Source organism: Nylanderia fulva, unplaced genomic scaffold (assembly GCF_048542155.1).
Source record: "Nylanderia fulva isolate GAGA-0341 unplaced genomic scaffold, ASM4854215v1 Scaffold173, whole genome shotgun sequence".
Classification (NCBI taxonomy): domain Eukaryota; kingdom Metazoa; phylum Arthropoda; class Insecta; order Hymenoptera; family Formicidae; genus Nylanderia; species Nylanderia fulva.
Window position 1 is genome coordinate 116,643 of NW_028189979.1, and position 127,996 is coordinate 244,638.

Here is a 127,996-nt window from a genome sequence, read left to right on the forward strand (position 1 = left end):
ATGTAGGGCAGACGGGTAGATTGTTGAAAACTAGGATGAAAGAACATCGCAGCAACATAAAAAGAAACGCGTCACAATTATCAGTCATATCGGAACATAGATTATTGAACCATGAATTTAATTGGGAGAATGTAAAAATCTTGGACGAGGAGCCTTTTTTAGGTAAACGTTTGATATCCGAAATGATCCACATAAAGCGTCAGAAGAATAGTTTAAATTTACATAGCGACACCGACAAATTAAACGAGAATTTTGATCTGTTAATTGAAAAATTTACCAATATCTAGCTTTGTGATTATACATAACCGGATTTTTTCGTTAGACCTTTGACATGAGTGCCGATAAGTATTAGTTGTTTTTATATTTATTTTCATATTTTATTTTTATATTTGTTTTTTTTTGCGTATATATGTATCGACTGTGTCGAGGTAGAATACCGCACAGTCGTTAGAGTGATGTGTCACGTGTAGCATCGTCTTCTCTCTGTTTTTGCTGTCGGGGTGAGTGTTCTTCCCGGTTTTTAATTTATAATTCTTGTGGATCTTATACGTTTAATTTATACTATGTTGATTAGTGTTGGTAAGGGAGTCACTGCTCTGCTTCCTTCCTGACGATGGTCACCGTTAGGGAGACACTCCGACGGCCGGACGGTTTGAATAGGGAGGAGAATGATATTTAATTTATTTGCGGATTGTATGTATACGAGTTTTATAATTTTCTGATTGTACCGATTATCTTTTATTTTTGTTTCTTTGTATTTTGCAGCTACTGAAGAAGACCCGAAGTGGGTCGAAACGTTTAGAATTTAATAAATGAGTTTGATTTGAGATCTCATTTTAATTTATTAATTTTGTGCATGTCATCCGCACAGGCTCCGATTGCCGTCGAGAATTTATTAATATTATAAAAGTTTGAGTAATATGATATAAAAAAAAAATAATATTCTTTAGATAAGTTATCAATTAAATTCCGCGCACTTGTCGTTCGTGGCGGGCGGCGGATTCTATCGGACGCCGAAATACAAAGCAATCTAAATCGGAGGTTACATTCATAAAAATAAGGTACAGCAAAAGTACGGTTGGCACGCGGCGCGGTGTTATGATCCCGCGACCTTTTGACCCGACGCGGAGATATCCGGTTACACGCGGAATTCGGGAGTAAACTTGCTCCTATACGTGGCAAATTATTCACGCACGAGACTTAATACGGTCCGTGCGAAGTAATTGATTCTAATAACCGCGGCACTACACAATTTCCCGTAAACTATAATATGTTCCGCGCAATTTATTCCTGATATCTATTTCGCGGGACGTCCTTCGCGCAAGTACACAAAATAGCTAATATACCCGAATAATCGCAGGCGCAAGAAAGAATACGCTATCTCTCTCCTATGCGACGGTAGAGACGATCACATACCACGCTTTATAGCTCTAACGGACGAGAGACGGCACAATAATTACGAGTACAAGAAGTTATTTTAGATATCAGTACCAAGAAATCACGGCGACTGTCGGCGTATCCGCGGGAATGTGCGCGCGGGAGAGAACGCGCGGTCGGGCGCCGGGACAAAATTCTACGCGTAATAAATCTCTCAATTCTCTCTTAACATCTCGAAATGGCACAGGCGAATAACTGGTAACCGGCCGCGAACGTGACGCGCATATCTCCCGAACAATCAACTCGAAAATGGGCGTTTTTACAAGTCTAGGGCGGTTTGTTTCAGTGGTATCTGCGTAGTCGTCGATGCTTCGGCATCCAGGATCGGGAACCTCTATCCTCGGCCACGTTCCGCCAGACAGTCACGAGCGAGAGGCCTGCCGGAATCACGCCGATAATAAATTGGGCGTTTTCCACCTGTGGCGCTCTTTATCCTGGCAGGGCCGCCGGGCGTCCCGCGGGGCCCCGCGAATTCGCTCAATGATAATTCTTTTCGCCGTTCCTCTGTCCTTCCGCCTAGAATTCCAATGCTCCTTTCTATACTTTTCGTCGGGAAGAATCCTACAAGCGCACCGTCTCTGCTGTTTCTTCCAAAAATTCCGTCCGATCGATTGATTGATCGATCCCAAATTTTTTTATATAGCAGGATAGGCTGAGGTTCGAGGCAGTGTACCTCCCGCGTCTTTCGTGCCCGGGGCTCTCTCGTGCCTCGCGAGAGAGTGGCCATCCCCGTGTCTTGCCGGAATCTCTGCGGAAGAAGGAGTATTTTATGGCGGTATCCAGGTTCTTAAAGTGAGGAGCACTCAAGAAAATCGGTGCGTGAAAAATATTTACCGGGCGTGATCCGGACGTGGTGGCCTCGGCTCAGTCCGTAATCGTCTTCTTCGTCCTCTCACTCTCTCTCTCTTTTTCTGCTTCTCCGGTTGAGACATGTAACCCTATGCAAAATTGCTCGCCAAAACGCAAAAATCGCTACACAACAAGAAAATATAAATAAAAGTAATACGCGGGACGGATGCGCGGAGCGCATTCTCCTACGCGGAAGAAAACGCAAAAATTATTTTTCGGGTGCTCTCGCTCTCTCTCTCTTTCTCACAAGGGTTGGCGAGAGAGCAAAGGTTCTCGAATTTTTCGCCTTCCCGGTCGGGCCTTTGGCCCTTGTAACGGACATAGATGTTACGTCACAATATATTATAAATATAAAATATATATTATATAAAATATATTATAAATATAAAATGTATTTTTTATGATATAAAAAATAAATATATATAATAAAATAATTTTTAATTTTTTATTAATTTGTAATTACACACACACACACACAAATAGATTCTTATTATTATTAAAAATAGTCTGTATTTCTGTTCTTTATTTATATATGCATACATATACAAAAAATAAAAATAATATAATAGCCAGTTTTTGCTGACATTATCTCTCAATATTTGTATCCGTGTACTCACGTATTAGTGTTTGTATGGTATCTACATGGATGTTACTACATATGCGATGTAAGAGAGACAAAGATGAAATAATGTTCTTTCCTTGTCAAGCAGTCAGTATGTTACCACGGAAATTTTCCCTGCTTCTTATGAATCTAGTAAAAATCTTATCGTCCAGATATTGCATAAAATAAGTGACATAACCTTATGGATTTTTTTAAATATATTCTTTATATAATAAAGCAGTTCTCCAAAGAGCCGGATTTTACATTTTCGCTCTTAAGAATTTATAATAAATTAAATAAGGACTCGCGGTTAACCCAACCTTATCCGTTCCTTGCTGCCCATTTCCTCAAGTTTATTAAATATTTTTATTTTTATCTTTTTTTCATAAAATAGCTTTTTGGAGGGCTACATATGAGCTTACAAATTAAGAATATTTTAATTTTAATGAGATTCATGAAGTATTTTGGCTAATATCTGGAAATTAAGAATCTGTAATTCCCGGCCGGCCGACAGGAGTCTCCACCAAGTCTCCTGCCGACCCTTAAGGAATTTGGGAATTTGTATCCTATGGTTGGGATCTCAAAAATTTTCCTTGTTCCTCTTGTAACTTCCCCTGTAAAGAAATAGGCGAGAAAAATATTGGTCCCAAAGTTGGCTAAATCGGGAATCGTACCCTTTTGCATTCGCCCGGCAAGCGGAAGGTCTCGGGTTCGATTCCCGATTTAGCCAACTTTTGGACCAATATTTTTCTCGCCTATTTCTTTACAGGGGAAGTTAAAAGAAGAACAAGGAGAATTTTTGAGATCCCAACCATAGAATACAAATTCCTAGATTCCTTAATTTTCTTATTTAATTTTGCAATAACATCGCGTTTAGCTCTATGGCCAAGAAGGAGGAGGTGTATATCGTGTTTTATATTAAAAGAGCCGATCTAATATTCTTATCATTAATTTTTTATGTTTTATATTACCTTTTTTGAATATACGTTTAAATATATTTGAATTATAAATAATTATTTAGAGATAAATAATTTATTTTATTATTTATTATATATACGTATTTATCTAAATATTTTATTATAAAAATATATAATAACTTTACAACGTATATACGTTTAAGTTTAAATTAATTAATGATATAAAACTATGAAGTCACCAGATGATAATTAAACAATAGTAATAATTCAATCGACCAACTCTGGCAAATAAGTAATTTTATTGAATTTTCACAACGTTTCGGCCGTGGTTTTCGGCCCTTATCAAGTGCTATAATATAATATTATTAATTATTAGAAAAATAAATATAAAAATAATAAAATATATAGAAACTGTCACACGTTAATACGCAAACATACCTTTGTTCTTAAATCAAAGTAAATCACAGCTTTTTTAAAAAACAAACTAGTTAGTTTGATCAAAATAGTGAGTATATAAGGAGCTCAAAATCGACATGATAACATAGTTATTTCGGTTCATACTATCATGTTATTACGAGGTGTTCAAAAAGTATCGCGAATTTTGAATTTCCGCGGGTTACGTATATTCGATTTTCGATTTTTTTGTGGCGTTATGTTGGTACTCATGTTTCTCATTTATGCCGACAAGTACGGCCATTTTGAATGTTCAGTTAATTTTTGACAGCTGCTTTGCTTGCAGGTGTTTTGGCTCGTCTTCGATTTTTGCCTATTCCAAAAAATGGATCAAAGAATCTGTATCAAATTTTGTGTGAAAAACAAAATTAAGTGCGCGGACGCATTTCGAATGTTGACTGTGGCATGGTGAAGCTACCTTGGACCGAAGCAACGTTTATCGGTGGTACAAAATGTTTTCCGAGGGCCGAGAAGATGTGAACGACGAAGAGCGTGCCGGACGCCCGAGCACGTCAACAACAGACGAAAACATTGATGAAGTGAAGAAAATAGTATTGGTCAATCGTCGAATCACCGTTAGAGAAGTTGCTGAGAACCTAAACATATCGATTGGCTCGTGCCATTCGATTTTTACCAATGACTTGGGCATGACACGGGTCGCCGCGAAATTTGTACCAAAATTGCTCAATTTCGACCAAAAACAGCATCGCATTAACATTGCTCAGGAGATGTTGGACTCTGTCCGCGACTACCCAAATTTGCTCCAGAGGGTCATAACTGGTGACGAATCATGGGTTCACATCACACAAAATTTGATACAGATTCTTTGATCCATTTTTTGGAATAGGCAAAAATCAAAGACGAGCCAAAACACGTGCAAGCAAAGCAGCTGTCAAAAATTAACTGAACATTCAAAATGGCCGTTGTCGGCATAAATGAGAAACATGAGTACCAACATAACGCCACAAAAAAATCGAAAATCGAATATACGTAACCCGCGGAAATTCAAAATTCGCGATACTTTTTGAACACACCTCGTATATGATGTCATATTCTAAGATCGAATTTTTGTTTTTTAAAAAAGTTGTGATTTACTTTGATTTAAGAACATAGGTATGTTTGCGTATTAACTTGTAAAGATTTCTATATATTTTATTGTTTTTATATTTATTTTTCTAATAATTGTTAATATTATATTTTAGCACTTGATAAGGGCCGAAAACCACGGCCGAAACGTTGTAAAAATTCAATAAAATCAGTTATTTGCCAGAGTTGGTCGATTGAATTATTACCATTTTTTAAATTAATTACATAATTATTCTTTATATATATTTTATAAATTAAACTTCGGCTCGTATACAATTAAAATATGTGATATAATAAAAGGCCAACTTAACGAGCTTATATGCTATTAATTGAACAATTTATTTATTAATTTACTTCATACTATACAAAAGTTCAGATAAACGTTTCGACTGTACGACAGTCTTTCTCAATATCCTAATAATATGTTAAAAAATTAATTTAGTCATTTCGACATCATAAATAAATACAACAATTATAAGATTATATGACGAACGCAGTACAAATTCATGTTTGTTGGCATGAGTTAGAGCGTCAGATGCTGTTATATTATGTAACCACTGTGAACAAATTAATATATCCGCTCAAATATTACATTTAGATTTTTAATAAATAGTATTAACTTACTTTTTTGTCATCGAACATAACACTTTTTTAAAAAATTATTTCTTTTTACTTAACATAGTCACAATGTGTACTTTTTTAAAAAACAAATCGATATCTGTATCTTACAATGTCGGCGCGCTGTATATATACCCAATTTTTAAGATGACGTAGACAATTTTTTTAGAATATCATAATAAGAACCGTCAAGACGCTCGGTGTCCTTTTTTAGGTTGATACTGTTGTTTTCTTCTTTAATATATATCATTTCTGATATCAACCTTTTATAATAATTCTTTTCATAATCTAGGATTTTTGTGTCGTTCCAATTGAAATTGTGTGTAAATTTTACAATATGATCAGAAACCACCGAGTGCCTTGCTGAATCTAATCTAATATTATTTTTATGTTCATTTACTCTTGTACCTAATTGTCTTTTCGTCTGTCCTACATATGTAGCTACGTTTATCTGAACTTTTGTATAGTATGAAGTAAATTAATAAATAAATTGTTCAATTAATAGCATATAAGCTCGTTAAGTTGGCCTTTTATTATATCACATATTATAATTATTCTTGTTATTTAAATTTAAAGAGAAATAAATAAATATATATAGTAATAGTAGTAGTAGTAGTAGTAGTAGTAGTAGTAGTAGTAGTATATTTAATGTTCCCCTTGGGGTTTCAAATTACATACAATTTATACTGTACAAAAACCAAAAATTTACATACACAACACATACTCAATATAAACTTTACAATATAATCTTAACCTAAGTTATTTCTAACTTATTCTAACAGAGATTAACTAATTATAACAGAGAAAAGTATAGAATCGAAAGGATCTGAATAGCTCAGTTGGAAGAGCAGTCGCCCGGCAAGCGAAAGGTCTCGGGTTCGTTTCCCGATTCTGCGACTTTCGGATCTATATTTTTCTCTCGCATTTATTTCTTTAGGGGGAATAGGGGGATACATGGAATTAAAAATCTCTTGTAGAGATTATTCCAATTTTATATCTTGGCCGTGTCCAAGTAAAAATTTGGTGCCTTGTGCACAGGTATTTAATTCTAACGAAAAAATTTAGTTTCGTTTAGAATAACGCACTGTCATCCGCGATTTGGCACTTATTGCCTATCTTATATATGTTAAATTTATATTTATTCTAACTTAGCCTAATTATTCTAAGGGTTGGGCTTTCGCTTTGGGTCGTCCATTGCTTAGGCCATCTCCCCTTGGCTTCTGCCCAACCCCATACACACACATATGCTTTTGGGACTTCCGTTTTTTCTTGCCGTTTTTCTCTTGCCTTCACTTTTAACTTTCTCCCCTTTTATCCCCCTCGTGTCATTCACTTCTCCAATCATCTTTCTTCCCCTCTTAATCTCCCCATACGCTCCTCCTCTCTTCTCCCTTCTCTTATCTCTCTCTCCCTTTTTATCTCTCTCATCCACCCTTGTCCCTCTCCTTTTTCTCCCAATATCTTCCTCACAACTTCCTGCCAGCTTTCTTTTCTCTCTCCCCTCAATCCACACCTCTCCCACACATGCTCCCACGACTCTTCCTCTTCTCCACCTCTTTTCAGTACCTGCTTTCTAATATCTCGCTTCCTAATCTAAATCTCACTACTCTTCTCCATCTACTTTCCCCCCCAGTCCTTTCTTAAATATTCTGGTACTCCTTCCCCTCTAACCTTCTTGTACCATCTGTTAAATTCTGACCTTTCTATTCTTTCCCCTTTCTCCCTCCTCTGTTTCTCTAAATCTCTCCTTATTAACTCCCCAAACCATCCCTCTTCCTCTCCTCTTTTCTCTTCCATCTCTTCTATCCTCCTATCTCTTTTCCTAAAGTACTCTTCTCTTTCCTTTTCCCAATCTGATCCCACCCTTCCTTCCTTTGCCCTTTCTCTCATTTCCTTTCAACATTTCCTCGCCAATTTGCTTTTTCTTTTTTTCTCCATTTTTTTCTCAAAATTTCACGCTCTCTTCCCGGCTCTTATCCTCAACTTCTCTCTTCTTAGCTTCTCTCTCACCATATATCCTGGTGTCCTCCTTTCTACCCCTAATGTCCATCTCAAGTACCTTTCCTCTATCTTTTCCATTCCCTCTCTCTCCCTCCACCCCCATATTTCCGCCCCGTAGCTCATCACTGTCCACACCAATTTGTCAAACAACCATAAACTTCTCCCCCAATCTTTTCCAAACCTTCTTTTCCCTATTCCCTATACTTGCCCCATAATAGCTGCCGCTCTTCTTTCCTTCACCTGCCCCTCTTGTCCTCTATTCCTCTGTAGCCTGTATCCCAGATATGTAAATTCCTTTACTTCCTCCATTTTCTCTCCCTTCCATCTCCACTCCCTTTTCTTCCATTTTCCACCCTTTCTCCTAAACCTTATTATCTTCGTCTTCTTCGCGTTCAATTCCAATCTCTTATGTTTTAAATACTCCTCTAAAGGGGTTAAAGGATTATTGAAATTAAATCTCAAATATGAGATTATTTCATATTTTAAAATCTTGGCAGTGACCAAGTAAAATTTGGTGCCTTGTGCACAGATATTTAATTCTAACGAAAAATTTAGTTTCGTTGGGATAACGCACTGTCTTCCGCGATTGGCTCTTATTGCCTGTCTTATACTTTAAATTTATACTCCTCTAATCTTTTGATCATACTCCTCAATTCTTTTTCCTCCTCTACCAACAACACCATATCATCCGCGTACGCCAATGTATATATCCTTTTCTCATCCATCCTCACTTCTCCTCTTCTCACCTTCTCTATTTTTTCATCTAAATTTGCTAGTAGAATGTTAAATAGCATTGGGCTCAATGGGCAACCCTGCCTTACATCTTTCTCTATCCAAAATTTCTCCCCAACTTTCTCCCTTACCTTTATCCTGCAAATTGTCTCTCTCATCACCTCCTCTACCTTTCTTCTTAATCCTTTCTTTATTCCTCTCTCTTCCATTGCCTCCATTAATTTTTTCCTGTCCACTGAATCGAACGCTGCCTTCAAGTCTACGAACATTGCTGTCAGCCTTCCACCTTTTCTTTCCTATTGTCTATTAATCAGATAATTCATAACGTAAATGTTGTCCATTGTACCCATTCTTTTCCTAAATCCCGTCTGATTTTCCGGCACTATCCCTTTTTCCTCCACCTAATTCCTCAATCTTTCCGTTAGTATCATTGTGTATTCTTTATACAATGTTGGCATCAAAGTTATTCCTCTGTAATCTTCCACCTCTTTTTCTTCCCCTTTCTTCATTATCGGCACTATTACTCCCTCCTTCCATCTCTCCAGCCAGCCTTCTCCTCTCCAAATCCTGTTGCAAAATTCCAGTGTCCATTCCTCTAAGTTCCTTCCTCCATACTTCCATACTTCATTCGAGATCTCATCTATCCCTGTCGCTTTTTCTTCTTTCAACTTTTTTATCGCCTCTAACATTTTCTCTTTACTTATTTCCTCTTCCTCCTCCTCCTTTTTTTCCTTGTTTCCCTCCTCCTTTTTCTCCTTTCTTACTCTTCTCTCCCCCACTTTTCCTAGCAGGTTCATAAAATATTCTCTCCACTCTCTCATCTCAATTTCTTCATTTATTCCCTTCCATTTTCTATTCTCCCTGTTTACTATTTCCCATACCTCCGATTCTCTTTTCACTGTCTCCCTTTCCCATTTTTCGTTTTCTTCCTCTCACACAATCTCTTGTATTCTCCTCTTCTCTTTCTATATTTCTCTCCCTCTTGTCCTTCCCACCTTTACCTCCCTTTACCTTCCCTTTCCTCCATTCCTCCTCTGTTACTCTCAATGCTTCCTTCATCCTCTCCTTTATTCTCTCCTATTCTCCATCTATCTCTTCCTTTCTTTTTTTTATTTCTCCCACTTTTCTCTCAAATATCCTACGACCTTTCTCATTCCATACTCTTCTCCTTATCCTTTCGCGATTCTCTCTTCTCTCTCTTCTTTGCCTTCTTTCTATCTCCACCTTTATTAGATGATGATCCGAATCCACCTTATCTCTTATCTTTAACCTTCTCACCTTCTCTCCGCTATCCTCATTTCCTATTACATAATCTATTACCGTGTTCTCTCTTCCTTCTGTAAATGTCCATTCCCTCTCTTCATCTTCCTTTGTGTTACCGTTCAGTATGCTCTATCCTCTTTCTCCCAAAAATTCCAGCAATTTTATTTCTTCTGCATTAATTAAGTTGTCCTTCAACTTTCTTCTATTTTCCCATATCCCCTCCTCTCCTGCATTCTCTTCTTCTCTAACTCTTCCTCTTTCCTTTCCCGTCCTCGCATTAAAATCTCCTCCTATTATCCCCCGTGTAAACCTCCTCCTCTTTCTCCTCTGTCCACTGCTCCATTTCTTTACCATACCATTTTATACCTTCTCTATTCCTTCTCCTGCATATATTCCTATCACCTTCCATCTTTCTCCCCCCCTTTTTTTTTTGACGCAGTGGGAATCCTCATGGATACCACCGCTCTCCGGGAAGAAAGCGGATGGTTATGTGGGACTTCTTGCTCCCACGAATGGATCGGTCAGGGGGCTCGAGACATACCTCACTAAACCCACTGCGGATACCTTCACGGGAGTTAATGGGGGACGGCCAGGATGCTGGTATCCCATGCCGACTGGCCGCCCCCCCGCCTAATCCCTCCTTGGGAGAGTGCCGCTGAGGGCGACACTCTCCCCCCCCCCGCAAATTGCATCGTGCGGGGGTCCTCGTGGTTGCGACGCAGGGCGGTATCAACCCCACGTCGCGCCCTCCCAAAGAGTTTGGGGGGCGGGGTCGCGGCCCGAGTAACCCGTTCGAGCCGCCACCCCCCGTTTCCGGAGCGGTGCTCCCTCCCCCTCCCAAAGGGAATGGGGATTCGGCATTCGTCCCGGAGGCCCTCTCCAGAGGGTTCCTCTCAGAAGGAGAGAAACCCTCCCCGTGGACGGCGTTGCCCTCCCACCGGTGTCTTGTGGCTCCTGGTGAGAGGGCCCCGCACGTCACGTCTCCGTCATAGAGGGGGGCCCAGGCGCCCCAGGCGGACAGGCTATTGCCCGCCCGCCAAAGACGCGTGGCCCCCCCTTCGGTCCCCCCGATTACGGCTCCCTCCGCTCCCTTGGGAGTTGGGATTCGGCCGTAATCAGGGGGATTTCCCGTTCGGGGGCGCGGCCGCGCCCGCCCCGCCTAGGCAAGGCGGCGCACCCACGCTCCCGATTCTTGAGAGGTCTTTGGGGGGGAGCCCAGGGACCTAGTTGTCCCCCCCCACCCAGCAACCTCATCCCGCGTCGTACGACGACGCGGGTGTGAAAATGGCGGACCCTCCCCGCCCCCCGCCACCACGAGTGAGTACTCTCACCAATGGCGGGGAAAGAGAGGGCCCGCCCCCTCCTCCGCGGCTTATTGCGCCGCTGGGGGCGAGCCCCCCCCCCCCGATTCCCGCCACCACAGACGAGCAAACTCGCCGATGGCGGGAAAAGGGGAGGCCCGTCCCCGTTCCTACTACCTCCACTTCCACCGGGGGCGCGCCCCCCCCCCCGATTCCCGCCACCACAGACGAGCGAACTCGCCGATGGCGGGAAAAGAGGGGGCCCGTCCCCGTCCTCCTCACCTTCTTCATTCTCCTCACCCTCCGAGGACTGGGAGTTACCTCTCCCAGCCCTCTCCCTCTCTCTCTCTGCCTCCTCCTCGGTGACGATTGCCTTGACCACCGCTGGCAATGTGAGGTCCCTCCCGATTGCGGCTGCGAGCTCCTCCCTTTCTTCCGCCCAGGCAACACACTCTTGAAGTGTGTGCCCGGCGGTGTCACGCTCGCAGCCGCAATGGTGGCATCGCGTCGTGCGCTCCTTCTTGATTCGACACAGGTACTCCCCGAAACATCCGTGTCCGGTGAGCACCTGTGTCATGCGGTAGGAAACACCCCCCCTTGCCCTGTCCAGCCATTGCTCCAGGCAGGGCTGGATGGCCCCGACGGTCCACTGTCCCGGCAGTCGCGGGTCTTGCAAACTGCCGGACCAGCTCTCAATGAGTTGCCGCCGGGTCTGGGCCCTTAAGGTACGCCGGACACTGTCCGTGACGGCTACACCCTGTCTCTGAAGCCCGCGTGTACGCCTATACACCTCGGCGTACATGCGGGCTAACAGCTCGATTGGGGGCACTCCGGAGAGCACCCCCACAGCCGTCCAACTTACGGTACGGAACCCCCGGCATATGCGGTTGGCCACCCGCCTTTGCAACTGATGCAAAGCATCTTTTAGTCGGCGGGTGGTCTCCACTTTCGCCGCCCACACGGGGGCTCCGTACATCACCATCGAATGGACAGTTCCGGCGTAGAGTCGGCGAACCCTTTCATCCGGTCTCCCGAGATTTGGCAGCAGCCGGCATAGCGCCATTGCTGCTTTGTTCACTCTCGGGGTCAGTTGGCGGAAGTGCTCGCCGAAGGCCCATTTGCCATCCAGGTGGAGACCCAAGTATTTGATCCGGGTCCCCACCTCTACAGGGGTGTTTCCCACCATTATTCGGGTTTTGGGGGGCGCCCCATGGGAGCCGTCATGAAAAAGACGGCCTCCGTTTTTTGGGGCGCCACCTTCAACCCGATTCCACCTATCGTGCGCACGACGCGAGCCACAGCAATGTTGGCACGCGCTACTGCTTCCTTCCAGGAGTCTCCCCCGGCCATGACCAGCGTGTCATCTGCATAGCATAGCAGATGACATCACAGCCAAAGGGGAGGGCTGTCCTCAGGGTCACGTCGTATGCGAGGTTCCACATGAGGGGGCCCAATACTGACCCCTGCGGAACCCCGCACGACACTTTGACCCTGCGCCCCTCGGCGTTCTGGTCCACATAGACCAGACTTCTGTCCCGGAAATAGTCCGAAATTATGGACACCAGGTAGGGGGGAACCCTGTGATATTTCAGGGCATCCCCCACCCGGTGCCACGGCAGGGTGTTGAAGGCGTTCGAAATATCTAACGAAACCGCCAACAACACCCCGCCTTCCTTCACGACGGCCTCCGAGACCGAGCGGACACGCAAGATTGCGTCAATAGTTGACCGCCTGGCCCGGAAGCCGTACTGTTTATCGTCTAGATTCGGACCATCCCGGGACAGGTGCTGGACGAGACGGGCAGATGATTCTCTCGAGAATCTTTCCCGCCTTGTCCAGCAGGCATATCGGCCTGTACGCCGAGGGCGAATCCCTAGGTTTTCCTTCCTTAGGGATTAGGACAATTGATGCCCTCTTCTACTCCTGGGGGAAGGAGCCCTCCTTGAGGCACCCGTTGTACAGGTGCCTCATGGGCTCGACCAACTCTTTGAAGGCGAGGGCCCAGATCCTTCCATGGATGCCGTCCAGGGGCTTTCCCTTTCTTGATTCTCCTGACGGCATCCCGGATCTCTCCTCCCGTGACCCCCATCTCTGTTTCATCCCAGTCCTGCTCCCCCCCCTGTATCGGGTTTGGTATACCCGCTGTTCGGGGGAACAGGACTCCTATGATATTTTCAACCAAATAGGGGTCCAATGACTCCGTTAACGGTGCCGTCCCTCCCCTCAGTTTGTTCAAAACTATTTTGTAGGGACGGCCCCACGGGTCCTCATCGAGGGAGGAGATCAGATCCTCCCAGGCCCTCGCCTTAGCTTGACGGATGGAGGCGCGCAGGTCATTTCTCCTATTTTTGTAAGCGTCCCGGGAAGGGAGACCACCACATCCTTCTCCGAGAAGACCTCCCGCAGCCTATCCGCGAGCAGGTTCGCCTTCTCCGCCGTGCCTTTTCCAGGGACCTGCAAAAGCAGGTCCCCAGTCACACCGAACCGCAATGACATTGGGCCAATGCCCAACTCTCCAGGGTCAATACAGTTCTTGGCCTCTTTCAAAATATCCGCGTAGGATTTCCCCCCCGCTGATAGGAGCTGCACCGCCGAAGTACTCGGGACGCGTGCAGCCTGCGCCACACGGCCCCGCCGAGCACCCGACCCAGAACCAACAGGGCCCATCACACGGCCCCCCCCCCCAGGACCCGAGCCCCCACCCCCCCCGGGAAACCAAAGAGGACCTGAGGGACTCCACAGCCCTCCTCAGGTCCTCAAACACCCCGGTGACTCGTCTCTCAATGAGGAAATCCACCCGCGCTAAAAATGGCTGGTGTGGATCCTCCTCAAGATCTCCCCCACATGGGGTGCTCCACAGCTCCGCCGCTGTTTTCCCGAGAGAAAGCTGGTTTCTCTCAGGGACAGCAGCCCCTTCGGAGAGATCCGACCCGGATGCCGTCTCCCTCTTCCGACTCCTTTTCTTTTTAGGAGGCGCCTTTTTCTCTCCAGATAGAGAAAGCGCGTCCGTCCTCCTTCTCACCTCCAACAGCTCGTGAAGGGACCTATTGTCCCTCTCCAGCTGTTCGATGCGTCCCTGAAGACGCTTTACCTCTTCTTTGAGGAGAGCACACTCCCCTATCGACGCAGACTCCAAAACCTCATCCTTCTCGACAGGTCCCGGAGAAGAAAACAACATTGAGTCGTCAGACAGGGTGATCGCGCCAGGCGATTCCCCTTGGGAAGAAGCGGCAGCAACCAACCCTGTCCCCGACATTTCGCCACTAACCTGTGGGTCATCACCTCGGACCTCCTCCATCTCCCCGATAGGGTTTTGGGGATCGAATTTGTCCAGCCATTTTTCCTTTTCGGCCCGCAGAGCACACCAGTTCAGCTTAGCGGTCTTTGGACGAGGCAGCACACTATCATCCTCGAGGTTGATGACCATACATTTATGTGCAGTGCACCACCGAGTGACATCGTCGGCACAGAACTCCGAAAACAGTCGGCAAAATGCCAACATCCTCTCATATGGCTCTCTTCCACGAAAATATCGGGCCTCTTTCGAGCCGATGAGAGCCACCATGTCCAGCACTAAGTCCCGTGGGTCGACCCCGACGACGCGGTCCTCAAACCTAGACATCATCGTCTTCAGCCGGTGATACACATCACTTTTCAACGGCACTGTCACATGCTTGTCCGCGGACCCAGCTGGCAAATCCACGGACGACCTGTCGTCTGATGACGACATGGGGGGAGCCAGGCCTGCACCCCCCCCCCCCCCACGCCGGTTCCCGGTACCCGAACCCGGGACGTTCTCTTCTTTCTTCATGCTTCTCATAGTTTCTGAAAAAAGAAATTGGTTTTTTCTGTCGGGGTTTTCCTTCCCCTTAGGAGGTTGCCTTACTCAGCTAACGGGGTCTCCCCCCGAGTGTTATTTTTGGTGTTTTCCTTCAACTAGTGCAGTGGACAAGTCCTTTTTAGGGCCTGCACGCCCATCACTCCTCATTCATCCTTCGCACGCACTCCAGCTCGGGTACCTCGGGATTGCGACACCCGTACACTACGGGGATGAGTCCGTAGTGCCCCTGAGGGGTCTCCTCCTTGACTACTAGGCCTTTTATTACAATATTTTTTTTTCTTTTCTTTCTTTTCCATTATCTCGTACTTCATTTCCATTTCCCCTACTCTTTTTTGTAATTTATTCCCTATGGGCTCCCCTTTCCTCTCTCTCCTTTCCCCCTTTCCTCCATCTTCCTCTCCAGTCCCTCTATTCTTCTCTTCATACCTTCCATGTTCTTTTAATTCATTTTTCTCTTCTCTCTATCTTTCCATCTGCCCTTTGTAATCTCTCTTTATCTCTTCCATCTCTTCTCTTATCTTCTTCCCTTGCTCTTTTATCTCCTCCCTCAATTTCCCCATTATCTCCCTCACTTCCTGCCACATATCTTGTAACAGTCTCTTAATCTCTCCCTTCTGTCCTTCCTCTTTTTCTCCTTTCTCCGGTGATCTTGTTATTTTATTGCTTTTTTTAGAAATCTCTACGTCCTCCTCTCCGTTCTTTTCCTCTAACTCCCTTTTTTTCTCTTCAGCAAATCCTCTATATTTCCTAGGCTATCACTTTTTTTTTTCTTTTTTAACCTATAACTCCTATTACTTTTCCTCTTTCACCTCTCTTGTTTCTTTCTTTCTTTCCACTTAACATGTTTACTAAACTCTTTTAGATTCTAATTCCTATCTTTTTTCTTCTCTATATTCTTTTTTCCCGTGTTTTCCTTTCCACCCACTTAGCACCTCTCTACTACTTTGTTCTCCCTACTACTTGCTTTTTATTTCCTAAATTTACTAGCTATTCTTTAGTGCCTGCTTTCTATCTTTTTGCTCCCCGCTTTCTTTCTATGTATTCTATACTCCCTGCCCACTATCGGCTGTCAGCCAAATTCCTATTTCTCTCTTTCCTACGTTTTCCGTCTAACTATCCTCGCACACTACACTCTGACCATCTCACTTTTTTTTCCCTTTCTCCTCACACTATCCTCTCCTTTCTCTCTGCACTTTATACCCTCTAATCTCTCTCAAATCTCCGCACTCACACTCCACGTGTACACCACGTCTGCACCGGAAACGGAAGTTCTCCAAATAAATATATGTATTTTAATGAATTTATTTCATTATTATATTTATATATTATAAAATTTTTAAAATAAAGCAATAATTATACATTTGTATTATTATAGAAAATTAATCTAAATATTATATATTATAATAAGAATATTTTAAGTCAACTTTTTAATTTTTAAACCACAATCTACAATTCATTCCTCTCGACTAAAGAGCCAAACGCGATGTTATTGCGACAATTAAGAAAGAAAGAAAATTTGGAAACTAAGGAATTTGAATCCTATGGTTGGGATCTCAGAAATTCCCCTTGTTCCTTTTTTTAACATCCCCTGTAAAGAAATAGGCAAGAAAAATATTGGTCCGAAAGTCGGCTGAATCGGGAATCGAACCCGAGGCCTATTTCTTTACAGGGAATGTTAAGAGAAGAAACAAGGGGAATTTCTGAGATCCCAACCATAGGATTCAAATTCCTTAGTTTCCAAATTTTCTTTCTTTCTTAATTGTCGCAATAACATTGCGTTTGGCTCTTTAGTCGAGAGGAATGAAGTGTAGATTGTGGTTTAATTATATATTATGTTGTCATTAACTTAGTGCAACTTTTTGATTTCACTATTTTTTGATGCTAATATTTTAAGAACTAATTAAAAAAAATGTAAATATTAACAGACAACTAAACTTCTAAAAATTATAATCGCTCATATCAAAATAAAAATTCAAACATGTATAACCAGGCCAACTGACAAGCATTAAAATTATTGAGAATAACCTAATTTTTATTAATTTAAAAGATCACATATATATAAAAAGAAAGAAATAATTAACCGCATAATCAAAATTATTTAATTGATCTTAAGAACAAACTAATAATTAAAATACAATATATTTGACATGTTTATTATTAAAATTGACATATAAAAAAATAATAAAAATAGAGTAGAATAACAAACGTTTCGGCTGAACACAGCCTTCTTCAGTGTAATAAAACAATTAAATTAAAATTACAATTAATCCGTGAGTATCTAATACAATGCGAATAAAATCATTAAGAACCATAACGATGCGTAGTCGATTAACCTATATATAAAATTTTAATGTCAGTCAATAATAAATTGAATAATATATGTGTATACAGGGTGTGTGTCTAACATCCGACCCGGACTCTTTATCTTGGAAGCGACTTAAGATACGAAAAAATGTTTCAAACAAAAGTTGTAGAATTTCGAGAGGAACATAAGATCGTGCCATTGATTTGACCTTGAATAGTCATATGAAGGTCACGTAAAGGTCATCTCCAATTTCTTAAATGGAATTATCTATTTTTTATTACATATTTTTGTATGTTATTTCAAAAACTTTACAAAACCCTATATTTTCGTGAAGTTCTTGTTGAGTTATAAAGGTTTAAAGTTAACAGTTTTTTGACATAAAATGTAAAATATCTTGTAAAATATTCGATATTTGGTAATCGTACCTTAATAGTGTTTTGCATGGAATAATGAGACCAATCAGTTGGTGTAAAAAAAACATACTTATAAAGAAAGTATGCAGCTGCATGTTGAATATTACATTCTTTTTAAACAATTATCTGTTTTTTTTATACTAGTTGATTGATCTCATTATTCCGTGCAAACAAAATTAAGGTATGATTACCAAAAACTGAATATTTTATAAGATATTTTACATTTTATGTCAAAAAATTGTTAACTTCAAACCTTTATAACTCAACAAGAACTCTATAAAAACATATTTTAGTATAGGGTTTTGTAAAGCTTTTGAAATAACATATAAAAATATGTAATAAAAAATAGATAGTCCCATTAAAGAAATTGAATGTGACTTTCACATGACTATTCAAGGTTAAATCAATGGCACAATCTTATGTTTCCCTCGAAATCCTACAACTTATTTGAAACATTTTTTCGTATCTCAAGTTATTTCCAAAATATTTATTATTGACTGACATTAAAATCGGTCTAAATAATTTTAGAAACTTGGTATTACCAAATATTTACCAAAATATTCGGGTAAAATATCAAGAAATCTCGATTTATTGTGAGATATTAATTTACGTGATTTTTTTTAAATATATGATGATATTTAAATCCTAAAAAAATCATAAAAATGAAAAGGTCAGGCCATGTTCAAAAGAAGGTACTCAAAAATTTAAACCTTTCAAAATTTAAACGATCTAATAATAAATTATCACGAAAAGTAACTGATATGTTATTCAAGGTGCCAGTTCAAAGTGAACATACGTAAAGTGTATATTATCTAAATTTAGTAATAATATATTACCATGAAAAGTAACTGTGATATTTTATTCAAGGTGCAAGTTCACATTGAATACAGTTCAAAATAATATACATACATATAAGTAAAACTGATTACAATTTGATTCTAGAAAATAAGTGCGATATGTTATTCTTAGTGCACAAAATATAATAGTCGTTTATAGAGATTTGATTTGAAATTCATACTAGCCCGTACAATGAAAAATAATTGCTCGTAATTCCAGAGTACCAATTTGTTAATGACTCAGAAAAATAACATGGCGGCCTGCTCTCAAAAAACTATGATGTTTCTCGATGTCCATTTAGAAATAATGTCGAAGCTCTTACAGAATAATTACTCCAACATTTGAAATACGAAAAGTATTACATTAGAAGAAGATTAGATTAGAATAAGGATTCAACGTATTTTTAAAAACTCTACACACACAACGAAGTAAATATACAAAACTATATACAAATACCTTTTTCTTCTGTGTTTCTGAAGAAAATTGTAAGTCAAATGAAACCTTGCACTTTGAGAACCATGTCACTTACTTTTCAGAGTCAAATTGATAAATTTTTTTTGTATATTTTAATGATATTTATTTCTCACTTGTATCTTGAATAATTAATATGTAATTTTTTATTGTATATTACGACAAATAATCAATAAACTTTTTAAGCGTATAGCTTTATTGTAGTTGATCTGAGAACTGTACATTTATAAATTTTACTTAATATACACCCGTTTCGAGCAACAAGGCAAAGTTTTCTGATCAATAACTTACTCCCTGAAAATACGGTATAACACAAATCGGAAGTTGATACGAAAATTCGAAATTTTACTAAAGAAAGATTGGAGGTTTTTAATTTATACAATTTTCACAACTCTTATTTCAATTATTTATTCTACCCATCGAAAGTTTTTTGAGAGCAGGCCGCCGTGTTATTTTTCTGAGTCATTAACAAATTAATACTCTGGAATTACGAGCAATTATTTTTCATTGTACGGGCTAGTATGAATTTCAAATCAAATCTCTATAAACGACTATTATATTTTGTGCACTAAGAATAACATATTGCACTTATTTTCTAGAATCAAATTGTAATCAGTTTTACTTATATGTATGTATATTCAATGTGAATTTGCACCTTGAATAAAATATCACAGTTACTTTTCATGGTAATATATTATTACTAAATTTAGATAATATACACTTTACGTATGTTCACTTTGAACTGGCACCTTGAATAACATATCAGTTACTTTTTGTGATAATTTATTATTAGATCGTTTAAATTTTTAAAGGTTTAAATTTTTGAGTACCTTCTTTTGAACATGGCCTAACCTTTCCATTTTTATGATTTTTTTAGGATATCACTTACTTTTTAAAGTACAGATATATAGAGCAGCTTTCTAGTAATTCAAGTATCACAAATATATGTATTTTCGATTCTTATCACATAACTTTGTATAAGTAACAATTTATGCAATACAGTTCAAAATAATTGAAATATATGGTATATATGTACATATATAAAATATATAATTATATTATAGTATACATATATATTTTATTTAATCATATATGTAAATGTTTGTATAATTGTAATAACTTTTAACGATACATTGCACATTTATTTCAATTGCAACAGAATGAATTTATATTCTTGTATGAATATTGAAAATAAAGAATGGGCCCCTCCATCGCCCATTCTCGTGAGAACGCAACCATATAGTTTTCTTCGTCTCTCCGATTTTAACACGACATACATATTTCTGTCTGATAATTTTTTTCTTGATGATACTTTTTGAAATGTCATGAAGCCTAGGTCAAATTAGAAACTTATTGCACTCGTTTTAATGCGGCGCTTACAGCAGCTTTTATAAAGCGCCAGAGCAGCCGATATTTTATTTTGGCGCTTACGGCAACTTTTATACAGCGCTAGAACAGTTGATGTTTTAATGTAGCGTTTACGGCAGCCTTTATACAGCGCCATTATTTAATCTGTTCTAAGAACAATATGTATGCCTCTTGTGCTCCTTTGGGCCATTTTTTCTTGAACACTTCCATATCATTAGAGTAATACCATTCCGATTTTGTGTCAGCTCTCAACATACACGTGTAGTGACCACGATTCATTTCTTTCACCTTCGTGAAAAATAGCGCTTATTAGCTTGTACTTTTTTTATTAATCGTGATATTACTCGTCGGCACGGCGGTAATCCGATTGTTGATAATTTTTTTAGAAGCACCGTTTACAAAAGTATATAAATTGAGCTGTATTACTACGACGGATAAAGTTGATTCGATTACGGTTTTCTTTTTCAACACGGTGCCCTTACATTTGTTACAATTGCCGTTTATCGTTTCTCATTTAGAAAATTCTACATTAATCAAACTTTGTAGAGTGACACCTTTTTTCCTTTTTAATGTCGAATGTATAGGTAATATTAACAAACTACTGCTTTCCAGCTTAGTTACATTGTAATTACATTTGACATTCGAGCAACATGTTACGTGCTTTAATTCGAGTTTTAATACATCATTGATGTCGGAATACGTCGACATTAGAGCCGTAAAAAATTCCGAAACATCTTGTTGTGTTCGTTCTTCGAAGCGTTTTCCGACAGATCTTCTAACCGCTTGAATGTTGCAATATTTACGTTCACCATACGCGCAGATAGCATCAATCAATGCATTCGATGCTTTATTTTTCAGTATTTGTTGCCTAATACGTACGCAATGAAACGCACATTGTAATATTACATTAGCGTAACACGAAACAGCATCGTTATTGCAAAGGCCATATATTTTCCACGTAACTATACTTTCTGGTTCCTCACAATCATAATTCTGCATATCATCAATGATATTAGGGATATCCCATCGACGATCGTACATTTTCACAACCTTTTTCTCGGACGGATTGATTTGTGGCAGTTCAGATTTGAATATAGATCTCAGTCGATTATATTCTACAATGGCTCTCGAGTTTGCTTTAACTGATGCTGGATTAAAATTTATCAAATGTAGGCCTTCCAATTTACTTACTCGTGACAAACCTACATAGGCTTGACCATCACTGAATACAGTCGTTCCTAAATCCATCATTGCATTGTTACATGTAATTCCTTCGATTATAAATAATTCGACATTTTTTAATTTGTCTTTTAAAGTTTTCAAGACCATGTCTGACAATTGCGTATATTTTGGTGTAGATTCATGACTAACCGGTAGTTGAAACATTCTATGGATTGTCAAGCCATCGATATTGAATGCTGCGATACCCGTGGGAGCAGATATGGCAGTCGTTTTTTCCAAATTTATTCTGATCCAATGTTTAATCGTTTCAATTAGAAAACTTTTCCCTGTACCACCCTCGCCACTTACGTACAGTCGCAGAATCTGATTCTTATCTTGTAAAACTTGGCATACTCCATCAAAGACTCTTTTCTGGTCTTTGTTCAATTGCGACATCATTTGCGATAAATCAATCGGGTCGTCAATCTTACTAAAATCTTCCAGATCTTTCATCGCGTCGTCAGCTTCTATCGGATTACAATCCAGTTCATCGTCATCGGATTTGTCTCTGTCTGCTGTTTTCAGATTTCGCGCTTCTCGATTAATTCAGCAACGTTCTCAAAAGCTTTCTGTATTTCTTCGAGCCTTTCGTGATATTTCATTGCCTTCGTTAAAACAGACTCTGAATTCTTAAAGGCATCCGTGTAAGTCTCGAATGTACCTTTGAGTTCACTCAAATCTCTCCATGGTTTGAACAGAAGAAGCAGCGAGTAAAAGTATTTTTCGGGCTCAGTTTTTATATTAAATCGATAATGGTTAATTAAATAACCCTTTTTTCGTTTTTTTAAAAATAAACCCTATGCCAGTTTGTAACACTTGACTTCGTCATTATTTGACATCTGTTTCGTAATTTCCCAGAATCTGGCAAAATTGTACAAATTCAATGATTCTAATTCCTAAGGTCTATTTGGATAGTAATCATCGATGAGTGACGAACAGTAAATATTCGTAGAATTTTCATCAAGAGCTTAAATTTCATTAAATGTTTTAACTTTTCTATTTCTCACTTCATTAACATCGATCCATTTGACCATGGTATCATTATCCGTACCGTACAAGGGATTCCCTAATAGTGTATCCGCAGCTTCTAAAGCACCGCATTCTCTGTTATTTAATGAACGCATTGCAAAATTCCACAGTTTCGATGCCAAGGACTTATTCGAATCTATCACTTCAAAGTCTGTATTGCATTTTTCCGACTTTGTCGTGTATTTTGTTAAATATGAGTTTAAAAACTCTGATTTTTCTCTAATAAATTGTATGTCCATATTTCCCTCCCAGGCTAATTTGATAGACGGATTATAATCATTTATAAACCTTTCCGACTCCTTGCGAGGAAGATCGTACAATCTGCTCTTACTGCGTAAATTTTTTCTATCGACTATCGAAGTGATAACGTCTCTTAAAACGAAATTCTCAGTAACTGGCTGAGGAAAATCGAATCGACACTTTCTGTATATATTAGTTTCCGTTTTTTTCGTACGCATGCAATACGAGTTATGTTTATGATTCTGATCACTTATTACCGTATCGTACAACGTTGGCGAAACATTTTCATCTGGAATTTCACACGTATTTTTGAATAAACGTAGCAACTTCTTCATCCGGCGATTTTCCTAATACTGGAGCATCTTTTATCCAAATCATACAATGCATGTGCTGGATATTTCTACGTTGATATTCCAGTCGCCAGAAGTAATGAATAACCTTTCCTATTGGATTATCGGACGAACAAATAAAATCAATCATGGCTTTGAGTTTTATGCACATGAATCTAGAAGTACTTACAGGATCGTATGCGATTAGTTCGCTGATGCCTAACTTCTCTTTATCGGGATTCATATCTCGTAAATATTCACCCAAATCGGACCATTTCCATTCACTAGGACTCAAAGTCAAAAACCACGTCGCTGGACCGTAATGCAAAGTCATGCATTTTACATTATTGAACGGTTGTCGCCAAAATTGATCAGTATTTGCCAATTTTGCGAAAATACTCATTAAATTCGATTCTAATTGGTAACCTTTCAATTCGTTCAAGTATCTACCAGCAGTGTATCTTTCTCGTGGGTTAGTAACCATCATCGTATAATAAATACTATTTTTCAACTATCGGTAGTTAGCATCATTGAGAAGGAAGAACAGATACTGCAGATTCAACCTGAATCTACTATGTTTCGACATCAATCGTGTTCTAATAAATAAATATTCCGGCAATGCAAAGTTTCTATCTTCTCGTTGTCCATTGACACCATCAGGATATAAATCAGGGAAACACATGACATCCAGATATTTATAACGATTATCTATTGGAAAATCTTCAATTTTCACCATTTGATAAAGCTTCAATGCAGATTCGTTATCGATTTTTTTCGCGTGTATTGGGTATATTGTATACTGATCGTTAATATCCAAATGTTCAGTGATTTGTGTGAGAAAAGCCGTACGTTTTAAAACGGTTTGATCATTATTATTTTTGTTTTGCTGTACATTGTACAAATTTAATGCTGGTAATTCCTCAACCACCTCATTTATTTCGTCATTGTCGCTTTCCTCATCGACAATCCTATATTCTGTTTCCTGCAACTTATCCTTTAATAGATTATCAGATGACGCTGGAAGACGAATTTTTGAGTAATGAGGATTATTTTCTTTCAACCATTGTAAAGCCTTATACATTTTATTAATATCTACCAAATTTTCCCAAACCACTTTAGATTTCTTGGGTATATCTCGAACGAGAATGTGCAACTCGTGATTCAAATTTATAGGATCTTCCGGAGGACATACCTTATCCAATGTTTCTTGTAAAGGCAGAGGCAAATGAAATGTTCTACCTTTTCCTAAACAGAGTTTGATTATATAAGTTTCTTGATTTAAAATGTGCTATATTTAAATTATTTAATAATTTTTTTCGTTCAAGTACAATTAACAGCAAAAACTGCATATACGTAGGTATGTATTTGACTCTACTGCCATTACTTGAAACAAATACATTATTCGATATTAACAAATTGGAACTCTGGAATTACAAGTAATTATTTTTCATTGTACAGACTAAGTTTAAATTTTTGAGGACCTTCTTTTGAACATGGCTTGACCTTTTCATTTTTATGATTTTTTGGAGATAGGGTGAGAAAGGACGAATGAGGGTAAGAGAAGACGAGATAGGCGAAAGAGGGTGAAAGAGAACGAAAGAGGGTGAGAAAGGACGTACGAGGGTGAAAGAGGTGAGAGAGGGTGAGAGAGGACGAAAGAGGGTGAAAGAGGACGAAAGAGGTCGAAAGAGGGTGAGAGAGAACGAAAGAGGGTGAAAGAGGACGAAAGAGGGTGAGAGAGGACGAAAGAGTGTGAAAGAGGTCGAAAGAGGATGAGAGAGGGCGAAAGAGGGTGAGAAAGAGGACGAAAGAGGGTGAAAGAGGACGAAAGAGGGTGAGAGGGAATGAAAGAGGGTAAAAGAAGACGAAACAGGGTGAAAGAGGGTGAGAGAGAATGAAAGAGGGTGAGGAGAGGACGAAAGAGGGTGAGAGAGAATGAAAGAGGGTGAAAGAGGACGAAAGAGGGTGAAAGAGGACGAAAGAGGGTGAAAGAGGACGAAAGAGGGTGAAAGAGGGTGAGAGAGGACAAAAGAGGGTGAAAGAGGACGAAAGAGGGTGAAAGAGGCGAAAGAGGGGTGGGAGTGGGGGTGGAAGTGTGGGTGGGGGTGGGTGGGGTGGCGTTATGTGGGAGGGAAAGGGGTGGGTGGAAGTTGAGGGAGGTGTAAATAAAAGGTGAAAAGAGATTTATATATATATATAATCCTGATGACGTCAGCGGACAGAGAAGAAGAAGAAGAAGAAGAAGAAGAAGACGACGTTACTTCATTTTTCATGAAAAACGTCACTTTTTGACCGCTTGTATCTCCAGAACGGCTTGACCGCTTTTATTTTTTCTTGGCTTTTTTGTGGCGATGCCGCTTTTCAGGTTATATTACGCGCAATTCAAAATTTTTTATATTTTAGTAGTTCTACACCCCCAAAAAATGGACTTTGATGATGCAGGATAAGGAGATTTGTAGTGTCTTTTAAGGTCTTTTAGGGTTTGAACATGGCCGGAGACACTACCGCGTCTCCTAATGTTCCCTGCCAGATTTCCAGGAAAAACCACTATGGTTTTTACAATATTCTGTATGAGACCTAAAACAACTCGAATTTTACTTTCCGCTTGAGATCAAAAAATCGCATTTTTTGGACATTTTCCTTTGCCAATTTTTCCAGAATGTCAGAATAAGAATCATAAGTAACTCTGTGTCTTTGTTAAGATTTAATCTATTTTTTGTTCTTTAATGTGCAACATTTCTGAGATTAATCTTTTTTAATAATTAGTTTCGTAGTCTAATATCTTAACATTATCCCAGTCAAAATTATGTTGTTTTTTTAATATGTGCTCAAATATGACAGAATGCCTTTAGAATCTAATCTAACATTATTTCTATGTTCTTTTAATCTAGTCTGCAGTTGTCTCTTTGTTTGACCCACGTATGATGCATCACAATCATTACAATTGATCTTACATATTTCGTTAGAGTTTTGTGATTGTTGATTTCTGTATTTGTGAGCTTTAATAATTTTATTTAATTTATTCAGACAACGATATCCGAACATTGTTTTAGATTTGTTAATTATTTTATTTTTCTTAATAGAGAAAACAACCATTTCAGACATATTCTTGATGTACGGAATAATTATCATATTTTTTTCTCTCCTCGCTTATTGTATTCACCGTTTTTTCGGGTAATTATATCTGTTATAAATCTTATCATTTGAGATAAGATGTCTAATACGTCGATTCATACTGTTAAAAATCATATCGAGAGGATAACCATTGCTTAAAATATTTTAACATGTTTCTTGTTTTTATAATATATTATTATATTATTTATTTTATTTTATTTATTTATTATTATAAACGGGAAGGACCCTCTAGTACAAGAGTAAAATCAGGACAATTAAAAATTGCCTTTGACAATATAAAAATACAAAATACAAAAAGAGAAATACAAAAAAAATATAAATAGTCTTACAATATATTAGAACAGAAACGCGAGACTAAGAGACGGTGCAGTGCACTTTTTATCTGGCTTATACTCATAGCAAAGAAGTCAAGGTGTGCCGCAAAAGTTTGCCAATGAGCGCAGTCTATTCAGTGGCTTATGCATCCCATACGATGTGCGATGAGTCTCCAAAACAAATAGTTGGTTGTGTCTAAGCGATCTACCGGGTACATGTAGCGCAATGCATTCCAGTAGGTCCGGGCAATCAATCGATCCATTCACTACCTTACCAATAAACATCAAGTCTAATTTGACTCTTCGATCCGCTAAAGACAACAATTTTAGCTCTTTCATTACCCTATCATAATTGTGGTCGAGGATACACATCGGTTCGTTCAGTTTATAACTAACTCTACGTAGGAAGCGATGTTAACTTCTCTCAATCATAGCCTTCTGATTAGCTTGATAAGGGCCATGATAATCGAAGCGTATTTTAGCTGAGGCCTCACCAGCGAACAATATAGCAGTTTAAGCGTATTTACGCTGTTAAATAATTCACATGTTCGATTTATAAAGCCGAGCTTCCGATATGCAGCATTGGTAATATGAGTGATGTGACCATCGAAGGACAGATCGCTGCCAAATATCACGCCGAGATCACGTATAGAATCAACGGTTAAGAGAGAAGTTCCACTCAGAACATAGTCATGTATGCTACTATCTTTCTTACAACTGAAATGAACGACGTGACACTTAGCAACATTAAAATCCAACCCATTTGCCTCGCTCCAAGCATCCAGACTCCGCAAATCTTGTTGCAACCGACAAGCGTCTGTCGAGTTAGTTATTTTAAGAAAGATCTTAAGATCAGTGTAGACGGCATCCACCTGAAAGCGCTTCTGGAGAGCCGTAACAATGTAATCGTGGTACAAGATTAGATTAGTAGAAGTTGAACGAGAATTCATAAAGCCATGCTGCTCCTTAATAATAATGTTCTTCAGGAGCTGAGACAGCTTCATCGTTACAATGCTTTCAAAAATCTTTGGCATTATACATTGCTTACTAATAGGTCTATAATTTGAAGTCATTGTTTCATCACCACCCTTGAAAATTGGTGTAACAATACAAGACTTCCAGGTGGTAGAAAACGTACCGCAAGATAAAGAGCTACTGAAAATCAGCCAAAGTATTCTGGATAACAAAATTGCACGACTTAATAAATTTAGGGGGGTCGCCGTGGACACCCGGACTCGCATTAGCATCCAAAACATTCACACACGCGAATACCTCTTCAATGCTTATATCTATACTTGATACATCTATGGGGTCACCACTGTGTCCGCTCGCGCGGGTGCAGAGCTATCTCACGCGTACACAGATTTGAAATAATCTGCAAAGGCGTTTGCTATGACTAAGTCATCCTCAATGAGAGTGTTATTAATCCGAATGCACGACGGAGCCGAGTTTTTATTTTGAATGTTATTTATAAAACTCCATAAAATTTTTACATTTCTAGTGATGGCAGATTCTGTACTACGCAAATAATTTCTCCATGATATCCTAGAGAGAGTTCTACACCTTGATCTGATACTAGCAAACTCAAGGTAATCGGACATTAAGCATGAATTTTTGTACCTGAAATGAGTCTTTTACTTATCTTTTATAAGTGCGATAAGCTCCCCAGAAAACCAGCTAAGGAAAGATAATTTATACATTTTATACAAAGGCACGAAACAAGAGATCGCATAATCTAGATGGCCATATAGGAAATCCACAGCACAGTCGACCGATAGATTTTTTAATTCATTATCCCAGAAGATGCTGCCCAAATATTCGTTTATCGCAGCGTAGTTCGCAAGCTTAAAGTTTCTTCTTACGGTGACTGATTTCCTGTTAGGTCTGATAATAGACGACGGCAGAGCGAAATGCAGAGCCGGGTGATATTTGTCGCACTCAACCAAGCTGTCTAGAGCCATCTCTACAATAATTTCGGATGAATTCGAGAGAACCAGATCAAGTGTATTACCATTACCATTAGTAACATAGTTATGCTAATATAGATTGAGCTCGTTCAAATAATTCAAAAAAACGCCTGCCTGATTCGTCAACTTGCGAGTCTGAGTAGTAATAAAACGAAGCGCTTTGTCGCTTACGAAAGTCAACTGCGGAATATTGAAGTCACCGACATTCAAGAAATCATCATTCGAAAAGCTTGACATTAACTCACTCATAGCAAAACATTGTGATTCGTAATATACATCTGAGCACGGCGGTATATAAATCGCACCGACAAATAGATATTTTCGACCTATACAAATATCAACATACAATTGCTCAAGATTAGAGGCTTTTAAAGACAGTTTGCTACATGTAAAACGATCTCGAACTGCTATTAATGCGCCGCCTCCACGCGAGAGACCACAAACCTCGGCATTTCTATCCGCACGGAAAATCTTAAAATTATTCATGTCGAGTTCGGTGTTAACGATATCTGCATGCAACCATGTTTCGACAAGTATAATGATGTTGTAGTTTACGGAAGCTGAGGCCAGAGCACAACGGAGATCTGACAGTTTAGTTCTAAGACCACACACGTTCTGATAATATACTAGAGTGGAAGCTAAAAATTTTTATCGTTATTATTATTTAAACGCGCATTCACGATCCGTGGCACACCATTGATATAACGGATAGTTTTATTTTCTCCTGCATTACGAATATCTTTTAGTTGAGCCTGCAGAGACCTTTAGATGTTTATTTTGCTTGAGGGTTTTATCGAGATAAATTTTTACCGGTCCCGAATACTGCTTTCTCTCTCGCAAATAGTGCAGAGCCTCCTGCTTCGTTGAAAATACCACTCGTAATGGTCTAGAGATATCACGCCGTTTCGCACCCAATCTTGATATCTTGATATTTGGTACGCTCCTGGGATTTATAGTTTTCAAAATGTCTTTGACTAGATCCATATCTGAGATTATAGAATCCGTTGAGGCTTCAGCTTCTTCCAGATTGAAAAGCATGAGGTTTTTAGATCTTAATTTTCTATCCGCGATTTCCTCTAGGATTTCCTCTTTCGAGAGGACACACCTAAGATGCGCTCCTGAGTTTTCCAATCTATCAATTCTTTCTGATAGACGAAATACATCGTTATTTATCTTATTGATATTAGCTCTAAGGTCCTCGAATAATTCACGCTTAAAAGCAGCAAATTCCGAGCGAATTATTTTGTGAATACAATCCAAGAGAGGTTTGCTCGGGGTGTCCAGTGTTGATGCAGCGGCGGGGGTGCAGTCCGTGAGTTTACCATTTTTGTGGGGATGTCCAGTGCGACTCACACATCCAGGATGCGATGCAGTATCACATTTGGAGCAGATGGTAAGCCTGGCGACGACCGTGCCACGTTTTTTACAAGCTTTTTTACCATCCATAGTTCACGTATATTAGATATACTCAAAACAATAACACTAACCAAAAGACGCCTCACGCAAACGTCCTATCGCTCTGACTGACTGATATAAACTGTTATTTATAATAAGAATATTAAGTCGGCTCCTTAATTTTTAAAATCACGATCTACACTCCATTCTTCTCAGCCATAGAGCCACACGCGGTGTTATTGCGATATTTAAGAAAAAAAATTTGGAAACTAAGAAATTTGTATGGTTGGGATCTCAGAAATTCCCCTTGTTCCTCTCTTAACTTCCTCTGTAAAGAAATAGGCGAGAAAAATTCTTGAAATGTCAATAAATATTTACTTCCATTTGTAGTTACTGTTAACGGCCCTACGATGTCTAATGCGCATTTTTCAAATGGCTCGCTAGGCGTATCTGTAATTATTAACGGCGCCTTGTTTTTCCGCGACAATTTATTTTTTGACATGATTCACACTTGGCGATGTGCTTTTTGACGTCTTTCGTTAAACCCGGCCAATCATGATTTAAACGGATCCTCTTAATTGTTCTCTCTATTCCCTGATGTCCTCCAATGGGCGCATCATGATATTCATAAAGTATCTGTCGTTTTTCCTCTTCGGTGTACACCCTTTCATTATCGGAGTCGTTTACCTCTTCTTTTTCTGCCTTGCATATTTCTTCCATCCTTTCGCTCGAATCAGCGTTTCGGATTACGTTCCGACTCATTGTCAGTGCGTCAGCGTTTGCGTTTGCTTGTCCGGCCTTATGTATGATTTCGTAATCATATTCTTCTAATTTTAACCTCCAGCGAATTAACCTTGAGCCGAGGTCATTTACGTTGAATAGCCATATTAATGGTTTATGATCTGTGATGATTTTGAACTTTGTCCCGTATACGTATAACCTAAAATGTTTTACGGCCTATACAATTGCTAATAATTTCTTTTCAGTTGTGCTGTAATTTTGCTCCGCGCGAGATAGCACTCTGCTTGCGTAAGCAACAGGGCGGTCATTGCCTATGGATTCCTGTGAGAGCAGCGTGAGAGCCGTGAGGCGGCTTCGATTGCGTAATTGGACGCGTCTGTGGTTACATTAAATTCTTTATTGAAATCTGGATATTGCAATATTGGTGCCGTTATTAGCTTCTCTTTCAAAATATCAAACGCAATTTGTTGTTCGTTGTTCCATCCGAAGATTTCGCCCTTTTTTGTTAACTTAGTCAAGGGTTTCGCGATCTTTGAGAAATCCTGAATGAACTTTCTGTAGTAACCGGCGAGCTCTATAAATGCTTGTACATCTTTGACTTTTCGCGGCGTCGGAAAATTTTTTACCGCTTCTAATTTTGATAAGCCGTCAGATAAACCGTTTTCCGAGATTATGTGCCCTAAGTAGATAACTTCCTTTCGTAGGAATTCGCACTTATCTGGTTGTAGTTTCAGGTTGTGTGTCCGTAGTCTCTGCAATACTTCCGTAAGCCTCTTATGGTATTATGGTCTTCTAAACTTGATTCATATATGACAATGTCGTCGAGATATACAAAACGTTTGAGCCCTTGAATTCCAATACTGAATTCATTAGCCGCTGGAAGGTGCGTTCTTCAGTCCAAATGGCATTCTGTTGAATTCGTAGTGTCCGAAAGGAGTTGAGAAAACCGTTTTATTTTTGTCGTATTCAGCCATCGGTATCTGGTGGTAACCTGATGCTAAATCGAGCGTTATAAAATATTTAGCGTTTCCCAGCTGGTCCAAAATGTCCGTGATATTTGGTAGCGGGAACGAGTCGCCTATTGTAAGGTCATTTACCTTTTGGAAATCTACAACTACCCTGAGTCTTGGGTTTCCGGATGCGTCAGCTTTTTTCGGCACTACTAACAGCGGAGCGTTCCATTGGCTAACGCTTGACCTGATAATGCCGGCATCTAATCTCTCTTTAACCTGTTTGGTTACTTCCGCCTTATGCTTCTCTGGCAGGCGGTACAGTCGTACGTTGACCGGTGCTGAATCGGCACGCGTGGTTATCTCATGTTCCACAGTTGCGGTGCAGCTTAATGAGTCTCCATTCAGAAAAAATAAATCGCAGTATTCTTCGCATATCCTATGTATAGCCTGTCGTTATTCTAAGTTGAGGTGGTCCGTTTGTAATAATTGTCATATTTTTCGATTTCTTTTGCTCGAATATTTCGGGATTTCTGTTTGTATGACGTTTATTTCGCACGTTGTTTCCCCATCTATTTCATCTATGGTTATTAATGGTGTTTGTAATTCGACAATTTCGTCAGTTGTATTTATGACGCTAATTGGGCACACATAGTCCTCCGGTTGCACGAGGCATCGTCCTATATATACACCGGGTGCAGTTTGTTCCGCTCTTACGATTCCTGTGCTATTTTTATTTGTGGCGGCTCGGATAATCGTTTCGCTGCGCGGCTTTAATTAGATCTTCTCATACGGTTGTAAATTTAACACGGCGTCTCCTATGGTGAGTTCCCGTTTTTTAAAATTGCAGTTAACTCTCTATTTCCGGAAAAAATCTATCCCGAGAATTCCTTTGTATTTTATGGAAAAATCGTCCTTGACGACGTAGATTGTGTGCTTTATTTTTCGATTTTCTATGTCAATTGTCGCATGTGTCTCTTCGTAGATCACGTCGATGACTTTGTCGTCTATCCAGGTCTCGGTCGCGTGAGCAGTTTCGCGAGTCGCGTCGATTGTCATACCTATCGTTCGCATCCCTACCATATCGATATCTATCCGCGTCCTGATAGCGTATATTGTTGCGTATGTTCTGCCGACTGTCGTACCTTACGATTACGTCCCTGTCGCTAATGTATTCGCGGGAATTTCTTGGGTTATCGCGATACGGTATCATGTTTCGGTCGTGCGTACGCCTGTGGAATTCTTGACGGCTGTCGTCCGATTCCTCTCCGCAAGACAATGACGCACGTATTTCTCTACGCATTTCCTCGCGCATTGCATCTATTTTCGCACTCACATCTGTTCGTATTTCGCGCATACCCTGTATTAACTCGCGCAATAGAGGACTATCTGCGTCTACCCCGCGATTATCAGGTGATCTATGCACGTCAACTTCCACAAATTGTTCATGGCCACGTGCTACAGCATCACGAAGGCAGTTGATTTCATAGTCAACAGCACCCTCGGATACATTCATGGCACCATTTGGCGGTGTTCGCGACATGTCGTCCTTCGTTAGGATCAAAAATGCTGCTGTCGTAGGACGTAAGCGAGAATTCTCCGCGTTGCGACACGTTACTAGGAATTCGACTTACGCGTACTTTAATTTCTTTTCTTACTTTTATATCGGCGTCGATTTTTTCTTTTGCAAATAGGCTTTCGTCGAAAGTATTAAACGGAAATTCGTGTTCGGTTTTCTCGTGAGTAAATAATTCTGAGTCGCTCTCACCTGAATAATGTGCTTCTAATTTTATTCGCACTTTTTTGTGGTTTTCTAAAATTAACGATAGTGCTCTGATTGATCGTTTGGCTGAGTCGCTATGTAACCACGATTTATTCGCTAATGTTTGTTTCGCTTATTTTCTGTCGCGTTTGCGTCTTCTCGCGATAAGCGCTTTGCGAGAGCGTGAGAACGTTTCTCAAACAATTATATGTCTACTTACTAATTTATTACTAATATAATATTTAATATAATATAGTTATAGTCATTCGAACTATAACAATGGCAAAGAATAACTATATACATATATATGCATTAAACAGTAAACCTGAAAAGTAGGCCAAATATACGAGCCGAAATAATTTAGATGTAGGAATAATTGAACATTATTTATTTATAATATAAAAGTACTTTTATATTATAAATAAATAAGTTCAATTATTCCTACATCTAAATTATTTCGGCTCGTATATTTGGCCTACTTTTCAGGTTTTATTAATTTTAAATTTTACACGAGCGTTGATTTGTATTTTTATTGCATTAAACAGTCTCAAATATGTAATAATATATAATTTCTTTTTTAATCTTTAGAATAATAAATAAATAATCAAATTAACTTTTGCCTTTTAAATAATGGATTACTTTTTTGGATTTTGTAATCAGTGGCTTACGTGGGGTAGTTTCTTTTGATAAAAGGTGCTCAACACTTTTTTCTCCCTTCAGCATGCTTTGAATTATCTTGAGTAATGTGTTTTATCTGTTTGAACGTGTGTAATGATACAGCACTCATCACACATAATATATAAAATGGAATTTAAACCTATTTGTGTCTCTTTTATTGTTTTTCTCAGTGGGATGTCTTTTTTACATTTTGTGCATATTAAATGTTCAGCAACATAATTTATATCAATCGTCTGCTTTCAAATTGAAATGTTTGTGATTTCTCAATGAGATTATATGGCACCTGTTCACGTTTAGCAGTATTTGTTATGCACATTGCCGCAACGGTTTTTTTCGTTTATCAAGACATTTTTTCTTGATGAACCGACCTTTAAAACGTAATTGATTTGACATTATTAAAATTCCTTCAAACAAAGTATTTGTCAGACAATCTGTCGAGACAACCAACGAGACAGAACTGCAATGTTGCCACGATTAGCATGCCGCTTTGTAAATGTGATAGTATAGTGTATTCATGCATGAACTGTTTCTATGTGAGGAGGTTCAGACTGTACAGACTAGTTAAAAGTATCGCTCCGATAGCATTGTATAAACTATACACAGTGAATTTTGCATCGATTGGAGGCGAAACTTTTGATTGATATTGTAGCGATAGAACTACCTTAAGCACTTGAGAATGAATTCTCGAATTTGTATATAAATATTTATAAAATGCAGAATATCTAATAGCCATTATATATAAAAATATATTTGATATGTAAGAAACAATATAAATTTATGTTATAAGTTTAAAAAATATATGACTTGTATTATAATTCTTTATAATTATTAAATAAAACTTTTAATTTGTAAAACAAAAATTCTATTATTTTTATATTTTTAAAAACCTTCTTTTTGTTCTTTTCCCAAACTAAAAGATGATAAATAACCATTTAATTCATAATTGTATTATTATATTTATGTTAAAAAATAGATTAAAATTGAAAATATGCAAAATCTGCTCTTTTAAATTTTTTAAATGATTTTTTATTAATTTTTCCATTGCATCCTTAGTTTACTTTGTTTTAACAGTTATCAATACGGTCTATAGTAACTACTGAGACCAAATTTTGAATTGCTTTAATTGATTTTTATAAAGATAAGTCGAATTTATTGAGAAAAAACCCGCATTCCCCATATTATTTAAATGGGAAAATTTCAAGGCGAATGTGGAATTATTAAATAAAATTAATTATAGCTGGCACGTTAGGACAATTATTATCTCTCCACTAGCTAACTTTTTAGCTGGAATGCAGATCAAAATTGAAAAAAAATTTAAACACCTTAATATACATATAATACAGGGTCTCTCGCAACGTGATGTCCATACTGAAACTGTGTATTCTTGGTATCATTTTAAATCAAAAAGTCTTAATACACATATGCCCTAAAGTCGATTGTTTTAAAGTTATAGCAAAAAAATGCAAAAGTAATTATTTACTTATTTATTTATAATTTTTAATTATTATTTACATAATTATTTAATATTTATTTTTTTACTATGCCAACGCAGATAATTGTTTTTTTGTAATACCAGTCACGAAGGTTTGATTTTCGATAGCTGGTTAGCGTGTGGAAAATGACTTATTTCTTAACAATTTAATGTAGACTTACTTTACCGCACAGTTTATAAAGTAGTTAATTATTATTTAATATTATCGTTCAATAAATAATATTATCTTCAAAAAATGACTTCTAAAAATACTGTTCTTATTTTATGCAATTTTTTTCGCTATAATTTTAAAACAATCGATTTTAGGACATACATATGTGTATTAAAACTTTTCAACTTAGAATAACACTAAATGTAAGAAGACATAGTTTCAGTACGGACATCACGTTGCGGGACATCTTGTATACATAAAATGTAAAACATCTAATTGTAATATGTATAAAAATATATTTGATATGTGTAAAAAAATTATAAGCTCATGTTATAAATTTAAAAAACATATGTAATATGACTTCCATATAAAATACTAACAATAACGTCACGGTTTTGAATAATAAATACAATTAAAAGTATCAAATGGCTAATAAGAGCCAAATTATAATTAACAAACTAAACAAATATCTTAATATTTAAACTCAAAGGGGGGGGGAATAAAGATGTAGTTATTCTTGATAATTATTTGTTGATTTAAATCTACGTTTCGGCTCCATACTTTGGGCCATTTTCAGGACTAAAAAACAAATTATATATATAATAAAACAAGAAGCATAAAAAAGGACTACGCACCGACAATAAAAAGACCGTACATACAATTAATAAATTTTTTTAAGAAAACCTCTCCATTCGTGTACCAATCATCCTCGCAAGTTATTCTCAGGCTCATGTCTGGCAGTTAAGACAGCTATCGATTCCTGTTAATAGTGAGTTTTTTACCGATGGGTGGTTGTTCTCCATCACTATTTAATTAACAAGAATTTACTGTCACTGATGTTGTAAATTGATTGGAAACCAAATAAAATTTTTTTGGGTTTAACTCACCAGACAACGAAAAGCTCTAAAAGACGTTCGGAACACGCAATGGATTACATTAGACTGTACAGAGAACTGAGAACTCGGTCACAATATTTCAAACATACAAAACAACACTGAGCAAGCATCTTGAGACAATCATATGTAGAAGTAAATAGAAAGAGCATAACTATATACAGGCATGAATTATCAAAATAACAACAATAAAATGGTCAAGATATAAAAATGTCCATATATAATGTAATGTAACAAATGTCCAAAAATAAAACTTTAAATAGACATTCATAAATAATGTAAAAGTCAACCAATTAAAAACCAACCCAAATGTCAATAATATAAATTATAAAAATAAAATCTCGACGGCAATCGGAGCCTATGCGGATGACATGCACAAAATTAATAAATTAAAATGAGATCTCAAGTCAAACTCATTTATTAAATTCTAAACGTTTCGACCCACTTCGGGTCTTCTTCAGTAGCTGCAAAATACAAAGAAACAAAAATAGAAGATAATCGGTACAATCAGAAAATTATAAAACTCGTATACATACAATCCGCAAATAAATTAAATATCATTCTCCTCCCTATTCAAACCGTCCGGCCGTCGGAGTGTCTCCCTAACGGTGACCATCGTCAGGAAGGAAGCGGAGCAGTAACTCCCTTACCAACACTAATCAACATGGTATAAATTAAACGTAGAACAATTCACAAGAATTAAAAATTAAGAACCGGGAAGAACACTCACCCCGACAGCAAAAACAGAGAGAAGACGATGCTACACGTGACACATCACTCTAACGACTGTGCGGTATTCTACCTCGACACAGTCGATACATATATACGCAAAAAACAAATATAAAAATAAAATATGAAAATAAAAATAAAAATAAAAACAACTAAACTAATCGGCACTCATGTCAAAAGTCTAACAAAAAAGCCCGGCTATGTAAAATCACAAAGCTAGATTTTGGTAAATTTTTCTATTAACAGATCAAGATTCTCGTTTAATTTATCAGTGTCGCTATGTAAATTTAAACTATTCCTCTGACGTTTTATGTGGATCATTTCGGATATCAAACGTTTACCTAAAAAAGGCTCCTCGTCTAAGACTTTTACATCCTCCCAATTAAATTCATGGTTCAATAATCTATGTTCCGATATGACTGATAATTGTGACGCGTTTCTTTTTATGTTGTTGCGATGTTCTTTCATCCTAGTTTTCAACAATCTACCCGTCTGCCCTACGTACGACGCATCACAATCCATACAATCAATTTTATAAACTACATTATTATGGAGTTCTCTTGGTAACTTATCCTTGTGTACTTTAATGAATTTACGGAGACTGTTAATTGCTGTATATGATGGAATGACATTTAAATCACGTGTAATGTCCTCGATTCTCTTCGATACATTATTAATATACGGAATATTAAAGTACGAAACTTTTTTCTGCGTTAGAATCTTGTCATTGCATACATTTGCTCTATTGTTATGCAACTTATTATTATAGCGGAAGAACAACTTTTTTAACCGCGCTTGTAATGTATGAAATATCAAATTGAGAGGATAATTATTAGACAAAAGAACTCCAATCATAGACTCAAAGTTAACTTTATGGAATTTCGGATGAGATAGCCAAAAAACTCTATCTATGAGGCTGATAATGGTGCCTTTTTTATGACAGAGAGGATGCTGCGATTCAAAATTTAAATATCTACCTGAATACGTCGGCTTATGAAACAAATCAAACTCAATGCTCCCATTATTTATAATAATGGTGACATCTAAAAAATTCAATCGGTTGTCAACCCCCTCCTCCATGGTGAACTGCAATCTAGGATGGAAAGAATTGAAAGTGTTTAAAACTATTTTAAGCATGGAGGGTGGGGCCGCCAACGCGATATCGTCAACATATCTAAAATAAAATGGAAATGACAATGGAATCGCAGCAATCGCTCTACTTTCCAAATCTTGCAACGTGATATCCGCAATAATCGGTGAGAGGGAGGAACCCATAGGCGTGCCAAAAGTCTGTTGATAACATACATTATTAAACATAAAATAAGTCGAGTTCATAATAAAACGAATTGCCAATAAAAATTCATCTCGTGGAATAATACACTCTTTTTCAATATACCCCCATCTGTTAATTAAACTATCAATAGCCATATCCAATGGTACGTTGGTGAACAATGATGTAACATCTAGTGAAACTAGCTTCACATCACTATCCACACATAAACCATTTAATTTGTTCACTAATTGGAAACTATCAGAAATAGCCGAATCAGGTTTCGGAATTGCCTTATATATTATCTTATGTAAAAATTTTGCCAAGTAATAAAGAGGTGTATTCCTAGATGACACGATGACACGTAAAGGGCAATTCGGTTTATGCACCTTCGGCAGACCATACGCTCTCGGTAAAACCCCGTCCGTGCAGTTCAGGGATTTATATGTTGTTGAAGAAATGTAATTCTTCGTTTTCCATCTCATTAAAATTCCGTGTAATTGATTAATTAGGTTCCTAGTCGGATCTTTTTTAACAACAGTATAAGTATCCCGGTCAGCCAGCAAATCACACATTTTGTCCATGTACATATCTCTGTTCATCGCAACCGTGATATTACCCTTATCCGCCTTCATAAATAAAATATCGGGATTGTCTTGGATGAATTTACCCGTCAATTTGTAAGCTTTACAAAAACTATTTTTTGTGTGAGTTTTTTCTGACATGGAAATATGGAATTTATTTATTATGGGAAAGGCTCTACTTCTGACTGCAGATCGTTTTTCCACAGGGAGTTTAAAAATATTTTGTTCCATATTTTTCAACAACTCTATGGTGGTTTTATCTTTGTCAAATACTGGCAGACAGATATTCTCTCCTAACCGCAACAAATCTCGAATTTCATACGGTATCGATACGGATGATAAATTTAAAAACCCTTTATCTTTTTTGTCAGCAACATCAGGATTTAAAGAAACAAAGGAAGTCGGGCTCAAGGAAACGCTGAGAGACTGAGACGGCCTTGACTCACATGGCCTTGAAGAAAATTCTTTCGTACACGTGTAATAATATTGGATAGGACGGATATTTCTATTATTGAATTTATTTTGTTTATCTAAGAGCCATCTAAATTTATCATCCAGTCAAACCCGCTCCTTATTATAAAAATAATGTAATGATTTGCTTTGCTCACCGAAAAACTCATTACAATAAAACACTGGGAGATCTGTCATGATGTAACGAACGAGTTCATAAATATCTAATCTGACTTTGTGCTTCTGTCTATGAGCATCATAAATTTCATTTCTTAAAATGTCTTTAATAGTACGTCTTATAATAAATTTGTGTTTCAATACAGACTTATAATGATATAAATTATTAGCATAACAAGAAAGAAACATCAGATGAGACGGTGTAACATCCTGATTTAAACAATCTTTTAAAAATTTGATTCGCAAGTTTAATCTAATCAGTCTCTTATTTAATTTAATCCAATCCTTCAAATGTTTGACCGCGCTCCAATTAAAACTGTGTCCAACAAATTGGAAGAAATTCCTCAACGGACGCATTATTACAGCCAGCGTAAATTCAATATATAAAAAAAAAAAAACTATTAATCTCGGCTCGAATTATTGTGTTACAATAAAAATAAAATCTTGACGGCAATCGGAGCCTATGCGGATGACATGCACAAAATTAATAAATTAAAATGAGATCTCAAGTCAAACTCATTTATTAAATTCTAAACGTTTCGACCCACTTCGGGTCTTCTTCAGTAGCTGCAAAATACAAAGAAACAAAAATAAAAGATAATCGGTACAATCAGAAATATATAAAACTCGTATACATACAATCCGCAAATAAATTAAATATCATTCTCCTCCCTATTCAAACCGTCCGGCCGTCGGAGTGTCTCCCTAACGGTGACCATCGTCAGGAAGGAAGCGGAGCAGTGACTCCCTTACCAACACTAATCAACATGGTATAAATTAAACGTAGAACAATTCACAAGAATTAAAAATTAAGAACCGGGAAGAACACTCACCCCGACAGCAAAAACAGAGAGAAGACGATGCTACACGTGACACATCACTCTAACGACTGACAAAATTTAAATATCTACCTGAATACGTCGGCTTATGAAACAAATCAAACTCAATGCTCCCATTATTTATAATAATGGTGACATCTAAAAAATTCAATCGGTTGTCAACCCCCTCCTCCATGGTGAACTGCAATCTAGGATGGAAAGAATTGAAAGTGTTTAAAACTATTTTAAGCATGGAGGGTGGGGCCGCCAACGCGATATCGTCAACATATCTAAAATAAAATGGAAATGACAATGGAATCGCAGCAATCGCTCTACTCTCCAAATCTTGCAACGTGATATCCGCAATAATCGGTGAGAGGGGGGAACCCATAGGCGTGCCAAAAGTCTGTTGATAACATACATTATTAAACATAAAATAAGTTACCAAGAGAACTCCATAATAATGTAGTTTATAAAATTGATTGTATGGATTGTGATGCGTCGTACGTAGGGCAGACGGGTAGATTGTTGAAAACTAGGATGAAAGAACATCGCAACAACATAAAAAGAAACGCGTCACAATTATCAGTCATATCGGAACATAGATTATTGAACCATGAATTTAATTGGGAGGATGTAAAAGTCTTAGACGAGGAGCCTTTTTTAGGTAAACGTTTGATATCCGAAATGATCCACATAAAACGTCAGAGGAATAGTTTAAATTTACATAGCGACACTGATAAATTAAACGAGAATCTTGATCTGTTAATAGAAAAATTTACCAAAATCTAGCTTTGTGATTTTACATAGCCGGGTTTTTTTGTTAGACTTTTGACATGAGTGCCGATTAGTTTAGTTGTTTTTATTTTTATTTTTATTTTCATATTTTATTTTTATATTTGTTTTTTGCGTATATATGTATCGACTGTGTCGAGGTAGAATACCGCACAGTCGTTAGAGTGATGTGTCACGTGTAGCATCGTCTTCTCTCTGTTTTTGCTGTCGTAGGTGAGTGTTCTTCCCGGTTCTTAATTTTTAATTCTTGTGAATTGTTCTACGTTTAATTTATACCATGTTGATTAGTGTTGGTAAGGGAGTCACTGCTCCGCTTCCTTCCTGAAGATGGTCACCGTTAGGGAGACACTCCGACGGCCGGACGGTTTGAATAGGGAGGAGAATGATATTTAATTTATTTGCGGATTGTATGTATACGAGTTTTATAATTTTCTGATTGTACCGATTATCTTCTATTTTTGTTTCTTTGTATTTTGCAGCTACTGAAGAAGACCCGAAGTGGGTCGAAACGTTTAGAATTTAATAAATGAGTTTGACTTGAGATCTCATTTTAATTTATTAATTTTGTGCATGTCATCCGCATAGGCTCCGATTGCCGTCGAGATTTTATTTTTATTGTAACACAATAATTCGAACCGAGATTACTAGTTTTTTTTTTTTTTTTTTTATAATATAAATTATGTGTAATCTAATTAAAATAATAGTTTTAAAAAATTTAGCATTGTTGTAATTAGAATTAAAATTACTTACATTACAAATTAAAGATTAAAGATTGATAAATGATCAAAAATACTAAAAGAATTAAGAAAATTAAATTAACATTGGTAAGATTAAAGTTCAAATTAATTAAAACGCAAGTTAGAAATTAAAAATTAATAAGTGGTCAAATTGCTAAAATATTAAATGAAAATTAGACATTAAAAAAAAAAAATAAATAAATAAATAAATAAATAAAAATAAATTAAGTTATATTCAGTGAAAAAATATTTTGTATGAAAATAAGAAAAAATAGTTATTTTATATATAAATAGGAATTTTCAGTCCAATTAAGAAAGCTCTTTACTATTTAAAAAACAGTGTGTAAGCTTCGCTTAGGCGCTCAGTGTCCTCCTGCAGGTTCAAACCATTTGCCTGTCTTTTTATATAGATCATCTTTGACACCAGTCTCTTCTCCAGATAACGCTCCTCATCCAAAACCTCAACATTTTCCCAATCGAATTCGTGGTTTAGCAATCTATGATCTGTGATCACTGACTTTTGGGAAGTATTTCTGGTAATGTTTTTTTATGTTCACCAACACGCGTTTTCAAAAGTCTCCCCGACTGACCCACGTAAGACGCATCGCAATCGTTACATTTAATCTTATATACAACATTCTTACACAAATCACTAGAAACTTTGACTTTTTGTATAATTTATTTAATGTAACGACTGAGCTTATTGATCCCTGTATAAGACATTTTTGTATTTAGATCCTGGGTCGCTTGTTTGAAATGAAATGAAATGTCCGATATATAAGGTATGTTAAAAAATGAGCTCGCTTCATTGTCCATTGTATTATTTTTGTCAACCGCAAATATTGTGTTGTAATATTAGTAAGATTAATTATTTTGTCAAGTCTATAATGAGAAACCTAAACCATCGATAAGTGTTAGGTTGAATGTGGATAAATTGAACAAAGTAATAACAAGAACCCATTATTCACATACTATCTTTGAGCCTTCCTCTCTTTCTTCGTTATATGAAATCGAGTTAGATCCTTCAAAATTTAATGTTCCAACAAATCCGCTTAAAGAAATAAAAAATAAGTGGTTTGTTAACATCTCGTCCTTTGACATTCCACATGATGTACAATGTTTTTTACAACTGGGAGAGAATTTTAGTCTACCCATTATTAATAAAAATAACGCGGTTATAGATCTAATAAAAAATGTAGCTTATTTATCAAAACAGATTTTGTTTAATAACTGCTTTCCTAAACGTGTAATTGATCGTTGGGTTAATAAAAAGGTTAAATTTTTTAAAACATAACAAAAACATAAATGAATCGAGTAATGAGCGAAATATTGTTGATAAGTCTCCTTTCATTTCACTACCTTATGTTAATAGCTTAGGCGATATCGATTGAATTTTTAAAAATATTTGATTTAATGTTGTTCATAATGTTCCTAAAAAACCGAATCACTTAATTACACTCGGCAAGGATAGACTGCCTACAGATAAAAAGACTGAAGTAGTTTACAAAATTAATTGTAATGATTGCAACGTGTCATATATCGGACAAACAAAGAGACATCTATGCACACGTGTAAAGGAACATTTCAGCAACATCAAAATGCATTCGAGTAATTTATCAGTTATCAGCAAACAAAATTGAATTCGATCACGATTTTGACTGGACTTCGCCTGTTATTTTGCATAGTGAAAAACACGTAAGAAAAAGAGAAATTGCTGAAATGTGTTTTATTAAGAAAAATAATAAACGCTATTAATTTACAAAAGGATACCGACAATCTAAGTAATATCTACGACAAAATAATAAAAATAAGAACGTAGATATTTGATTAAAAAAATAATAAAGGTCGTTTAGTCTCCAATAACTCGTCTAAGAGTCTTGACGTGTTGTCAAACCGACACTATGTTCGTTCTTGACATCTTAAAATTATAATTTTATTTTTATTTTTACAAATATGTTTCGCTTCTTTTTATCATTTTGTAATATTGTTAGTGAAGTAATTTTGTTTTTTATTGTATTAATCTTTGTCTATGTATATCTAGATCACTTGATAAGGACTCAAAGAAGGGTCGAAACGTTGTGATTGAATAAATAATATTTGTCAGTACGGTCGAGAGAATTCTTACCTTTTTTTAAATTCTGTCTGGCGATTCTCAAATATCTACGTTCTTATTAAGATATTTGTTTAGTTGGTTAATTATAATTTGGCTCTTATTAGCCGTTTGATACTTTTAATAAAATACTAAATTAATTAACAAAGTGCCGTGTCGTGTTTTTATAATTAATCTGAAATTAACGCAATACATACAGTAAAAGTTAGTATATTTAATTTTCAAGAAAGTATAATTTTAAGCATTGAAGGAAAACTATCAGAAATATTCATCTATTTTTCTTCTAGTTTTTCTGCTTAATTCACTGTGCGTAATTTTTAGCTCTTTGTATATCATATATCTCTTTAGTAATTATTATTTTTATATGGTAATTGAGTTAATGTATATGTATGTATACTTTAGATTTTATTTAGACTTTTTTAATTTGAAGAATAAAATCGAGATTATAAATTTATAAAATATCTGATGGATATACGTTTGAACTGTCGCTATTTTTAACATTCCTTAATTTAATTATTAATGATTTCCTTGATGCGCACTATGTGAGAGACGAACAACTGTAAACCGGAAAATTTTGCGTAAAATTCCACAGCTTCTATATTAGCAAACGTATTATTATCTATAAATTGAGGTAAAACATGCATAAGATCTTTCTGATATCCGCATTTGATTGCTTTCCAAGATAAATTTTTTGTATTATACATTTGCATATTCTGGTATTATAATATATACAGAGTGTCCCATTTTAATCTTCCCGGGCAAATATTTCGAAAAATATGGACGATACAGAAAAATGTGTCAAATAAAAGTTGTTTAACTCAAAGGGGAACATAAGATAGTGCCACTGATTTGACCTTGTAAAGTTATTTGAAAATCACGTGAAGGTCAACTTCAATTTCTTAAATGGAACTACCTATTTTTCATTGCATATTCTTATAGATTATCTCAAGAGCTTTCCAAAACCCTATAATAAAGTATTTTTTATGGAGTACTTTTTGAGTTATAAAGGTTTAAAGTTAACAATTTTTTGACATAAAATATAAAATATGTTGTAAAATATTCAGTTTTCTGTAATTATACCTTAATATTTTTATGCACGAGAGAAGACTAATCAATTGGTGTACAAAAACACATAGTTATTTAAAAAAAAAGATGCAGCTGCATGTTGAATATTACATATTTTTTTAAACAATTATCTATTTTTTTTATACCGGTTAATTGGTCTCATTATTCTGTGCAAAAAGTATTAAGTAAGATATAATTACCAAAAACTGAATATTTTACAAGACATTTTACAATTTATATCAAAAAACTATTAACTTCAAACTTTATAACTCAAAAAAGTATTTAATGAAAAATAACTTTGTTACAGGGTTTTGTAAAGCTATCATGATAAGCTATAAGAATATGCAATGAAAAATAGATAGCTCTATTTAAAAAATTAAAGTTGACCTTCAAATTATTCTTTAAGATTATATCGATGGCACTATTTTATGTCCCCCTTTGAATCAAACAACTTTTATTTGAAACATTTTTCAGTATCTTCCATATTTTTTGAAATATTTGCCTATGGGATACCCCGTATATAAAAATTTTGTCATTATTTATCTGTTATCTAATTGTTAAAGTTGTCCTTAAATATTTTGATATTTTCGAAATTATAATAATTCTCTATTGAAGATTATTATTCTTCTCTCAACGGTTGAAGATTATTATTCTACGCGGCTAAACGTCCTTTATGACCTCGATTAATCCATTTATGCATACTTATGCAGAATATGTAATTTATTAATAGAGTTTTTTTCCTTTACATCCTGTGTACATGATTTCGCTGCAGATATAGAAAACTTTTTCAACATTATCGCAATGATTCAATTTTCACAGTTGTTTCGTCTTACAATTAATCCTCGCGTAAATATGCTTCTTGTGCGCTCTTTTTATAACGCATTCACCAGCATTCATTTTGTTTTTGAGATATTAATTTCGCTATCACAATTGAATTGACATATTAATGATATTATCAATAACTTATTTGTTTCCGCAATTCCGATATACCTCGGATTGAATTCCGAAATTATTGTTGCATTATTATCTAACAATATAAAATTTATACAGAAAAATCTTTTATTATATTACCTTTTCGTTGCATAATAAAAGTAAAAGTTTGTTGAATAAATTTTTTATTTGATCGTTTGCAATCCACATTTCAAAATAGTCAACACTTTAATTTCAATTATAAAAGCTATTCAAAATAGAAATATATATTTAACTAACTCGATGTTCTCTGTGTATCTTTTCTATAATCATATACTTGCAGAATCAGCATTATCGTTATCTAGCTTTTATACATTAAAATAAAAGACTATGTCCAGTTTGGGCCTGCCAGTGAATAGTTATGAGTCATATGTATATTAATCGATAGGAGAGTACTTATACAAAGTACGAAACAGAAAGTTTTAATTGTCTAGTGGACGTGCGTATGTGTGTCATAACAAAATATAAGCAATACTTACAATTAGAGTTAAACATACTTCATTTTGTTCTTTATTGTCATACTTTATTTCGTTCCTCATTCTATTTATCGAAAATTGAAATCTAATGCGGATTTCAAACGCGGTATAGAACGATTAAATAGCATGATCAAGTTATTAAATTGAAAATAAACTCCGTGATTCATCAGTCGTTTAATAAATGATTAATTTATGCATCAAATTGTGCTTGTTTAATTTAATGAACTATCCATATACATATAACATAGTATATAAAATATTTCGACAATACTTATTGTTAGAATCAAATGTTTTTCTCTCTTTTTTTATTGTTTAATATTCCCTATTTTTTTAATGTAACTCAAATTACGAACTTTTAATTTCAAACTCGAATGTTCTTAATTTGATCGTCATTATACAAAATTTATATTTCTTTATATTTGTAGAATAAAATTATTCTTACGCGTGTGTTATCGATTAATTGCCATTTAAAATTAATTTTTATATTTACAAATATTAAAATAACTAAAACTAAAATTTAATATAATATATTGCAGAATTAGTACAACTAAATATGTTTATTTTATTTTTTTGGTCAAACTATCGCCAGTAGAAAATTTAACAAACGTTCTTTGTTTTCATTGAATATGTAAAAGTAAATGTGCATAATTTTATAGTAAACAGTGTGTATGTGTGTGCGTGTATTTTCTCGCAAAGCTATCGACGACTCGTCGTCCTCGACAGTTTCATTTCTTCTCTCGTACAAGCATATGTTCTTCGTTTCTTTCAAAATAAGACGTCAAAACAAAATATAGTGATAAATTACGCTTTATTGAAACTAGCGAGATAATTAAAATCCGCGTAATCATTTACGTTATCAGTGTTAAAATAAAATCAGATCAATATTTCGAAATTTTGTTAAGAAACTCAAAAGAAAGATAATTCGACTTTATAATATGTGTATAATTTGCACTTAATATCTTTTTCAATTAATAACATTAGTATAAAAGCCTGGATATATATCATTTTAATATAAAATTTTTAAATGATTAAAAATTCGAAATCTAAAGGAGAAATAATGAATTAACAAGCTTAACTGATTTAATAATCTAAACACTCTGAGATAAATCTTTATGTAAAATAATGTTTAAAAAAAATTTGGCGTTTTTGTGTTACGGGTTTTTTATCCTTACAATTTCATCGAAATCTCAGCAATATTACACCAGCAACAATGAAGAAAAAGATCATAATTTGACAGTACAATACAATATAGAAACGGATTCTACAACAATTTATAATGATGAGATAAAAACACTGCAATATAATTTGTATGAAAAATTTATCAACAGACCGCGATATGGAATACACGATGAATTACGCATTATTTTAACGAATAATGATCTTAAGGATGTTGATTCGATATTATATAAACTAAGCAGGCGTTCTGTTCACAATCATGAGGATGATAACAAAGTACCGATGAACTCTCACACCAATTGGACAAATGTCAATCATAAAAAAAACTTTACGTCAGAGGATGTTTATGAAAACATTTTTGAAAAGAGTGATTTCATGTCAAATAAAGTCTTTGAAGATTTTAATAAATACAATAATGAAAGTAACGTCATCCCATACGAAATGTGCCATAATAATACTTGCATTTTGCTCTGTTGTCCTCTTGGTTATAGCATGAGATTGAATGACAACAAATGCATTCCCCAAGAAATTAAATACGTTTTTCCGAATGTATACGAATACATAAACAATTCAATACAAAACAAAAATAAAAGAGTGGACGAATTTTTTCAATTAGCCGTCCACGATTCGTGTCTAGAAACACTACGTGTTATGGTAGACGAGGGTCATGAGCATGATTATAAGATTTTTACCAATGGTTCTATTTATTTATCTTATTATAAAACATTATTTAAATCGACATCATATTGTCTCGGCGTCTTCTTGGAACGGGGAAATAAGTTTGAAGTGTCTTTCTGTTCAGAAATTTTAGATGAAGTCATCAAGAACGCGATGGACACACCTGAGGTCCGCTCAGTATTCCGAGCATTTAAGATATATGCAGGCTCGCAGATAGTGTGCATATTATTTTTGTTTGCAATATTTCTAGTGTATTCCATATTGCCAGAACTCCGACATGTACACGGCTTTTTGTTGCGCAATTACAGCGCAGTTGCAACTATCGCAACTATAGTTAACATTGCGAAAGTTATGCATTTCAAAACGGAAATACCGTATCCCGTCTGCATTACACTTGGTACAGTATATCTCTCAATACATTATATAACTATATGCAATCAATGCAGCGTATACTTGAAATAATATATTATCCGTGTGTATACTAAATTATATATGTAAATGCAATCAATGCAGCGTATATACTCAAGCATAATGTATATTTGCATATTAATTTATTGTTATAATTTAAATAAATAATTTGTCAAAAATGTAACAATTATAAATTAAATTAAAGTTTAATGCATTTTAATTAGAACTAATCTCAATTCGCCTGAATATACATATATATACAATATATATGTAAGTGCATCTTTTTAATTTTAACAGGCAAATATTTGGAAATCACGGGGATATAGAGAAAAAATTGTTTTATACAAAAATTGTAGGGTTCAAAGGGGGACATAAGGTGATGCAATCGATTTGACCTGGGATAGTTATTTGAAGGTCATGTAAAGGTCACCTTTAATTTCCTAAATAAATCTATCTATCTTTTATTATATATTCTTGTAGGTTATCTCAAGAGCTTTCCAAAACCGTATAATAAAATATTTCATGGAGTATTTTTTGAGTTATATTAGAAGTTAATACTTTTTTTACATAAAATGTAAAATACCTTGTAAAAAATTCAGTTTTGATAATATTATTATATACCTTAATACTTTTATACACAGAATAATGGGACCAATCAATTGGTACAAAGAAAACAGATAACTGTTTACAAAAAATGTAATTTGTAACATGCAGTTGCATACTTTTTCCTAAAAGCAACTATGTATTTTTTTCAATTGATTGGTTACATTATTCCGTGCATAATAGTATTAAAATAAATTGATCAAAAATTGAATATTTTACAAGATATTTTACATTTTATGTAAAAAAATTAATAGTATAAAATAATAGTATTAAAATAAAATTATCAAAAATTGAATATTTTACAAGGTATTTTACATTTTATGTAAAAAAATTATGAACTATAAATCCTATAAATAAAAAAATACTTTATTATAGTATTTTGTAAAGCTCTAGAGATAAGCTATAAGAATATCAAATGAAAAATGGATAGTTCCATTTAAGAAATTAAAGGTGACCTTTACATGACCTTCAAATGACTATCGAAAATCAAATCAACGACACCATCTTATGTCCCCCTCTGAGCCCTACAACTTTTGTATATAAAACATTTTTTTCTATAACTCTGTGATTTCAAAATATTTGCCTGTAAAGATTAAAAAGACTCACCCTGTATAGCGCTTTAAAATTTCGCTCCGTTTAAATTAAAATAATATTTAATTTAATATTAATAGTATCAATGTTTATCACTAAATTGTTATAAATTGTGAGTGCAAAAAAAAATTATAAATATAGAGGCAAAAACGTAAAAATTTTGCGATACTGTATTTTAACGCACGTTCAAATTAAAATATTATTTTTCATTATAGCCTTTATTTTTACTCATTTTGCAGCCTTCTTGGAATATTTCTTTTTAATGTCGGGTTTCTTCTGGCTAAGTGCCATGAGCTTTAATATATGGTGGACATTCAGGTAAATTGTCAAGTATTTAATATTATATTTTATATTTATATTTCACTTGCTGTTCATTTTAATTTGTCTTTACAGGATTGCTTTGTAGTATTATAAAAAAGAAAAATTTTGTTAAAATTATGTAAACTTTTTAAAAGTAAAAATATAGTTTAATAGGGTAGAGCGAGATTAGTTGAGCATAGGAGCAAATTGGGCAATGTCTATTACTCGGCATGCATTGCGCATAGAGGAATGAACCTGCGTGAGCAAGAACGTGAAGATCTCTTCGCAAATTGTTCAGTTGCAACAAGTTTCGTGAGGTAGACGCACACACGCTTTATTCATTTTTAGGTACTCAAAGTAACATTATTATTTAAGTTTATTAGTCCCAACAAAAACAACTCGAATAAAATTGAAATAAGTAATTTTAATATTTGTTATTATTATATTTTCTAATGCTATTATTCAAATTATATTTTTTAAAATAGTTTTTAAGTTACAAGGACATATTTTGAAAATCATATAGATGGGATTAATTGGGACAAGTGGCCCAATTTACCCCAATACTAGTAGCTTTATACGAAATGTTAATTTTGCTGTTATTTATTTTAAAATGCGTACATATAAACAAAAAACTAACAGATTTTTATTTTAAATTAAACAATTGTTTTATTTTTTTGTTTTGAAGTTATGTGACAATGTTATATTTCATTGATTTGAAAAAAATATGAAACATTGTCAAATTTGACAATATTTTATACAAGGAGTTCTATAGCAAACCTTTTAATGGCAGATTCCTGGGATTTTTTCAATGAAAATGTCAAAACATCAATAATTTTCGAGTTATAAGCGATTAAAAATAAGGGGTTTTTTACAAACTAAATGGAAATACAATATTAACAAAATCACATTCTTTTATTAATTTCATGTAGAGTTTATTTTAATAGTATATTAGCTAACAAGTGCGGGGAATCGTAAATCGGCCGAGAGTGCGGAAGTTTGGTGCACGAGGCGAAGCCGAGTGTGACAATCCGCACGACCGATTTATGACCCGCACATGTTGGCTACGATATTTTGTGTGACCGGTGCGTGGAAAGGGAGTCCTTTCTAAAATCCCATTATGTGCGGAAAAGGCGACTTTTCGCGCGCCGGTTGCACAAAAGAATTTTAATTTAAGGCTAAATTACAAAGATACACGATGGCAAAAATTGAAAACATGCAAAAAATTATTGTCTCTCTCGACATTTTCACCGAGGAAAAATCATCTACAAATGATCCCAGGAATCTGCCGTTAAAAAATTTGTTATTAATTTTGGAACATCCTGTATAATCTTATTAAAGTTCAGTAATGTTTCATAATTCATTTTGAGTATTTCTTGTTGTTCACCTCCTTGCCCAACATACCTCACACGTTGGCTCAACCTATCCCGCTAGTGGGAAACATTGGGTCACTCTGACAATCTTTATTTAAAATTAATTTTTTTTTAAATAATGAGATGCAATTTAATTCGACCGAAAACTGGTTATTTATTTATTCAAAATAAGTACACACTACGTTTTGACCAACATTGTGATTTTTATCAAGTGTTGTTCTTATATATTCAGCAATTACATTAATTAAAGATAGAAACGTGAAAGTTCTCCTGTCATATCGACAGTCTGTTAGCTACTGTGTGTATAGTAGCTAACAGACTGTCGATGTGACAAGAGAACTTTCAAGTTTCTATCTTTAATTGATGTAATTGCTGAATAAGAACGACACTTGATAAGAACCACAATGTTGGTCAAAACGTAGTGTGTACTTATTTTGAATAAATGAGTAGCCAGTTTTTGGTCGAATTAAATTGCATCTCATTATTTGTTAAAATTTGTCACTGGCGATCAACAATTATTTGTGAAGAATTTTTAATTTTTTCTGTTCTCCATGTATATTTAAAATTTTTGCATGCATAATTAAAAACCTGAATGTCGAATCTCTTATTTAGTACTATATTTATAATCATATTATAAATAGATCAATTTTTATAAGACTTCAAAGAAAAAGTTGCTCAATTAGCTCCGCTCTACCTTACGCGATAACGTAACAAACTTTTCTTGACTTTTTCTTACAAGCTTGATATTTATAACGCTGTGATCTTTCTTTTTTTATATATAAAATAAGGCCACCTCGATAATTTTTTAACATAAATACATTTTTTGTTTCTGAAAAGTAAATAAAAATTTAGATTATCTTTGTCTGTAGAATATTTATGTAAATATATAATAGCCTCTAAATATTATACTATTTCTTATGATAATTGAGTGATATGTGTCGTCTGTTGTATTATGTAAACGTATTTTTATAATAACGTAGAATGGATTTTCGAGAAAGCCTCGATCAAAAAGACGAACATTAATTTAACCCTTTTACATCGAGATTTCTTTCATCTATACTTATTGTTAGTTAAATATGACATGTAAATTACAGAAGCTTCTGTTCATTACAAGAAAACATCAGACAATCAGAGAAAAAGAAGTTGATGTATTATGTGATTTTTGCGTACGGTGGTCCGTTTATACTTGCTATTGTTTGTGTGATCGTCATAGATTTCGTTTCCGAGTATTTACCAATAAATTTGAGACCAGAATTTAAATTAGGAAATTGCTGGTATTTTGGTGAACGTACGTCTCAGATAAATCTATTAATGCCGTATTTTAATGTAGTGTGCAAAACAATATAAAATTTTAAAACCTATCATACTTATAGGTAAGGAAGCGTTTGTGTTGTATTTTTATGGGATGAAAAGTGTCTGTATCATTAGTACCATTTGTTTATTTATCTCTACGGTACTGAAGGTCAGACGTTACGAAAAGGATACAGGCTTTTGTCTAACAGATTCGAAAAGCGAGCGGTATAATGACTATAAGAAATGGTGCGTATATTTTGACATTTTTGTTTTGTTATGTAATAATCTTTTAATTTGTTAATGAGATTTATGCAGATATATTTTTGTCAATATCTTTGCTGATAACATCATATACTCGATTGATCCACTTTCAGATGAAAGAAAGATGATTATTTGAAAGGAATACATTTTCAATGTATTAATTTTTTTCTTTCTAGTTTCTTTTCTTTTTTTTTCATATAATTACATAATTTTTTAAGAAATGAAAAACATTTATTGTTGTAATTAGTATCGTGTTTTTTCGAAAGTCTGTAATTCTCGAAATTTTGCTAATAGTGAGCATAAAGTTAATATTTGGTTCATAAGAAATTACACTTTTAAAATACATTTAAATTACACGTTTAAAAAAAATTTTTAAACAACAATTTTTCTTTTTTTCTTTTTTAAAGATTATTACTTATTTTATTATTTTTCTCAGAAATAACTTGATAAATAAAATTAATTATATTTATTGAAAAATATGTAAATATTAATATATATTTGTTTGCAGGTTTAATTTATATATGAAGTTATTTATCGTGATGTTTATCGCGATGGGCATAAATTGGATTGTGCTTACAATGTCATGGTTGTTTGAAAAATTAATAACCTATTACTTATTTTATGTTACTGCTTTGTTAGACGTTGTGCAGAGTTTTTGTATCTTTATTATATTTGTATGGAATAAGAAAATCAAATTGATGTTACTGAAACGATTCGGATTCAAAACAAATGTAAGCAACATCGAGCACTTGACTATCACGTCAGAGGTGTCTATGCAGGAAAAGAGGAGTTCTTCCGCACAAGAAAACTATTACACGAAAGATTTGTCCGTTGGGATTAAACTCTAATGTTGCAATGTGTAAAGAAATATTGCAAATCAGGAACCAACGATTAATCACAATTTGATATAATTTTATAATTTTCTAATAAAAAATAACTTTAAAGTATTAGATATTGATGGTTACGCTTCTTCAAATAATTTAATTTAAAATTTTACATATAAAATTTATCTTATAGACACATAGAGAGTTGTATTTCAATATGATTTCATAATTAGTTAGATAAAGATGAGATAAAAATATGTACATTTATTTTAGATAAAATAAAAATGTTTTTAAATGTATTACAACAATAATTTTGACACTATATATATTTAAAAAATGATTTTGTTTAAAATATATATAGATAAAAGAAAATTATATAACGATTCATCTAACTTCTAGATAATATTATTTTTAAGACTGCTTATGTATATTAACACAGTTACAAAAAAATGTAAATTATAAAGGTTATAAATTATAAATATAAATAATTATAAACTTGGCAAACTTGATTTCGACGTAACTAGCAATTTTATTCAATACTTTCACGAAAATTCTATAACATAATATTACACAATAGTTTTTACCAATGTTGAAACATACAAGAACATATTTAAATGTTAAGTTAATAATATAAATATAAATTTTATAAACATACCCATCAATTAAAATGAGATTAACGCAACATAACACCTGTCTTATTTAAAATTAATAGTTAAAAGAGGAACACGTCCCATCGCTATGATGTTTCGTCAACGACTAAATTTAAAACGCAACACTAAACAATCTTTATTATTTTGTCATAAATATTTGTCAGATTATCAGTGTCTTTCTGTAGGTTAACAGTATTATCATACTTCTTTATGAAGAACATTTCAGCAATCTCTCTCTTTCTTATATGTTTCTCATTATGTAAAATGGTCGGTGATTTCCAATCAACGTCATGTCCAAAATCACATCTATGTTTACTCAAAATCGAATGATTAGACTCATGTAATTTAATATTGCTAGCATGAAAACCCAGATAGCCAATTGATATCAGAAAGAATTCTTAAAGTTTTCTTCTTCAAGATTTGGACATCCAAAAATTGGTTTCGAAAGCCAACATAAGGAGATCAGAAAGAGCTCTTATGCGTCGTATTTAGAGAAAAAAAAGATTTCTTCTGACAGTCATCGAAAAGATGATTTTTTTGAGATATCTTGTAATAGAAATCAAAAAGATTACTTTTTTGAGATATCTCGTAATAGAAATCAAAAAGATATATTAAATTAGATCTTTTTAGAAGTTTATGTTGATGATGCCAATAAAACTTATTCTAAAACATTCGAGACACAAAAAAAATGTTTTTAATAAAATATTTAGCAAAATTCCTAAAAGGGGTTTTTTGATGAAAGACAAGAGACAATTTTTTCCTTCATATTATATTCATCCTTTATTCTCATATACGAGGTGTGTTCAAAAAGTATCGCAAATTTTGAATTTCCGCGGGTTACGTATATTCGATTTTCGATTTTTTTGTGGCGTTATGTTGGTACTCATGTTTCTCATTTATGCCGACAAGTACGGCCATTTTGAATGTTTAGTTAATTTTTGACAGCTGCTTTGCTTGCACGTGTTTTGGCTCGTCTTCGATTTTTGCCTATTCCAAAAAATGGATCAAAGAATCTGTATCAAATTTTGTGTGTTGTGAACCCATGATTCGTCACCAGTTATGACCCTCTGGAGCAAATTTGGGTAGTCGCGGACAGAGTCCAACATCTCCTGAGCAATGTTAATGCGATGCTGTTTTTGGTCGAAATTGAGCAATTTTGGTACAAATTTCGCGGCGACCCGTGTCATGCCCAAATCATTGGTAAAAATCGAATGGCACGAGCCAATCGATATGTTTAGGTTCTCAGCAACTTCTCTAACGGTGATTCGACGATTGACCAATACTATTTTCTTCACTTCATCAATGTTTTCGTCTGTTGTTGACGTGCTCGGGCGTCCGGCACGCTCTTCGTCGTTCACATCTTCTCGGCCCTCGGAAAACATTTTGTACCACCGATAAACGTTGCCTCGGTCCAAGGTAGCTTCACCATATGCCACAGTCAACATTCGGAATGCGTCCGCGCACTTAATTTTGTTTTTCACACAAAATTTGATACAGATTCTTTGATCCATTTTTTGGAATAGGCAAAAATCGAAGACGAGCCAAAACACGTGCAAGCAAAGCATCTGTCAAAAATTAACTGAACATTCAAAATGGCCGTACTTGTCGGCATAAATGAGAAACATGAGTACCAACATAACGCCACAAAAAAATCGAAAATCGAATATACGTAACCCGCGGAAATTCAAAATTCGCGATACTTTTTGAACACACCTCGTATTTCTCTTCCGAGAGTTTATTTGCTAAATATTTTAGCAGGGATTTTGAATATGTTGAGAGTAAATATTGAAGCTTAAAGGAAAATTCTTATTAATATGAGAAATATTCACAAACAAAAATATACGATAATATTATATATATGCCTATTTAGGGGTTACTATATATACATCTACATACATACATATATATATATATATATATATGTGTGTGTGTGTGTGTGTGTATTTTGAATACTAAAATACAAATATAAACTTTTTTAAACATTATATATTTATATTAATATATAAAATATAATATAATATATTTTTATAATATAAAATGCTTTTTATGATTTTTAATTAACTATAATAATTAAAAAATTTATTGAACTTTAAATGATTTGATTAAATAAAAAAAATATTAATTTATAATAAAATAAACATTTTTAATATATATTTATAGATTAATATATATTAAATTAAAATCGTAAATATAATAAAACTTTAATAGAAATAAAAATGTGAAGAAGAAAAATAAACTATTATGAAAAAAATAATAATATTAAAATAAAATATTATGAAATAGAAAAAATAATATAAATTTTTATGCCAAAATTTTAAAATTATATTTGAGCGTGTTTTTTTCTATATAACGAACTCGATCACTTGCATGTTGTAGCCATTTTTGAATTGTATCTTGTACGTCAAAGATTGTACAATTACGCCCGGAATTGATCATAGTCTCTGAAACTAAAAATTATATAGTTAGAAAATAAGTATACAATTAAAATATATTCATACTAACACTTCATGATTGGCAATTTTTATGAGATTCATCAAGGAATTTGTTATTGTAATTCATGAATAAAGAATATTATTATATGTATATTGTCGTATATAAGCTTGTGTAATAATTTTAGTTTTAAAATAAACTACATAAATACTTTTTAACAAATGGTATTTGTAAAAATGAAAAAAGTTACAATAAAAACAGGAAATAAATTTTTTAACGTTAAATTTTTAAAACTTTAATGATAACGTTTATTAATATTACTACTCTATGTTAAACAACTGTGGTTATTTTAGACATTATCACATCTACTACTAATTTTATTGTTATTAATGTATACTGATTTTATTTTTATTATTTTTATTACTTTTATTTTATTATTTTTATTACTTTAATTACTATTATTTTATTATTTAATAAATAAAATAATAATAATATAATTCAAAGAAAAATATAAAAGTGTATATATGACAATTATTATGTCCACAAACTTCATATCTCTTACTTTAATAGTTTTTTTCTGTCCTGTCCATGATAATTTACATGACAATTCATTATTTAATATTAATGTCAAAGCTTGTCGAACATGTTTTTTAACATCTTTACCACCAATATTTTTAATTATTTTTTTCTGAAAAATAATACAATAAATGTTTGTATTATTATATAATAAAAAACAGTAAATTATAGACCTTAAATCAAAATGGTTAGTAAATTGTAGTAAAACAGCTTTTATGTTTATTTAAAAAAAATAACAAATAATAAATTGTAGATATATTTCTTATACAGATAAATAAATAAATAGTAAGATAGATATACATATAGATTAGATAATCAACGTAATTAAAAATTATACATAATTATGAGCATTTTTTTTATATTGTAAAATTAAAAAACAAATCTTTAAAAAAATTTAGAAACGATAATACATAAAATACTTACATATTGTGCACGAGCTATTGCATCTTTTCTTAACAATTTATTAAAATTTTCTAATTCTTGAACTGTAACAATCGGAAATTGTGGTAATATATTTTCATTATTTCGCTGCGGTTCATTACTATAGAAATCTATTAAATGCATTTCAATAGAGTTTATTTTATGCAAAATAACTTGCATATTATGACGGCATGTTTCTGCAAATAGAAACGTGGTGTTAATCAGTTAACTTGGGTAAGTTAATATATTTCGATTACAGTTTACGGACTAGTCTCTCGTATTCTTGATAAAATATCCAGTCCTATAATTTCTATGTGTATAAATACATTATATATATTATTATGAATATTTTGTATCTCATATTCTTTGTTGATATTATAAAATTAATTTATAATAAATGCAATTTGATCATATGTTAAACATTTTTGGTTATGTTAACTTTGGAGTCGGTTATATTATCAAAAAATTGGTTTTATATTCATTACTTTAATATTTTATATCTTGTATTTTTTGTAGCATTTATTGTTTAATTAATATTTACATCATAAACTTACCTGAATCATAAAGCAATCGACAACACACGATTATTATACGTTAATTGTAGCTGCATATAAAGAACACGTGAAAGCACTGAGTATATACTATACACTGACACTGGAACACAATATACATATTAATATAATGCGCAAGCGCGCGAATAAATCTAAAATACATCATATACAAGATAACGTTCTGTTGTCTTCAATAAAAAATCCATAAAATTAGCTGAAAAAAGATTTCTTACTGATCTCGTAAAATAATTTCTCAAACAAGATATCTTAAAGAAATCTTATAATAGACTTCTACAAATTTAAATCTATTAGAAATTATATTGAGAGCTCGGAAAGCAATCTTTGATAATATTTCTAATTGACATGTCTTTCTGACATTCGTGCTATCTGGGAAGACATTTATGCACTAGAGTAAATGAACATGCTAGCAATATTAAATTACATGAGTCTAATCATTCGGTTTTGAGTAAACAGATGTGATTTTGGACATGACTTTGATTGGAAATCACCGACTATTTTACATAATGAGAAACATGTAAGAAAGAGAGAGATTGCTAAAATGTTCTTCATAAAGAAGCATGATAATACTGTTAACCTACAGAAAGACACTGATAATTTGACAAATATTTACGACAAAATAATAAAGATTGTTTAGTGTTGCGTTTCAAATTTAGTCGTTGACGAAACATTATAGCGATGGGACGTGTTCCTCTTTTAACTATTAATTTTAAATAAGACAGGTGTTATGTTGCGTTAATCTCATTTTAATTGATGGGTATGTTTATAAAATTTATATTAATATTATTAATAATAAGAATATTTTTAAGTCAGCTCTTTAATTTTTAAACAACAATCTACACTTCATTCCTCTCGACTAAAGAGCTAAACGCGATGTTATTGCGACAATTAAGAAAGAAAGAAAATTTGGAAACTAAGGAATTTGAATCCTATGGTTGGGATTTCAGAAATTCCCCTTGTTCTTTCTCTTAACATCCCCTGTAAAGAAATAGGCGAGAAAAATATTGGTCCGAAAGTCGGCTGGAATAGGGAATCGAACCCGAGACCTTCCGCTTGCCGGGCGACTGCTCTTCCAGCTGAGCTATTCAGACACTTACAAATCAATATTTCTCTCAATGTTTATACCCCCCACCCCCCACCAAGGCGTCGTAATTAGGTCCAAACGCGACGGCAAGCGGAAGGTCTCGGGTTCGATTCCCGATTCAGCCGACTTTCGGACCAATATTTTTCTCGCCTATTTCTTTACAGGGGATGTTAAGAGAAGGAACAAGGGGAATTTCTGAGATCCCAACCATATGATTCAAATTCCTTAGTTTCCAAATTTTCTTTCTTTCTTAAGGGGATGCCGGAGAGACGGCCGAATTTCGCTAGGTTAGCACCACACATATCTAAACATATGCACGTATACACATATACACATGATAGGTTAGCACCACACATGTCTAAACATATGCACGTATACAACACATATGCGTGAAAATTTCCTGCACCGATTTCGTATTTATTAGGCTTTTAAACTTATATCTAAAAATATACTAATTTTTCTTCATTCAATTTCTAGTCGGAACCTATCTTATTTTGTACGTACAAACAGCAGAACTTTTATATTAAACAATTATTTTTTTTGACCTGACGACAGAAGTCGATAAAGAAATTTTAGTTTTTAAATTTTTTTTTGTTTTTAACATAAAATCAGTAGGTTCCCACTTTGTTTCTGTACGTGTTTTAATTGTGGAAAAGCATTTATTATTTTATTAAACCAATAAAAAGATTTTGGTGCAGAAAAATCTATAATCATCTGATCGATAAAACAAACATCCGGCATCCCTTTCATTGTCGCAATAACATCGCGTTTGGCTCTTTAGTCGAGAGGAATGAAGTGTAGATTGTGGTTTATATTATTAACTTAACATTTAAATATGTTCTTGTATGTTTCAACATTAGTAAAAACTATTGTGTAATATTATGTTATAGAATTTTCACTTGATCAGAACCACAACCAAATGGTCGAAACGTCGTGAAAGTATTGAATAAAATTGCTAGTTACGTCGAAATCAAGTTTGCCAAGTTTATTTTCACCACTAGCGTCCAATATTAATTTTGATTGATAAATAATTATATAATGCATTCATATTTTAATTTATAATTTTTATCATATATTGCTTAAGTTATACTGCGTAAGTATTTTTGTGGTATGACATTAAAGACGTAGAAAATATAGATGTTTATCTTACGTTTTGTCAGAAATTTGTGTGCCAAAATTAGAAAAAGAAATCAATGTCTATGATCCCCCTTTATTTTTTCATTCGAGAGACAAAACCATATTTCCATTTTTATTTCTTTTTCTAATTTTGGCGTAAAAATTGTTCAATATCCGCAATCTATATTTCCTACATCTATTGGTTTGACCCTAAATCAAATTATCTGAACATTATTCTAAATAATTTAGTAAATATAACACTGTTTTTTATTTAAGATGCAGTTATAGATAATACATATTTTTTATATGTATACATATATAAAGATAAGATGACGCCAAAACTTTATCTAGTATATATGTACTGATACTGAGTATATATGTACACATCATTGAAAAAAATCAATGATTTTAATCTTTTAAAAATTTTTCTTTAAAAAAAATGTATGTAAAAGCTATACAATATATAGCGCGTTACTATTATTATATTTATAGGAGATGCTCGCTTAGAATAAGAAATTATAATAAATTCGATTCTTGTTCTGCTCTCCATTGTTAACATTTATTCAAAGTTTTTCTTGTTATACAAAATATTATTAAATTTCTTTAGATAATTTGGATTTCGTTTACGACATAAGTTTTCCTTGTTACACAAAATATTATTAAATTTCTTTAGATAATTTGGATTTTGTTTCCGACGGATCTCTGTCTGGGTAGCTACGTTTTGATACCTTCTTTTTGGCCACTCTCTGGAGAGATACGAGGTGGTTTCCTCCACGGGATAGTTGAGAAGGTCTCCTCCGGATGCTGAGGACTCACTTTTAGTAATCCGCCGAGGGGACTGGCGTTGAGTTCTAATTGAAGGTCCTCCTCGGAGTAAATAGAACAGTTGTTTCGGTGTCTGTTCTCCTGATCGTTGGCCGTGGGCTGATTTCGGCGTCCGTATGCCAGGTGGCTGGCTTCTGACCGACTCCGGCGTTTCTACGTTAGAAGATCGGTTGGGAGAAGGCTTCGGCATCTGTATGTCAGGAAGCTTACTTCTGATCAGCTTCAGCGTCTCTACGCAAGGAGATCTGTTGGAAGAAGGTTCCGGCGTCTGCACGCCAGGAAGCTGGCTGCTGATTGGCTCCGACGTTTGCACGCCAGGAAGCCAGCTAGTGGTTCGAATTCGCGATTTCTCTGGAATCCGGATGATGGACCCTAATCTCGGGAGATTTCGTGGCGACGAGCAAGCTTGGTCCTGAAAAGGACCTGAAGCTACTGCCTCAACGTATTTTGATGAACTGGCTTCTGATCGGTTCTTTTTCACCGCTTTATGTAGCGGGAGAGGACGGGTTCGCTTTCGGACGGTCAAGTCTTCTGATGGCGTAATTCGCAAACAAATTGTCCAACGCAAGTTCTTTTTACTTTTTCAAACGTCGGCCGCCATGGAAAAGCCATGGAGAAGATTAGGTAATTAATTCTCCGCGGAGGATCTTCTTTTATGTTTGCGTGGGAAGATTTCTCATGAGGAATCTTCTCCCGCTCTGTGCCGCTTAGCGACGTTCGATACATGTTTTATTACACCGCGGGAGATCTTCCTATATGCTTGCACGGGAGGATTTCAACTATGGACTGCTTTTTCACGGCGCTCAGTACTTCGCGCATTCCGCTTTATAATATATGTGTGGCATATGCCGCCACAAATATTTCGCTGTATTATGACAAAAAATTCTGATTCACGTAAATAACATAAATCTCTAAAAACTCACCTTTAAGAAAAGGTAAAAAAAGGCGACCAGTTAAGGGCACGCCGTTAACAAAAATTATCCATTGCAAACCCATGTAGAATCCTATTCTATTGCAAACCCATGTAGAATCCTATGAAAAATTAATCATTGCAAACCCATGTAGAATTCTAGGCAAAATTAACCATTGCAAACCCATGTAGAATCGTACCCATTGCAAACCTATGTGGAATCCTATGAAAAATTAACCATTGCAAACCCATGTAGAATCCTATGAAAAATTAACCATTGCAAACCCATGTAGAATTGTATTAAAAATTATCCATTGCAAACTTATGTAGAATCCTACATTGCAAACTCATGTACAATAGAATTGTATGAAAAATTATCGATTATAAACCCATGTACAATTGTAACAAAAGTAATGAAATAAAAAAAATTGCGCCATGTGAAAGTAGAAACTTGTACCAGTGGAAAATTAAAGTTGCAAACATATATAGAGTCGTATAATGAATCAGTAAAAATTTAAATTTGCAAATGTAGAATCGTACCATAAAAAAACTTATCTTTAAAAAAAAAAGATAAACAAGATGCCAAGTCCATGCGCCATGTAAAAAAATGTTAAACAAAAAAGTATTTTAAAATTAAAAAATCTATCAATTGACAAAAATTTATGTTCTAAAATTAATATCTCTACAAAAAGTAATGTCCAAAAATTGCACGAATAAATAAACATTTTTATAAAAAATTAAAATTGAAAAACTTATGCAAATTTAAAATTAATATAAAATAAAAAAAATAAAAAAATTTTAGTTAAAAAAACTGGGCGCGCTGCTAAGTTTCAAAATTACAATGCACCTTAAAGTAACATTAATTAATTTAAACACAAAACATATTTTAACTGCAATGAGTTTAAAAGTAACAATTTAATTTTAATATCATTAAAATATTATTTAGCAATATTAGAATATTAGGTATTTCTTTTAAATATATCGTCTATTTATACATTACAAATGATATTGAAATGTATAATTATAGTATATAAATAGATACAATAAAATGAAAAATTGTCAGTTCTTTCATATTTCAGGTTATCATTTTAAACATTTATGACAAATTTGACAAACAAATCTTATTTTTCTTATTAAATAAATTTAATTAATTAATTTATTTTTGTTTATTTTTATTTATTTTGTCATATAAATCAATTTTATTTGTATACGTATTCAAAATGAAGGTATTTAATTTATTTTTTAAAATGAAAACGTTCATCAAACATACAAGAAAAACTACGTACAAGAACTACTCAACAATATAATTATACATGTAAAGAATTTTATCTTAAGAATTACCCTAAAAATCATGATAATTGTGGCACAATATTAGAAAAATTTTATAAGTTCCTCGGAATTTCTAAAAAAATACCTTTTTTAAAAAAAAGGTAAAAAAAGGGCGCCAAGTTTACGCGTCATGTGTTAAAGTGTTTTATAAAAAATATAAAACTTTTATGTTGTAAAATTAATTATAAAAAATATAAAACTTTTATGTTGTAAAATTAATACTAATATGAACTATATATATTCAATTAACAAAATAGTATTTAATTGAACGATTTAATCAAGTTAAATACTATTTTTTTTCAATGTACTAAGTAAGTCGGATATTTCATATCTATTGTTGTTTTTCTCTCTCTCTGTTTTCTTCTATGCAAACGAGTAACACGTCGTTGTAATATAAGATCATATGATCAGAACATAAAAATGTAAATTAAAATCATAAGGTTATATAACTACATTATGCATTAATGTAACTCTATTGATAAAAAAGTATGACAATAATAATCCTTGTTTTTTTTCTTATTATTTACTCAGATTTTTTGTCTATCTTATAAGATAAACACTTTAGAGATTGAATATTTCAAGTAAACTAATTGTAAATAAATTTCACATTAATGCATATAGATGTTTAAATAGATGTTTATAATATTATAATTAAATAGATGTTAAAATAGATGTTTAATCACGAATGTACTAAATAAGTACACAAGACGAACAGTGAGTGAGTGAGTGAGTGAGTGAGAATAAGAGTGTGTGTGAGAGAGAGAGAGAGAGAGAGAGAGAGAGAGAGAGAGTTGCTGTTAATTAACGCGTCTAATAATTAATCTTATGTCTAATAAAAAATGACTAAAGAAAGAAGAAAAAAAAGAAGAAAAAAGATTTTTCTGGAGAAATTGATAAAACTGCGATGCTGCGAGCAGAAATTTATAATTTGCAGAAGCAACTGTCAGATGTAATTGCAAATTCCTCCATTGCACCACAGACTTCCTCTACAGTAACATCATCTGCTCCGCAGACTACTTCTACGTCCACATTAGTTGCACCGTAGACTACCTCTACAGCCACATTATCTGCTCCGCAAACTACTTCTACATCCACATTAGCTGCACCGCAGACTACCTCTACAGCCACATTATCTGCTCTGCAGACTACTTCTATGTCTACGTTTGTTGCACCACAGACTACATCTACATCTGCTGCACCGCAAACTGCCTCTGCATCTACTTTAAAAGGACCATCTTTTACAGTAAATAATTTCGAAAAACGTCCACCAAGATTCTCGAAGGTTCTTCTCCACTATAAGAATAATAAAGAAATATAAAATATATATATAATATATATACAATATATATATATATATATATATATATATATATAAATTCTACAAAAAAAGTAATGTCTAGATTACTATAAAAAGTTTTTTATTTATTAAAGTTCTTCATCTCTTACTTAAGATTTCTGATCTCCAATATATGCATTTCAAATTAATATAATTTATATTTGTTCAAATAATATTTATATTTCTAAAAAAGATTTGATGATATTTTGAAGTTTCTAACAATAAATAAAAATGATAAAATATACAATATTTTCCTTTTTTTTTTTTTTATTTTTTGTATCTCCATTACTTATCAGCAAATGGAATATCGAATGTAGAATCCCATAAATTTTGGACTGAAAAACTGGGCATAATATGTCATCCTTGTTTGCATCTGTGGGACGGATTTTGCTTGTGGTTCTTCGATTAAATGATGATGCGGTATAGTTATTAAAATACTCCACCAAGTATACTTTCAATTCAACTGTCCATTTGATTGATCGAGTCATTCTAAGATCTTTCAGGATGACATTGCGAGGATAACGAGGGAAAAGTTGCTGAAACTAACAAAGAATATTTTTTTTGCTATTTTTGCTATATAGCTAACTAATATATACAAATTTTTTTTTATAAATTGAAGCTTAAGTACCTGTCTTGTCATAGTATCCATTTGGGAATTAGTATGTGCCAATGTAGAGATGTTACCACATACTCTATTATGCGACACATTGACAGAAAAACTAGGCAACCAAGATACATATCTTGAGCCATCAAGGAAAAGAAAGAAATAATTGCCATTTCTTCTCGTAGAAGTTTGTGACTCAGGCGGTATTTCTGTTATTCTCTCTGTGATTTGCTTGTATACTCAATCTGGTATATCCTCTCTGTGATTTGCTTGCATACTCAAGGCCAATCGACAAGTGAGACATGGTGTCCTGTTCTAACCAGGATTGCAAGCATGAATTGTGAAATAAGTATGCACAGAGCAACTTACAAGCGCTTTCCATCCTTTCCCAGCATATTACACAATTATCCATCTTTTCCCAGCATATTGCGCAATTATTTTATCAGAATTCTCGGCTAATTCCTCTTGTGAAGCCATTGGATAACTAAATGAAAAAGTTATCAAAAAAATCTTTAACAATTTGTTTTTTATATTATACATATAAAAATATAATAAAATAATTACCTGATTTTTATAAATTTCTTTTTCCATCACATATCACATCAAATCACATCATCACATCAAAATCAAAATACGTGCCTAGCCTAGCCAACATAACCTCGCACGCTGCCAATATGGCAGAGCGCCACTATCGCCGTCTGTTGTAAAACGTGAGAATTGGACATTTCCAATACATGCATCTATTGCATGTGTTGTGTACGTGTGATATATGTGTGCGCATGTGTTGTATACGTGTGAATACGTGTAGCACGATACTACTATGTATGCGTGGTCGATGATGATAATGATAATGATGACGGGGACGTTTCTTAAAAGAAATTTTTCATATTTCGACTTTGCATTTATATATCTCTGCTTACAAATCACGTAGAGCAGAAATAAAGACATTTTTATTATATAATTCGAACTCAATCTATCGATTAAGTCTAGTATAAACTCGATTGCTTCAGCCGTTATTGAGGATTTGAAATATTATAAAGACTCAAATGTCCGACTCGCGTTAAGATACACGGTGTCTCGGCTACGCCCTTAACTGGTCGCGAGACACTACCGTGTCTCCTAATTATATATTATATTTATAAATATATGTATGCATATTACATAAAGTATAAGAGTAAATTTTTTTTCAACTGATGACATGATCAACAAATTAATTATAAAAAGTTTCTAACATGACCATTTAAATGTATCTATTGTTTAAAAATAGTATTTTTTTAAATACTGTAGCTGTGCTATCAAAAGCGCGTTTATACACACACACACACACACACACACACACATTCAATGCCAGGAATATTTTACTATAATATTATGCACTATAATATTATGCTGGAGAGTAAATTCTTGAATTTATATATAGATACTTCGACATTATAAAATGTAGAACATCTGATTGTGATATGTATAAAAATATATTTAATATGTATAAAAAAGTTATAAATTTAAAAAACATGTAATATTACAAAAAATAAAAGTGTATAATATTAAAAAAACGACCAATACTGGACTACAAATGCTTTATTTCAATCAAAGTGTCATGACGTTTCAACCTGTGATTTAGGTCCTTCTCAAATGAGTTGAAAAATTATATATAATTGTGTACCATTACAATAAAATAAGATTTAAAGCAGCAACAAAAAATTACGTACATACGTTATGAACATACGTTCATCGGTATGGACGGTACGTAAATGCTCTTTTCCATTATATCCTTCCTAACAAAACTTTTCCCGCATTTGTCGCATCAGTGATTATTTTCATAGTGGATGTGATTTAGGTGCCGAATCAGATTGGAAAATTTACTGAATTCCTTACAGCAGAAAGAGCACATGTACTCTGTTTTATCTTCGGTATCACAGAAGCAGTTCTGAAAGAAAAAAAAATTTATTACAAAGTTTACAAATCTTTGCTGTATCATTGATGGATGCAACCCTTTCGGTTTTGGATTGCTTGACATTATCTTCCAGACACGCATTAAATTTATTCACTTTGGCAGTGCATACCTTTGGGATGTCCTTCGTCTTTTTCGCGAAACTTGCGTAGGTCTGTCTAACAGTCGATACTTTATCATTTCTAGTTTTGTTTCTCTGCTTGCCATTTGATTCATCCGACAAATGCATTTTAAGAGAGAAGATACACTTTGAATTTTCGTCGAATAGTTTGTCTTTTCAGTTTATTAATTATTTTTATTAGTGTGTTTTTCGTCGAATATGGATTTTTATCTAATAAAGTATAAGAAAATAATCCTACTGGTCAACTGTCCAATGGCACAAAATCTATTTCCTTAATCTAAAAAATAAAAAGTTACATCAAACATTATGTCAAACTATATTAATATTACAAATCTTTATTATATTATATAGTATTTTATTAGTGGTGTTTTAATTTTTATTATGTAAAAAAAGTAATAAAAATCAAATTATGTTGTTCATGAAAAATTTGTTTTTGAGTAGGTAATTTTAAAAATATATTTTTTTATTAATCTATAAAAATTATTTTTCTTATTTAACATATGTGTGCGTATATTCTTCAAAATATATTTATTTTGATACAATTTTTTTACAAATTATCCTTCTCTTTAGTTAGAAAAAGTATGTTAACAACAAAAGTCCAAAATATATCCGATTCTCTTATCTTTTTTCTAAGATAAAATTTTACAAAGTTTTATTTGATTAAATTATTAGTTGACTTAGTTAAAAAAGAATTATGTTCCGTTGTATTTATGATATATTTATGTTAATTTTTTTAATATTGATTGATATTACATTACTATGAAAAAAGGACATAGCAGGATAAGCATACGAAGTGTATTCAAAAAGTATCGCGAATTTTGTGTTTTTTCAAAAATTATTTATTTATTCATGAATATCTATTTTGTCCCCTTCAAAGTAATCCCCACCACATATTATACACTTGTGCCAACGTTTTTTCCAATCCTCGAAGCACTTCAAAAAATCATTTTTTGTGATCTTGTTCAGCTCCTCCTTCGATGCCGTCTTTATCTCCTCAATCGTAGCGTAGCGTCGTCCTTTCATGGGCCTCTTCAGTTTCGGGAACAAGAAAAAGTCACAGGGGGCCAGATCTGGGGAATACGGTGGCTGTGGCATTATTAGTGTGTTGTTTTTGGCCAAAAATTCGCGCACAAGCAACGATGTGTGAGCAGGGGCGTTATCATGGTGCAAAAGCCAATTTTTGTTCTTCCACAAATCCGGGCGTTTCTGGCGGATTGCTTCGCGCAATTTGCGCATAACTTGCAGGTAATATTCCTTATTGACCGTTCTACCCTGTGGCAAGAACTCATGATGCACCACGCTCCTGCAATCGAAAAAACTGTAAGCAAAACTTTCACATTTGACCGAACTTGGCGCGCTTTTTTCGGTCTTGGCTCGTGCGGCAGCTTCCATTGGGATGATTGAGCTTTGGTTTCCACGTCATAACCATAAACCCATGATTCGTCACCAGTTATGACCCTCTGGAGCAAATTTGGGTAGTCGCGGACAGAGTCCAACATCTCCTTAGCAATGTTAATGCGATGCTGTTTTTGGTCGAAATTGAGCAATTTTGGTACAAATTTCGCGGCGACCCGTGTCATGCCCAAATCATTGGTAAAAATCAAATGGCACGAGCCAATCGATATGTTTAGGTTCTCAGCAACTTCTCTAACGGTGATTCGACGATTGACCAATACTATTTTCTTCACTTCATCAATGTTTTCGTCTGTTGTTGACGTGCTCGGGCGTCCGGCACGCTCTTCGTCGTTCACATCTTCTCGGCCCTCGGAAAACATTTTGTACCACCGATAAACGTTGCTTCGGTCCAAGGTAGCTTCACCATATGCCACAGTCAACATTCGGAATGCGTCCGCGCACTTAATTTTGTTTTTCACACAAAATTTGATACAGATTCTTTGATCCATTTTTTGGAATAGGCAAAAATCGAAGACGAGCCAAAACACGTGCAAGCAAAGCAGCTGTCAAAAATTAACTGAACATTCAAAATGGCCGTACTTGTCGGCATAAATGAGAAACATGAGTACCAACATAACGCCACAAAAAAATCGAAAATCGAATATACGTAACCCGCGGAAATTCAAAATTCGCGATACTTTTTGAACACTCCTTGTATATGTGCTGCCCCCGCTAGGATCTAGTTGAAATTTTTACAATAAGTTGACATGGATGTGAGATTAAATTTCCCAAAAGATTATATCTGAAAAAAATTTTTATGGGAGTCATGAGAGTAAGAAGAAAAATGGAAAAGATTTATTTTTTCAAAAACGACTGAACCGATTTTGATGAATAAAATATGTTATAGGTTTCAATGCTATAATGTTATTAAAAAAATACGGAATTTTTTTTCACAAAATACGAGTAAAAAAAATTGATAAAATATTTTTGAATTTTTTTATGGGATGCACTTGAAGCACTATCACCATTTTTTCTCTAAAAAATCTTTAAATACTCTAAAATAATGTGTTCGAGTTTCATAACGATCGGAAGAGTAATACATAGTTTTAAAAAATGAAGATCTTGAGTGCGTTGCGTGCGCCGTATGGCACGCTATACACTAAGCGCCATGAATGCCTTTCCATCTGAATTTGCGCGCAATACATATACGCATGCAAATTCAAATAAATTCAAGTGAGAAAGCATGGTAAATAGCTTCAGATAGCTTCAGGCATTCATGACGCTTAGTGTATAACAGGTATATGTAGCACTGTAGCATTCATTTTTTATCACGTCAATTATTCCTGCGATCTTCACTTGTTTCTTTTGCTGTTCAGTAAGTATTCTCATTGTTGACGTGTTGAGTTCTTTTGAGTTCTTTTTGTTGTATTGTGTTTTTCCTCATGTGCATTTTTTTCAGCTAAAAATACTTGCTTTGGATTTTTGTCATATTTAATTTGACTTGTCATAGCAAGAAATGTCTGTGACAAATAACAATCCTAAATATATTGGATGTAATAAGTTTTTATTTAAAGTACGTGAAGAAAAAAATTTAAACTAAAGATGAAGCAATGAATTTTTCTAACAAACTTCAACGAACAATTGTTGTTAATCATATCTTGTGTTCAAAATGTCAAGTTTTTCAATATAAAAAGGAGAAGTTTGATGTTGACTGCTTGATTTCTGAGAATGAGATCGATGAATCACAATCAACTAATAATCCAACAATAATTATTCGACTCGAATCTAAAGAAGAATCAAATATTGAGAGAATTGAAGTTCTAATTAAAAGAACTGTTTCAACTCATAAATACTGTTGTCTTTGTACTGCCACAACGAATCTCACAGTTATTCCAGAAGAAGCTCGAATGCAATTTTATATTAAGATGACAATACACATACCAGCAGGTAATCGATGCTGCCGAACTCACTTAATCAAGAATCGATTTTACGACAAAGATCTTGGTCTTTTAGAGATGTACTCTAATTCGTCAAGTCCTTCGGAATGATCGAGAATGATGGAAAATCTCGCAATCAAATGTGATTCCACCCTCTATGATAAGTTTGGAGATTATACTCTTTCCGAAAAGCAACTGCTTGTTTTCACAGGATTAAACTGGGAAAATATCATACTTTTGAAAAGTATGACTTCAATGCGAAACAGACAGACACGTCAATCTGCTGTACGTGGAGGACGAACACGGAGTGGGGCATTTCACATGCATTAAAAATCTGTCTCGCCTCGTGGGCTCACAACTGAGCAAAAAGAAATGTAAAAAATTTATATGCGATCGGTAAGTATATATATATTTATTAAAACTTAAATTATACTAATAATTTTAAATAAAATTTTAAATAAAATCACAATCTCCACTTGATTCCTCTCGACCAATCGAGCCAAACGCGATGTTAATGCGACAATTATGAAAGAAAGAACATTCGGAAAACTAAAGAATTTGAATCCTATGGTTGGGATCTCAAAAATTCCCCTTGTTCCTTCTCTTAACATCCCCTGTAAAGAAATAGGCGAGAAAAATATTGGTCCGAAAGTCGGCTGAATCGGGAATCGAACCCGAGATCTTCAGCTTGCCGGGCGACTGCTCTTCCAACTGAGCTATTCAGACACGAATAAATATTCTTCTCAATGTTTATACCCCCCACCCATCCAAAGCGTCGTAATTAGGTCCAGACGCAACGAACAATAATGAGAATACTTATTAAGTCAGCTCTTTTAATTTTTAAAACCACAATCTCCACTTGATTCCTCTTGTGGTTTTAAAAATTAAAAGAGCTGACTTAATAAGTATTCTCATTATTTTAAATAAAATTTTTATTTTTTACAGATGTTTACACTATTTCGGAGCGGCGGATAAATTGCAGGCGCATACGGAAGATTGCGGGAAACTGAACGACTGTGCTATCCGGTTGCCGAGCGAGAATGACAAGTGGCTCAGCTTTGACAATTTCACGAGGAAAGAGCGGCTTCCGTTTGTGGTGTTCGCCGACCTCGAGTGTGTTTTAGTAAAGACCAAAGATGCCAAAAATTATCAACACCGTCAAGTGTTCAGCATCGCGTATTACGTACAGTGTTCGTACGACAGTTTGTTGTCAGCGTACAATTCCTGCCGTAGTGTTGATTGCGTCGCGTGGTTTGCCGAACAGCTTAAAAATTTAGCAATTCGTGTAAAAAATATTTTAACGACCAATGTCCCCATAGTAAATTTAACGCCTGACGAGTGGTTAAAATTTCGCACCACGACGCATTGCCACATTTGTGAGAAACCGTTTGACGAAGATGATACACGCGTCCGCGATCATTGCCACCTCACCGGGCGGTACAGGGGTCCCGCGCACTCAAATTGTAACTTAAATTACAAAGAATCATTTTGTATAGTCTTTCACAATCTGTCCGGCTACAACGCGCATTTCATTATCGAGGACATAGCCACAGCGTTCGAAGGAGAAATCGAATTCTGCCGATAACAAAGGAAAAATATATATCATTCTCGAAAACTGTTAGATTGACGCAAGACAATAATTCGGAAAATTATATTAAATTACGGTTTAACGATTCGTATAAGTTTCTCAGCGCTAGTCTCGACAAATTAGCGTCATTTTTTAATAAAGATAAACTAAAAATTTTACATTTGGAATATCAAAATTTATCGACAGATACGTTTAATTTATTGACACGGAAGGGCGTCTTTCCGTACAAATATATAGACTGTGTGGAGAGGTTACAAGACACATGTTTACCACCGCGCAACTCATTTTACAGTTCCCTGACCGGCGACACAGTATCCGAGAGTGATTACGCGCACGCCGAGACCGTCTGGAGCCGATTCTCCCTTCGAACGCTAGGCGAATATAGCGATTTATATTTAAAAATTGATGTCTTGTTATTGACCGATATATTTGAAAATTTTCGCGACAGTTGTATAAAAAGTTATAGACTCAATCCCACGTATTATTATACTCCCCGGATATACATGGAACGCCATGTTAAAACATACAAATATAAAATTTGAATTATTAACAGACATTGACATGGTAATGTTTGTCGAACGGGGTATACGCGGCGGCCTTAGTCAATGTTCAGGCCGATACACACAGGCTAATAACAAGTACATGCAATCGTACGACCCATCGAAACCCTCATCTTATCTCATGTATTTTGATGTAAATAATTTGTACGGATGGGCAATGTGTCAACCATTGTCGTATGCCGATTTTCTGTGGGTCGACGATGTATCGAATTTTGATATATCATCTATCGCGTTTGATTCGCCTATAAACTATGTTCTCGAAGTAGATTTAGAGTATCCGCAGCATCTTCATAACGCGCACATTGACCTACCGTTTTGCCCAAAGTTCGATAAGCCGCCCGGCAAGCGGGAGTATAAACTCCTCGCAACGCTTTACGATAAGAAGCGCTACGTAATACACTATCGTAATCTGCAGCAGTGCACGCACCACGGGCTACGCATAACAAAAATATACCGCATACTACAATTCACGCAGTCAGCGTGGCTTCAAAAATACATCGAACGCAACACACAGTTTAGAACACAAGCGAAAAACGATTTTGAAAAAAATTTATATAAATTGATGAATTGTCATGTCTTGCCCTGAGGTCGGGTTGTTAATTAAACACCAGTGTGATTTTCAATAAACTATATGGTTATTATTCAATATCACGAGAACTCGCTCCGATTACAAAGCGCGTCACGCGGTGTGCCGGTACGTTACGTACGAGCGTCGGCCGTGGACTGACTCTGCCCTCGTGTCCCCGCCGTAGCGATATGTTGTTGATTCGGAGATTTCGCAGATCATGTGAATACAAAGTAATGATGATATATGAATACAATGAATACACCACAACTCCTCCTTCTTTATTCTGACATTATTTTTTTAATCGTTCTGAACGCCGCAGTATATTCGGTAGTTTCTTTTCGGTTGCTCCGATAGTGCTTGCAGTTCTAACGTTCGCCTTCGGGTACTTAATAATTTGATCGACGTGTCGCTTCCAAATTTTACCTGGTGTTATTTCGACTCTATACGTTACCGGAGACAACTTTTGTATGATCTTTCCTTCGATTCGTTTATCGTTACGAGTACTGTAATCGTTAACCATTACCGTTTCGCCTATTTGGAGTTCGACATTTCGACTGCCGTTTTTCGCAATGACCTGAGCTAATTGTTTATCGGAAACATCACTATTAACGTCTGGCTTTAGTAAGTCAAAACGCGTTCTCAATTCTCGCTTGTAAACCATATACGCCGGCGTTCTCCCCGTCGTGCAATGCTCCGACGTTCTATAATCAAATAAAAATAAGTTTACCGCATAATCTAACGGTTTACTGCTCTTCACTATCTTGTCCACTTTATCTTTAAAAGTCTCTACAAAATTTTCTGCTGCCCCGTTCGTTGCAGGGTGGTGCGGCGCCGTGAAGCTGTGTTTAATGCCGTTTCTATTTACAAAGTCTCGAAACTTGTTACTCGTATATTGAGTCCCGTTGTCGGTGACAAGATGTCTTGGTAGTCCATGCCTACCGAGTATTTTCTTAAACTTCTCGATAGCTTTTGGAGCTTGCGTGCACCTGTGCATGTCAATTATTTTAAGCCACTTTGAGTACGCGTCTACAATTATCATGAACAGGTGTCCGTGGAATGGACCTAAAAAGTCTGCGTGAATTCTGCTCCAAAACCTTTTTTTTTTTTTTTTTGACGCAGTGGGAATCCTCATGGATACCACCGCTCCCCAGGAAGAGAGCGGATGGTTATGTGGGACTTCTTGTTCCCCTTGGCCGATCCACGGATGGATCGGTCAGGGGGCCCAAGACATACCTCACTAAACCCACTGCGGATACCTTCGCGGGCGTTAATGGGGGACGGCCAGGATGCTGGTTTCCCATGCCGACTAGCCGCCCCCCCGCCTAATCCCTCCTTGGGAGAGTGCCGCTGAAGGCGACACCCTCCCCCCGTCATTGTACGGGTACCTCGCGGTTGCGACGCAGGGCGGTATCGACCCTACGTCGCGCCCTCCCAAAAAGTTTGGGGGGCGGGGTCACGGCTCGAGTATCCCGCTCGAGCCGCCACCCCCTCGCCTCCGGAACGGTGCTCCCTCCCTTTCCCAAAGGGAATGGGGATTCGGCATTTGCCCCGGAGGCCCTCTCCAGAGGGTTCCTCTCAGAAGGAGAGGAACCCCCTCCGTGGACGGCGTTGCCCTCTCACCGGTGCCTTGTGGCTCCCGGTGAGAGGGCCCCGCACGTCACGTCCTCACAGAGGGGGACCCAGGCGCCCCGACCGGACAGGCGGAGCCTGCCCGGCGGAGACGCGTGGCCCCCCCTCGGCCCCCCCGGCTGCGACTCCCTCCGCTCCCTTGGGAGTTGGGAATCGGCCGCAGCCGAGGAAGGTTAACCCTGCCAGGCGCGCGGGAGCACCCCACAGAGTGGGGGTCACGCCCGCACGCTGCTCCAAAACCTATCGGGGTAGGGCCAAGGTGTCAAAGGTACACTCGCAGATGTTTTTCTCTTTCTCACACATACTGTACACGCCGCAACCATGTTCTCAATTTTTCTATCAATGTTCGGCCACCATACATATGATCTTGCGATCATCTTTATCTTCACTATTCCGAAGTGTGATGCGTGAAGTTCTCGAAGGACGCTTTCTCTAAACTTCTCTGGAACCACAACTCTATAACCCCACAGTACACACCCTTTGTCCACTGACAACTCTTCTCGTTTTACATACAAATTTCTCTCTTCCCCGCTTAACTCATCCGCTTTTGGCCACTCGTTTCTTACGTATCAAATAACTCTGCTTAACGTTTTATCGCTTTTACTCTCTCTCGCAATCTCTCCCGCATTCAAAATTTCGTTTTCTTCTATGTAATTTATCGCAGTAAATTCTTTATTGAAAATTGGAGTCGCGTCATCGATAGGGAGTCTTGATAGTGCGTCACAATTGCTGTTTTTTTCTGATTTAATGTACTTGATCGTGTATGAAAATCTCGAAAGAAAATATGTCCATCGCTGCAGTCTACTAGCCACTGTAAGTGGAATTTCCTGTTTTGGGCCGAAAATATGAGTCAACGGTTTGTGATCAGTTCGTAAAATTATCTGTTTACCGAAAATGTAATTGTAGAATTTTTTAAAACCGAATACTATCGCACTAGCCTCCTTATCAATTATCGCTCTATTCAATTCTGACTCCGGAATCATTTTTGATGCGAACGCTATCGGTCTTTCCGTTTTATCTTTATACCGGTGTGATAGTATCGCTGCTATTCCGTATGCCGATGCATCGCATGCTAGGACTAACTCTTCCTCAAGATCAAAATGAGCTAAAACTCTCGGGGACGCTAATTCTGTTTTTACCCATTCGAAAGCCGATGCGCATTTTTTACTCCATTTAAATTCGCCTTGTTTAGCGCATTCGTACAGCGGTTTTAGCCTCTCGGCTCTATCTGGTATAAATCTTGCATAATATGTTATTAATCCTATGAACGAGTCTAATTGTTTCTTGTTTTACGGTGTCGGTGCGTGAATCATTGCCTTGACTTTTGTTTCCGCTTTGTGGAGTCCATTCTTATCGATTACGAATCCCAAAATGTCGAGTCGATCTTTGAAAAAATCGCATTTGTCTATGTTTATTTTGAACCCGGCTTTTTCTAGTCGCGTAAATACCGTATTGAGGGCTTGCCAGTGTTTCTTGTCGTTACTACCGGTGCAAAATATATTGTCGAAATACGGTATCACGCCTTCAATACCCGCTAAGCATTGTTCTATTTTTCGCTGGAAGTCTCCCGGCCCTGACACGATGCCTTCTGTCATTTTTGTGTATTTGTACAATCCTTTTTGTGTAATTATTGTGAGGTAGTCTTGACTTTTCTTGTCTACCGGAATCTGCATATACGCGTGCTGTAAATCTATTTGTGAAAATTTCTCGCCATTCTGCAACACTAAGAAGATTTCATCTATCAATGGTAACGGATGCCGGTCCATTACTAAACAAGGGTTTACCGTGAGCTTGAAATTTCCACAAATTCTTACTGTCCCGTTCGATTTAATTACTGGTACGATTGGAGTCGCCCAATCGGTAACGTTTACTTTTTTTAAATGACCTAGTGCCTCCAATCTATTTATTTTGTTTTCGACTTTTTTTATCAATGCAAAAGATAAGTGTCTTGTCTTAAACGCTTTTGGTTGTGAATTCTCTTGTAGTACTAATTTTAAAACACCTTTATTATTTAGTCCCGTTCCCGGCCCGAATAATTTTGGAAATTCTTTACTAACGTTACTCAAATCTATTTTATGGCAGCTCAACGTATCGCTTACTAATTCATTTAAAAGTAATGGTCATAGTGCTAATGCCTGTAGCCATTGTCTTCCAATTAATGTTGGTTCCAATTCCTTTATTATTATCATTTTTAATGTTGCCTTTTGCCTACCTAATTGCACCTCTAATCCCGTCTTAATACCGACATGTTCAAGTGGGACTTTACCATACGCTTTTAGGGGCATATTCAGCGTTTCAATTTGTATACTCGGAAAATATCTCTTTTTTGTTTCTTCCGACATTATCATTACATATGTTCCCGTATCTATTTCCATCTTTACTTACATCTTTATAATCTTATTAATTCCGTTTACAATAATATTTATGTACATTGGTTCCGCGGTCTTACAATCGTTTATGATATTTACATTACCGACTCTTATCCGATTATTACCAATGTCGTTTTCTTCTTGTCAGATGAAGTCTTCTGAAGACTCTTCTCCCTTCTCAGTTTCCTGGGTTGACACTGCTTGAAGGTGTTGAACCTTCGATTTTTTTTATTTGCACATTACTGTGAGGTGTCCCTTCCTGTGGCAGGCTTTGCATGCTTGGTATCGTTGAAAACAATCTCTGGCCATGTGATTGTCTTTTCCACAGCAGTAACATATGATTGTCCGCTAATAAGTGTTTGAGCTGTCGTCCGTAATTTTCTTTCTTGATGCGCCTCTAGTGTACTGTTTGTTACCTCGCCCGAATCCTCGTGTGCTTCTGTAAGAACGTTGTTGTGGCTGCTGTGTCCATTGCACCGAACTTGTGGTTGGCGTCGCTGCCGTATTCAATTTATCAGTCGTCGTCGCGTCCTGTTCTGCCGTTTCCATTTGTGTCGCAATTTTGTATGCTGTATCGTCAAGTTTTCTTCTCAAAATAGAAATTTCTTCGTCGCATGATCCTTGAGGCCACACACAATTTGATCTCGTACCGCATTATTTACATCCGGAAAGTTGCAGTATAGTAAAAGTCGCTTTAATCTTGCAACAAAATCAGCAACCGATTCCGTTAATGCTTGTTGTGCCTGATGGAATTTACACTTTTCCATCGCCTCCGAAGGTTTGAGGTTCAAATGGTCTTTGATAAGCGCGACTAGTTGCGCATATGTTTTTGTGCTTGGTTTGTCTGGTGCACATAGATCTCTTGCTAAATTATACGTTTCCGGGTTGATTTTCGTTAGCAATACTGCTGCTTACTTATCAGCCTTTATATTGTTTACCAAGAAATATAGATCGAGTCGTTTCGTATATGTTTCTCAGTCGTTTTTTCCTAGTACGAACTCTAACTTTGATGCTTTGTGTTCTGACATCGTGTGAATTATTTCCGGGACTTTGTTTATTTCGTTCTCAGGTGTTTCGTTGCGTTCTGTTTCTTGTTCACGATGCTTATCACGTACGTGCGATCTTAGAAGTTTTCGTAGTTGTTCGATATTGCTATTATTGTCGAATTTAATGTTTAGGTCCGATAATAATTTAGCTAGTTGTGCCTTTGAGAGATTTTGAATCCACGATGTCCTTGCGTAGTCAATCTTATGAATCGTTATTTCTTCTTTGCTACTGAATTTTGACGACATTCGAATATCGAACTATTCTAGAAGTTTCTTTATTCGTGAATTACACTTGTGTAATTCTGTCTCCCGATACCTTTGAGTTTTGTTGTTATCGAATGCTACATTCTTCATTGGCTACTAGCTTGTTCGTTACTGCTTTGCAGTTACTGTATATAGTGGATCTCGAGTACGGCGAATCAAGCGCCCTTTTCCTACTTTTCTTATGGCGGTTTTGATTGTTGAGTTCGCGTTTCCTCGTCGCCAAAATTATCATGTTTTGCCCTGAGGCCGGGTTGTTGATTAAACACCAGTGTGACTTTCAATAAACAACTATATGGTTATTATTCAATATCACGAGAACTCGCTCCGATTACAAAGCGCGTCATGCGGTGTGCCGGTACGTTACGTACGAGCGTCGTCCGTGGACTGACTCTGCCCTCGTGTCCCCGCCGTAGCGATATGTTGTTGATTCGGAGATTCCGCAGATCACGTGAATACAAAGTGATGATGATATATGAATACAATGAATACACCACATGAATAATGCGGTATTCGATAAGACGATGGAAAATGTGCGCAATTATGTGGATGTAAAATTATTAACAAAATGGGACGGACGGTACGGTGCGGAGGCAATGATCGCGAAACCAAATTTTCATAGTACAAGCATATTTTTAAAAAATTAGTTGCCATAGAATTACGCAAACTCGAAGTTAAATTCTACAAACCAATCTACGTCGGCATGTGCATACTCGATATATCTAAAATATGTCTTTATGAATTTCACCACGAATACATGTCACCGCTCTATTGTGACAATTGTAGAGTAATGTACACCGACACGGACAGTTTAATATATCAAATTAAATGCCAGGATGTCTATGAAAATTTGAAACGCGATATCGCTCGATTTGATACCAGCGATTACGCTGCCAATAATGTGTACGGTATACCACTCGCGAATAAAAAGGTGCCAGGTCTGATGAAAGATGAGAATAACGGCGCGATGACCGAATTCGTTGGGCTTAGAGCAAATGTATGTTTTGCGGGTGGACGGTAAAAAAGACACTAAAAAAGCAAAAAGCGTCAAAAGTAACGTTGCAGCGCGTAGTATAACATTCGACGATTATACGCGTTGCCTTAATGAAGAAATTGAAATGACGTGTCAGCTGTCATGCATAAGATCGAAATTGCATAAAGTGTATACCATCAGCGAGACAAAAATTGCTCTAAGTCCCTACGATGACAAGCGGTATGTCGTACCTGAGTCGACCGACACCTTGCCGTGAGGACATTATCGAATACCGTTGTAAATTATATTTATTATATTTATTATATTTATTATATTTATTATATTTATTATATTTATTATATTTATTATATTTATTATATTTATTATATTTATTATATTTATTATATTTATTATATTTATTATGATCAATTAAAATTAATATTGGTCGCTAGTGGTGAAAATAAGCTTAGAAAACTTGACTTCGACGTAACTAGCAAATTTTATTTAATTATTTCACGACGTTTCGACCATTTAGTTGTGGTTCTTTTCAAGTGAAATTTCTACAACATAATATTACACAATAGTTTTTAACATACGAGAACTCATTTAAGTGTTAAATTAATAAAATAAATATAAATTTTATAAACATACCCATCAATTAAACTGAGATTAACGTAACATCACACTGATGTTATTTAAAATCGAAAGTTACAAGTTAAAAGAGGAACACGTCCCATTGTTATGATGTTGAAAGTTAAAAATTAAAAGAGGAACACGTCCCATCGTTATGATGTTTCGTCAACGACTAAATTTGAAACGCGCCACTAAACAATCTTTATTATTTTGTCGTAAATGTTTGTCAAATTCTCGGTGTCTTTCTGTAGGTTAACCGTATTGTCATGCTTCTTTATGAAGAACATTTCAGCAATCTCTCTCTTTCTTACATGTTTTTCGTTGTGTAAAATGGTCGGTGATTTCCAATCAAAGTTATGTCCAAAATTACATCTGTGTTTGCTCAGAACCGAATGATTAGACTCATGTAATTTAATATTGCTGGCATGTTTCTTTACTCTAGTGCATAAATGTCTTTTCGTTTGTCCAACGTATGATGCATTACAATTTTCACAAATAATCTTGTATACTACATTTGTTTTAATATCATTAGTTATTAAATCTTTACCTCGTTTTATCAGCCTATTCAACTTTTTTGGCAAACTATAAACAACATTTATGTTAGCATTTTTAAGTGACCTTTTAATACTGTCGCTAACATCTTTAACGTATGGGAGTGGAATTACATAATTCTTATCTTGAGCCGAATTCACATTAACGTTATTACTTAAATCATTACTTAAACTGTCGTTATTATCCGCATTGTGACCGTTAACATTCCTATTGTTATTCAGTACATTAATTATTTTATTTACATACTTATTAATAATATGATCCGGAAAACAATTATTTATTAAAATGTTCGTTACAATCTCAATATTCGTATTATGAAATTGTTCGTTAGACAGTAAAATTGCATGGTCTACTAAATTGTAAATCGTATTAATTTTATACTTGATAGGATGACTCGAAAGAAAATTGATGTATCTGCCAGAACATGTAGGTTTCCTAAATCAATTAGTTGTCAATTTATTCCCATTGCGGATAACTGTAGAATTTAAAAAATTAATAGAAGAATTGGTTTCTATTTCATGTGTAAATTTTTAAACGTTCATGATAGTTATTAAATGTACTTAAAATTTCATTTATTTTAGAGCTAGGTAAAATAACAAAAATGTCGTCCACATATCCATAAAAAGTCTGAACTTTAAAACTTAAAGAATTTAAACAATTTGTTTTCAAGTCATCCATTACCAAGTCAGCTAATATCGGTGATAGAGGGGATCCCATAGAGCTTCCATAAATCTGTTCATAGTACTGCTCATTAAATTGAAAACTAGTTGAAGTAAGTATTACATCAATAGCGTGTAGAAACTGTTGCAAATTAAATTTAGTTTTTAGACTTATGTCACTCCAACGACTTTCAATTGCAGGAAAAACTAAATCTTTTGGAATATTTGTAAACAACGAACAAACATCCAAGGAAATCATTACGTCATCGTCATTAACCCTTGTATTTTTAATAATATTCACAAACGTCCAACCATCTTTAACATTTGAATCCGGCTTCTTAACAGACTTAACTAATATCTCATGAATGTAACTGGCACGTATCTCACCACGCGCCTCGAGTTGTTCGAGTCATATTGGACGCGCTTCCTGGATGCGCACGATGCCATCTTCTCTTTCGAGAAGGTAGACACTTCGGATTACATGCGGCAGGACGTTTACGCGGTGACCGAGGATAATTACGTAGCCGCGAAGTCGCGTATCACATCCTTTATGCCGACGACGAGATCCGCGGACGGGCAAAGTGCCGCGAGTTCAGTATTGCGCCAAATCCAGCTGCCGAAGATAAGCTTGCCGAGGTTTGACGGCGATCAGCTGGCGTGGGAAGGCTTCCGAGACCTTTTCAAGTCGCTGGTCCATGACGTAGAGGGACTCACTCCCTCACAGAAGCTGCAGTATTTGAAGGCCAGCCTCAGCGGGGACGCAAAGGCCGCCGTCGCCAATATCGAAATCTTTTCCGACGGATACGCGCTAGCGTGGGACGAACTCGTGACGCGATATGATAATCGGCGAGTCCTCTTGGCGACTCACATGCGCGTGCTACTCTCTGCCGCGCCGATAATCAAGCCGTCATCAGCAGAAATCAACCGCCTGATTAGCGCGGTCAACCGAGCTTCGCGCTCCTTCAGAGCAATGGGCCGCCCGGTGGAGCACTGGGATGACTGGTTCGTCCATATTCTGGTCGAGAAGTTGAATTCCGCCACCAGGCTATTATGGGAAAGCCATCGATCGAGTCGGGAGTTCCCTAATTTCGAGGAGCTCAAGGAGTTCCTCTTCACGCGGGCTCATGCGTTGGATGCTTTCAATCTGCGGACACCACCGATGACCCTCAGTTCCGCTTCCAAACAAAAGCGTACGAGCCGCAAGGACGATGTCGCGTCTCACGCCATGGCTGCGAGTGACCACAAAGGCACGCCGTGCCCCCTGTGCAGGGAGCAACATCACATGCGCTCCTGCCCGAGATTCAAGGCATACTCGACGAAGCAGCGCCGCGAGCAAGTGCGCAAAAGAAAGGCCTGCTTCAACTGCTTGGGACAGGGTCACGCCGCCGGAGCTTGCCCTTCAATTTACCGCTGTCGCCACTGCCAGGAGAAGCATCATACGCTTCTGCACACGGAGACGACGCCACAACCTGCCGCTTGGGAGAAAACGGAATCCGACGACTCCGCTGACAAACCGGGTCCCGTGGAGACGACCAAGATCTCCGCCTTGACCAGTTCTATCTCCACGACAGTGCTATTCGCGACCGCGGTTATTCAAGTGTTTGGTGAATTGGGCCAATCGTTGACAGTACTCGCTCTTCTGGATTCAGGATCGGAGGCATCCTTCATCTCGGAACGCGTAGCCCAGCAGCTGAGACTACCCCGCCGACGAGTGAACGTGACGGTTTCCGGACTTCAGAGCGCGACGACTGGGCGAGTGACTCACGCGGTATTGATGGTATCGGCACGGAGCGATCGCCGACAGTACGGATCACTTTGCCGAAGGCTTTGATCTTGCCCCGGCTCACCGCCCTCACACCCGGGAAACATATTCCGAGAGGTGATTGGCCGTATCTACGGGATCTAATGCTTGCCGACCTGGCCTTCGACAAGCCGGCGGCAGTCGACGCCGTCCTAGGCGCCGATATCTACGGCGTACTGCTGGACGAAGGGGTCAAGCGTGGACATCCGGGGGAACCAGCCGCTCACTCTACCGTGTTCTGTTGGGTGCTGATGGGTTCCCTTATCGGACCCGCCGATCCTCTTCCAAGCCGAGTCGCCGTCCACCATATCACCACGCAGCCTGATCTTCACCAGGAACTCCGACGGTTTCGGGAGTTAGAAAAGGTGGCCGCCCAGCCGATACTCACGCCAGAGGAGTCTCGTTGCGAGCGACTTTTCGTTGAGACTCACGCACGTGATGCGAAGGAACGCTACATTGTGCGGCTCTCTCGCAAGGAGAACCCGACGACGGGACTTGGAGCTTCCCGCCACGGGGCCTTGCGAATGCTCCTCAGCACTGAGCGCCGTTTGACGCGCGATCCGTTGCTCAGGGAGCGATATCACGACTTCCTGGCGACCTACGCCTCCTGCGGGCACATGAAACCGGCACCCCGCGGCGAGACAATCGGCGAGCAATATTACCTGCCGCACCATGCGGTGGTGAAGGCGTCAGATCCGGAAGGTAAAATCAGGGTCGTTTTCAACGCCTCCTTCCGGACCACTACGGGAATCTCATTGAACGACGTGCTGATCCCGGGACCGAAGCTGCAGGCGGACCTATGGCTGGTCCTCACACGCTGGCGTCTGCATCGATTTGCCTTCACGACGCCCATCGTGAAGATGTTTCAACAGATCCGGGTGCATCCGCAGGACCTTGATCTCCAGCGGATCTTATGGCGGGCGGATCCAGCGGCGATGGTGCAGGACTACCGGCTCACCACCGTCACCTATGGCACGGCCTCTGCGCCGTACCTGGCCATAAGGACTCTGTTACAGCTCGCGCAGGACGAGAGCCATCGATTTCCACTCGAGGCAGCTGTACTCCGGGCCAACACCTACGTGGACGATATCCTCGCGGGAGCAAGCTCGATGGAGGAAACGCTCGAACTCCAGCGGCAGACTGTGGCTCTCTTCGCTGCCGGCGGCTTCCAACTCAGCAAATGGGCAGGGACTCATACCGTGTTGTGTCCGGCCGTGGGCAGAACCGAACGACTCATCTCCAGGGTGGACAACGTGGGTGCTCTAGGAGTACTCTGGGTTCCGGCGAACGATGAGCTTCACCTTCGAGCGGTCCCCGCGCTGTCGAAGGTCGAGAATCCGACCAAGCGCACCATCCTTTCAACTGTGGCCAAACTTTTTGATCCGACGGGCTGGGCGGCTCCCGTGATCATAGGCGCCAAGATTCTCATCCAGGACTTATGGATGGCTGGATTGGATTGAGACCAAGCCATCCCGCCTACATTGCGCGAGCGGTGGTCGCGCCTTCTGGCTATGCTGCCAGACTTAGATCAGCTCAGCATTCCGCGGTGGACAGGGATCACGAGCGAGCGACACGTGGAGCTCCACGGCTTTTCCGATGCCTCAGAAAGAGCGTACGCCGCTGTGGTGTACATCCTGGGTGTTGACGACAACCAACCTCTTGGTCGCGAAAACCAAAGTGGCCCCGGTGAAGCCTGTCTCTATGCCGCGACTGGAGCTGTGCGGTGCCCTGTTGACAGCGCACCTACTCCGGAACACCAGCGCTGGCCTGGGGGTGCCCCTCTCGCACCTATACGCCTAGACGGACGCCAAGGTCGTGTTGGCATGGCTGCGGGCCCATCCTTCCCGCTGGAAGCCATTCGTCGCCCATCGGGTTGCTGCACTCCAAAAGACGGTGCCAGCCGAGCTGGCATTACGTCCTCACGTCAGAGAACCCAGCGGATGCCGCCACGCAAGGATTGATCCCGACCGAGCTGTCGCAACTTCGCTTGTAGTGAAAAAGACCTGGCTGGCTAGAACGACCCAAGGACACCTGGCCGGCGGATCGGAATCAAGGCATGGAGCTGCCTGAGGAGTGCCGAGCGCACGCGACAGCTACCGACGGAGACGAGGGAGCGGTCAATGACCTTCTGATACGCTTCTCCTCCCTTACCAGGTTGATGCGCATCACCGCATTCTGCCGTAGGTTACTTCACCGCGAGGCCCGACCGAGAACGACTCACCTGACCACCGCCGAACTGAACGACTGTCAGCTCAGTTGGCTGCGGATTGCGCAAAGACAGGACTTTGCGGGAGAGCTGGAGGCCCTCTCCCGCAATGCGCCCCTCCTGCGCCGATCACCTCTTCTGGCGCTGAGACCCATTCTAGGACGGGATGGACTGATACGAGTCGGGGGGCGACTTGAAAACTCGCCCCTGACCTATAGCGAGAAGCACCCGATCATACTGGCCAAGGGCAGCCATCTAGCACTTCTGCTGGTCCGAGACGCGCATCTGCGCACTCTTCATGGCGGCCATCAGTTGACTCAAAGCGTCCTGGCACGAACGTACTGGATCATTCACGCCAGCTCGCTGATCCGCTCCGAGATTCATCGCTGCGTCCGATGCGTCCGCTTCTAAGACAAAGCGCTACAGCAGCAGATGGGTCAGCTTCTGGCATGACCGCGTCCGGGCGGGACGTCCCTTCCTGTCCGCAGGCGTGAACTACGCAGGCCCATCCAGCTTCGAGCCTCGAAGGGTCGAGGTCAAAAATCCTTTAAGGATACATTTGTTTATTTGTATGCCTGTCCACGAAAGCCATGCATTTGGAGGCCGTATCAGACCTCACTACGGAAGCCTTTTTGGCGGCATTCCGGCGCTTCGTTGCAAGGCGAGGCCACTGCGCACGTCTGGTCAGCGACCACGGAAACTTTCGAGGCGCCGAGTGGGAGCTCCGCAGGATGTTTCGCGCCGCAGCGGAATTCGGCCAGGAGTGTCAAGCTCTCCTTGCCACCAATGGGGTCAAGTGGAATTTTATCCCCCCCCCCCCCCGCGGCTCCGCATTTCGGAGGACTATGGGAGGCAGGTGTCAAAGGTCACTCTACCCACTGAGCGCGGATCCGACAGATTTTGCGGCGCTCACCCCTGGTCACCTTTTAATCGGGGAAGCTCTGATTAATGTACCAGAGCCAACAACCTTGGAGGGTCCGCCGAGTCAGGTACAAACGCGATGGCGACTTTTTTCTAACATGCGTGACCACTTTTGGTACAGGTGGTCCCGAAAATACCTGCAGCATCTTCAGCAGCTGTGCAAATGGAGGGACTTCAAGGCCAACTTCCAACCTGGGATCTTGGTTCTGCTGAAGGACGAGCTGCGGCCGCCATCAAAGTGGGCCCTTGGGCGAGTTCACGAGGTGCATCCAGGAGCCGACGGCCTAGTTCGGGTCGTCAGCATCGACACGGCCACCTCCCGGCTCACGCGGCCGATCACGAAGATCTGCCCGCTCCCGGCCGCCCCGGACCACTAGAACAAACAGGACGCCTGGGCCTCGAGCGAGTGTCGTACGGCGGGCGGCGAGCGTTTCTATTTCGTCCCCCGGACGAGGCGGGCGGAATGTTGAAGTGTCGGCGGGACTCCGCTGGTACTCTAGACGTCGTTGGCTCGATGACCGCGAGGCCTCCGAAAGGTTTGCGTCCCGAGCCATCAAAACAATTTTTTGATGCTTGGTACACAACGCCGGCGATTGCCTTATATGGTCATTTTCGACAATGTTTGCGAGGACTACGGTCCCCTTTCCCTCGCGATCGGGTGGATCAAGGAGCTCGAAACGAGGGAAGGGGGTTTTCTCGAAATTCCTCTTCGCGTCTCAAAGGGTCAGTCTGATACTGGCACGACGAGCGGTACCATAGGCGTAAATTACCGAGATAAAGAGAAATTACTATTGGTTTTTCTATTGTAACTCTGTGTTTTCTGCGTTGGTTAATGACGGCACGGATTTGCGTGCCGTGAATAAAGAAAAGTGACGTGTAAAGTGCTCGTTTGATTCTCCACCCTCTAATCCGCGCAATCCACCAGCAGTCCTCCAACCGGCAAAAATTCGATCGGCGAGACGCCAACAATGTATTAATGAGAATTATATATTTTTTGTTATATATATATTTTTTTGTTATATATTTTATATATTTTATATATGGTATACAATATATAGTATGTTATACAATGATTGAATAAAATACATTAAATAACATTGTTTTTATGTATCCAAGAGTTGTGCGAACTGTCGAATCCCAGCCATTTCACGTAAACCTCGTTACCCCTCCTGCGCAGTATTTTCTCCACGAGGTACATATCCGGACAATTTGCGCGATGCAGCTCGTGTTCGTAAAACGCTCCAGCAATAAATGTCTTGCGATAATCCTCGAGTAGATATATTACGGGATTAGTATGCTGCACTTTAACAATCGTAAACACTTCGGTTGTCCAATTTAGCGTGTATCCCTTCTGGAAAAGTTGTTATACTTGCTGACGCGTACTTGATCACCTACTTTGAACTTTGCCGGGCCCGCGATTTTTACACGATTGTACACGGTAGCCAAAAGTCTTTCGGCGATCGCGGGGGTAACGTCGGCTGGTCGCATACCAATCGTTCGATGCTTTCGTCCGTTGTAATCTGATACAAGGCGTGGCAGCATGTCGAACCACTTGTAAGTGCCATTCAGCGTAAACATCTTCCACATGTCGTTCTTTAGCGTGCGATTGAATCGCTCGACGACCGACGCCTTCAATACCGAATATGTAGAATAGTGATTAATGTCATGTTTTCGCATAAGTCGTTGCACATCGGCGTTGTAAAATTCCTTCCCGTTATCAGGTTGCATGTTTTTCGGGCATCTCTTGCTATCTTGAATTATCTGGGCGATTGCGTCAGCTGTCTCGCTTCTTCCTTTACTCTTGAGTGGTACAGCCCACGCATACTTGCTCAACACATCGATGACGGTGAGTATGTAGTAGTAATCTCTGTTGAAACGGGAATACGGACGCATCTCGACAATGTCGGCTTGCCACAGATCATTGTATCCCCGCATTATGACATGTCTTCAAGGGAAATTTTTTCTCGCTGACGCGTGCAACTCGTTTACCAATTGTCGTCTCTCCAAATTATGTTGCTCGTTGTTATTTTCACTATTCATTCTCGTTCTTTCGGGTTCTTTCGCGTTTATGCCTCGTTCTTTCGGGTTCTTTTACGTTCGTGCCTCGTTATTTCAGGTTCTTTCGGGTTCGTGCCTTGTTATTTCGGGTTCGTGCATCGTTCTTTCGGGTTCTTTCACGTTCGTGCCTTGTTATTTCGGATTCTTTTACGTTCGTGCCTCGTTATTTCGGGTTCTTTTGTGCCTCGTTATTTCGAGCTCGTGCATCGTTTTTTGGGTTCTTTCACGTTCGTGCCTCGTTATTTCGGGTTTTTTCGGGTTCTTTCGTTCACTCACGTCCTTGACAGTTTCGAAAATCGTTCCTGACTCGATCGCAGCCTTTTTCGCAGTCGCTTCTGACCCGTTCAAAGCCCGCCCTGGCCCGTTCGCAGCCGTACCTGAGGCGATCGTAGCCTTTAAGTACTTGTTCGTAGCCTCGTTCGCAGCCGTTTCTGACCCGTTCGTAGCCTCGTTCGCAGCAGCCGATACGCCGTTCACTGTTAGACATTTTACTACAGTTGTCAGCGGTCACATAACTACCGCCGCTGCTCATTGTAGATTAGTACTACGCTGATAATTCTTCGTAGCTGTTCAACAACTGTTTGCAACCACTCGAGAATCCCTTCTAGACGTTTCACAACTGTTTGATGGACGTTTCTGAGCCAACCGTTCATTAAATGTCTGTGTCTGAGGTAGTGTTTGGCGCACGCAAAAGTTCTTTTATCGCAGTCTCCAACGCTCGTACATCCTTCTCTAACGCAGTCAGCTTCTTATCTAACTCTTTCTGTTAGATCATCAATGTTTTAAAGCACTCTTCCAGGTACAATTTGTTGACGGCATCGGTATCCGCCTCATGTAGCGCTACACGGCGAATTTTGCGCGATCTCGCGTCATAATCTGTAGCGACGCGACATGAAGCGTTTTTACGCACACATCTTCTCATCAATGTATACTAATGATCGCCGGTTGTATCAATTCTCCTCTCGAATAATCCAAATTTATTGATAGACATTTTTTTGCAATGCTTTGTAAAGTGTCACGCGATGGACTGAATAGATTGTCGGGACCTCGTTTAATTTATAATAATGCTCGCTTCCCGCAGTTCCTCGATAATCGACAGGATCTCGTTGTCGTGCGCGTTGTTGCCGGCTTGGCGTGAAGCGTCGAGCAATCGTAAGCGATTCACTAGCTCGATGGGGTTGTCCCAGTGCACGTAATCAATCTTATTGTCGGTTAGCGTCATAGCGCGAGGCATTCCCATGCCAGATTTTGGGCTCTCCACCCGCGTCAACGGTGCAATTATATATTTGTACTTGTCATCCTTGCTACTTTTCACACGACCTTGCGCATCAAAATTGCGTTTATGCGCGTTTGTTGCCAATAATATGTGTTTGTATTTTTGCAAATCGTCCTCCTGATAATCAGGTCTTTTTTTGAAGATCAACTCGTACAATCCGGGCGTCCCAATGTACCGCGTGTCGCCTATGATTATATTGTCATCTTTGTCAATGTCAAATCGCTTGCTGCCGAGCCGCATTTCATTCTCGCCGAAATAGACTTCATATACATTATCAATTTCTTTCTTCTCATCAGCACCGAGCAGAGCGTCCATGTACTCTTGTCCTAATGGTCCCCAATCCTTTCGCATTATTTGTTGACCTTCCAACGATCTTAACCAGCGTCGAAGAGATATTTCGGGCGGGTTACGCGTGGTTTCGAAAACATTTTTGTCTACGAGTGTTGTGGGTATCACAGGTAGTACGCTTATCGGTGTAAATGTTGTCGGCAATGAAGCGTCTAATGGCTTCGAAATATCATATTTTCTCTTTTTCAATGCCTCCTCTTTATATTGCTTGATAGTTTTATGTTTTTTCTTTTTTGGTGTCTCCCCCTTGTACCGTGTTTTGATCTTCACACCGTCGTCGTCGGTGTTAGACTCGTTTTTCACCAAAATCGTCGCGTTGTCGACAATTTTTTGTAGCGGCTCGATAATAGGTTTAAAATGAGTCTTGACAGCGATATCATCATCGATCTTTTCGGTCTTCAGAGCGCGATATTTCTTGCGGATCGATTCGGCCGTCTTTGCAATCTCCATGGCAACCTTTTCACGCTCGCGAATATTATCAGCCGGTCGAGAGAAACTCTAGAGAATACTACTGACGACTAATGGCTTTGCGGTATTGCGAACTCGTTAAATCCTTTTCTATATCGTCCGTTCGTAAGCGAGCTGTTTTTGTCTATCACTAGAAATCCATACTTTTGCTGCCAACAAGTACGACATAAATCACTGAAATTCTCATACAACATGTCGGTATTTACGTGATCGTTGTACACATGCTTCAAGTTAGTGGCGTCCTGTTTAAACAGAATTAGCAGGTTTGCGTATAAGATGTTTCGGTATTCTCGCATATGTCTGACAGAGATAGAAGCAGTCAATGTTCGAGTGATGCCCCATTGAGAAGTACTCTCTTATCGTATCTTGCTTGTCGCATGCCACGTCATCAAAGACAAAAATTGAATTTGGACATGCCTCGCTCGGTGGAATGACGTCACTGTTATTGGAGAATGTAAAGTAGCCAATTTTGTCAATCGGAGTCAATAAATCTTCCAAATAGCGATATTTCGGCTGTTGCAACGATTTAGAGTACACGTACACGTTCTCGAAACGCACGCCGTGCGGACTTTCCAGCAGGCTTATCAACACGTTGGTTTTACCGCAGTTTGAGGGGCCGCAAACGATCGCGTGTATAGTTGTCGGTAGCATCGTACCGTGTTTGCGCACATCTTTATTCACGTTGCAGCGTACTCTGTCTTCGTAATTCATCACTCGTATCGTCAGAGGTTGTCGCACGAATTTCATTTTCTCACTCCCGATTTGACTTCCAACGTCCGCCTATTTATAGCTGCGCGGACTCGCGCTTTGCTCAGTATTGTCTAGAGATTGCAGCGAATGTCAGCGAAAATAGGTACAGGTCTATTAAATTGTGCGATAAACGCACTTCCGGTCGAGCTTCATATCCCCGGCTATCAATCTTGCGGCCCGGGAACTCGTTTGGAAAAGCAATTAGCTAGAGGTGATTAAGGCGTCAACCCATTAGACGCGGCGTGCCGTGAACACGATATAGCGTACTCTCGGAGCAGCGAACTCACCGAGAGACACGCGGCGGATAAAGTACTCTCCGAGAAAGCGAAAACTCGCATTGTCGCGAAAGACTCAAGTCTCGGTGAGAGAGCCGCAGCGGCTGTTGTCTGGGCAGCGATGAAAGCCAAGACAAAGCTCGGCATGGGCTTGAAGACGATAAAGAGGACAAAAAAGAGGAGAATACTTTCGGCAGCGAAACGAAGCGGATTTTTACCGATTTTACCAATGCTGGGCGCGCTCGGATCCCTGGTCGGCGATACGGCTGGCGTAGCAAAAGCGGTGAACAACAAAAAGGCCGCGCAACGTCAGTTGCAAGAGATATTACGCCACAATCGCGCCATGGAAGGCCGCGGACTGTATCTTGCCTCTTACAAATATGGACGAGGAGCGAGGAGAAAAACGTCAAAAAAACGTTAAAAATGCCGAAAGATATGCAAATGTGTAATTGCTACAACTTGCAAAACGTATGCACATTCCATATTTTAAAGGTGTATTTATGCGCAATAATTTACCGATAAATGGCGCGCGAGAAAATGAGAGCAATATCGTCAATCTGGACAGTACAGACGGTCCTGGTACTCATTGGGTGGCGTATGCAAAAAAGGGAAATCGCGCAATCTATTTCGACAGTTTTGGCAATCTTCGACCACCCGAGGAATTGATGCGATATTTAAATGTGCCAAAATTGGAATACAATTACACCTCTTATCAAACGTATAATCAAAGTATCTGTGGACAATTGTGCTTGCAGTTTCTCCGAGAGGTTGAATTCTCGCCGCAAATTTAAAGACTGACATTGCGCTATTTAACTCAGTTTTGTCAATCTGTCGCTAACACTAATATTGACTGGGAAGAGTAGCGTCCTCGCGGCGACCTATTTTCTGCCCATAGATTTGAGCAACGCGGACTACGAGCTCGGTCTGACGGATTTTGAAACTTATCACACTATATCGAATTTGAATTTATCGAATAATAAATTTTACTACGGCAAGGACGACGCGGAAATTACGATTCCCGAGGGATCGTACGAGCTGCAGGCGATACATGAATTTTTGAAACGCGCACTTTCCCGAAAACATAATGCTGTTAACGATAAAGGTGTCGCCGATGAAGATTACCCAATCGTGCTCTGCGCTAATTACAATACGATGAGAAGCGAGATCAAATGTGCCTACAGAGTAAACTTCAGCATGTCCAACAACATTGGATCGCTGCTGGGATTCTCGAATCGTATACTGCAACCGTGAAAATGGTACAAATCGGACATGCCGATTAATATTATCAACGTGAACATTATTCGCATAGAGTGTAACGTGACCGCGGGTGCATACAGCAACGATAAACTTGTTCACACGATACACGAATTTTCATCGAAAGTACCACCAGGATATAAGATATCGGAAACACCGGCGCAGATCATTTACCTGCCGGTCTTCGTATGGAGCATTACTGATTTAGTGTTACGCGTTGTTGACCAGGAGGGACGATTGCTCGATTTTTGAGGTGAAGAGATAACAGTTAGATTACACGTACGACGGCGGGCCGCAGCAACACTTTGTGCGACGGGATGCTCGTGTTGAACAAAGACACGAAGAACACAATCAGGCTAGCAGCAACATCATTCGCTAATATCAAATCAACCACGAAGAAGATTCACCTCGTCGTCAAACGTTGCGTTTTTACAATCTTTGAGATTTGCGGTGCGTGCCATCTGAACAATGACTGTGATTCTCAACATCGAGGAAGAGCCAGTCTTTGACGATTGCATCGTCAAGATTGAGACTCACACATACAACCCGTTTGCCAACACAACATTTGGACACAGCGACGAGATAAGAATACCCATACAACAACAAGATTTATATGCGTTGCCGTATGAAAGTTTCCTCTACATCAAGGGAGAACTGCGGATAAATCATCCAGTTGAGGGATTCAATGTGGCGCTGGGAAATAATTGCGTCGCATTCATGTTTGACGAAATTCGCTATGAGCTCGATGGTGTGGAGATTGATCGCAACAGGAATGTGAGAATAACAAGTCTGCTGAAAAACTATGTAACAATGTCATCCAATAAAAGCGTGATTATGCGAAATGCAGGCTGAGAGAGCCCGACTACTGTGAATGGATACTTTAATTTTTGTGTACCGTTGCACATGTTGATGGGATTTTGCGAGGATTACAAACGCGTGGTTATTATTGCGCGTATCATAAGTTGATCTTAATACGAGCGCGCAACGACAATAATTGTCTGTATGGAGATTCTGCACTGGAGCCTGCGATCAACATATTCAAGATACAATGGCAAATGCCACACGTGTTGTTGAGCGAGATTAAGAAGCTGTCGATGCTGCGCGCTCTGGAAAGCGGACGTTATCTCAGCATGGGTTTCCGCTCGTGGGATCTATACGAATTTCCGCTATTGCAGCGTACGACCAAGCATTCGTGGGCCATTAAAACCGCGACTCAACTGGAGAAGCCGCGATATGTAATTTTTGCTCTACAGACAGGGCGGAAAAACAACATGTCCAAGGATACGAGTCGATTTGACAACTGTAAATTAACCAACGTGAAACTTTATCTGAACTCGGAATGTTATCCGTACGACGATATGAATCTGGATTTCGATAGAAACAGATGGTCGATTCTGTATGACACGTATGCGCGTTTTTGCAAAAATTATTACGGATACGAGTATCTCGAGCCGAGCCTCACCGTCTCGTTATTTCTACGTTACGGTCCGTTTGTGATTATCGATTGTTCTCGACAAAACAAATTGGTCAAGAGCGCAACGGTGGATGTGAGATTAAAGTTTGAGTGTAAGGAGAATATACCTAATAATACCACAGCATATTGTCTTATCATGCACGATCGCGTGATCCAGTACAACCCGTTGACCAACGTTGTGCGCAAAATCACCTAAAAATGTTTACACAACTACGCGTGTGAGAGAGAGGGAGGAGGAGGATACATAATCATGATAATGTGAGATGTCTGAAGAGTATCGTAATACCTCTCAACTGACTCACATCGAAGAAGATCATGTCTGCACCAACGTTTGTCGACCTGCAAGGATTTATCCTGAACAAACGATTTATTGTGAAGGAAGCGGTAATCCTGAGAAGAGGATATATCCTGTCGCACTATTTCTTCGCATGTCCTGTGCCATGGAGCGTGTTTATAAAGTCGGAAAGGCGCCAGGCCTCGTGGTTAACTCAGCATCATCACAGCTTGCAATGGGAGGATGGAAATGTTCCATACTGCATGGCTCAGCGCTTGATCACGGCAGCTATCGCTGGCATAATTGAACAAGAAGAGGAGGAAGAAGAGTCCTCTCTCGTGTATGTAAAAGGACTCAAAAAGCAAGAATGGCTGGCCGAAATAATAGACGATGCGAGCAGCGGTTTCACCATTGAAACCTTGGATGCCATATATGAAGATGTGTCTGCATTAAATAAGTTAGATCTTACATATACTCTACGGTGTAATAAACATGTAAAAATTGCGCGTTACAAAATGTATTTAAATTATTTAATTGGTGGTTGGCCAATTGCGACAATCATCCATTTTTTTAATAAACATTGTTTACATACTATTCTCTTTGTTATTTCTCTTCCTCCCTCACCAGATATTTCTAAGAAATCCTTTTACCCCCCATTACTTTTTAAAATTTCTTACGCAATTGTATTTTTAAGAATTTCTTTTACTCCTACTATTTTTAAATATTTTTCTTTCTTTTTTTCCTCCAGATATATTTCTAAGAATTCCTTTTACCCCTTTTCCTAATATTTTAAAAATGAGCGTTACTCGATTATTAGTACTTTTTTATACGATCAGTCTTTCGTCGACTGTTCTAACTGACGGTTCACTTTTTAATACTCTCGGTTCAAAGAAGCAGCAGCAGCATGAATTACTACATGCCGAGACGTGATGAAACGTGCGAGAAGAAATGTGACGAGTAAATATAACTTTTTTGTATTTTTATTTTTTTATATTTTATATTTTTTACGAATTATAATTTTTATCTAATTTTTTCAGCGTTTCGCTGGAGTCTCGTGCGGTTTGTATACTTGGAAGACGATACGCATTGACGGCCACGGAATTCAAATTCCTCGAAATCGGCATCAGAGTGGATCCGCCGAGTTACGTGGAGATCGCCATAGGAGATCATCGGGGAAAACAGCTAATACTATCTCTCGAAACGTGGAAAGGACTTTACGAGCAACGTCACGCTATTAAAAATTATCTGAACAATGACTCCCCCAACAACGATGTGTATAATTTCATAAGTGTCGGGCCGCTAACAGTGCGATTTCACAAGATAAACGACACCAAGCTCATAAGTCTCGAATCAGCGGACGTGCGCATGATGATGGTCGAATCGACGTTACGTCGTATGGTCGAGCTTGATTCATGCATCGAAATAATGTTTGATCGATTGACGAGGCTCATCGCAACGGTCGATATCAAGTATACACAATTCTCCAATATTGCATCCACTGTAACGGATGCTAGAGAATTGCCGAATGCGATACGCGCTAGCAACGCCTTCAACAAGCACCAACTTGTCGATTGCGAGCTAGTAGCTTTAGTTTTTAATATGTAATAAAATTTTATATATAATTATGTATTAAATATAAGACGAATAAATACTTATATGTATATACGTATCATGGTGTACTTTATTTGCGCGCCATCCGTTACATACTTTGCGAGAGATAATTATCGTGTCAAGGACATTGTCATATCCAAGCCTGGATTCAGCGGCAGAATCGATATTTTTATCTTACGAGGTTAGAGATAAGACGCGGCGAGAGAAAATCGATAATTTTATCTTACGAGGCGCACGCGACATTAAGAGAGAAAGAAGACGTACGCATTCGAGAGAGAAGACGCATGCATTCAAGAGAGACGGCGAACTAATACGCAGCGCGCGAGAGTGAAAGACGCAGCGTGAGAGAGAGATTCGGCGGCTCGGGCCTGCAGCGAGAGAGATTTGGCGGCTCGGGCCTGCGGCGAGAAAGATTCGGCAGCTCGGGCCTGTGGCGAGAGAGATTCGGCGGCTCGGGCCGGTGGCGAGAGAGTCGGCGGCTCGCGGCGAACGAGAGAGAGAGAGAGATGCGAAGGAGAGAAAGAAGGAAAATTTTTTTTTAAATTAATAAATATTTTGGTTTAATAAATATATATTTTATTCATAATTTTTTACATTACCGCCGGCATTGGCGTTACCCAAGGTGTACCACGTGGAGTTTGCCGGTCGGATTTACACCTCATGTGTATGTGTATGTGCGAGTGTGTGCGTGTGTGTGTACTTGTACATGTGTTACAGTAGAGATAAGGACCCCACGGTTCGTCACTTCCGCGGTATTTATTGACTCCAAATTCTCTCTACTGTGTGTGTAAATATAAAAAATAAAAAACAATATATGTAAAAAAATATATAAAAAATATAAAAAGTATAAAAATATAAAAAAATACAAAATATAAAAATAAAGATAAAAATAAAAAAAATAAAAAATAAACCTTAATATAGGTGGTTGTAGGGTGACGGTGAAAGAGAGCGGAGAGAGCCTTATCGCGGCGAGAGAGAGCCAGCGTGCCGTATCCATGCGGCGACTACGAGAAAGGAGGTCGCGTCAGCCATCGCTGTCAGACTGTGCCTCTGCACTTGCACATAGAAATATAATAAATTATTATACTATTTTATATACTTTAATATATTATATATATACTTACAGCCTTGACAGATTGGGCACAAGTTGGCCAGGAAGAGTGTGAACACTCTTTCCTGGCAATTGATGCAATACAGATGCGGTACATCTCTGTACCGCATCGTCACGTGCCTCTCGATGGTTGTGATGACCGCGAATCTGTTTCTCATAAAACAAGAAATACAGATTCTCACCAACCCTCATGGTAAGACGTATGCCATCACAATGTCCTCGTCTGTTCGTTGAGGGATGCGATGGCCCGCACATCTACCGTACGTGAGTGGTACGACTCCCGAACAGCGTTTCCGCTGTCGTACCCATCGTCGTGGAGTGGTTGCAGTTCTTCCAATTCTTCCATTTCTTCATCATCACCATCGTCTTCTTCAACAATGGGTACGACATTAACATCCATTTGCTCACAACATGCTCACTACTTCTATGATCGCGAATGTCACCGTACTATGACCCGGCAGCGGCATCGGTCCTCATTATATATCCCGATCATCCCTTTGTTCTTCAACGCGCAATTGTAATTATCTCCGAAAGATGATCTTTGCCGAAACAAAAATAGCGGCTGCTCAGTAGTTGACTATCAGCATGTTTACACCTTCCGCGAAGACATATACATATCTATTCTTAGAAACATTGATATACTCTTCGCATATGTTGTACGCCTATTTAATCAAGCAAAATAAATAGGTTGCGACAAGTAATCTGGCGATGATGACGATGACGGCGATGGTCTCGATTCTCTCATGTCTGACTCCTCCATTTCTTGGTCCGAATCTGTATCATATTCAGATGATTGCGATTTACATGACGTCGATGGTGAAGGCTTATCCATGCTACCAAAATAAAGGTTTTCTACAGTGAAATAATCGGCACAATTTTTGTAGCGACGCTGAAAACATGCGACTCGCTTGTGTCCTTTAGACGATTTGGTGCATTTAGATAAACCACCAGTCACTCTTAAAATGTCTTTGTGAATTTCCAGGAAATCGGCAACATCTCTTCTCGGCGGTTTTTGCACACCAAGTTCGTAATTTCTTAACAATTGCACAACCGAAGTCACCGGAATGTTCTTCGCTTCACGTTTAAAACAAAACGGGTTATTTTTTTTTTCACCATGATCGCATTCCTCGAGATGCCTATACTATTTCTCGACATTCTCATAACACCCCGAATGATTTTTTACTGCGTTCTCCATTTTTATTGTCTGTCACTTTTTCATACTGTATTACACTTGTAACCTCAGCCTATTTTCGCTGACATTCGCTGCAATCCCTGATCATCGGTGCTGGACCGTCAATATGCGTTCGCATTCACGGTCGATTGTAATGTTCGAGGCAGCGACGACATGTCTGAACCTCCGGATCCGCCTTGATGTGCTCCGGAAGCTTGTCCCACAAATGCTCTACGAAATACACTTTTGCAGTAAAACAATCTTCGGAATATATTGCAACTGTTCGGCACTTAAACTGAGAATATTGGAAGCACTTGATAGCATGACAAACATCATGCACTCCCGAATGAAGAGAGCGTGCGCTCGCCAGTGGTATTATGGCCCGGCAGCTGCATTGGTTTTCATTATATATCCCGATCAACCCTTTGTTCTTCAACGATTGTTAATTTGCAAGAAATATTTGCGATATCTACCAGCTGATAATTCTTAGAAATACATAGACACGTCACAACCTGCGAAGACATGTCGCAAGGTCGCAACGCGTTTGCCCCCCATACTTTCGCTGCTGATATTTCTTAGAAATATACGTATTAACCCCTTGATCGTCGGCGCTCAAGCCTGGATTTTGCGGCAGCCCTTTTGTTCTTAATAATTCGCAGAATTTTTACCTTATCTTATCTTCAAAGAAAATTTAGATGAAGAAACGCAACCCCCTTAGTACAAGTAATATGGTAGATATCTGAATGTCGGCGCTCAAGCTTGGATTCTGCGGCAGCCATTCGCAGAATTTTTACTTTATCATGGGTAATAGATATCGCTGTAATAAATATCTAATTGTCGGCGCTCACCAAAGAATCGGCGGCAGCCCTTCGCAGAACTTGATTAACCAGAATTTTTTACCTTATCTTATCTTGTAATAAATATCTTACAAGCTTATCTTGGATTTTCTACGAAAACTTAGATATCGCTGGAATGTTTATCTTATCTTGTAATAGATATCGCTGGAATGTTTATCTTATCTTGTAATAGATATCCGTTTATCTTGTTTATAAACATATCAGGTAACATGATCCCCTTATCAGGTAACCTGAGCTGATAAGATAAGCTTATCTGCTGATAAGACCCCCTCTCCCGCGTGACGTCACTCCCCTCACCCCCGATTCTCCCCTGCCCCTTACCCCCCCTCATTGCCCCTGGTCCAGAACCCCCCTAGTATTATTACTGTCTTGTTTATGTTGCATACAATTTTGATTCATACAGTCAATATTTTTTAGTCACTAATGTTGAATCAAGTGTAAAAAGATTAGATGGGTTATCAGAACCTTGGGAAGAAATAGAGTTTGTTTGGGATCATTCTTTCTTGTTCAGGCATGATTTTCTAAATAAAAATCAAACTAAAGGATTTTCACAATTCCGAGATTTGCCATGTCTTTCAGACGAACATGCCTCATAATTAGTAAATTTCTTTAAGTTATAGCTAAAAATATTAAAAGTAAGGAAATTTTCCCTCAAAAATTTTATTATATATGTAAACTTTAAGCAATTTTTATCTTTTTCTAAGATTTATAAGAACTTTAAAAAAAAGTTTCTTGGAAAAGTAAATGAATTTGTCAATAGTTGGCCGACATTAAGACTGTTTTTTGAACCATTTATTTTATAAAAATTAATAGTCGATGATGAGATTAACGCTTTGGTTGATGTTCTGCCTAATCTTCAAGACTGTAAGTAGATTATAGTATATTAGCTAACAAGTGCGGGGGATCGTAAATCGGCCAAGAGTGCGGAAGTTTGGCGCACGAGGCGAAGCCGAGTGTGGCAATCCGCATGATCGGCCGATTTATGACCCGCACATGTTGGCTACGATATTTTGTGTGACCAGTGCGTGGAAAGGGAGCCCTTTCTAAAATCCCATCATGTGTGTAAAGGGCGACTTTTTGCGCGCCGGTTGCACAAATGTGTATTTTTATGTATCTGCATATGTACAAACCATTTATCAATATATAATGTTTTTATTATATCTTTGTAGATAAAAAAGATGCCATTATTTTAACTGCTTTGCTTGTCGCTATCAAAGCTACAAATTCGAGGGACCAATATCTAAAATAGCAACATTTAGATGTGAAAGTAAAAACCGTGAATTAAAAATAACATTAAATTTATCTTTAAACCGAACCAATATTTGCAAAACTTTAGACATTAAAACTTAATTGCGACTAAGTTATCGAATAAAGAAAAATGAAAGTATTAGAATCAAACTTTATGAAAATGGATCTTCAACAAACATAGAATTGAAAAACATTCCTGATTTACATTTTTGTGCGTCTCAAATACCTGCCGAATCACCGGAAATTGTACGTATATCGAATTCCATTTCTTTCAAGGGTTGAACACCACAAAAAAATGCCGTTTTAATGATACCCAATGAGAATAACCATGCATTTTTTATAATTGAAAATTTAATTGAAATCGGTAATAAAAATATGTATTTAATTTTAAGAGTTAGCAGGAGGCTTGGTGGAGACTCCTGTCGGCCAGCCGGGAATTACAAATTCTTAATTTCCAGATATTAGCCAAAATACTTCATGAATCTTATTAAATTTAGGATATTTTTAATCTGTAAGCTCATATGTAGTTCTCTAAAGAGCTATTTTATGGAAAAAAGTAAAAATAAAAATATTTAATAAACTTGGGGAAATGGGCAGCAAGGAACGGGTAAGGTTGGGTTAGCCGCGAGTCTTTATTTAATTTATTATAAATTCTTAAGAGCGAAAATGTAAAATCCGGCTCTTTGGAGGACTGCTTTATTATATAAAGAATATATTTAAAAAATCCATAAGGTTATGTCACTTATTTTATGCAATATCTGGACGATAAAATTCTCACTAGATTCATAAAGAGCTGGGGAAATTTCCGTGATAACATACTGACTGCTTGACAAGGAAACAGCATTATTTCATCTTTGTCTCTTTTACATCGCATATGTAGTAACGTCCATGTAGATATAAACACTAATACGTGAGTATACGGATACAAATATTGAGAGATAATGTCAGCAAAAACTGGCTATTATATTATTTTTATTTTTTGTATATGTATGCATATATAAATAAAGAACAAAAATAAAGACCATTTTTAATGATAATAAGAATCTATTTGTGTGTATGTGTAATTACAAATTAATAAAAATATAAATTTAAAGTGTAAGACAGGCAATAAGAGCCAATCGCGGAAGACAGTGCGTTATTCCAACGAAACTAAATTTTTTCGTTAGAATTGAATATCTGTGCACAAGGCACCAAATTTTTTTATTTGGTCACGGCCAAGATTCTAAAATATGAAATAATCTCATATTTAAGATTTAATTTCAACAACCCTTTAACCCCCTTACGGAAATAAATAAATAAATGCAAGAGAAAAATATAGATCCAAAATTCCCGATTCAGCGACTTTGAGAAAGAGAAAAATATAGATCCGAAAGTCGCTTAATCGGGAATTTCGGATCTACATTTTTCTCTTGCATTTATTTATTTATTTCCGTAGGGGGGTTAAAGGGTTATTGAAATTAAATCTCAAACATAAGATTATTTTATATTTTAAAATCTTGGCCGTGACCAAGTAAAAAAATTTGGTGCCTTGTGCACAGATATTTAATTCTAACGAAAAAATTGTTTCGTTGAGATAACGCATTGTCTTCCGCGATTGGCTCTTATTGCCTGTCTTGCACTTTAAATTTATATTTATATTGCAGAGCCTTGTTAAACTCTTAAATTAATAAAATATTAAAAATCAATTTATTATATATATATATATTTTTTATATCATAAAAAAAATACATTTTATATTTATATTAGGAGACGCGGTAGTGTCTCCGGCCATGTTCAAACCCTAAAAGACCTTAAAAGACACTACAAGTCTCCTTATCCTGCACCATCAAAGTCCATTTTTTGGGGGTGTAGAACTACTAAAATATAAAAAATTTTGAATTGCACGTAATATAACCTAAAAGGCGGCATCGCCACGAGTAATTTGAGCCAAGAAAAAATAAAATCGGTCAAGCCGTTCTGGAGATACAAGTGGTCAAAAAGTGACGTTTTTCATGAAAAATGAAGTAACGTCGTCTTCTTCTCTGTCCGCTGACGTCATCAGGATTATATACATATATATATAAATCTCTTCTCACCTTTCACTCACACCTCCCTCAACTTCCACCCACAGCTTTCCCTCCCACATCCCGCCCCCCTACTCCCACTCCCCCCCCATCCCCACCCCTCTTTTGCCTTTTTCACCCTCTTTCGTCCTCTCTTACCCTCTTTCGTCCTCTCTCACCCTTTTTCACCCTCTTTCGTCCTCTTTCACTCTCTTTCGCCCTCTTTCATCTTCTTTCGTCCTCTTTCGCCCTCTTTCACCCTCTTTTGTCTTCTTTCACCATCTTTCGCCTCTTTCACCCTCTTTCGTCCTCTTTCACCCTCTTTCATTCTCTCTCACCCTCTTTCACCCTCTTTCATTCACTCTCACCCCCTTTCGTCCTCTTTCATCCTCTTTCGTCCTCTTTCACCCTCTTTCGTCCTCTCACCCTCTTTTGTCCTCTTTCACCCTCTTTCGTCCTACCTCACCCTCTTTCGTCCTCTCTCACCCTCTTTCACCCTCTTTCACCCTCTTTTGTCCTCTTTCACCCTCTTTCATTCCCTCTCACCCTCTTTCGTCCTCTTTCACCTTCTTTCGTCCTCTTTTACCCTCTTTCGTCCTCTTTCACCCTCTTTCATTCTCTCTCACCCTCTTTCGTCCTCTCCTCACCCTCTTTCATTCTCTCTCACCCTCTTTCACCCTGTTTCGTCTTCTTTCACCCTCTTTCATTCCCTCTCACCCTCTTTCGTCCTCTTTCACCCTCTTTCGTCCTCTTTCACTCTCTTTCGTTCTCTCTCACCCTCTTTCATTCTTTCTCACCCTCTTTCACCCTCTTTCGTCCTCTTTCACCTTCTTTCACTCTCTTTCGTCCTCTCTCACCCTCTTTCATTCTTTCTCACCCTCTTTCGCCCTCTCTCATCCTCTTTTGACCTCTTTCACACTCTTTCGTCCTCTCTCACCCTCTCTCACCTCTTTCACCCTCGTACGTCCTTTCTCACCCTCTTTCGTTCTCTTTCACCCTCTTTCGCCTATCTCGTCTTCTCTTACCCTCATTGATCCTCTCTCACCCTATCTCCAAAAAATCATAAAAATGAAAAGGTCAAGCCATGTTCAAAAGAAGGTCCTCAAAAATTTAAACCTAGTCTGTACAATGAAAAATAATTACTCGTAATTCCAGAGTTCCAATTTGTTAATATCAAATAATGTATTTGTTTCAAGTAATGGCAGTAGAGTCAAATACATACCTACGTATATGCAGTTTTTGCTGTTAATTGTACTTGAACGAAAAAAATAATTAAATGATTTAAATATAGCACATTTTTAATCAAGAAACTTATATAATCAAACTCTGTTTAGGAAAAGGTAGAACATTTCATTTGCCTCTGCCTTTACAAGAAACATTGGATAAAGTATGTTGTTCGTGATTGAGCGCCGAAATTAAGAACTCTAGCTTCAGGCTTGTGAGGACAGCACCGATCGAGTGCTGCTGATTCGAAAAACCCTCTCCATCGAGTATCGATACATTCCGAAGCTTGTTTTTGATTTCTCACTCTGCTTTGTGCCTCGGCAAGATATACTCGTGTTTAGAGTCCTCACTGATTGTTAGTGAAGTAAATGTCGAAATGTATTACAATGGAGTAAAATAAGTGAAATTGATCAATTAACTGTGTAATTTCTTCTCTTATCTCTCAATGATATTTCCCAACGCGCTGCCGGATTAAAACGAAATTATTATTGGCAAACATATGTCCTCCGGAAGATCCTATAAATTTGAATCACTAGTTGCACATTCTCGTTCGAGGTATACCCAAGAAATCTAAAGTGGTTTGGGAAAATTTGGTAAATATTAATAAAATGTATAAGGCTTTACAATGGTTGAAAGAAAATAATCCTCATTACTCAAAAATTTGTCTTCCAGCGTCATCTGATGATCTATTAAAGGATAAGTTGCAGGAAACAGAATATAAGATTGTCGATGAGGAAAGCGACAATGACGAAATAAATGAGGTGGTTGAGAAATTACCAGCATTGAATTTGTACAATGTACAACAAAACAAAAATAATGATGATCAAACCGTTTTAAAACGTACGGCTTTTCTCACACAAATCACTGAACATTCGGATATTAACGATCAGTATACAATATACCCAATACACGCGAAAAGAATCGATAACGAATCTGCATTGAAGCTTTATCAAATAGTGAAAATTGAATATTTTCCAATGGATAATCGTTATAAATATCTGGATGTCATGTGTTTCCCTGATTTATATCCTGATGGTGTCAATGGGCAACGAGAAGATAGAAACTTTGCATTGCCGGAATATTTATTTATTAGAACACGATTGATGTCGAAACATAGTAGATTCAGGTTGAATCTGCAGTATCTGTTCTTCCTTTTCAATGATGCTAACTACCGACAGTTGAAAGGTGGTATCTATTATACGATGATGGTTACTAACTCACGAGAGAGATACACTGCTGGTAGATACTTGAACGAATTGAAAGGTTACCAATTAGAATCGAATTTAATGAGTATTTTCGCAAAATTGAGAAATACGGATCAATTTTGGCGACAACCGTCCAATAATGTAAAATGCATGACTTTGCATTACGGTCCAGCGACGTGGTTTTTGACTTTGAGTCCTAGTGAATGGAAATGGTCCGATTTGGGTGAATATTTACGAGATATGAATCCCGATAAAGAGAAGTTAGGCATCAGCGAACTAATCGCATACGATCCTGTAAGTACTTCTAGATTCATGTGCATAAAATTCAAAGCCATGATTGATTTTATTTGTTTGTCCGATAATCCAATAGGAAAGGTTATTCATTACTTCTGGCGACTGGAATATCAACGTAGAAGTATCCAGCACATGCATTGTATGATTTGGATAAAAGATGCTCCAGTATTAGGAAAATCGCCGGATGAAGAAGTTGCTACGTTTATTCAAAAATACGTAACGTGTGAAATTCCAGATAAAAATGTTTCGCCAACGTTGTACGATACGGTAATAAGTGATCAGAATCATAAACATAACTCGTATTGCATGCGTACGAAAAAAACGGAAACTAATATATACAGAAAGTGTCGGTTCAATTTTCCTCGGCCAGTTACTGAGAATTTCGTTTTAAGAGACGTTATCACTTCGATAGTCGGTAGAAAAAATTTACGCAGTAAGAGCAGATTGTACGATCTTCCTCGGAAGGAGTCGGGAAGGTTTATAAATGATTATAATCCGTCTATCAAATTAGCCTGGGAGGGAAATATGGACATACAATTTATTAGAGAAAAATCAGAGTTTTTAAACTCATATTTAACAAAATACACGACAAAGTCGGAAAAATGCAATACAGACTTTGAAGTGATAGATTCGAATAAGTCCATCGAAACTGTGGAATTTTGCAATGCGTTCATTAAATAACAGAGAATGCGGTGCTTTAGAAGCTGCGGATACACTATTAGGGAATCCCTTGTACGGTACGGATAATGATACCATGGTCAAATGGATAGATGTTAATGAGGTGAGAAATAGAAAAGTTAAAACATTTAATGAAATTTAAGCTCTCGATGAAAATTCTACGAATATTTACTGTTCGTCACTCATCAATGATTACTATCCAAATAGACCTCAGGAATTAGAATCATTGAATTTGTACGATTTTGCCAGATTCTGGGAAATTACGAAACAGATGTCAAATAATGACGAAGTCAAGTGTTACAAACTGGCATCGAGTTTATTTTTAAAAAAACGAAAAAAGGGTTATTTAATTAACCATTATCGATTTAATATAAAAACTGAGTCCGAAAAATACTTTTACTCGCTGCTTCTGTTCAAACCATGGAGAGATTTGAGTGAACTCAAAGGTACATTCGAGACTTACACGGATGCCTTTAAGAATTCAGAGTCTGTTTTAACGAAGGCAATGAAATATCACGAAAGGCTCGAAGAAATACAGAAAGCTTTTGAGAACGTTGCTGAATTAATCGAGAAGCGCGAAAATGATCTGAAAACAGCAGACAGAGACAAATCCGATGACGATGAACTGGATTGTAATCCGATAGAAGCTGACGACGCGACTGAAAGATCTGGAAGATTTTGGTAAGATTGACGACCCGATTGATTTATCGCAAATGATGTCACAATTGAACGAAGACCAGAAAAGAGTCTTTGATGGAGTATGCCAAGTTTTACAAGATAAGAATCAGATTCTGCGACTGTACGTAAGTGGCGAGGGTGGTACAGGGAAAAGTTTTCTAATTGAAACGATTAAACATTGGATCAGAATAAATTTGAAAAAAACGACTGCCATATCTGCTCCCACGTGTATCGCAGCATTCAATATCGATGGCTTGACAATCAATAGAATGTTTCAACTACCGGTTAGTCATGAATCTACACCAAAATATACGCAATTGTCAGACATGGTCTTGAAAATTTTGAGAGACAAATTAAAGAATGTCGAATTATTTATAATCGAAGGAATTACATGTAACAATGCAATGATGGATTTAGGAACGACTGTATTCAGTGATGGTCAAGCCTATGTAGGTTTGTCACGAGTAAGTAAATTGGAAGGCCTACCTTTGATAAATTTCAATCCAGCATCAGTTAAAGCAAACTCGAGAGCCATTGTAGAATATAATCGACTGAGATCTATATTCAAATCTGAACTGCCACAAATCAATCCGTCCGAGAAAAAGGTTGTGAAAATGTACGATCGTCAATGGGATATCCCTAATATCATTGATGATATGCAGAATTATGATTATGAGGAACCAGAAAGTATAGTTACGTGGAAAATATATGGCCTTTGCAATAACGATGCTGTTTTGTGTTACGCTAATGTAATATTACAATGTGCGTTTCATTGCGTACATATTAGGCAACAAATACTGAAAAATAAAGCATCGAATGCATTGATTGATGCTATCTGCGCGTATGGTGAACGTAAATATTGCAACATTCAAGCGGTTAGAAGATCTGTCGGAAAACGCTTCGAAGAACGAACACAACAAGATGTTTCGGAATTTTTTACGGCTCTAATGTCGACGTATTCCGACATCAATGATGTATTGAAACTCGAATTAAAGCACGTAACATGTTGCTCGAATGTCAAATGTAATTACAATGTAACTAAGCTGGAAAGCAGTAGTTTGTTAATATTACCTATACATTCGACATTAAAAAGGAAAAAAGGTGTCACTCTACAAAGTTTGATTAATGTAGAATTTTCTAAATGGGAAACGATAAACGGCAATTGTAACGAATGTAAGGGCACCGTGTTGAAAAAGAAAACCGTAATTGAATCAACTTTATCCGTCGTAGTAATACAGCTCAATTTATATACATTTATAAACGGTGCTTCTGAAAAAATTATCAACAATCGAATGACCGCCGTGCCGACGAGTAATATCACGATTAATAAAAAAAAGTACAAGTTAATAAGCGTTATATTTCACGAAGGTAAAGAAATGAATCGTGGTCACTACACGTGTATGTTGAGAGCTGACACAAAATCGGAATGGTATTACTCTAATGATATGGAAGTGTTCAAGAAAAAATGGCCCAAAGGAGCACAAGGGGCATACATATTGTTCTTAGAACAGATTAAATAATGGCGCTGTAAAAAGGCTGCCGTAAACGCTACATTAAAACATCAACTGTTCTAGCGCTGTATAAAAGTTGCCGTAAGCGCCAAAATAAAATATCGGCTGCTCTGGCGCTTTATAAAAGCTGCTGTAAGCGCTGCATTAAAACGAGTGCAATAAGTTTCTAATTTGACCTAGGCTTCATGACATTTCAAAAAGTATCATCAAGAAAAAAATTATCAGACAGAAATATGTATGTCGTGTTAAAATCGGAGAGACGAAGAAAAATATATGGTTGCGTTCTCACGAGAATGGGCGATGGAGGGGCCCATTCTTTATTTTCAATATTCATACAAGAATATAAATTCATTCTGTTGCAATTGAAATAAATGTGCAATGTATCGTTAAAAGTTATTACAATTATACAAACATTTACATATATGATTAAATAAAATATTATATGTATACTATAATATAATTATATATTTTATATATGTACATATATACCATATATTTCAATTATTTTGAACTGTATTGCATAAATTGTTACTTATACAAAGTTATGTGATAAGAATCGAAAATACATATATTTGTGATACTTGAATTACTAGAAAGCTGCTCTACATATCTGTACTTTAAAAAGTAAGTGATATCTTAAAAAAATCATAAAAATAAAAAGGTCAGGCCATGTTCAAAAGAAGGTACTCAAAAATTTAAACGATCTAATAATAAATTATCACGAAAAGTAACTGATATGTTATTCAAGGTGCCAGTTCAAAGTGAACATACGTAAAGTGTATATTATCTAAATTTAGTAATAATATATTACCATGAAAAGTAACTGTGATATTTTATTCAAGGTGCAAGTTCACATTGAATATACATACATATTAGTAAAACTGATTACAATTTGATTCTAGAAAATAAGTGCGATATGTTATTCTTAGTGCACAAAATATAATAGTCGTTTATAGAGATTTGATTTGAAATTCATACTAGCCCGTACAATGAAAAATAATTGCTCGTAATTCCAGAGTACCAATTTGTTAATGACTCAGAAAAATAACATGGCGGCCTGCTCTCAAAAAACTTTCGATGGGTAGAATAAATAATTGAAATAAGAGTTGTGAAAATTGTATAAATTAAAAACCTCCAATCTTTCTTTAGTAAAATTTCGAATTTTCGTATCAACTTCCGATTTGTGTTATACCGTATTTTCAGGGAGTAAGTTATTGATCAGAAAACTTTGCCTTGTTGCTTGAAACGGGTGTATATTAAGTAAAATTTATAAATGTACAGTTCTCAGGTCAACTACAATAAAGCTATACGCTTAAAAAGTTTATTGATTATTTGTCGTAATATACAATAAAAAATTACATATTAATTATTCAAGATACAAGTGAGAAATAAATATCATTAAAATATACAAAAAAAATTTATCAATTTGACTCTGAAAAGTAAGTGACATGGTTCTCAAAGTGCAAGGTTTCATTTGACTTACAATTTTCTTCAGAAACACAGAAGAAAAAGGTATTTGTATATAGTTTTGTATATTCACTTCGTTGTGTGTGTAGAGCTTTTAAAAATACGTTGAATCCTTATTTTAATCTAATCTTCTTCTAATGTAATACTTTTCGTATTTCAAATGTTGTAGTAATTATTCTGTAAGAGCTTCGACATTATTTCTAAATGGACATCGAGAAACATCATAGTTTTTTGAGAGCAGGCCGCCATGTTATTTTTTTGAGTCATTAACAAATTGGTACTCTGGAATTACGAGCAATTATTTTTCATTGTACGGGCTAGTATGAATTTCAAATCAAATCTCTATAAACGACTATTATATTTTGTGCACTAAGAATAACATATCGCACTTATTTTCTAGAATCAAATTGTAATCAGTTTTACTTATATGTACGTATATTCAATGTGAACTTGCACCTTGAATAAAATATCACAGTTACTTTTCATGATAATATATTATTACTAAATTTAGATAATATACACTTTACGTATGTTCACTTTGAACTGGCACCTTGAATAACATATCAGTTACTTTTCGTGATAATTTATTATTAGATCGTTTAAATTTTTGAGTACCTTCTTTTGAACATGGTCTGACCTTTTCATTTTTATGATTTTTTTAGGATATATATATTGTGACGTGACATTTTTTTTGTCCGTCACAAGGGCCGAAGGCCCGGCCGGGAAGGCGGGAAATTTGGGAACTTTTGCTCTCTCGCCAACCTTTGAGAGAGAGAGAGAGCACCCGAAAAATAATTTTTGCGTTTTTATCCGCGTAGGAGGATGCGCCCCGCGCATCCGTTCCGCGAATTACTTTTATTTATAATTTTTGTTTAAGCGATTTTTGCGTTTTTGGCGAGCAATTTTGCATAAGGTACGTGTCTCAACCGGAGAAGCCGAAAGAGAGAGAGAGTGAGAGGACGGAAGTAGTGATACAAGGCGGGTTCTAACTCAGGGCCCCTGAGCGGGGTGCGGGGCGAGGGGATATCTTGAGAGTGGGGGGGATGACGTCACGCTGGACAGGGGTTTATGACGTCACGCTGGGCAGGGGTTTATGACTGCCCGAATTTAAAAAAGGGGCACTCCAAAATTCATAAAACCCTTTTTTTCTTTGGGACATTTTATTGTTTCGACATACGGAAGAGAATTGAGATTTTAGCGCCAACGTTGCGACGAACTGTCAAAATGTTATTTATAGGCGGTACGAGTGTAATAGCGCTGACGTTCGGCAGCTTTGTATCCTCGCGGAAAATCTCCCATAAACGGGAGAGGAACAACTTCCTTATTTTTTTTAATTGCAACACATTGGTGCCAACGTTCGCGGGATGCGGGGCGAGGGAATATCTTGAGGGCGCGGGGGATGATGTCACGCTGGGCAGGGGTTTATGACTGACCGAATTTAAAAAAGTGCACTCCAAAATTCATAAAACCCTTTTTTTTGGGGCATTTTATTGTTCTGACATACGAAAGAGAATTGAGATTTTAGCGCCAACGTTGCGACAAATTGTCAAAATGTTATTTATAGGCGGTGCAAATGTAAAAGCGCTGACGTTCGGCAGCTTTGTATCCTCGAGAAAAATCTCCCATAAACGGAAGAGAAATATCTTCCTTTTTTTTTTTACAACACATCGGCGCCAACGTTTGGCTGCCTTACTCCTCCACACATAAAACGGCAACGCGAAACTATTTTTTGGGATACACCAAATGCTAAAAAAAAAGGATACAGAATTAGGTGAAAATATATAAGGAGGATGAGAGCGCGTCAAGCCATAGTACGATTTTGAGAATGCATAGATGCAGTAGTGCAAAAGTTTAGTGATTACTTTCTTGTGTCAGTGGCATAATAGTGTTTAGTGATTACTTTCTTGCGTCAGTGGCATAATAGTGATTAAAAAGAAAAAAACATGGAAAACGCGGAGCATATTGAGCGCAATTTATTGAAGCAGTCCCGCCAAGTCGCCACCTTGGGCAAATGTTTAGAATGGTTGCAACAGTGCGACGAATTTATCGCACAACTTGAAGAATGCAACCGTGTCAAGCGTCCGCAACTCTCAATCGGACATAGACAATTTATGGTGGCTACAATAGTGCGACTCGAGGGTGTAAATATACGCTTGCAGAGACAATATATGTATATTGGTGGTGAATAGAGTGGCGGTGGCAATATCGACGACAACAATAACGTGCAAAAACTCGTTTGGCGCGAAATTGATACGGCGTTCGAGAGTCGTATACTGACCGGTGCGGTAATTAATACAGACTACATCAAACCGCGACAATTTTTAGAAAATGCTAAAGACATTGTAATTGAGAACGTGCAAAATATGTTGCAGAGACACATCAGTGTAAAGATGAACACTATATTTAATGGTGAGTTCGTATCTGGTGATAACCGTGCCAATAAAAGCGTCAATACGAGAAACTTTGAATTCTTTCGCACGTCTGATTTACGCGAGTGATACGAGCGCCGCGTTATCGAGCCCACGCTAGCATCGCTAGAAGAGTTTCAGGAACGCGATAGCGGTTGGGCATTGTCGCGAATAATCGACTTAACTGTAAATATAAATAAGTACAATCCAATGCGCGCGGGATGTCGTATCAAATTACCGCGAGAAATTGTGACAAAAAGAGCGGTGGTTAATGTGCAATCAGCGGACAATGCGTGTTTCGCATGGTCAGTGGTGGCCGCTCTTTACCCTGCTGAAAGAAACACGGGTCGAGAATCCTCTTATCCACATTACACAACAGTGCTGAATCTCCAGAACATTGAGTTTCTAGTGATTATAAATCAAATTAAAAAGTTTGAACTTGCAAACGACATCTCCGTGAATGTGTACAGCATCGAGAACAACATTGTCCCGTTACGTCTTTCAGAGAAAAAAAAGACAGACACGTCAATTTGTTGTACGTGCAAGACGAAAACAGCGTTGGACATTTCGCTTGTATAAAGAATTTATCTCGACTTGTCAGTGCGCAACTGAGTAAAAAGAAATGTAGAAGATATATCTGTGATCGGTACGTATATATTTATTAAACTAAAATTTAAAAAATAATTTTTAATTAAAATTATAATTTTTTATTTTTACAGATGTTTACACTATTTCAATTCGGAAGCTAAGTTGCAGACGCATACTGTAAACTGTGGAAAATTAAATAACTGCGCTATCCGATTACCGAGCGATAAAGACAAGTGGCTCAGCTTCAACAACTACAACAGAAAGGAGCGGCTTCTGTTCGTGGTGTACGCCGATTTGAAATGCGTTTTGAAAAAAATGGAAAAAGAAAAAACATATCAACACCATCAAGTATTTAGCCTTGCTTACTATGTACATATATTGCTCGTACGACAATTCGTTATCTATATATCATTCCCGCCGTAGTGTCGATTGCGTGACGTGGTTTGCCGAAGAACTAAAAAATTGAGCAATACGTGTAAAAAATATTTTAAGTACAAACGTCCCCATGGTATATTTAACATCTGACGAGTGGGCAAAACTTCGCAGCGCAACGCATTGTCACATATGCGAAAAACCGTTTGAGCAAGACGATGCACGCGTTTGCGATCATTGCCATCTCACCGGACGGTACAGAGGTCCCGCACACTCAAATTGCAATTTAAATTATAAAGAATCTTTTTGTATTCCGATAGTTTTTCATAATCTGTCCGGTTACGACGCGCATTTCATTATCGAGGACATAGCCACAGCGTTCGAAGGGGGAATCGAATTACTTCCGATAACGAAAAAAAAAATACATTTCATTCTCGAAAACTGTTAAATTGACGCAAGACAACAATTCAAAAAATCATATTAAATTACGTTTCATAGACTCATATAAATTTCTCAGTGCTAGTCTTGACAAATTGGCATTTTTCTGAATAAAGACAAATTCAAAATTTTACAATCACAGTTTCAAAATTTACCTAGTGAAAAATTCGATCTTTTGACACGGAAAGGCGTCTTTCCATATGAATATATAGACTGTATCGACAAATTGCAAGATGCATGTTTACCACCGCGCGAATCATTTTGCAGTTCTTTAACCGGTGAAAAAGTATCCAAGAGTGATTATACACATGCCAAGAACGTATGGAACCGATTCTCCCTTCGAACGCTAGGCGAATATAGTGATTTATATTTAAAAATTGATGTCTTGTTATTGGCAGACATATTTAAAAATTTTCGCGACAGTTGCATAAATAGTTATAGGCTTGACCCTACGTATTACTATAGTCTTCCGGGATATACCTGTGACGCCATGTTAAAATATACAAATATAAAATTCGAATTATTAATAGACATTGACATGGTTATGTTTATCGAACGGTGTATACGCGGCGGTCTTAGTCAATGCTCAGGTCGATACGCACATGCTAATAACAAGTACATGCAATCGTACGACCCATCGAAACCGTCATCCTACCTCATGTACTTAGATGTAAATAATTTGTACGGATGGGCAATGTGTCAACCATTGCCGTATGCCAATTTTCGATGGGTCGACGATGTATCGAATTTCGACATCTCATCTATCGCACTCGATTCACCTACAGGTTATATCCTCGAAGTAAATTTAGAGTATCCGCAACATCTTTATGATGCACACATTAATCTACCGTTTTGTCCGACATGCGACAAGCCGCCCGGCAAACGGGAGTATAAGCTCCTCGCAACGCTTTACGATAAAAAGCGTTACGTGATACACTACTGCAATTTGCAGCAGTGCACGCGTCACGGGCTTCGCGTTACAAAAATATACCGCATACTACAATTTACTCAATCAGCATGGCTTAAAAATTATATCAAACTTAATACAGAGTTTAGAACACAAGCAAAAAATAATTTTGAAAAAAATTTATATAAATTAATGAATAATGCGGTATTTGGCAAAACGATGGAAAATGTACGTAATCATGTGGATGTAAAATTATTAACAAAATGGGACGGACGATACGGCGCAAAGACAATGATCGCGAAACCCAATTTTCATAGTACAAGCATATTTTCGGAAAAGTTGGTTGCCATAGAATTACGAAAACTCGAGGTAAAACTATATAAACCAATCTATGTCGGCATGTGCATACTCGACATATCGAAAGTATGTCTTTATGAATTTTATCATGAATACAAACCGCTCTATCGTGACAAATGCCGGGTAATGTACACCGACACAGACAGTTTAATATACCACATTGAATGTGAAAACGTCTATAAAAATTTGAAGCGTGATATCACTCGATTTGATACAAGCGATTACGCTGTGGACAATGCGTACGGTATACCGCTTGAGAATAAAAAAGTGCCAGGTCTGATTAAAGATGAAAACAACGGCGCGATAATGACCGAATTCGTCGGCCTTAGAGCAAAAATGTATGCTTTGCGGGTCGATGGTAAAAAAGACACTAAAAAAGCAAAAGGTGTCAAAAGTAACGTCGTAGCGCGTAGTATAACATTCGACGATTATACACGCTGCCTTAATGACGAGATTGAAATGATACGACAACAATCTTGCATAAGATCGAAATTGCATAAAGTGTATACCATCCGCGAGACAAAAATTGCTTTAAGTCCCTACGATGACAAGCGGTATGTCGTACCTGATTCGACCGACACTTTACCATGGGGACATTACCGAATACCGTTGTAAATAAACTATATTTAATATATGTATTTCATATTTTTTATAAATATTGTAAGGAAAGAATGTATTAAAAAGAAAAATTTAGTATATTTCAAATTCTTCATATATTTATTTTTATATATGTTGTACACATTGTATATTTTTTCTTTTTTTATTTTTGATTAATTAATAAATACAATCTGTATGAATTAAATCATATTGTTCTTATGTATCCAAGAATTGTGTGAATTGTCAAATCTCAACCATTTCACGTAAACCTCGTCACCTCTCTTGCGCAGTACTTTTTCCACGAGATACACGTTCGGATAATTTGCACGATGCAGCTCGTGCTCGTAAAACGCTCCAGCGATAGATTTCTTGCGATAATCCTCGAGTAGATAGCTCACAGGATAAGTACGCTGCACTTTTACAATTTTAAACACCTCGGTTGTCCAATTTGGCGTGTATCCCTTCTCGAAAAGTTGTTTGTACTTGCTAATGCGTACCTGGTCACCTACTTTGAACTTTGCCGGACCCGCGATTTTTACATGATTGTACACGGTAGCCAAAAGTCTTTCAGCGATCGCGGGAGTAACATCGGCAGGTCGCATACCAATCGTTCGATGCTTGCGTGCGTTGTAATCCGATACGAGACGCGGCAGCATGTCAATCAACTTGTAAGTGCCATTCAGCGTAAACATCTTTCACATATCGTTCTTTAGCGTGCGATTAAATCGCTCGACGACCGACGCCTTCAATACCGAATATGTAGAATAATGATTAATGTCATGTTTTCTTAGAAGCCGTTGCACATCGGCGTTGTAAAATTTTTTTCCGTTATCGGTTTGCATGTTTTTCGGGCATCTCTTGCTATCTCAAATTATCTCTGGCGATTGCGTCAGTTGTCTCATTTCCTCCTTTATTCTTGAGTAGTACAGCCCACGCACACTTGTTCAACACATCGATGACGGTGAGTATGTAGTGGTAAGCTCTGTTGAAACGGAAGTACGGACGCATCTCGACAATGTCGGCTTGCCACAGATCATCGTATCCCCGCACTATGACATGTCTTCGAGGGAAATTTGTTCTTGCTGGAGCATGCAACTCGTTTACCATCTGCCGTCTCTCCAAACTATACTGCTTGTTGTTCTTTTCACTATTCATTTTGGTTTTTTCGCGTTTTTGCCACGTTCTTTCGAGTTAAATTCTCGTTCTTTCAGGTTAGATTCTCGTTCTTTCGGGTTAGGTTCTCGTTCTTTCGCGTTCTTGCCTCGTTTTTTTAGGTTAGGCTAGCCGTTCACTCACGTCCTTGACAGTTTCGAAAATCGTTCTTGACTCGATCGTAGCCTCGTCCCACATCGTTTCTGACCCGTTCGAAGCCCACCCTGGCCCGTTCGCAGCCTTTAAGTACTTGTTCGTAGCCTCGTTCGCAACCCTTAGTGAGTTGTGTGTAGCCTCGTTCGCAGCAGCCGATACGCCGTTCACTGCTAGATTTTTCACTGCTCGACTTTTGACTGCCGTTATCAGCGGTCGTATAACTACCGTCGCTGCTCATTGTAGATTAGTAGTACGCTGATAATCCTTCGTAGCTGTTTAACAACTGTTTACAACTATTCCTTCTAGCCGTTTGTGTGATAGACGTTTCTGAGCCAACCGTTTATTAGATGTTTGTTTCTGAGATAGTGTTTGTCGCACGCAGAAGCTCTTTTATCACAGTCTCCAACGCTCATACATCCTTCTCTAACGCAGTCAGCTTCTCATCTGACTCTTTCTGTTGGGTCATCAATCTTTTAATACAGGATTCCACATACAGTTTGTTGGCGGCATCGGTGTTAGCCTCAGGTTGCGCTACACGGCGAATCTTGCGCGATCTTGCGTCATAGTCCGTAACGACGCGACATAGAGCGTTTTCATGCACGTAACTTTTCACTAATCTATTCCAAGGACCGCTTGTACCGGTTCCATCATTTCTTGGTTCGAATAATCCAAATTTATTGATAGGCATTTTGATGCGAGTGACGCAGATGGACTGATTAGTTTGTTGAGACTCTGTTTAATTTATAATAATGCCCGCTTCCCGAAGTTCCTCGATGATCGACAGGATCTCGTTGTCATGCACGTTGTTGCCGGCTTGGCGCGAAGCGTCGAGCAATCGTAGGCGTTTCACTAGCTCGTTGGGGTCATCCTAATGCACGTAATCAACCTTATTGTCGGTTAGCGTCATAGCGCGAGGCATTCCTCTGCCAGATTTTGGGTAGTCCGATTCAATTCGTGTCAACGGTGCGATTATATATTTGTACTTATCCCCCTTGCTACTTTTCACACGATCTTGCGCATCAAAATTGCGTTTATGCGCGTTTGTCGCCAATAATATGTGCTTGTATTTTGTAAATCATCCTCCTGGTAATCAAGTCTTTTTTTGAAGATCAACTCGTACAATCCAGGCGTTCCAATGTACCGCGTGTCGCCTATGATTATATTGTCATTTTTGTCAATCGCAAATTGCTTGTTTCCGATGCGCATTTTATTCTCGCCGAAATAGACTCCGTATACATGATCAATCTCTTTCTTTTCATCAGCACCGAGGAGAGCGTCCATGTACTCTTGCCTTAATGGCCCCAAATTCTTTCGCATCATTTGTCGACCTTCCGGCGATCTTAACCAGTTTCGAAGGGGTATTTCGGACAGGTTACGCGTGGTGTCAAAAACATTTTCGTCTACGAGTGTTTTGGGTATCACAGGTTGTGCGTTTTTTGGTGTAAAGGTTATCGGCAGTAAAGCGTCCAATGGCTTCGAAATATCTTACAGAGTATTTCGATGTGCATTTAATCCTTTTCTCTTCTTCGGTATCTCCTCCTCTTCCGTCTCCTCCTCCTCCTCTTCCTTCTCTTCCTCCTCCTCCTCTTTATATCGCTTGATAGTTTTATGTTTTCTCTTTTTCGATGTCTCCCCCTCATACTGCGTCTCGATCTTCACACCGCCGTCGTCAGTGTTAGGCTCGTTTTTCACCAAAACGTTCGTCGCGTTGTCGGCAATCTTTTGTAGCGGTTCAATAATAGATTTAAAGTGAGTCTTGACTGCGATATCGTCATTGATCTGACCGGTTTTTAAAGTACGATGTTTTTTGCGGATCGATTCGCTCGATTTCGCAATCTCCTTTGCTATCTTTTCACGTTCGCGAATATTATTAGCCATGTCAGCAGAGTAAGCACTTCTCTAGAGTGAGCGTTTTAACTCTTCTCAACAGAATACGGGCAACGACTAATTGCTTTGTGGTATCGCAAACACGTTAAATTCTTTTCTATATTGCCCATTCGTAAGCGAGCTATCCTTGTCTATCACTAGAAATCCATACTTTTGTTGCCAACAAGTATGACATAATTTACTGAAATTTTCGTATGACATGTCAGTATTCACGTGATCGTTGTATACGTGTTTCAAGTTGGTACCATTCTGTTTAAACAAGATTAGCAGGTTCGCGTTGTCGTGTATAAGATGTTTCGGTATTCTTGCGGATGTTTGGCAGAGATAGAAGCAGTCGACGTTCGAGTGGCGTCCCATTGAAAAGTATTCTTTTATCAGGAGACGCGGTAGTGTCTCCGGCCATGTTCAAACCCTAAAAGACCTTAAAATACACTACAAGTCTCCTTATCCTGCACCATCAAAGTCCATTTTTTGGGGGTGTAGAACTACTAAAATATAAAAAATTTTGAATTGCACGTAATATAACCTGAAAGGCGGCATCGCCACGAGTAATTTGAGCCAAGAAAAAATAAAATCGGTCAAGCCGTTCTGGAGATACAAGCGGTCAAAAAGTGACGTTTTTCATGAAAAATGAAGTAACGTCGTCGTCTTCTTCTTCTTCTTCTTCTTCTTCTTCTTCTTCTTCTTCTTCTTCTTCTTCTTCTTCTTCTCTGTCCGCGTATAAATCTTTTCTCACCTTTCACTCACACCTCCCTCAACTTCCACCCACCCCTTTCCCTCCCACATCCCGCCCCCACCCTCCACACTTACCCCACCCCCATCCCCACCCCCACCCCCACTCCCACCCCTCTTTCGCCTCTTTCACCCTCTTTCGTCCTCTCTCACCCTCTTTCGTCCTCTCTCACCCTCTTTCACCCTCTTTCGTCCTCTCTCACCCTCTTTCACCCTCTTTCGCCCTCTCTCACCCTCTTTCGTCCTCTTTCACTCTCTTTCATTCTCTCTCACCCTCTTTTCACCCTCTTTCATTCCCTCTCACCCCCTTTCGTCCTCTTTCACCCTCTTTCGTCCTCTTTCACCCTCTTTCGCCCTCTTTCATCCTCTTTCGTCCTCTTTCGCCCTCTTTCACCCTTTTTTGTCTTTTTTCACCATCTAACGCCTCTTTCACCCTCTTTCGTCCTCTCTCACCCTCTTTCATTCTCTCTCACCCTCTTTCACCCTCTTTCATTCCCTCTCACCCCCTTTCGTCCTCTTTTACCCTCTTTCGTCCTCTTTCACCCTCTTTCGTCCTCTCACCCTCTTTTGTCCTCTTTCACCCTCTTTCGTCCTACTTCACCCTCTTTCGGTCCTCCTCTCTCACCCTCTTTCACCCTCTTTTCGTTCACTTTCACACCCTCTTTCGTCCTCTTTTACCCTCTTTCATTCTCTCTCACCCTCTTTCGTCCTCTCCTCACCCTCTTTCATTCTCTCTCACCCTCTTTCACTCTCTTCATTCCCTCTCACTCTCTTTCATTCCCTGTCACCCTCTTTCGTCCTCTTTCACCCTCTTTTGTCCTCTTTCACTCTCTTTCGTCCTCTCTCACCCTCTTTCATTCTTTCTCACCCTCTTTTACCCTCTTTCGTCCTCTCTCACCCTCTTTCACCCTCTTTCGCCCTCTCTCACCCTCTTTCGTCCTCTTTCACTCTCTTTCATTCTCTCTCACCCTCTTTCACACCCTCTTTCATTCCCCTCTCACCCCCTTTCGTCCTCTTTCACCCTCTTTCGTCCTCTTTCACCCTCTTTCGCCCTCTTTCAAATCCTCTTTCGTCCTCTTTCGCCCTCTTTCACCCTTTTTTGTCTTTTTTCACCATCTTTCGCCTCTTCATTCACACCCTCTTTCGTCCTCTCTCTCACCCTCTTTCATTCTCTCTCACCCTCTTTCACCCTCTTTCATTCCCTCTCACCCCCTTTCGTCCTCTTTGTACCCTCTTTCGTCCTCTTTCACCCTCTTTCGTCCTCTCACCCTCTTTTGTCCTCTTCACCCTCTTTCGTCCTACTTCACCCTCTTTCGTCCTCTCTCACCCTCTTTCACCCTCTTTCGTTCACTTTCACCCTCTTTCGTCCTCTTTTACCCTCTTTCATTCTCTCTCACCCTCTTTCGTCCTCTCCTCACCCTCTTTCATTCTCTCTCACCCTCTTTCACTCTCTTTCATTCCCTCTCACTCTCTTTCATTCCCTGTCACCCTCTTTCGTCCTCTTTCACCCTCTTTTGTCCTCTTTCACTCTCTTTCGTCCTCTCTCACCCTCTTTCATTCTTTCTCACCCTCTTTTACCCTCTTTCGTCCTCTTTTACCTTTTTTCACTCTCTTTCGTCCTCTCTCACCCTCTTTCATTCTTTCTCACCCTCTTTTGCCCTCTCTCATCCTCTTTCGACCTCTTTCACACTCTTTTGTCCTCTCTCACCCTCTTTCGTCCTCTTTCACCCTCTTTCGTTCTCTCTCACCCTCTTTCGACCTCTTTCGTCCTCTTTCACCCTCTTTCGTCCTCTCTCACCCTCTCTCACCTCTTTCACCCTCGTACGTCCTTTCTCACCCTCTTTCGTTCTCTTTCACCCTCTTTCGCCTATCTCGTCTTCTCTTACCCTCATTGATCCTCTCTCACCCTATCTCCAAAAAATCATAAAAATGAAAAGGTCAAGCCATGTTCAAAAGAAGGTCCTCAAAAATTTAAACCTAGTCTGAACAATGAAAAATAATTACTCGTAATTCCAGAGTTCCAATTTGTTAATATCGAATAATGTATTTGTTGCAAGTAATGGCAGTAGAGTCAAATACATACCTACGTATATGCAGTTTTTGCTGTTAATTGTACTTGAACGAAAAAAATAATTAAATGATTTAAATATAGCACATTTTAAATCGAGAAACTTATATAATCGAACTCTGTTTAGGAAAAGGTAGAACATTTCATTTGCCTCTGCCTTTACAAGAAACATTGGATAAGGTATGTCCTCCGGAAGATCCTATAAATTTGAATCACGAGTTGCACATTCTCGTTCGAGGTATACCCAAGAAATCTAAAGTGGTTTGGGAAAATTTAGTAGATATTAATAAAATGTATAAGGCTTTACAATGGTTGAAAGAAAATAATCCTCATTACTCAAAAATTCGTCTTTCAGCGTCATCTGATGATCTATTAAAGGATAAGTTGCAGGAAACAGAATATAGGATTGTCGATGAGGAAAGCGACAATGACGAAATAAATGAGGTGGTTGAGGAATTACCAGCATTGAATTTGTACAATGTACAGCAAAACAAAAATAATGATGATCAAACCGTTTTAAAACGTACGGCTTTTTTCACACAAATCACTGAACATTCGGATATTAACGATCAGTATACAATATACCCAATACACGCGAAAAGAATCGATAACGAATCTGCATTGAAGCTTTATCAAATAGTGAAAATTGAATATTTTCCAATGGATAATCGTTATAAATATCTGGATGTCATGTGTTTCCCTGATTTATATCCTGATGGTGTCAATGGACAACGAGAAGATAGAAACTTTGCATTGCCGGAATATTTATTTATTAGAACACGATTGATGTCGAAACATAGTAGATTCAGGTTGAATCTGCAGTATCTGTTCTTCCTTCTCAATGATGCTAACTACCGACAGTTGAAAAGTGGTATCTATTATACGATGATGGTTACTAACCCACGAGAGAGATACACTGCTGGTAGATACTTGAACGAATTGAATGGTTACGAATTAGAATCGAATTTAATGAGTATTTTCGCAAAATTGAGAAATACGGATCAATTTTGGCGACAACCGTCCAATAATGTAAAATGCATGACTTTGCATTACGGTCCAGCGACGTGGTTTTTGACTTTGAGTCCTAGTGAATGGAAATGGTCCGATTTGAGTGAATATTTACAAGATATGAATCCCGATAAAGAGAAGTTAGGCATCAACGAACTAATCGCATACGATCCTGTAAGTACTTCTAGATTCATGTGCATAAAATTCAAAGCCATGATTGATTTTATTTGTTCGTCCGATAATCCTATAGGAAAGGTTATTCATTACTTCTGGCGACTGGAATATCAACGTAGAAGTATCCAGCACATGCATTGTATAATTTGGATAAAAGATGAAGAAGTTGCTACGTTTATTCAAAAGTACGTAACGTGTGAAATTCCAGATGAAAATGTTTCGCCAACGTTGTACGATACGGTAATAAGTGATCAGAATCATAAACATTACTCGTATTGCATGCGTACGAAAAAAACGGAAACTAATATATACAGAAAGTGTCGGTTCGATTTTCCTCGGCCAGTTACTGAGAATTTCGTTTTAAGAGACGTTATCACTTCAATAGTCGGTAGAAAAAATTTACGCAGTAAGAGCAGATTGTACGATCTTCCTCGCAAGGAGTCGGAAAGGTTTATAAATGATTATAATCCGTCTATCAAATTAGCCTGGAAGGGAAATATGGACATACAATTTATTAGAGAAAAATCAGAGTTTTTAAACTCATATTTAACAAAATACACGACAAAGTCGGAAAAATGCAATACAGACTTTAAAGTGATAGATTCGAATAAGTCCTTGGCATCGAAACTGTGGAATTTTGCAATGCGTTCATTAAATAACAGAGAATGCGGTGCTTTAGAAGCTGCGGATACACTATTAGGGAATCCCTTGTACGGTATGGATAATGATACCATGGTCAAATGGATCGATGTTAATGAGGTGAGAAATAGAAAAGTTAAAACATTTAATAAAATTTAAGCTCTTGATGAAAATTCTACGAATATTTACTGTTCGTCACTCATCGATGATTACTATCCAAATAGACCTCAGGAATTAGAATCATTGAATTTGTACGATTTTGCCAGATTCTGGGAAATTACGAAACAGATGTCAAATAATGACGAAGTCAAGTGTTACAAACTGGCATCGGGTTTATTTAAAAAAAAACGAAAAAAGGGTTATTTAATTAACCATTATCGATTTAATATAAAAACTGAGCCCGAAAAATACTTTTACTCGCTGCTTCTTCTGTTCAAACCATGGAGAGATTTGAGTAAACTCAAAGGTACATTCGAGACTTACACGGATGCCTTTAAGAATTCAGAGTCTGTTTTACCGAAAGTAATGAAATATCACGAAAGGCTCGAAGAAATACAGAAAGCTTTTAAGAACGTTGCTGAATTAATCGAGAAGCGCGAAAATGATCTGAAAACAGCAGACAGAGACAAATCCGATGACGATGAACTGGATTGTAATCCGATAGAAACTGACGACGCGATGAAAGATTTGGAAGATTTTAGTAAGATTGACGACCCGATTGATTTATCGCAAATGATGTCGCAATTGAACGAAGACCAGAAAAGAGTCTTTGATGGAATATGCCAAGTTTTACAAGATAAGAATCAGATTCTGCGACTGTACGTAAGTGGCGAAGGTGGTACAGGGAAAAGTTTTCTAATTGAAACGATTAAACATTGGATCAGAATAAATTTGGAAAAAACGACTGCCATATCTGCTCCCACGGGTATCGCAGCATTCAATATCGATGGCTTGACAATCCATAGAATGTTTCAACTACCCGTTAGTCATGAATCTACACCAAAATATACGCAATTGTCAGACATGGTCTTGAAAACTTTGAGAGACAAATTAAAGAATGTCGAATTATTTATAATCGATGAAGTATCCATGATTTCAAATGTGACACTTATGTTTATCAATTTACGATTATGTGAAATCTTTGAAACGACAGATACAGATGATGGTTTCTTTAGCAGAAAACACATTCTCTTGTTGTGGGACTTGTTGCAGCTTCCTCCTGTAAAAGGACAATTTTCGTTTGTTAAAATGTCTCGATCCGAGATTCAGAAGTATTTAGGTACCATGGGTGGATGTGATTTGTGGAGATTGTTCGAGTACGACGAACTTTTGATTAATATGCGACAAAGATGCGACAATACATATTGTGATATACTTTCTAGAATACGAATAGAGGTTTAGTAACGGATTCTGACATCAATGTTCTTCAGTCTAGAAAAATCAATTTTAAAGAAAGTAGTTGCGACGAAAAATTGAATGAACTTTGCACTTATATGAATCAATTACCGATTGATATAATTTGTTTATTGCCCACGTGTTATTTGTGCAAGGTTTTGAACACAGCAATGCTCGATAAAATCGACAGCGATGAAATTCTACTGATAGCAGAAGATGATGTCGACTGTACCCAAGCAATGAAAAAAAAGGTGCATAAAATTTTGGAAAACAAAGATGATAAAGTGTCTGAAACAGCTGGCATTGAAAGAGTAATAGCGATTAAAATTGGCGCTAAAGTGATGATTCGACGAAACATTGACGTAACTTTGGGACTTGTCAATGGAATAATAGGCAATGTAATTGCAGTTATACGCTCTGCTGACGGCACTACACGTGTATGTTGAGAGCTGACACAAAATCGGAATGGCATTACTCTAATGATATGGAAGTGTTCAAGAAAAAATGGCCCAAAGAAGCACAAGGGGCATACATATTGTTATTAGAACAGATTAAATAACGGCGCTGTATATAGGCTGCCGTAAACGCTACATTAAAACATCAACTGTTCTAGCGCTGTATAAAAGTTGCCGTAAGCGCCAAAATAAAATATCGGCTGCTCTGGCGCTTTATAAAAGCTGCTGTAAGCGCTGCATTAAAACGAGTGCAATAAGTTTCTAATTTGACCTAGGCTTCATGACATTTCAAAAAGTATCATCAAGAAAAAAATTATCAGACAGAAATATGTATGTTGTGTTAAAATCGGAGAGACGAAGAAAAATATATGGTTGCGTTCTCACGAGAATGGGCGATGGAGGGGCCTATTCTTTATTTTCAATATTCATACAAGAATATAAATACAAGACAATACATACAAGAATAAATTCATTCTGTTGCAATTGAAATAAATGTGCAATGTATCGTTAAAAGTTATTACAATTATACAAACATTTACATATATGATTAAATAAAATATATATGTATACTATAATATAATTATATATTTTATATATGTACATATATACCATATATTTCAATTATTTTGAACTGTATTGCATAAATTGTTACTTATACAAAGTTATGTGATAAGAATCGAAAATACATATATTTGTAATACTTGAATTACTAAAAAGCTGCTCTATATATCTGTACTTTAAAAAGTAAGTGATATCCTAAAAAAATCATAAAAATAAAAAGGTCAGGCCATGTTCAAAAGATGGTACTCAAAAATTTAAACGATCTAATAATAAATTATCACGAAAAGTAACTGATATGTTATTCAAGGTGCCAGTTCAAAGTGAACATACGTAAAGTGTATATTATCTAAATTTAGTAATAATATATTACCATGAAAAGTAACTGTGATATTTTATTCAAGGTGCAAGTTCACATTGAACATACATACATATAAGTAAAACTGATTACAATTTGATTCTAGAAAATAAGTGCGATATGTTATTCTTAGTGCACAAAATATAATAGTCGTTTATAGAGATTTGATTTGAAATTCATACTAGCCCGTACAATAAAAAATAATTGCTCGTAATTCCAGAGTACAAATTTGTTAATGACTCAGAAAAATAACATGGCGGCCTGCTCTCAAAAAACTTTCGATGGGTAGAATAAATAATTGAAATAAGAGTTGTGAAAATTGTATAAATTAAAAACCTCCAATCTTTCCTTTGTAGAATTTCGAATTTTCGTATCAACTTCCGATTTGTGTTATACCGTATTTTCAGGGAGTAAGTTATTGATCAGAAAACTTTGCCTTGTTGCTCGAAACGGGTGTATATTAAGTAAAATTTATAAATGTACAGTTCTCAGGTCAAGTACAATAAAGCTATACGCTTAAAAAGTTTACTGATTATTTGTCGTAATATACAATAAAAAATTACATATTAATTAAGTGAATAATATCGAAAATTATAAGTCAAATGAAACCTTGCTATTTAAAATCTATTCTTCATGATCGCAAGACACTATTTTCTATTTAAAAGATTTTCTTCAGAAACACAGAAGAAAAAGGTATTTGTATATAGTTTTGTATATTCACTTCGTTGTGTGTGTAGAGCTTTTAAAAATACGTTGAATCCTTATTCTAATCTAATCTTCTTCTAATGTAATACTTTTCGTATTTCAAATGTTGTAGTAATTATTCTGTAAGAGCTTCGACATTATTTCTAAATAAACATCGAGAAACATCATAGTTTTTTGAGAGCAGGCCGCCATGTTATTTTTCTGAGTCATTAACAAATTGGTACTCTGGAATTACGAGCAATTATTTTTCATTGTACGGGCTAATATGAATTTCA

At 37.3% G+C, this 127,996-nt stretch overlaps 6 protein-coding genes and 2 long non-coding RNA genes across 8 annotated transcripts; 5 read left to right on the top strand and 3 right to left on the bottom strand.

The window, feature by feature from the left end:
- Positions 1 to 47,679: 47,679 nt before the first annotated feature.
- Positions 47,680 to 54,773, top strand: LOC114937019 (G protein-coupled receptor Mth2-like). The gene is made up of 5 exons (XM_029310377.2): positions 47,680 to 49,221; positions 50,666 to 50,744; positions 53,191 to 53,384; positions 53,470 to 53,635; positions 54,159 to 54,773. The coding sequence occupies exons 1-5, from the start codon at positions 48,093 to 48,095 to the stop codon at positions 54,496 to 54,498; spliced, it is 1,908 nt and encodes a 635-aa protein (XP_029166210.2). The 5' UTR covers positions 47,680 to 48,092; the 3' UTR covers positions 54,499 to 54,773.
- Positions 54,774 to 57,313: 2,540 nt separating this feature from the next.
- LOC114937018 (uncharacterized) lies at positions 57,314 to 59,193 on the bottom strand. The gene is made up of 4 exons (XR_003820807.2): positions 59,105 to 59,193; positions 58,554 to 58,747; positions 58,117 to 58,242; positions 57,314 to 57,571 (listed from the first exon to the last, which is right to left on the bottom strand). It is a non-coding gene; the product is annotated as an uncharacterized LOC114937018 (long non-coding RNA).
- Positions 59,194 to 65,985: 6,792 nt separating this feature from the next.
- LOC114937020 (uncharacterized) lies at positions 65,986 to 67,018 on the bottom strand. The gene is made up of 3 exons (XR_003820810.2): positions 66,888 to 67,018; positions 66,348 to 66,807; positions 65,986 to 66,261 (listed from the first exon to the last, which is right to left on the bottom strand). It is a non-coding gene; the product is annotated as an uncharacterized LOC114937020 (long non-coding RNA).
- A 15,908-nt stretch (positions 67,019 to 82,926) lies between these two features.
- Positions 82,927 to 84,396, top strand: LOC114937012 (uncharacterized). The gene has a single exon (XM_029310373.1). The coding sequence runs from the start codon at positions 82,927 to 82,929 to the stop codon at positions 84,394 to 84,396; it is 1,470 nt and encodes a 489-aa protein (XP_029166206.1).
- A 74-nt stretch (positions 84,397 to 84,470) lies between these two features.
- Positions 84,471 to 85,826, top strand: LOC114937011 (uncharacterized). Its single transcript, XM_029310372.1, has one exon. The coding sequence runs from the start codon at positions 84,471 to 84,473 to the stop codon at positions 85,824 to 85,826; it is 1,356 nt and encodes a 451-aa protein (XP_029166205.1).
- A 596-nt stretch (positions 85,827 to 86,422) lies between these two features.
- LOC146723707 (uncharacterized) lies at positions 86,423 to 86,983 on the top strand. Its single transcript, XM_085481317.1, has one exon. The coding sequence runs from the start codon at positions 86,423 to 86,425 to the stop codon at positions 86,981 to 86,983; it is 561 nt and encodes a 186-aa protein (XP_085337443.1).
- Positions 86,984 to 115,963: 28,980 nt separating this feature from the next.
- Positions 115,964 to 116,452, top strand: LOC146723708 (uncharacterized). Its single transcript, XM_085481319.1, has one exon. The coding sequence runs from the start codon at positions 115,964 to 115,966 to the stop codon at positions 116,450 to 116,452; it is 489 nt and encodes a 162-aa protein (XP_085337445.1).
- Positions 116,453 to 116,634: 182 nt separating this feature from the next.
- On the bottom strand, positions 116,635 to 117,126 carry LOC146723709 (uncharacterized). Its single transcript, XM_085481318.1, has 2 exons — positions 116,974 to 117,126; positions 116,635 to 116,844 (listed from the first exon to the last, which is right to left on the bottom strand). The coding sequence occupies exons 1-2, from the start codon at positions 117,124 to 117,126 to the stop codon at positions 116,635 to 116,637; spliced, it is 363 nt and encodes a 120-aa protein (XP_085337444.1).
- Positions 117,127 to 127,996: the final 10,870 nt, after the last annotated feature.

Excerpts from the sequence above, each read along its gene's own strand:
- LOC114937019 (XM_029310377.2), top strand. The coding sequence starts at position 48,093 with ATGTTTAAAAAAAATTTGGCGTTTTTGTGTTACGGGTTTTTTATCCTT. Across the intron at positions 50,745-53,190 it reads AATATATGGTGGACATTCAG|AAGCTTCTGTTCATTACAAG; the intron begins GTAAATTGTCAA and ends TGTAAATTACAG. Across the intron at positions 53,636-54,158 it reads TATAATGACTATAAGAAATG|GTTTAATTTATATATGAAGT; the intron begins GTGCGTATATTT and ends ATTTGTTTGCAG.
- LOC114937012 (XM_029310373.1), top strand. The coding sequence starts at position 82,927 with ATGAATGTAACTGGCACGTATCTCACCACGCGCCTCGAGTTGTTCGAG.
- LOC114937011 (XM_029310372.1), top strand. The coding sequence starts at position 84,471 with ATGCTTGCCGACCTGGCCTTCGACAAGCCGGCGGCAGTCGACGCCGTC.
- LOC146723707 (XM_085481317.1), top strand. The coding sequence starts at position 86,423 with ATGGAGCTGCCTGAGGAGTGCCGAGCGCACGCGACAGCTACCGACGGA.
- LOC146723708 (XM_085481319.1), top strand. The coding sequence starts at position 115,964 with ATGTACACCGACACAGACAGTTTAATATACCACATTGAATGTGAAAAC.
- LOC146723709 (XM_085481318.1), bottom strand. The coding sequence starts at position 117,126 with ATGTTTACGCTGAATGGCACTTACAAGTTGATTGACATGCTGCCGCGT. Across the intron at positions 116,845-116,973 it reads TGGCTACCGTGTACAATCAT|CGTACTTATCCTGTGAGCTA; the intron begins GTAAAAATCGCG and ends GTAAAAGTGCAG.